The 144,179-nt window shown below is 33.4% G+C and overlaps 2 pseudogenes; one reads left to right on the top strand and one right to left on the bottom strand.

The window, feature by feature from the left end:
- Positions 1-8,803: 8,803 nt before the first annotated feature.
- LOC149549890 (uncharacterized) lies at positions 8,804-28,003 on the top strand (annotated as a pseudogene).
- A 17,168-nt stretch (positions 28,004-45,171) lies between these two features.
- LOC149549889 (receptor like protein 24-like) lies at positions 45,172-117,160 on the bottom strand (annotated as a pseudogene).
- Between the last annotated feature and the right edge of the window lie 27,019 nt (positions 117,161-144,179).

Here is a 144,179-nt window from a genome sequence, read left to right as displayed (position 1 = left end):
TCACTTCTTAAGAAAATTGGTGTAGGATAAAGAAATTAAATTGGAATATGTAAATATAAAAGACCAAATTGTAGACACATTCACCAAGACATTACCTAAGGATGCATTTTTGTGTCTAAGAGGTAAGCTAGGGGCCATTCCCCTATCTCAAGCTCACTAAATGAAGTTTAGTGATGCATCAACAAGAGAAAGTTGAAGATCAAATAGTTGATGCAATATTGACAAGGGCATATTGCAAATGAATCAATATTTAAGTTACATTGATACTATTAGAATTGTTGTCTTTGACATGTTTTATCAAAGAGGGAGAAGTTTACTGCCATGTCTCTCAGATTTTTTTTGTTATTACAAAGAGGGAGAAGTTATATGAAGATATGTCAAAGGAGAATGAACTTGATAGAAGATTGTTGTAGACAAAAATTTTCTGATAGAGTAGAAGTTGAAGAGTTCACACTGACAGAGGGAGTCTCATTCTCACAATTTCATCATGTTATGATATGTTGTGTTGCCATCAATTCCAAAGAGGGAGATTTTTGGATACAATTGATTAATTGTGTGGTGTCATTGATGTTACATAAATGTCATAATCAGTCAGTACATATTGATCTCACTCAGACAGTGAAGATAGTTTTTAGTGTCTGTCGAGCATTCTTGTACAAAAGACAATATATATCGACTTCACTCGGGCATTGAGGGAAAGTTTGTGGAAGATGAGTGTTAACCGAGCTCACTTGGTTAATGAAGGAAAGGTTGGATGGAATTAGTAGTAACTGAGTTCACTCAGTTACTAGAGCACCATTGCAAGTTTGCAGTGTTAACCTAGCTTCTATTGGTTAACACAGGGAAATCATTTTTGAGTTAGTGTCTACAGAGTTGGGTTGGCTAACAAAGGAATTTCTTATTTTGGTGTATTGAGCTTAATTAATTTATCTATTGATTCCATTCGAATAAGATAATGAATTTTAATTATTCTAAGATGTATTCTAGCTGACTTGACAATAAGAAGGATATAAGTATAAGGTCAAGTTGTGAGATGAAAGTGTACAAAAAAGGACCATCATTGAAGATTGCTCTAAAGAAGAAAATTTGGAGGTCAGAAAGATATGTTTAAGGAGCTGAAATGATATATTGGATCAAGAAGGATCATGTACAAGCCAGAATACAGATCTATAATCTATAATTCAATTTCATCTCAATCAGGTCATCTCATTGTTACTCTCTAACCATTATAGTAGTGATCTAAATCTCTTAATAGAGCTGGCTTAACAACTATTTGTAAATCCTCTAACAAGGTGGTAGTTTTGTTAAATTATCTAAATTCCTCTAACAAGACCACTCCTAACGAGGTGATTAAATCCTTAAATAGGGTCACACCTAATAGTGTGTTTTGTAACCTTTAACAGGGTTGGCTCCTAACATGGCTCACTTTAGAAGAGTGAAAACTAGTAACTAGTTACAATTTGTGGTTTTTCCCAAATTGGTTTTCCATGTTAAACCTTGGTGTCATATGTGTTCATTTCTTTTATGTTTGTAATTTAGATAAAGTAATGATAATCACTGATAACATCTTAAGTTCTACAAAGTTAATTAATTATGGAGTACATTCAGTATTTACTGAGTTACAACATTAATTGTGTGCATGCCGAGTATTAATATTTTAGTTTTTAGCATTAGTTTTTGTTGATGTCCAAAGGGATGTTGAATTTATTTTTGGTAGTAACTGATTCACTCCTCCCCTCTCAGTTACTTCTTTATATTTCCAACACCATCTTCTTAAGAGGACTAGTTTGAAGGTATTAGAAGTAAAAGATCAAGATGTCAGAAAGAGAGGTATCCAAACTTAACAGAGATAACTTTCTTGAATGGAAACATTTGATGAAGATACACCTAGGAGATCTTGAAGATCATGCATAATCTACCATTATCATTGAGAAAAGAACAAAACCATGCAATGTTGGAGATTGTCTTTCCCCTAAGTTATGCCAAGTTTGATGACATAAAGGGTTGTGATGGTGCAAAGAAAATGTGGGATTCTCTTCACACCATTTATGGAGGAGACATAAATGTACTAAGAGCCAAATTTGAAAGTCTTAGAGGTAAGTTCAATGATATGAGAATGAAACAAGGTGAGAATATTGGTCAATATTGCTTTAGGACAAAAGATGTAGTTAATTCTATAAGAGGATCTACCGGTAAGATAGATGATGAGACTATAATAAGAAATTTTTTGAGAACATTGCTGCCCACCTATGCTATTAGAGTTTCTACAATACAACAATTGAGATGTATACTAGGTTCTAATATGACTCTTGCAGGTCTGGTAGGTAGGCTCACTACTTTTGAGCTATCTAATTTTGACAACTTCAAATTTGACAATGTAGAATCTTCTTTCAAAGTTAAGCTGTCATTGAAGGAACATAATGAAAAGAAGAAGAAAATGGTAAAATATGTTTCCAATGACAATGATACATATGAAGAGGATGTAGAAAAAATTGAAGCACTACCAGAAAGGATATTTCACAAACCTAAAGGAAAATTCAAAGGTAAGTTACCTATCACATGTTTTAATTTCAATGAGGTTGGTCATATTGCTTCTAGATGTCTAGAGAAGAAGAATAATAGAAGTGGAGACAAATACAAAAGTAGAAGAGATGATGACAACAAAGATTACAAAGACAAAGGCAAGAAGTCTTGATAGATTGCAAAAGAGAAAACTAAAGATGAATCTGATGATCATGATGATGAAGTGGTGTATGTTGCAATGAAGGATGATTTTGATGAGGATGAGGCAACTGCACTAGTGTCTTGTGTAAATAAGAATGATAGATGGATCATTGATAGTGGGTGTTCACATCACATGATTGGAGATAAAATTAATTTCATTACCTTGAATTATTATGATGGAAATAGTATAAGGTTTTGTAGTCATGAACCCTATTTGATAAAAGGAAAAGGTTTGGTCAAACTCACAAAAAATATTTTATGTGACAATGCTTATTATGTTGAAGGATTTAACTATAATTATTTGAGTGTGTCACAACTGAATAATTTAGGTTGTAAGGTTGAGTTTGAGAAAAAGATTTCTAAAATATATGACACTGACGGAAAACTAATGAAAAAATGTGATCAAACTAGAGGTAATCTATTTTATCTTGATATGGATGATGCTACTTCTCTAGTTGTAGAATTTGATGATGTTTGGTTATGGCACAAGAGGTTATGTCATGTTAATTTTGATAACTTGGTTAGTATCAATAACATGAGAAGAGTCAAAGGTTTGCCTAAGTTGAAGAAACTTGATTATATAATTTGCAAACAAGCCAGTTGGTCAAAATGACAAAGTTTAGTTTTAAGAGTAAGACTCATATCTCTAGAGGAATTTTGAAGATTGTTCATACTGACTTGTGTGGAACAATTGATGTGCAAAGCTACAAAGGTGATAATTATGTTATGTTATTTGTTGATGATTATTCTAGGATGATGACAATTATGTTTCTCAAAAAAAATTCTAATGCTTTTCAAATGTTTAAATGTTACTTAGCAAGAGTTGAGAAGGAAAAAGGAAAAAGTCTAAAATGTTTGAGATCTAATAGAGGAGGAGAATTTACATCAAATGAATTTGATATGTTTTGTAATGACAAAGGAATTAAAAGACAAACATCTGCTCCTAGAACCCCTCCACAAAATAGAATTGCTGAAAGGAGGAACACATCTATAATGAACTGTGCTAGGACACTCATGATGGAGAAGAATGTTTCTTTGAAATGATGTAGAGAGGTTGTAAGTACATCTCTCTATACCTTGAATCATGTACAAGTCAAGAAAGGTACTCATTTAACACCTTTTGAACTATGGTATGGTTACTCACCCAATGTAAAATATTTTAAGGTATTTGGAAGCAAGTGTTATACTCTCAAAGATTTTAGGAATGGTAAAATAGGTGCAAAACATGAAGAAAGTATATTCCTTGGCTATTCCAAAAGAAGTAAAGATTATAAGTATTTAAATACTAACACTAACAAAGTTGCAAAAACTGAAAATGTGAAATTTGATGAATGTACAGAAGTACATGAGGCCAAACCTATGAAGGAGCTAGAGGAATACAAATCATTTGCATACTTTAATGAAGGTATTCCTACTGATGAAGATGTTTGAAATCAAGTTTCAAATCAACGACAAGTTACAGTGACTGCCAAGTCACATTCAATGAATGCCGAGTTGCATTCAGGAACTGAGCTAAAATTAGGTGCAGAGTTACATAATGAAGTTATGGCACATTTTGATTCTAAGATTAGTGTACCTGAAAGAGATGTTGAATTAACTAATAGAGAAGTCCATAGTGATCTAGAACTTGATAGATCAAATGAGGAAAACAAAGCAAAACCAAGATTGTCAAAGTATGTCAAGAGACATAACCCTACTACACCAATGACAAGGAATTTTTTTAGAAATGATACATTTTTTCTTAGCATGCATGAACCTAAAACAATGAAAGATTCCTTAGAAGATGTGGACTGGAGTAAAGCCATGAAATAAGATATTGAACAAATTGAGAAGAATGAGACATGGACTCTAGTTCTTAAACTAGAAGATAAAAATGTGATTGGCACCAAGTGGGTGTATAGAAACAAGTTGGATGGAAATGGTAAAGTCACAAGGAATAAGGAAAGATTAGTTTGCAAGGGGTATGCACAAGAAGAAGGGATGGACTATGGAGAAACATTCAGTCCTATTGCAAGAGTGGAAGGAGAAAGAACTCTGCTATCTTACTCTACATACCAAGGTTTCAATGTTTATCAAATGGATGTTAAATATGCATTTCTAAATGACATATTAGAAAAAAAAGTTTATATAGAAAAAAAAAAGGATCTATTGATACTAACAACAAAAATATGGTATGTAGACTACACAAATATTTATATGGTTTGAAACAAGCACCAAGAGCATGGTGTGAAAGGCTTCACAATTATCTTGTGAAGATTGGATTTGAGATGACTAATGATAAAAAAATCTACACTTGAAGATAGAGAAAGGTAAAGGTAGTTTACTATCTAAAATTTTTGTTGATGATATCATATTTGGAGGTCAGGATACTTTATCCAAAGCTTTTGCAAATGAAATGAAGAAATAATTTGAAATGTCCATGTTTGGAGGAATCAAGTTGGTTTGCAAGTACATCAGATGAAATATCGTATATACATCACTTAGTCAAAATATGTAAATGAGATATTGATTTTTTTGGGATTGGAAGATTCCAAGCCAGTAAGAACATCTATGGGTACAAGATATAAATTGTCAAAGAATGATGGTTCAACTGAGTTGAATCAAACATTGTATAGGTCTATAATTGGAAAATTGTAATATGTAGTACATTGTAGACCTCATATTGCATTATCTATTGGGATAGTTGCAAGATTCTCTGGTAATCCTAGGAGAATCATTTGATGGTTGTTAAGAGAATAATGAGATATCTAAAAGGAATAGAAGACTATGGTCTATACTACAAGAAAAATGAAAAGTTTGAATTGAGCCTAAACTGATATTGGTTGGGCTAGAAATATTGATGACAAAAAGAGTACTAGTGGAGGAGAATTTTTCTTAGGAAAAAGGCTAGTTACATGGACTAGCAAGAAACAAAACTGCATTTCTCAATCTTTTACTAAAGCTAAATATGTTGATGTTGCAGTAAATTGTACAAACATTGTATGGATCAAACAACTACTAAAAATTATGAAAGAGGAAATCACTAAACCCGTGACACTTTATTGTGATTATACAAGTGCTATAAATATATCAAAGAATCCTATGATGCATACAAAGACTAAGTGCATTACAATCAAGTATCATTACTTGAGAGAGTTAGTTCAAGATAATGAGGTGAAGATGGAATATGTGAATACAAAAGAGAAAATAGCTAATATCTTCACAAAAGCATTACCCAAGGATGCTCATGTGTATCTAAGAGGTAAACTAGGGGAAATACCCCTATCCAAGACTATTTAAGAAACATAAGAAGTGACCTACATCAACTAAGATTATTAAAATATGTTACACATTGATGTAGTGGATCTTACTTTAAAAGCTACCTAAAGTAATCAAAGAGTTGGAGCTACAAATCAGTCACAAGCTAGGTGATAGAGGGAGAAACTGAAAAATATTCATATCTGCATATTACGATGAAAAGTCTTTGGCATTTTTGTCAAAGAGGGAGATAGAAAAGAAAGGGAGAAAGACAAAGAAAGGGAGAAATCCAAGGGAGAAAAAATAAACATGAAATATCTACAAAGAGGAAGCTAGTGTACCTACTAATTGCTACAAAGTAAGAAATGATTACATCTACCTAGTAAGAGGGAGATAATGCTAAGGGAGATATAAGAAGTGATCAAGAGGGAGTCATAAGGATGAGTTGATTGTCTGTTCATCAAAACATAATTTTGTAATCTATACAGAAGATGAAAACTACTAATAGAGGGAGAGATTTCAATACAAGTAATTATTTTCTTTTTGGTATTATTGATGGGTATTGGTTGTACTGGTTTTCCATCAATGCCAAAGAGGGAGATTGTTGAAAAAAGATTGATACAAGCATGAGAATGTGTTTCAATCATTGTTTTGTCACTGATGTCCAACTTGCTACTTCTTGGTAACACAACTACTTAGATGATTTGAGTGCTATCATTTGGTTGATTGATGAGGAGGTTTTAATAAAATGAGATAATAAAAGCACCTAGAGGAAAGGTTGAGTTATGGTATGAAAAAGAAGTACAAAGATTAGTTAAGACAATAATGTTATAGTGCATTTATTATCCACTTGAAGTTGCAAAGGATGGATACACTAACAAAGTCTAGAAGAACAAGTAAGAGGAATTGAGTCTACAAGCTTGATTGAGTAGACAATAGGTGGTGAGAAAAATTAGTGCAAGCCAACTGTTGTCACAAAATTTTGCACCCACATCCAAAGTTTTAACCTAAGGACAACCTTGTGAAGCATGGAAACAACCTCCAAGTTGTGGGACTTGAACTGTGAGGTTGAGTCTCTGGAGAAGGCTGACTTCCTTTACTATCAGGGTGCACCTAACTACTCTTGGGCGAAAAAAGGAGAAGGAAAGCATGAAAGAAAATCTACCTACTCTAACCTAAGGAGGTAATGCACCAAAATAGAATGTTCAAACCAATCTCTTCCCATACATGCACTATTGAACCATCATGACACCAAAAGATATACACATTTAGACTTGTTTTAATCTAACAATCACATGTAGATGAGAAAACCCAGATAAATGACGCAAGGAAAGAGAAGATTCACTTATATATCATTCACAGGCTAGAAGAGATACAATTATACAAGATTGTAGATATCCACAAAACACCAATGAGAGGAAAATAGTTCTTGATCTTTACATCAATGGCTGAAGGAGATAAGGCAGAATTCCATACAGTTCAAAGGCAAAGGGAATTTACACATGAAATTGTAGAGCAATATCAGAGAATTCAGAGAAGAGTCGACCTTAACAAAATTTACAAAAATTGCCTTTATAGTTCAGGCATAACTGAGATATTTTCCAACTAACATTACTCTACAACTACTGCCATTAAGTCCTACCAAGAACAATCATGCAGATCCAGATGCAATGATATTTGATCTTTATTGGAACAGGGGCATGAGAAGATAGAAATGGTGCCATTAAATTACCTTGACCAGGTAGATGGATCACAACTGGGGTGGTGGAGTGTTCTCTTGGGTTTAGCATTCATTCGAGGGTGGTTGGAATTCATCACAGGGATTAGATCGCGTGGGAAAACTTGATCTCTCTTCGTTTTCATTCATGAATCAGCAAGGTCAAGCAGTCAACTAAAATTTGGCACCAGGATGAGCCACGTGGATCAATCAGTTTATTTTCGTCTACCACCCCGCAAAGTCCCCACGCGGTTGACCAACTAACTGTGTCACCTCCTCAAAATCCTAACAATGATAGTCACATAATCGCTAGTCCAACTGTCAATGCTAATTGTTTATACCTTGGTCGGGCCTGCTGGGACACGTGTTGCTTAGGTACTTCCCTGCAATGTTTAAAGTCCTCGCATTGTGAAAGATCCCTATAATACTGTGCTTGCCTCTCAAAATTTTTTGGGTCCACGAAACACTCAGCACAACCTGGCATCCAACCTGGTATCATCTTGCAGCATATAGAATAACCCTGGCCCCACAAGGACATGTGGCAACAAGGCACTTGCCTGCATTCCTTAATCTCCTTGCAACTTCATAATCCAGGAAAGTGCCATCCCTTGATCTTCTTTAAATCTATGGTGATCATAATTTTGTAGGACTGCATACCTAGTCAGCTGGATGGGCCAATGAAATGCCCTCTTCGTGCTATGACTTGCCTGGAAAATGCCATGGAAGACGAGCCATTGTTACCTCCTGAGAAAAGTGGGCCCATGATGTCACACCATGCCATGTGTTGCAAGGGCCCATACCTGCATTGTTTAATTTCCTCGCAACTCCTTATTGCAGGCGTACACCAGCCGTTGATCCTGGGAGATCTGACGGTGCTTGTAATACATGCTTTCTAAACCTGTGTAACTACCCTCTGTGATTTCATATGGACACGTGTCACCAGGGCACTTTCTCGCATTGTCAGAAAGTCTAACGAAGCTCAAAATGCGGGAAAGCAGGCACCAATAGAATCGCCAGCTCAGCCAGCCACCTTGTATTTTACGGCCCACAAGAAGAACATAGACCCACAATCCATGTGTTGCAAAGGGGCTTCCCTGCATTACATAAAGGTAGTGCATTTCCAAAATGTGGGGAAGAAGCCACTGTAGATCTGGGCAAGATCTGACTGTGCGAAAAGTTGTGGGCAAGTCAAAATAAAATTAGGAAATACCATAGGTTTTAAATTCTTTATTTTTTGATATTTTTGAGGCATTTTAAATAATATTAAAGATGGAAGGTGACCGTTGGGAGGGCTCAAGTGTTCAAATTCAAATTTTTGGTAGGAGGCAAAAAATGGTAACACCAACTAGAAAATTAGTTGGAGCTGAGCAAAGTCAAAGTGTAGTGTATATCGAGTGATACAATGTAAGCTGAGTAAAGTTTAGTTGATGTTGAACACTAGTAAACTTTAGTGTTTTCCAAGTGAGCTAGTTGATGACAAGGGGAAGAGCCAGTATGGAAGCTAAGTGACAACATATTGATGTTGAGTGTCAATATTCACGTTAAATCATGAAATTGACAAATCTAAGAGACTATTTTGTTTTCTTGAATTTTGTGAAGTGTGTGGAAGATAACTATGATGAGTTGGTGGCACAGAATTCATGGTAAACCATTTTGAGATGAATTCAAATAGGATTGAAGGAGAAGTTTCTAGAACAGAAAAAAATGAAAATATAGGTGGGTTCATTGAATCCTACCTAATCCTACCTAACCCTAAAAAAAACGATAGAGATGAACGATAAAATATCTTAGTTTTCTATTTATAGAGATGAATGGTCAGAAGAAAAGGTTGTCATGTGTTAGAACCTAAGGAAGACAAGGAGTCTAGGGTATTTCTTCATTCAGGGTATTTCTTCATTCAGAGACCAAACAAAAGAGACTAAAATTGGCAAGAAAAGTAAGAAGGCTTAAGAGTATGAATGCTTGAAATGTGAACAAGCTTTCAGAGCTGAAGTGTGTGAAAGCCAATAAGAATGGATGATTGAAATAGAGATTTTTAATCTGCAAGTGAGTTTTAAGTTTTTATTAGATTAAGCCTTACTATTACTTTCTAATTATTGTACCAGTCTAGGGTAAATCCTTTGGATTAAGGTTGACCTAACAATCATTTGTAAATCATCTAAACAGGTGACATTCCAAGTGAATGATATAAACTCCTCTAACAAGGCTCACACCTATCATGGTGATTGAAATCCTCTAACCAAGTCACATTTAATAGTGTGTATTGTAACCTTTAATAGGGTTGGCCTTTCACAGGGCATCACTTTAGAAGAGTGAGAATGAATAGCATGTTAATGGTGGTTTTTCCCAAATTGGGTTTCTACATAAAATCATTGTGTGAAATGTGTTATTGAATATGTTATATTTCATGTTAATATTTCTACAAAGTTGATTTGACAATAACCTACAAGTTTAAATGAGTGTATGATCTAATGAATGCATGCATGATGAATATGTTTTATGGATATGGGTTCACTAAGTTGTGTAAAGTTTTATTTGTACATTTGGACCTTGGATAACTGATTCACCCCCCTCTTAATTATTCTAAAGAATTCTAATGGTTTTCCAATTCACCAATCCAATCAATTAGGTCTTTAGGAGTCAAAGTACCTAATAAATTAGGAACCTCCATCTTATACTTCAACCTTATTTGAGATCCAGTTCTACCAAACTAACCAGTCCTTGTTCCAATAGGTCTCTCCACATGATCAGTTCTATCCTCACCACTTGATCCAACAACTTTAATGTCTTTAGAAACTTCCTCATAACCATCTTCAGTACCTACATTATGAGGTACACCACCTAAAGCACTCATAATTTCAGAAATCATGTCACTCTTCATCAATGCAATCTTAGATTTGAAACTGGCTTTAACCTCCATCATTTCAAATCTAAAACCTATTTAACCTTTTATGAGATCCTTTCTTCCACGTCAACAATAAGATCATCAATTTCCCTAGGGTATAATATTCTTGGAGGCATCTTCAAAGATTTTTGTAAACCTTTTGGAACCAATCCACAAATCTAGAAGATCAATCAACTCCACAAGATCAACATTCTCTTCCATCCTTCACCCAAGTCCTAGTGCAAACTGCCTCAACTTTAGTGCCTAGTCTACAAACTTAGGAACAACTAAGCTTTGATACTACCTAATGCAGAAAGAATCCAAGGATACCCCTACTTGAGGTAATTTAGATCCTTGTAAATAACCACACAATGGAAACACAACAACAATACAAGATCTAATACCAAATCACAACTCTTTAATCATAAAATATAATAATTTACATGCAATGTGCCCAACTATAAGACCTTCCAGGTAAGGGCCAAATACAAAAACAATTACAAAATATTTTGATAAGATCCCTCAAGATCCAAATCACAATCCTAATCCCAACTAGTCCAGATCTACACTCTAGTGGGAAACCCCAAGGAAATCTCAACTTGTGCTTGCAAGCCCACTAAGAAATCTCCAAGTTTACAAAGCCTTCACTATTAGTCCTTAAAAGTTTGTTCCTCCACTTCATCCTCTTCTCCAAGCTAAATGATCTACCAAAAAATCCCTTAAGACTCCACAAAACACCCTTACTTATATGCAACGAAGCCACAAGTCAGCCTAGCCCATTACAAATTAAGATAAACCCTTACATTAGACATTTACATAAGCCACATGTCAACTGCAACAAAAATTAAATACCCATATACAAATTAAATGCCAAAAGTTAGTTCACCGATAACTTGGTTACCATTGGGACCAAGAACAAACTAAGTGTTAGAGAAAACCATGATGAGTGTTAGCATTCTACTAGACCTAACCGAGTTTCTTCACTAACTAAGATGCTCCATGCATTATCGAAGATCTTCATTAACCGAGTTACTAGGTTAACACATGAACCAAACCAACTCAGTATCGATCGAGTCACCCTTCATTCTTTGACAAAGTCCTCCAACTTCAAGTTTAAACCACACCAACATGTAGGATTGCTAGCCAACCAAGGATGCTCCTGCATCATCAATGATATGTTCATGTTTGTGGTGGTTAGAAAAATTGAAGATGATTTTTCATACAGATATCTCCAAAAGCTATTGCTTAATCAAGAAATTTGAGTTTTATTTAATATTATTCAAAACCATTTATCTCAAGGTTGTTGGCTCTCTTCTCTAACCCTACAAGCTTCCAAGGTTCCCACAATTGGTTGAGTACCAAATGTAGTGCACTTACCTTTACATCATTATTTTTGAAGTCATAGATATTATCCTTCATTTGGTTTTGAAGGCACATTTTTTGTGTGGAAGGTATAGTGCTGGTCATGTATACTTATATTTTAACAGTGCAAAATCTGCAGTTGGTGTACAACATGCTCTCCATGGTAGATGGTTTGGAAGAAAAATGATTACGACAAAATTCATGGTATGTTAGCTGAGTTTTAAAAAGATACAATTAGTTGTTTTAGGTCAAGTTATTATACCATTGTTTAAATATTTGATTTGTGTTGTTTCCTATACAACCTTTCTATAGCTATGAGGACAATTTTCATGATAAAAAATGATTGGGGTGGATCAAATATTCAAAATTATCAAGCATTTTAGTTTAGTTTTCAATCAAGTTAAAGGTGAATTGACATCATCTTCTCATGATTACAAAAGGCATTGACTATAATATTACTTGATTTGGATGAAAATAAACAAGAAACAAGATATGCACCTATAAGCCACACACCTGTAACATTTTGTATGCAAAGTTCTTCCTTTTCCTTTTGGTTTTCTTTCTTTTCTTGCATTCACAATACAAACATGGCCAATAAGTAGGGGAGGATTAGTATCACATTAACACAAACAATCAAAATTTAATAAATTTTACTCACCTTACATGATGTTGAGTAGTGTTTTCCCCTTCAATCCTCCCATGCACCTACACTTTGTCACGTGAAAACAAAATGAAGTTTCACTTTTTTTTTTTCTTTATATCCCGAAAATGTCAAAATTTTGACAAAAGTAATTAACCATCGTCAAAATTTTGACAATAAACTTAAGTTCTATCAAATTTTTGACAAGATACTTAAGTATTGTCAAAATATCAATGTTTTCAGGATCATATTTTTAAAAAAGTGAATTTGACAAGCCGAATTGGCCTTCCGTAAAAAATTTAGGTAAAAAATGGGACCCAAATGTACCAGTGGTATTACCTTTCTTAGGTGCTTTGCCTTTTCCTTTGGGTTTCTAGTTGTTCTTTGCCTTAGATCTACAATCTTGTGACTTATGACCATGCTTCTAACGAGTATATTAGTAACCTTAAAATCTAGAAGTAGTTGGTGCTTTGTTGACCTTTGATCTACATTCGTGTGCTTGATGACCTTGTTTGTTGCACTTAAAGTAATAACCATCAAATTTTGTTTTAGGGTTTGACTTACCAATTTTTCTCATGCACATGTTTGTTGTATGACATGCTTTTCCACAATGATAGCATGTAGGCTTCTTGTCCTTTGGCTTGACATTAACATTCCTTTGTTCTCCTTACCTTGATGATTCTCCTTGCTCGACACCTGATAGGAAATCGACATAGCGTAGTCCAGAAGTGCCATTAGGTATTCTAGGTGCATTCATCAGTTCATTTAGTAATTTTATAGCTTCCTTAGGTTTATCTAGCCTTTCCATGAAATTATTTTCAAATTTTAGCTCATTCTTCAATCTTTCATTTTCAGATTTTGGATTTACAATCTCAAGATCCTTTCTAACCAACTCATGATTAAGAATTGGTAACTGATTTACCATGTCAAACTGATTGTGTGTTAGGGTTTGTACCTCACTAATATTTTCATCTAGTCTTTTAGTCAACTATGTAATGTTTTCTTCTTCTAGAACTTTGTCATCCTCAACATTTCCCTTCTATTTTATGGCTTCACATGGTCTTACTGATATCACTTCATGTTCTCTCTTTAGTTGTTTTATTTCTTCATTTAGATTGTTGTCTCCAATAAATTTGGTATTGTTGCATCACTATCACTAGATCTACCTTCATTGCATATGTACTCAATGCTTTCTTCCTTTTATTGTGTGTCATTATGTTTGAGTGCCATCTCCTTCCTTTATTTTAGGACCTTACAAAGTTTCTCTTTAGTGACTTTGACTTGTTCCAAGGTAATTTGCAAATCAAGCTTTTTGTTCTGTTAGTCTTTCCCAGTTTATAGGCTTCCATCTCCAAGATCTTGTCTCTCAAGTGGTTAAACTTCTGATAAGAGAACCAATGATTTGATACCAATTGTTAGAAATATAATAGGGAAAGTAAGATATTGAGAGTGGGGAGGGAGTGAATTAGGATCTATAAAACTTTTAACATTTCAAACATGTATCAAATCTTATAGCTTCACCATAAACCCTTATCTCATTAATATCATATATCAAATGAACATTTACTATGATACATAATCAGATCTAGCATTTAATTTCATGTATAACCTACAAACATGTAAAGTAACTCATAAAACATAAACACAAATATTTGGTTAGGTAGAAACCCTCCAATTTGAAGGTAAAATTGTAGTGTGGATGACACCTACAAATCTTAACTACTACAAAAATAAAGCTCACCTATTAGGGCTACAAGTTTGATCACTTCTGATGATCTACCCTTTGAGGGGTCTATCCTGTTAAGAGCTTATGAGACTTATATAGTCTACCTTAATTAAAGGATTTAACCGTAAAACTAAGTAAGTCCTCTCTTAAGAGATTTAAACCTTGGTTACACCTATTAAAATATATTAGTACCTAATCCTCTGGTTTGCACTACCATGAAGATAACAAATCTCCTTTGTTCATAAATTGATCACCTCTTTGATCTAATGTGTCTATATCTCTGCACTTCACTACTCTACTTGGTCTCTTTACTTTTTCTGATCCACCTTTGCCCTTGCATGCATCTAGTCCTTCACACATCACATGGACACAACAACCTTCATAACCTTTCTAAATTAGGTCATAGACCCTCCTTAAATATAATATTGGCTAAACCTTCTAGATCCAAATCAATGATCTAGAGTCAATCCTTTATTTGTTTAGACCTTCCAATTTTCTAATTGGTGGAATCCCTTGCCTAGGGTTTAATCATTACAACATTTAGGGTCAAATTGTGATGAAAATTTGTGATAACAGTGTAATTTGTTGTCATTTTCATTTTTTTTGGCAATTGTCCTTGACGTCGTCGCAATACCAAAGTTGCAATCATAATTGTGATGCTTTTGTTAGTATAAACAAAAATAAAAGGAAAACATAACTCATTCTCCATTTGTTTTGATTGTGGAGAGCTACACGCAAAAGAGGATGAAGATCTCTAAATGAGGGTAGAGATCTCTAAATGTTGTCATTCCCTTGTCATTGGTGCATATCATTGCTGTGATCTCTACATTTTTTTGTGCATTGTGCCCTTTCTCTGTGATTTTGTTGCTTTGTATCTTTGCATTTTTTTGTTGTACCCTTGCTTTATGATTTGGTTGTCATGCCCTTGTGATATCTACATTTTTTATCATGCCCTTGCTCTATGATTTCATTGTTGTGTCCTTACTTTTCTATTTTGTTGCCATGTCATGCCCTTGTGATCTCTGTGCCCTTGCTCTAAGATTTCATTTTCATGTTGTGCCCTAGCTTTTCAATTTTCTTCAATGGAGCTATGTAAATGTTCATTTATTTTCCTTCTAAATAGGTATCTCTTTGTATTTTTTTTTAAACATGTATATCTAGAGATCTTTTTAAAGGCGCTTATTACATCTTAGCATAACAAAAAATCTGATCCAACTACATACATATTCCAGAATCCAAATAATAAAACAATAAAACTCACTCAACCTGTGCTAAGTGACTTACCTCAAGATCATCCACAAAAATAATGTAGACCTGAAAAAATGGGCAGAGTTCACAAGAAATTTTACAAAAACATATCATAGTAGATATTTTTAGAAAGAAACAAGCCATAACATAGTTAAATGGGTCTAGTTGCTGATTATATGGGTTGATTACAAATTCCTATAGAACTATCATCAGATTAGGTACAATAAAATGTATAATCAACTATTCCTAACTAGGAGGATCAAATCCAGTTTTTCAAGGTGATAAAATTGCATATGCAAGGAACTGAAGAATAACTTCAATGAAGAGTTTAGTGTAAGGAGTTGAAGAAGCAAGCTCTACTTCTATGTAAATTCCATAATCATGAGGTTCATTCCCTTGTAGAAGCCTTTTCCATAATGACATTACCTCTAAACCATGCATAGGATGTTGAAGTGGTTCCCACCCTTGAAACACCCTTATAAGCATTTGATACTTAGGATCATTGTAGGGAGACTATGGAAATATTTGAAACACTCTTATAAGCATTTGATATTTGGACTATAAATTATCAAAGACACTTGCAATCAATTTTAACGTCATAGTACCTACCGCAACACTTTCCTAGATTCTATCTTGTGGCTCCCATAATATCCTCTATGTTGTCTAGTTGTTGTTTCTATTGTGTAGTTTCTTTATAAAGCCTCTCCTTCTCCTTCATTCTCATGCCTTAAATTTTAATTATCAATCTTCTAAATATATGCCTCTACCTTATCTAAAATAAACTTTACATTGTGTTGTAACTCTGGCATAGGTGTTTGATCATCGATAGCTTTCATTTCAACATTCACATTTTAAAGATTGGTCAACAGCCTCACTTGCAGACCTCTCATGTCAAGAAATTTCTATACTATTTCAACACCATGTTCTTGCCTCTAAGATAATAGTTCTTCAGGTGCATTTTCTTGTAAAACATTAATTTTGTTGAACAACTGTAAACTCTTAGAAAGTGCATTATTGTTTCATGTATGTATATAAATATAATAATGAATAATAATAATGTTTTCAAGTATGTCAAAATAATAAGTAACATTACCATTGGATCATATAATAATGAAGTAAAAAACCCATCTAATCAACAACTAGACCAATATAACTCGTGTTTCCAATGTCATTGTACCTACTACAAGACTTTCTTGGATTCTATCCAGTGGTTTCCATAATATCCTCTATGTTGTCTAGCCATTTTTTCTACCATACAATCTCTTTCTAAAGCCGCTCCTTCTCCTTCGTTCTCATGTCTTAAATTTTGATTATCAGACTTTTGAATATCTTCCTGTACCTTATGTAAAATTAACTTCATAGTGTGTTGTAACTCTTTCATAGGCATATTTTCTTGTAAAACAATAATTATGTTGAACAATTATAAACTCTTAGAAAGTGCATTGTTCTTTTCATGTATGTATGTATATATGCATGTATATATCTATGTATGTATGTATGTGTATATATATATATATATATATATATATATATATATATATATATATATATGTATTAATTTATGTGTGTGTGTGTGTGTGTGTATACACATATGTATGTATGTAGGTATATATATGTATGTATGCATGTATGTATATATATAGAGAGATCTTGTGGATTATGGATTATAAAAAAGAAAGAAAAGAAAACACGAAATTAATCATTCCCCATTTTTTTTGATTGATTGTGGGGAGCTACATTTGAAAGAGGGTGGAGAACTCTGAACGTTGGTGGAGATCAGTGGAGATCTAGGATTTTGTTGTTGTTCCTATGTGATCACTATATTTTGTTTCCATGCCATGCCTTTGTGATCTTTGTGCCCTTTCTTTGCAATTTTCTTCAAGGGGAGAAGAGGTGCCTATGTAAATATTCTTTTTTTTTTTTCCCTTCTAAACACATGTCTCTTGTTCATATATAATAGCTTTGGTCAGATTCAAGGATAACTGATTATGATGATCATATGCATATGTGCATGTATGTATGTATATCAGTTCACTATGTGAACTACTTTACATGCATGCATACACACTTGCATAATACTTGTGCTAAATTAAATTAATCATTCATGTCTTGAATTCACACAAGCAATTATCCTTGCATTCAATCAAAACTATTCATACCAAACTAAGTATGCAGAAATCTATTCATGTTTACATTCTTTAAATATCACATGTATGTAAATGAATAAAGTAATCTTAGGAACTTTTGCATTGATAAAAAAAATTGATTTATAAATCTAGAAAAAAAAAAGTGAAATAATGTTGATTTTTACACAATCTTAGGAAATTGTATTTGGGAAAAAAGAGTACATTCATATTTCAATCAAAAGGGGCAAAGAGACAGAGATAGATACATGGAATAAACTACAGAAGAGGGGTTTTTTTAAAAACATTTTTTGAAATTTTTTCACAATTTTTCCAAATTTGCATTGTAAGGGTCGTACAACCATGGTAGGCAAAAATGTTTTTGCCTTAGAATGCAAAGTTGACCAACTTAGTCATGTTTTATATGGAAATAAGGGTTTTGACATCCTTTGAATCCAACTGTGAGGTCTATTTGACCTCAAAGTGCTTTTAATTTTAGAGACCCTCCTATTTTCACAAAATATACCTTAAAATAGCTAGATCCATTTTGTCAAACCCTTGTTCTTTTTCTCCAACTAAGAACAAGCTAGATAAGATCTGAGACTGATACCATGAAATATTTGATGAGAACAAATCCACAGATCTAGTAGAACACATGTATGTAAGAACCTGTCATAGAGAAGAAAAAGACAAGAGAAGGGAAGGGTTTGGCTCTAAAAATATGGAAGAATATGTTATCAGACTGGAAGAATGAGTGAAAATACAATGTATCAATCCTAATAAAGGAGATCGTAAAACCCTAATAAGGAAACCCTAAGAGGTATATGACATTTAATAATTAATATTTAATTATTAAATGGAAACACATGTGCATAAAGTGAAATCTTAAGAAGGGAGTAAAGGTAATTTAATAAATTAAATTAAATTAATCATTTATTCTAACATTTTTTTATTAGAACCATATAGTGGGGTTTTTTGGTAGAAGTTTAGTAAAAGATTTGATTTCTTTCCAACAATTTATCGTCCATCATTTGAAGATATATGGATAAGTTCATTTTGCAAAATGATGGGATTTAATTTTCAGTTGAAAGGGGAAGAGAGATGAGAGATGCTTTGCAACAACAATAGATGGAGGGAGATTCAAGTAGACAAGTGGAAGCCACAAATTAGATATGAGATTCTCCTCTTTTCAATATCTTCTTTTTTCCTCTCATTGTACAAGGTTGGTTCCAACCTTTTGGAAAAGTTTCCATTGTTGTGCTTCTCTTCTTTTCTGTATCTTCTATTTGATATTGGAAGGACCCACATTCTAAGTTTTCACAATGAAAACTAAGAATGTAGGTTGTAGGTTTATAAAAAAAGTTTGTATTGGCAAATATTAGATATCTAATTGGCTTTGTAGTTTGGTTAAATTTCTTTGATTAGATGTATTGACACCCAAACCTACTAAAAACTTAGCAATATGTATAGTGCATTTTTTGACAAGTGAAATGATGATTTTTTTTCACAACACCACTTTTTGGCATACCATAATCTTGGACATACCATGCACATTTACATAAAATATGAACCCTATATCCAATTATCATGCTAATTTATCCCATTAATATTTAAATCTATGGATGTGATAAATGGATCTATTATTAGTTCCTATCGTAGGCAAGATTGTATAACATTAATTAAAATCCAACTTTCCCACTAAATTGTTCAATCATAGGACTTTAAATTTTTCAACATGTTTTTATTTATGTCTGCTATAGTTGAGTGAAGCTTTCACATTTTTAATTTTCCAATTATAACAATTATTTTTTCAAATACTTTCTTTTATATAGTTCTCATATATATTGATATTTTATTAATTTAACAAAATAAATATTTCTCATTCTAATGCACTATTTGATGGGATAAGTCAAAAATAAATAAAAATCTACCACTGTATGTTATAAAATAAAATAATTAAATCTAAGAAATGTAAATCTTGACATATTTTGAGAATTATATTGATTTTTTTAAATGTATAACTTTCTCATATATATATATATATATCAATTTGATGTTTCTACTTTAAAAATTAATTATAAATAAGAAGTTTTTTGGATTCGATTGTGTGTGGTTTTTTACCATCAACGTTTCAGATCATACTAATTAATTATAATTTGAAATATCTAATGGCAGTGGTAAGATATTCCACTAAAATAAATGCCCATAAACTTTATGCACTCACTAGTTCCATAAAGATATAGAAAAAACTTATTTTATGGAACCGTATCTAGGAGTATGAACAAATAAATACTTGTAGATTTTCTAGATTCTACACATAACTTGTTTAGACATCAATATGTCTAACCTTTATATTTATTTCATATATCTATTGCAAACATTTAGATATTGCACTATAATAAATTCTCATAAACTTTATAAGTCTAAATAAGAAAAAATATAAAAATCTATACAATTTTTATTTGGAAGTACAAAAATAAATTTATAAATTTCTTTTAGTAGAGAGAAAATTAATTGCAATTTTATACAAATCTTTACTAGATGTATACTTATTGTAATACAACATTTGCAAGTAGAAACAAACTACACAAGTAAAAACACTATGGACTCCTTCCTTAGTCAAGTCAAATATCTTTGGGATTAATCTTTAGGTTCAAAATATATTTTCAAGCTACCTATAAAACAAAGTTCTATATTCTACATCGACAAGATATTCTACATTGATAAGAAGAAGATGCTATTCATCCTTGTTTTAATAGTGAATGCGAATTTCTTTATTTTTAAATAAATATCTATATGTGGAATCTATATCTTTTTCACATAATAATAAAAATGTATGTATACACATACACATACATATGCACATATACATATAGTATATGTAAATTACATATATATACATTTGTATGCACATGTACAATGCAATAATATACATACATACATACATACATACATACATACATACATACATACATACATACATACATACATACATACATATATATATATATATATATATATATATATATATATATATATATATATATATATATATACTTGTTCATATTTTAAATTTAATTTCTCCTAGTCTTATTTCAAAAGAGAAAAAAAAATTCTGAAAAATTGTTTAGCCCTTGCGCTATTTGTAGTCAATTATTTTTTATAATTTCATATAGAACAAAAACATGCTTATGTGTTTAATAATTAACAAACATTTAAAACTTTATTATACTATTCAAAGAATAATAATAATGTTTAAATAATTAACATTCAAAATATACTATAGATCTACCAAGTTCATTTTGTGGTAATAATAATTTTGCACCACCTAAGGTCAAAGTCTTTGATAACAAAATTTTATATTCATTTTTCTATTTATAATGTTGAATGTAGTTTTATATGTATCATTGTTTTAATATTACATATGGTTGTAGTTTTATGTTGGTTTGTTATAAGATGTTGGGTTTGGATCCAATTAAAGTAGGCTCTTCAATTTTGATAAGAGTCGTCTATATTGGGTTGAGTGAGATGTTATTCTTGGACAAAGTTTGTGGATACAAGTATTCTTATGTGTATTGTATGAAGTTTATATTTTTAATTCTTTTTAATGTATATTTCTATATTTGCTTTTAATATAATTTATATAAAACAATATTATGTGTGTGTGTGTGTGTACATGTACATATACATATATACACACACACACATGTATGTATGTATGTATGTATATGTACATTACATATATATCTATATATATGTACATATACACATATATGTATACACATACATATATATATGTATGTGTTTATATGTATATGTATATGTGTATATGTATATATATATCTTTTATAATAACTATCATACAATAATGTTTTTCATGTATTTCAATTATTTTGTCTTCTAATATATTGCACTTATTTTGATGCTGAAACTTCTTCAACCAAAAGCATGATCCCACCTCATCTCCTATAATGTAGGAGCATTACAGTCAACAAGATTTGATGCTAATTTTAAAATATAATTATTTCTCTTCTCAATTAATTACTTCTAAGTATCACCATAATTCCATTACTACTTCCTTTCCAATAAGTGTAATGATAGAGTATCCATTTCTCACCACCCAAAGCTCTTTTAGATTTTCAAAGTAAATTTCTTGTCATCACTATAATTGTATGTCGTGTTTTCACTTGCTAGAACTTGCCCGAATGGCTTAATTGGCACACTGGAAGCATTGAATATTTCAGTCTTCTACTGTGCCCACTCACTGTTAGCCAATAGCATGAGACCAATGCACAACAGTGGCCCCAAGCTATTGGCTAGGACTGACTGGACCCACTAGAAGCCACAAATAGTCAATGCTTCGAGTGTGTCGGTTAAGGCTGGCTGAACTTGCCTTGTCATTTTACATTCTTGCTGATTGAGTTCTATGTAGTCACGACCTTCTTGAAAATTCGATACAACTTTCAAGCATCTTAAAGAATTTTCTTGCAACTTCCTACGAAGTGGCTCAAGTGAGCGTTGTCCTCTATTCCTCGTTTCAATATTTTGTGGCCTTCCAATTGATTCCCCTACACTTTGTGCGCACTATTGTACTAGTAGTACTGTGCTGCCTCGTAGATGGGCTATTCTACGAGATGTTTCTCAGTGAGTTACCCTAGGGTCCCATGGAGGGGGCTTGGGCTCTATATTTCAAGAGTTGGAGGTCCCATGATAATATTTTTGGGGGGCTAAAGCTTAATTTGGAATCTTTTCCTATTAACTAGGAGCCCCTACTTTTTAGTTGAGCGGATGGAAAAGGGGGGGGCTGGAAATAGCCCCTACTATTTAGGGAAGAATTATGCCACTTGGCAAGAACCCATGCTTCTTTTTCCCTCCAAATTGAAATCACCCTACCAATACTTCTAAAAACAACAATTTATATTTTTAATATTTTCTTCAATTTACGATTTTTTTTTAAAAAGCAAATTTATATGTAATGCCCATGGGACTGCTACCCTTTAAATGTTCTTAAAAAAGCTCAGCGGCACCCGCTCTATTTTTAAGCAAGCAGGTGCCCATGAGACCCCAACCTTACTCACTTGACCTTGCTGGGATCTCTGCTATTAATGTTGCCCATTTCTTGGGTATCTTCTTGTCCACCGTATGAAAAGAAATCACTTTTAGATTTGAAGGGAGATCTTCACGATCCTTTTGCTCGACTGGAAACGTCAAATGATTCCACCAACTATTGCAACTGGGAAGGAATCAAATGTGATAATATAACAGAGCACGTCATTCAATTGGACCTCCACAATCCTTTCAGCAACAATCCGGCAGTGGCTTTCCATAATTCACCCGGTGATGTTACTTTCGAGATATATCCTGGTTCACCTTCTGCTATTGAGAGTGAACAAAAAGGATGTTTTTCTCCTTTTCTTGATCTAAAAATGTTACAAGTACCGGATTTGAGCTACAACGCCTCTAATGGTGTTGGCATCCCTCAACAACTTCCCACACTGAAATATTTGCAGTATTTGAACTTGTCAAATGCTGGATTTGTGGGAAGAGTACGGAGCGAGTTGGGCAACATGTCTGTGAAAAATCAAACTATTGCAGTCACTGATTATTAATCTCCTATCATAAATGATTACCATACTGCTGAAAAAAAATTCCCAGCTAATATTGAAAAATAACACAACTGCAATTTCACTTATAAAACGGAAAGAAATGAACAACACAATGAACACACTATTTTCGGACAAATTATCCCTAGAAAAACCCCTAAGGGAAAACCAGTTCTACAGATGAGGAATTATATTAAACTTCAGCAAATCAAGAGATACAAAATTCCTTGCCTCTCACTGGCAGAACTCTGACAACCTCCTAATTTCTCCCGCTGATATTCCCCACTGTTATCTCCACGCTAACACTGCGCCCTTGCTAACACTGCAAGACTGTTTGCTAACACTGCAAACGTTTCTCCAAAACTTCTTATCCAAATGACCCAATGACCCCTTTTTATACTACTCCTGTTGGTAAACCAACGACTAAGATTAAATCAAACCAACGGCTGAGATTAAGACAACTCGACAGCCAATAATAGAATTGGTTGCAAGATGTCCAAAAGGGAATCTCTAAAATTAGTAAATAATAACCATTTACTAATTCTTGGCAAGTGGACAAACAATTGTCCAAACCACCCATAAATACAACTGCTATTCATAGATAAGGACGAACAGCTGTCCAAGCTACCCATAAATACTACTGCTATTTTCGGGTCAGAAATAACAGTTGTCCAACTAACAATAATTAACACTCCTTCTTAGCGAGGAGGTTGTTCTGCATGACACCCATCTTATCTCTGAAGAAGATAAATTTGGCCTTTCCCAAAGCCTTCGTCAAAATGTCTGCTACCTGCTCATCTGTAAGTATGTATTGTAGTCGAACAACTCCCCATTATAAGTGAAATCTTATAAGTGAAATTGCAATTGTGTTATTTTTCAATATTAGCTAGGAATTTGTTTTCAGCAGTATGATAATCATTTATGATAGGAGATTAATAATCAGTGACTGCAATAGTTTGATTTTTCACAATGTCCACGTTGCGTCACTTGGATCTTTCCACTAATTACTACATTTTGTGTTCCTCCATCACAATCGACAACATGCAGATGTGGATGGGTAATATGAGGGATTTGAAGGAGCTGTTGCTAGATGAGGTTAACATGTCACAAGAGAGAAGCGATGAATCGGGCCAAGCTATCTCCACCATGTACTCTCTCAGGCATCTTCAAATGTTCAATTGTATGCTCTCTGCCCCAATTCCCCCTTATAATGGAAACCTTACCAGTTTAACCCACCTCCAACTTGGCTGTAATTCCTTCTTCTCTCCCATACCTGCTGCCTTACACAACCTCTCCAACTTGATTTCTCTCAAGCTCAACAGTTGTGACCTCAATGGTTCCATCCCTTCTACTCTGTTGAGCCTTCCAAACCTGCAACAAGTTGACTTGTCTGCCAATTTTGACTTGGGAGGGGGTCTTTCAAGCATTCTGCCACCATACTTGCATCACTAAACAAGCTTGTTCTTACTGCAACAAGTGTAACAGAAGCAATTCCGAATTCAATTGGCAACATCTCCTCATTAACTCTCTTGGATCTCTCCCACTACTCTGTTCAAGCTAAGCTTCCACCCACCATTGCAAACCATTGCAAATCTTACACAACTTGTAATATTGGATATCTCAATGACCAAATTACAAGGAAGTTTAGCGCGCTCAGGCTGGAGTAGTACTAGGATGGGTGACCTCTCGAGAAGTCCCGGTGCTTCACCCCTATGAGCATCACCTAGATCCAATGAGTGCTAAGTGTTCCATTTATTCTCATGAGAGATGGATTCGTGTTGAATCACTACTCATGAAACATGGGTCAATGAGTTTGACTCAAAATTACGTAGTTAAATCCTAATAGCAATATCACAATTTGACTTGTTGTGGAAATTATCTCCTACTTATCAACTGATGAGCTTAAGGGGCTTTCTAATGTATGGTTCATAAGGCACAACACTTGGTGAAGGTTTTGCAAATGAGGTTGCAAGTTTTGGATTTAACCATGGAGGAAACTCCATAGTTAAGCGCGCTCAGGCTGGAATAGTAATAGGATGGGTGACCTCTTAGGAAGTCCCGGTGCTTCACCCCTGTGAGCATCACTTAGATCCAATGAATGCTTAAGTGTTCCATTTATTCTCATGAGAGATGGATTCGTGTTGAATCACTACTCATGAAACATGGGTCAATGAATTTGACTAAAAATTACACAGTTAAATCCTGATAGCAATATCACACATTTACCTTCATTTGAGGTTAAGCGTCCATCAGGATGCCTACATTGATCTTTCACACAATTAGTTGTATGGTCACATACCCACCATGTTGTTCAGTGCATTGGGGAGCACAGGCCATGTCGACTTGAGTCAGAATAGATTGACCGGTGCCATTCTACCATTTGACATGAATCTTACCTCCTTCAAATGGCTTGATTTGAGCTACAATGAATTGACCGCCACAATTCCTCCATTGGCCAACATAAAGTCCCTTGTTCTGCTTGATCTGAGTAATAATCAGCTGACTGGCAAAACCCCAGATTCGGTAGGTCAACAAAATTCCCTCCAGACGCTTGATCTAAGCAACAACGTGTTAAGTCATACTATACCTCGCAATATTTCAAATCTATCTAAATTGAAGGTTCTTTCCCTCTCTTCCAGTCGATTAAGTGGAAACCTTTCAGAGTCCCACCTTAATAATCTATCCAGTCTGGTATCTCTGGACATTTCGAGCAATGCTTTAACTGTGAAGCTCAGTCCTACTTGAGTTCCCCAAAATCTTTTACAACACTGAAACTAAGATCATACAACATGGAGGGTGAGTTTCTGACCTTCTTAATAACTCAAACTAGCATTTCTGATTTGGATTTGTCCGACAACTTATTACGGGGTAACATTCCTGCATGGATATGGGAGTCCATTCCTCTTCAACAGCTCAACTTGTCTTACAAAAATTTCACAGGCACTTTACCTTCTAAGCTATTGGGCCTCCAAAAATTGAAGGTTCTGGACTTGCAGCAAAACAACTTACAAGGCCCGCTTCCGCTTCCTCCTGCTTCAGTAGTTGTCTTGGAACTCTCAGAAAATCAGTTACATGGATCCAGTCCAGCTGAAATTGGTGATTACAGTCTTAATTACTTGTCTCTGTCTCACAACAATCTCAGTGGTGACATCCCAACTACAATATGTAAAGGGTTGCCTATGCAGATTCTAGATTTGTCCAATAATGGACTAATAAGTAACATTCCAGTAACTTTTGCAAACTGTAGGTATCTTGTGGTATTGAATTTGGAGGAAAATTGTTTAGAAGGTGAGTTGCTGGCGGAGTTGGGCAACATGATTTCGCTTCAAATGCTCAAAATCAGGGGAAATCGTCTAAACAGAGCTCTGCCAAGGCTTGCAAATTGTAGCAGTTGCAGATATTAAATGTGGGAGATAAAAGTCTGACAGGGAACATTTTTTCGATTTGGATTCAAGAGCTTCCTGATCTTAAGATTTTGATCTTGAGATCAAACAGATTTGAAGGAAGTGTACCTGCTGATTTAAGCAAAATAGCGCATCTTCAAATATTAGACCTTTCAATGAACAGTTTGACAGGAGCCATTCTAGACAACATTTTAGAGATGAAGGGCATTGCTAATGTCTCAATGGATGCAGAATTCTTTGAGTTCAGATTGGTAAGAGGTTCAACATATGTAGAGAAAATAATCATCAGAAACAAAGGATTGGAGATGGAATTCATGAGATCTTTGAGGTTAGTAAATTGTCTTGATCTAGCAAACAATAGAATATCTGGTCATATTCCTGAAGGGATAGGATCTCTCATCGGTTTGATCATTCTTAATATTTCAAGAAATTATATCAATGGTGGTATACCGTAGTCCTTGGGAAACATGGGACAGCTGGAATCCCTTGACCTCTCGCGAAACAACTTGTCCAGAGTCATTCCTAGAAAATTGCAACTTCTGACATACTTAAGGGCCCGCTTGTTTGTTGGAATAGGAATAGGAAATGCATTTTCTGTTTGGTACCCAAATTGGAATAGGGAATAGGCAAACATATTCCAATTTTGTCCCAAAAATGAGCATATGTTCATTCCAAAAAATAGTTATTATTGGAATGGATCATTTCTATTCCCAATCTTTTTTCTTTTTTTTATTATTTTTTTGTTAATTTTTTTCTAACATTTTATTTTTTAAAAACCTTTTTTACAAGTTTTTATTTTATTTTATCTGTTTATTTAAAAAAATGAAATAAATTATATTTCTCATTAACTTCAATGAATTAAATAAAAATGAAAATAAATTAACTTTTTTACCGTTATTGAAAAAATTAACCAAAAAATAAAAAATTTAAAACATAAAAATTTAAGGGAGATATTTTTAAAATACAAAATTTAACCTTATTTCTATTTCATTTTTGTACAACCAAACAATGGATCAACATATTCCCATCAAATTCTAAGTGAACCAAACAGGATTGGAATTGCCCTTTTCTATTCTCATTCCCCATTTTCATTCCTATTCTAATTTTCAATTCCTATGCCAGCAAACAAATGGGCCCTAAGTTACTTGAATCTATCTTACAACAATCTTTCGGGGGGGGGTGCACTTGTTAACGCTTGAAGTGTCATCCTTCTCAAATAATCCCGGTCTAAACGACTTACAACTCAACGAGTCATGGTAATCTTCGCCAGAGGATGAAATCAAGCCTAAAATGAGGGCAAGAGAGGAAATTGATGTTGAAGAGGAAGTGTTGTGAGGACTGACAGTGGGACCAAGCTTTGCATTTGCATTTAATGTTGTAATTGGAATGTTGTGTCTTCCCACACCAGTGGACATAAGGTGCTTGCAGTTGATGGATCACACCATTGTTTATTTCTTTGCAAGATTCAGAACGTAAGGTATGCAACAAGTTTGTTAGCTATATTTAAGCTCCCCCTCTCAACTTGCGAAGTGCTTTCCTTTTTCCAAATTAACATTTCCTATTTATTTTTAAAGTTCTTTAACATTTTTCATTTTCCTCTTTTTTTTGACCTTTTTTTTCACTTAATAAGCCCAGTCTAATAGGCCCTTCTCCAATGCAGTGTTCATAAAAGTGATGAAGAAGATGATAGTTGGCATGGAGTGGAAGTCAGCTTTGCATTTGGGTTTAATAATGTTATTGGAGTGTTGTGTTGTGCATCTGATGGACTACATCATCTGTTTTCTATTTGGAAATGTAGAAACTTGAGGAGTCTTTCATGTGATGTAAACGATGTTTATTAGCTTATTGGCTTACTTATACTCTTACCTATTCTTATTTTTTTAACATTTTCTTAAGAGGAAGGTTGTCAAAATAATATGATCTCATTTCTTATTGTATAAGTAAATTGGTTATAAATTTATGTTTTTGAGATTAAAAAAATTGAATTTAGCAAGGGAGAATATCATGAGTGTTTCATTGAGTGTTATACTAGTACTTGCATCAAAGAAGAGGTGCAAGATATTTATTCATAATTGTAACCTTAGTAATCTTTAATTCGAGGAACTAAAAATGTATTTGTAAAATATTGTATTTAAAATGTGTCATCTTAATTCAAACAATCCATAGTGATTAAACATATGTTCTCTATCTTTTAAATGCAAATTATACCAAAAAAATATGTTATACGAATATACAAAGTTATATAAATAGATGTTCAAAACAAATTGAAATAAATACTTTTGTTGTGTTCTCTTTTAAAAGCATAGACATGTAGGGGTGAAGCTAGAAGCAAAGTGTGGTAAGTGTTGGAAAGATAGATAGTGCACATTGCATTAAAATAAAATTGATTTTTAACAAGTTAAACTTGAATCAACATTAGGTGCAATGTAAGAGCAAGTATAAGGACATTTTTTTAGTTACAAGGATCTCATTGAATCATGCAAATAAAGTTTTTGTCTCTCAAAGCAACATGATTAAAAACTAACATGCTTTTTGCAAACAGTCTATTTTAATGAAACTCTAAAATACTCATATTTGGCACAAAATTGAAGCAAATCTTTGATTTAAGTTAAATATTGCAAAGGCAGTCATTACTTTTTTGAGAGGGATTGTCATATGCATGGATGATTTAAATTAAGAAAGAAATTACATAGAAAGCCTGGTCAAGATTTATTGTATGTGATTTCATTACCACTCCTGCATTTGCGCTTCAAAATTTTGCTTGAAATACACAATAAAATAATTTGGGCAAGTTGTTGAATCTTCATGCATTTGTCCCTTCAATTGCTATTGTGGAGGTGCTTCAATTCCTTTCACACCCAACTACCTAGCTTGTAGCCGTCTATGCAAACGTCATTGAATTCAATAAAGCTTCCTTAGTCTATTTTTCCTCTAGAAATATTATAAAATAAGAGCTATATTGTAACAAGTGTATTATTATTAAATATATTTCAACTATGATTCTTTCTTTCTAATAACAACTTTATCATGAAATATTTCAAAAATTCTATATGATTGTTTGGATCGCCTTTTTGTAATTAGGAACACAATAATAGATGACAACAGTGATAAAAATGGCTAGTTCTTGTTATAGTTACAAAATTAATTAAATTGAATTATGTTAATGTTTAGTATTATTAATATGATTTATCTGCCATTTTAATATACATGACATTGAAATGACTGTCATTTTTTTGAAATGCTAAAAAGTTTACATTGATGATTGCATCCATTGTAGGAAGCCTCTCGGCTTAATTATCTCTTGATGATTGAGTAAAGATCAAATGTTGTTTTCTAAGGTGATAAAATTGCACATGTAGATGTATGTATGTATGTATGCATGCATATATTTATCTCTGCATCTTTGCATTTCGTTGTCAATCTCTGCATCTTATTATTGTGCCCTTGTGATCTTTGTATATGTATGTGCATATAGGTATATACATATATATACATATTTATATATGTATATACATATATATACATATGTATATGTATTTATATGTCTATACATACATGCATACATACATAGACGCACATATATGTGTGTATATGTATATATACATACATATACATAAAGAGAATATTCTCTAATCACTTGCTGGAGGAAATAAAAAGAGATACATGTTTAGAAGGAAGAGAAAAGAAAATTTACATAGGTACCTCTTCTCCCCTTGAATAAAATTGTAGAGAAAGTACTAATATATTTGGGCTCGAATTACACCACAAATTGCAAAAAACAAACATGAAAATCACCATAAATTACACCACCATCACAATTTGACCCAAAATGTTGTAGTGCAAAGGGCACATAAATCACAAGGGCGCGATAACAAAATTGTAGATCTCCACCAAGGGAACGACAACAAAATGTAGAGATCATAAGGGCATGACAGCAAAATGTAGTGATCACAAGGGCATGACAATAAAATCCCCACCAATATTTTGAGCTCAGATCTCTCCACCAACATTCAGAGCTCTCCGCCCTCTTTCACGTGCAACTCTCCACAATCAAAAAAAATGGGGAATGATTTATGTCGTATTTTTTTGTTTGTTTTGTTTATATCTATAATCAACTTCACATTGTGTTATAAATTTGGCATAGGTGTTTTCTCCTCAATAGCTTTCGCTTCAGCATTTCAACATTCAAGTTTTCAAGTTTCCTCTTCATTATATGTTTGGTTTATCAATGATTTCCTCTAGTTCGATTATAGTGCATCTCAACTAGCTACTCCAATGATGCAATCACCCATCTATCTCTAGATTATGAAAGCACTCATCATTTTATAGATTCTAGATAGATATTGAGAGTTCCAAAGCCATAAACTTGAGGACCATCATGTGTGCATCCCAACAATGGAAGCCAAGGATGTTACATGCATGTATTAGCACACTCTCCCTATGAGGATCCCAAGTATCTACTATTGCTATTAATTTGGGTATCACTATATGATCTAGAATGTTATGAAGTACTAAAGCTGGTAGTAACTTCTCCCATGTCTCCAAGAAATGTAGCATAGGTTTAGGGTCCCTTGGCTCCCATAAATTTGTAGCATAGGTTTAGATTAGTAACTCATTACACTCAACTCTTCACTAAATTTATACACTCAACCAATTTTACATTTGAATAAAGGGCCCCCTTATAGAATGAAGAATCTTTACTTGTGGTTTATCATAAGACATTTTAGTAGATGCAACCTAGTCTACATGGCTTTTGAAAATATAAGGCTAAATTTCGAGTTTCAACATTAACTTGACTGGTCTATTTAGACCCATTGATCATGGTCACAAGATTTTAAACATAACTATCTAAGGAGTGAGTTAGGATGTATATAGTTTATCCTTACATTAACTGTGAACTCAAACACAAAGGTTACACCAAGGTATTATAGTATTATAATTATAGAAAACTATCTGATTCACCCGAGTGGGTGTATGCTGGAGAAGAGATGTATTAGGTGAGTAAAGCTCACCAGTGGTTATAGGAATACAAATACATCAAAAAACTTAGAAAAAAGAACTATATATTCATTAGAGTGAGTAGTTCAAGGGTCTTGATCCCATGGATATATGTATGTAGGCAGCGTGGTAGGCGGAGTATGCATCTAGTGTGTAGATGCCTTGGATATAGTTAGGTAGCACTTAACTATTTTAAGACATTATATGTTAACTCATAAGGCTCATTCCCTTGTAGAAGCCTCTTCCACAATGACATTACCTCTAAACCATGCAAAGGACATTGAAGTGGTTCCCAATCTTGAAACACTCTTATAAGCAATGGCAAAGAAAATGCAGATGGATGTGTGTGTGTACTACTATTATTTATACAGACTAGAAAAAATGTACAAAGTTAATGGGCATTATATTTCCCCTACACACACACACACACACACACACACACACACACACACACACACACACACACACACACACACACACATTGCCCATTAACTCTACATTATTTCTATGCAAGATTTTGTGATAAATCACTTAGCATGGGTTGAGTGAGTTTTATTGTTTTATTATTTGGATTTTGGAATATGTATGTAACTAGATCAATTTTTGTTGTTGTACTAAGATGTAATAAGCACCTTAAAAAAGATCTCTCTATAATGCTTTGCTAGGGAATCCAAAAGAAATTAACCTGAAGTTTCACTATGTTTGCCAAACTTTTTTTTTGAAAGATAATAACTTAACAAAAATAGATATAATATAGCATAAGCAACAATATACACACATACATAAGAAACACAAATATATTACATCTCTTAAGGGTCCCATGACATTGAATCACATTTAAGTTTATTTAATACTAAATCCAATATATAATAAATCCACATCAAGAATAACTACAAGAATGAATCCATTTAAATAATATACAATTGCAGGATGCCACTTGGGGGTAAAAGCACAAACCTATGTCACCTTTTATAAAGAAACGTGATGTCAGAATGTGACAGTTCAACATTAGTGACAAAAAAAATAGTATTTGTGCTTAAAATATGAAGATGATGTAAACTGATGAAATGTGTAGAATTGGATGAATTTTATGCCTATAATTTTTATAATTTTTTTGAGTAAGAATTTATTCATTTTATTTTATTTTGAAGTCCCTTTTTTAACTGCAAAAAATACAGGGTGTAGTTCCCGTCAAACAAGTATATGCAAATAATCTTTTTTGTTCTAATTTGAAAATATCTTATAGATGACATGTATAGCTAGTGCACAATAAAAGAAATAATTATTTTTGATGTATAATTTATTTTTTTATAAGTACTCAAGTTCGACCTTATTAGAATCCAACAGTTTTTTCCTCCCGTCAAAACTTTCCTATCAAATCTATACCTTCTTCAAAAAAAATTACATATTCATGAAGAGAATTCTCTCCTCTAGAGATAAATATAATTTTTAAATTTTTATAATATGATTTACTATTTTTTTTCCTTTTTTGAGGGAGCATCTTCTAAAATGTTGAAATATCGACTTATAATACTTTGAGATTATAACATATTATAACTAATCAAAACACTCAAAAATTTATATAATGATGATATTGAATCTGAGATCTATAAAAGGGTATTTTTAGTTTTTGAAAAAATTTGAGCTTTGATAGAGAAATGAGATTTGACCAAAATAGGTTTTGGTATCACAAATAGTGACACACATCTGTGCTTTTACCCTTGGAAATAATCAAAATGCACAATCACACACTATACAAGTCACATGGTATGAAAGGTTGAAAGACTATACATCATAAAATAGATTACATCATCTCATAATATCTATGAAATCAAATACAATATGATAGAATATAACCATCCATCATAGTACACAAGAACAAAATGAAAGGTAATACAGATTAGGGAACTCTAGCAACGATATCAAACTATCAAATCTCAATGGTAAAAGTAAAAAGCACTACCATGCTATCTCGTGAAATCTAAATGGTCCACTCTCATCATACTAAGGAGATAGTCTCAAGTCCCAAACAAGATAACAATCCCAAAAGTCAAATCCAACATCTAGGTCAAGAAAACCTTGGAAGCAATCTATCTCAAAGGCATGAAGAGACAAATGGAATCTAAACCTAGAGGCAACAATGACATGTAGGAAATCTACTATGTAAGTGGAAAAGTGTTATTGCATGAACCAACTATAAGGTTACCCTGGTAGCCTCACTTGACTCCAACCTCCTAGCGACTCCATGCGGAACCAATATTCTTTCGTATTGACAAGGAATACTAACAAAGAAAGGTCAAACAAAACATCCTCTCTACTCCCATCCTAGCCTATACTAGCACTCAAGGCATGGGTGAGCAAGAACAATGACTCTTATTAATTCATTTTACTCTCATTTAATTTATTTTTGGTTCCCTGGCAGGACGTTGCACTCTCTGTATATATAAATACATACATACATGTATATGTATGTATGTATATATGTATTTATGTATGTATATGTATGTATATGTATGTACTTATAAATATGTATATATATATGTGTATGTATGTATGTATGTTTGTATCAGTGGAGATCTAGGATTTTTTTGTCGTGCCCTTGTGGTTGCTGCATTTTGTTGCCATGCCCTTGTGTTCTCTACATCTCATTGTCGTGCCCTTGTGATCCCTACATGTTGTTCATTTTATTGTACCTAATTTGGTGACTGTTCTACAGGAATTTGTAATCAACCCAGCTAATCAACAACTAGACCCATTTAACTGGGTTATGGCTTGTTTCTTTCTAAAAATATCTGCTATGATATGTTTTTTATAAAATTTCTTGCTAACTCTACCCATTTTTCTTGGTCTGCATTATTTTTGTGGAGGATCTTGAGGTAAGTCACTTAGCACCTTAAAAAACATCTCTCTTTATATATACATGTATGTATGTATGCATGTACGTATGTATGTATGCATCTATATATGTATGCATATATGTATGTATATATGTATATATGTTCTCTTGTGATCACTGCATTTTGTTGCCATGCTCTTGTGATCTTTGCATCTCATTGTCGTGCCCTTGTGATTTCTGTATATGTATGTATGTATGTATACATAATATATATACATAGACACACACATGTGTGTGCTTATGTATGTATGTATATAAACAAAGAGATCTTGGCACACCATAAAAACAATAAAACTCACTCAACATGTAACATGACCACAAATGTGATGGAAATGCCTATTGGTAAGTATATTCCTCTTTTTCTCTCTCATTTTCATGTGTTTATTTCAATTGAACTATTATTTCTTAGGGGGCATTTTGTAATATTGGATTCATTTTATATAGGAGGTGATGAGGACATTACTGGATGTACCCATGTTAGATGTATGAGAATCAATAAATAATTGTGATGAATTTCTTGTGAGCAATGAAGATGGACTGCCACTATGAGCAACAACAGGCGATGAGGACATTTTGGGTACTTTAACTATGGATCCTTTCTTAAAGATTTTAGATGTGTGTGTGTGTGTGGGGAGGGGGGGGAGGAGGGTAGCAAATGAGCTTCCACCTTCACGTGGTTGGCCCTGCTTAATAGATAATATTAAACTATTATAGAAACTAATTGAAACTCAACATTAACCTTATATGATAGCATGACAACTAACTGTGTGAATCTCTTAGTTTCAAGCAATGTAGAAGGAGACCATAGTTCAATATGAAATCTCAATTCATATGCATACGATATTAGGTGTAGTTGAAAAATGCATCAGGTTTGCATTTTTTAATTAGAGGTCTTTAATCAGACATTTTAAGTTATAGACAAACACGAACATTCTCTTGGCCATAGCAACTAGAGTTCTAATGTTCATGATGGTCTATAATTTTGAAAACATAATAGAGCTATTAAATAAATGTAATTGTGTTACATTTTTTCAGCTGCGTCTATTGTCCATGCATATAGAATGTAGCTATATTTGCATTCTCGATTTAGAGTGGTTGATTCTTTTTTTGGATGTGATGTAAAAATGACATGCATCAAAAGATGGGAAAATGACGTCACTTTTGCAATTCTGGAACCTATTTTTGTACTTTAAAGATTGATCATTTCTTAAAGATTTTAGATGTTAAAGGAGAATTTATATATTTGGGGGAGGGGCAAATGAGCTTCCACCTTCACATGGTTGGCCCTACTTAGTAGAGAATATTAAACTATTCTCAAAACCAAGTGAAGCTCAACATTAACCTATGATTGTATGACAACTAACTGTGTGAATCTATTGGTTTCAAGCAATGCAAAAGGACACCATAGTTCAATATGCAATCTCAATTCATATGCATATGACATCAAGTGGAGCTAAAAAAACCCAACAAGTTTGCATTTTTATTAGAGGTGCATAGACCAATTAAATAAATGTAAACATGTTGGATCTTTTTAGCTCCTTCTATTGTACATGCATACAGAATGCAACTGCATGTGCATTCTTGATTTAGAGTGGTAGAATCTTATTTTGGATGCGACAAAAAAATGACATGCACTCGAAGATGGGAGAATGATGTCACTTTTGTAGGTCTGGAACCTTTTTTGTACTTTAAAGATTGATCCTTTCTTAAAGATTTTAGATGTTAATAGGGAATATAGATCTTGGGGGGGGGTTTGGGAAATGAGCTTCCACCTTCACGTTGTTAGATGTGATTAGTAGAAAATATTAAACTATTCTTGAAACCAAGTGAAGCTCAATATTAACCTATGATTGCATGAAAATTAACTTTGTGAATCTACTGTGAGCTATGAGTGCATCATAGTTGACTTTGAGATTTTTTTTTATATTAATATAGAAAGCCATCACAATTGTGATAGCATCTTCAGATGACTAGTTGTTTCTCTAACTGAATTGTTGCCACATGCCCATTGCTATTACGACGACATGTGCCAATGGCTAGTATTCGCTCCCACAACATTATTGTCATTTTCCATCGCAATTGTGATGGTGTACATATGAAATCTTACCATGGTCATGTTCTAAGGCATGACATCTTTATCCATCATAACTACGATAGACTCCCTTGCTGTCGTAATTTGTGATAGAAAATGTCTGATGCTCATCTGACAGGAGACAAATCATGATGGTGTCACATGGGTGACAGGTGGTTATTGCAATTACGACTGCCTGCCATCACAACTTGGGCCAAAATGTACCAATGAATGATTCTCAAAAATTTTTTTAATCACCTCCTTTATTAACTCCTTAATATCCAAAACACACTTCTAGCTTGACAAAAATAGTTAACATAGGTTTTAGTTCCATTCCAAACAAAATTATAAGATGTGTTGCTCAACACTTACAACATACTGACATTTGGCATAAACTATTTCTTCATGTTGTCCCTCAGCCTTCATTAGCTCAACATGAATTGGATCACTTGGTCTATATAACACTCAACTTCTACTAAGCTCTGACTAACTTGGCATTCATTATGATCTTTGGTTTTCTTGAAAATCATGTAAGTACTTGATGACCATTAGCATGCTCAACAATAACTACTGCTCAACACCCGACTTAGAATATTTACTAGTTTTCATTCCTTCTCTTAGCCTATATCTAGGTCGCACTGATGACCGAATAATTCTGCCTTGTGAATGATTAAGTATTTGATACTAATAGAGAACATGACTTAGGGATTAATAATATCATTTTTGGATTCTGTACCTTGGTATTGCATCAATATATATGTACACACACACGTGTGCACGCGCACGCACACACACATATGTGGGCATAGATATATTATATGTGTAGAAATATATGTATGTGTGTGTGTGTGTGTGTGTGTGTGTGTGTGTGTGTGTGTGTGTGTGTGTGTGTGTGTGTGTGTGTGTGTGTGTGTGTGTGTGTGTTGTGTGTCTATATATATATATATATATATATATATATATATATGTATGTCTCTCATCCTTTGCCCCCTCTCTCTCTCTCTCTTTGTTTCTCTATACTCTCACTATTTATTTTCCTTATATATCCTCTTTTTGTAAGGAAACACAGGCATATGACTTGACATTTCCTATGCTAATCTTGAGAAAATAAATATGAAAATTTGAACTTAACTATTTTAGGGATTTCAAGTGACAAAAAAGACCATAAATAATATATTATTTACTCATAACACAATAATTATCATGGGGAAACCCTTATACAAGGAAAACTCCACACTCTAAAACCCACATAATTTATTATCAAATGAACAAGATATTACAACTATTGGAAATAATTGATTAATTGTGTATTATCTTTTATGTTACACAAAATGTCATATCATTTCTAGTCAGTGTATGCCGAGTTCACTTGGGCATTGGAGATAGTTTTCTATGTCTGCTCACTAGTACATTTGCACTGAAATTTTGACCAAGATTTTTGACCAAGCCCTAAATGAGCTTCTTGAATACATTTTAAATTTTATTTTACCCATGTTGGTTGAAATTTTGACCAACCTAGGGTTTCCCAATTTGGTCAAAATTTTGACCAAATTAGGCCCATAACAAAAAAAAATAGTGTTATTTTGTTAATTGGCTTTGAGTGGTTTTGGTGGTTGTCTGTAGCAGTGCGAGAGCCATTTTCAGGTTAGTCCTAATCACATATGCAAGATAATCGATGCATGTTTGGAAATCCATGTTTCTTGTTCAAATTTATTTTTTAAATCTCCAACTTTGAAACTCCACGTTTCCACATTCGAATTTGTTTTAAATCTCTAGCTTTCCATTGATGGATGATATGAATCTTTAGATTATTGCTTGTTCCCAGTATATTTAATAATCCTTATTTCATATCAAATAAATTAGCACATTAAGCTATCAATCATATTGAAAACCCACAAGAAACATCCTAAGAAAGATTCAAATGATTTCACAGAGTATCATGTTGGTGCGCAACAACTAGGGTTTGAGAACCCCCAAATAAATGAAGATCAAATTGATTTTAAATGCATTTTACGAAAGATTTTAACAGAGTTAAGAAAAATTTCAAATCCACCATAGATGTATGATCCTCTCCAAAATAAGTAATGAATTATTATATTTATTCATTTTTTCTATCAATTCTAATATAACTTTGTCATGTTATATTAGACATTTGCCCTACCACTCAACTACTCCCAATAGAGGCTTTATCTTTCATGCTAACTATATATTATCTTTGTCTATCTTGTTTATCTTATCTTGTTTAGACTTATTCAAACCACAATAGACTATATATATATACTTTAATTTAAAATTTATATCAAATTAAAAGAGTTGCGTACAAAGCTATATAAAAAGAATAAGTCTATTATGGTTTGAATCATAAAATATAAGACAAAACCCTAAGTAATTTGATAAGAGGATGTCACATAGCCAAAGTGTAGATGGCCCAAAGCTATATAAGAAAGTAACTTGGCAAAGTGGAGATGAATCTATGCATCCATGATCAAGAATCATCTTGGGGATATCAAATCTTATCCATTTGCAAATATAATCAAGATTCTATCAAAGTCACTTGCATGCACAAATTACCAAAGCACTTATTATACAGTTGGATGTTCAGAAGAAGTTTCATGAACAACTCGAGGTATGAGCTCTTTTAATGGGACACCTAGCAGAGGTATATATTATAATTGAGCTTGTAATATTGAAATCTTTTTGCACTATTAATTTACAATTATAGATGGAAAAGTTGTTGCAAGAAATCCAAGAAAATTCAAGTGGCCTACTAAAGGGAAAGATCCCCTCAGCTCATGATTGTGGGATACCATCAGTTCAACTTTCAATTGATCCAATTTCTAATGTTTCAAATAATTTAAATCTTTTAGCTTGACATCTAGAGATGGCATCAAAAGCTAGTAATGAACAAATTACATCTCATTGTTTAGTCAAGAAATAGTTCACTTTAGATCACACAAAGTAAGCAATGAGGAAATTTTCAGTAGTAGAAATTCTACCAGAGGTTCCTAAGAAGTGAACTCAATAGAAAAAAATCAATTGCTATACATATGTAATGGATTACATGAAGTGCTGATTTGAAATCATTGATGAAGCCAATCATAAGTAGTCATATTTATAATTTGAATTCTTGTATGTTTTGAGTCTTGACAAATAAACATGGGTTGTTTCTTTTAATCATTGCAGTGATGCATTGGGAATGGTTTCATTACTTATTAGTGTAAGTTCACTAATTGTGGATTTCTCTGACCACAAAAATGATCTTAATGTATGCAAATACAAGAATTTAGAAACTTTTCAAAGGCATACATAATAATCTCAATTTCAAAACATTTAAAAAAGAATCACAATCTTTGGCATTTGGGAAATTGGTTACAGTCTATAAGTGTTGACCATTTCATTATTTAAAATTGAAACATTAAGCACAAATAATCTAAAGTGGACATTGTGAATCTAGTATCAGGTTTTTTTCAAAGCCATAACACAAAGAGAAGAAAAGGAAAACTAATAAGGAAAAACCAAGATGATCAAGGCATGCACTGGCTAGAAAAATGCAACCACTTCATTTGTTTCTAAGGCTTGAACGTATGTTGCATCTGCTAGTTAAAGCTGCAAAAAAATTCTTTTGGGGAGAACTCCACGCCTATTCTTCTATGGAGGACAACTGGATGCTTGAGGGAAAAATATTTTTTATCCTATGAAATAGTGATTGTGGATACTCCCAACACATATCACAAAAATTCTACAAGTAAAACATTTATTAAGTCATATTGCAACTTATTATATCATACTGCAAATTTTTATATGCATTGGAAAATGTTTCATTACTAATTAGTGAAAGTTCAGTGATTGTGGATTTCTCTGACTACAAAAGTGATCTCAATGTATGCAAATACAAGAATTCAGAAAATTTTCAAAGTTGCACACAATAATCTCAATTTCAAAACATTTAAAGAAGATTCACAATCTCTAGCATTTGGGAAATTGGTTACATCCTAGAAGTGTTGACCATTTCATTATTTAAAATTGAAACATTAAGCACATATAATCTAAAGTAGACATCATGAATCTAGTATTAGGTTTTGTTCAAAACCATAACACAAAGAGAAGAAAAGGAAACTAATCAGGAAAAATTGAGATGATCAAGGTATGCATTAGCTAGAAAAATGCAACCACTTCATTCGTTTCTAAGGCTTGAATGTATGTTGCAACTGCTAGTTGAAGCTGCAAAAAAATTCCCTAAGGGAGAACTCCACACCCATTCCTCTGTGGAGGATAGTAGAATGCTTGAGGGAAAAATAATTTTTATCCTATGAAAGAGTGATTGTGGACACTCCGAAAAAATATCAAGAAAATTCTACAACTAAGCATATAAATAAGTAGAACATTTATTATATCATATTGAAACTTTTAATTAAAAACAAGTATTTATTACACCATATCACAACTTTTAATATAATGAGTAAACATAATTCTTGCAGAATTTGAATTAAAACTTACGGGTTTAGATTTGATTGTATAGAAGTAATTCTAGTCTTTACAATATGGTGTTCAAGTTCATAAATCTTTATAAAGTTTTCCAATATAGATCACTTATCAACAACAAACATTGGGGTAGAGCAAATAATAGGGCTTCCATCTTTGTTTATAGCATTAGATACCTCCACAAGTTGCTCCCAATATGATTGTATTGCCTAAGTATTTGGAAGGAAGCCCCTCATATTTGCAAATTGACCAAGTTTAGCCCATCTTATATGTATTGACTATTACTCTTCAATCTGTCCATGTCCATCTATTGTTCTCAAAGTGATATTTACCCTTATATAGGCATTTTTGTAAATGATTACATCTTCCCATAAATTCATTAACACATTCTCTCTATAGCACTTTTCTTACATATAAATTCAGTTCATCCAAAATATTTGTCTTCAATTATTCGTTATTATATACATATTCATGTGTCATTCTCTCTTCCATTTGATGTTTTGTTTCAACCAAATCTTCTCTTTCATTCAAAACTTCTTTGCTCACAACCTTACACTATCTATCTACAAGATTGATTGCATGGGATCGAGTTGGGCTTTATTTTTATGTGTCTTTACAATATATTCTTACATGTCCTACTTGATCTCATCAAGTTTTCAATTATATATGTCATGACTAGGAAAACTTGGGATTCACTTATTGAACAAAGTAAACAAAAATTTAGTCCAAAGCGTATTTCATTTATTTTCCTTCAATCAGGGAACTTTTTTGCCTCTTCAATAATCATTTCTTCATGATAATATATCTTATAGATTGCCTTCACCACACAAATAAAATTTATCTTAGAGGACACAAAATTAAAGTCCCATGGGCAAATAACTTTCCACAAATTGCAGCCTACATATATTAAGATGTTTCACAGAATTGGGAGTGTTAGTCTTGTCAATAATCTGAAGAAATAGTGATATGTTATTGTAATGCCAAAATGCTTCCTAGAATGTATAACTTGGGTAGAAGATTAAAGGTAGATGATATGGATGATTGTAACCTTGATGATCCTCTATAAAGTTGTTATTTGATTACTAAAGTATGAATACATTATGAAGAAACTTGCTGATATCCTTCATTCCATGTTATGAGTATCTTGCCTATATTACATAAGTTAGTTATTGGGATTGCTGATTGGTTTCTTGCATGCTCAGACTAGTTTGGTTGAATTCTTGGCATTTTGACACCTTTCTTTCCCAATAAATTATGTCTCTCTCTGCTAACACATATAACAAAGGTACCCTCCTTGAAAATTATTACATCTCAAGTGAGCTAATGGATCATATCAATTTAGGTGATAAGCTAGAGTAGAAAATCTTTATTGTTGGATAGTAATGATCTACATAGGATCTGAAGGTGACAAGAAACTAGTCCCAAGGATCAAATATCCTACCAAAAGATCTATGGAATTCCATATGTAAGAATCTATCCATTGGAAGATGGTTATACAAGTATCCTATGGAATCTAGATATTTGCAAGTGTATATCAATAAATATGTCATTTTTCTCTCCAAAATGTACATATCCATGCAATGAATACCTACCCAGTGCTCTAGGATGTTGAAGTAATCCTCATAACATCTATTGTAAGAAGAACTCCAATGCTTAACTTTGGTGTGACAACTTTTCTAGTAGTTGGATTGTAGTTTCTTCCTTTCTCCAAGACTAATTCTATCCATTGACAAGTAGGTGGGAAGACCGCTGCTCATACAATACCATTCTTAATTATCTTCTTGATTTCTTTGGATTTGAGGACTCCATACATTCCATCCTTGGTGCAGGGGCCCTAGGTCCTGATTAAGGTAGTCAAACACTAAGGATAAGAGTTTGAAGGTCAATAAGTGTCCAAGTTGACACAAGTTAGTTTAGATTTTCTTTTTATGCATATTTGACATCTAGATTACATGATTACTAAGGTTGCAAGCAAAGCCAAAGGGTGATCAACGAGTGGTCAAAAACATGGGAGCTGACCAAAAAAATCATCAATATTATGTTGTATAAATATTATTCATATTTTTGTATAGTTAGGTGACCTTGGTGAAATTTTTATGATTTGTTTTTCAAAAAAATGTAAAATTTGTAAAAATTGCAAAAAAGTTGTCATGCAACTTTTTTTGTAAAGTGTGGAAACTCAACAGTAAGCTTTATTTTGGTAGTTGAAGTTGTAAGGTCAAGATAGGGTAAATATTTTTCTTTTTACGTTCCTCTTTGTAAGAAGAAAAGATACCATGTACGAATTGGAAATGAATAAACAAACTTATCTTTGATAGCAGATTTATGCAACGTCAGTGGTTTTTTTCCTTATTTGAACACTTGGGTAATAGTAAGTGTTCAAGTTATTTTGGAAAGTTTTTATCTTTATTTTTCTAAATGAAAGGAAGAATGGCTTGATTCTAACCTGATAATGAAACTGTTAATTATGATTTTTTCATTGCTTGCTATTTACCCTAGACTATGATAGGATTTGAATGCTAAATATTATATTTGTCTCAACTCTCACAGTGAGAACTCCTGGTGTTGAATGGAAAGAAAGGTTTTGATGCTTGGAAAACTCCCATGGTACTATTTTTGGTGGTTTTTTATTGTGTTGGGTCCAATAGAAACTTTTGGTGTACGTATTCCTTGTTGTTACATGTTGACAGGTTATGAAATCGAGTTTGGAGACCACATTTTAGGTGCTTGAAGATTGGGATTCAGTGGAAAGTGAACTATAATTTTTCCAATAGATAATGTAAAGGAAAATCCAAATGGTGTTATGAGTGAAGCAACCAAACAGTGCTATTAAGAAAGGAAAGCCTAGAACTAGGGCTCGATTGGATAGAACTGTAGACTTGTGATCTTAACCCAATATTGGAGATTTAGATACAATTTTATACATGCTAAGAGATTGTATAATTAGTTTTGGTGGTTATGTGGAAGTTTATGAAGTTCAGTGTAAAGTTGGCAAAACAGGACTACTCGGAATGAACCCCTTTTAGGCTTCCTAGTACAACTTTTGAATTTGGGATATTGGGAACTGCTAGACCTATTAGTTGGCCAATAAACCTTGTAGAAGGTTGGAGAATGATATGTTAGGGTATATGGTAGCTCAAGATCTTGGAGGATGCAGGTGACGAGAGGTGTAAGAGTGATTGTTATTGGGTGTATGTTCTAGACCACTTGGAAGATAGGGTGAGTTGAGGTTGTCAAGTTGGTGAGGGGAACAAAGGACCATTTCACATCTACCCTAAGTTTGAGTAGGTCTTAGGAAGGATAGTTGGTTATCCTTTATGGGATTGTGATTACTCTTACTTGCATCAGTCCCTTACTAGATTCATGTCAAATGGGACAATATTGGTATTGCCAATGTGCTCCCCTTTGGAGGTGAAGGTGGATTCAGGAGTCATATCTTGTTTATCAGATTTCAGTTGTGCCAATCTTCATGCTTTGGAACTTTCAATTTTTTTGTCAACTTAATTGTTTCTTTGTTTTCTCATTTCCTTCCTTCTCCCTTGCTGATGGGTCTTTCTTTTATTTGGCTATGGCTTTGGATTTTTGCCACCTATTTCCATGATTTCTCTTTGTTTTTATCAAATTTAAATTAAATTCTAAAGTTAATAGTTATCAAAGTTCTAAAATCAGACTTTAAAACTTTAACAATAGACTTTGAAATTAGAAAATGCAGTACTTTAACAACATGAAAACTTAGAAGTATGATCATTTGCAAATCCTAGACCTCATACAACTTCTCTCTTTTCAATTTTACTATGTTGCTAGAAATTTTTTTGAGCGAGCTTTGAGAAACAGAGGTTGTTGTAAAACTATATTATTCTAAAAATGGTTGTAGATCTCTATCCACAGTACCAACATTTTTGTGAGAAGAACAAAATTTGAATAATGGGACTAGTTTAATTAAACTCAGGCCTTATATATGTCTAAGATGAATGAAATCAAACCCTAATTTGCTGGTAAATGCTTGTAATTCTAGTTCTCTTGCTGGTAAATGTTGATAGGGATTGAAATCCGAGTTTAATTTGTTGAAATTAGAGATGTGAGAGATTGCAATTTAGTATGGATGGCTCCAGAAAGTTGGTTTTGCGAGAGATCAAGTGACTCCAATTGTACCATGTTTCCCAAGGACTCAAGTATAGCACCACTGATATGATTCATTGATAAATTAAGGATGATCAAACCAGTAAGAGATATTCTATTGCTTGATAGATCAAGACATCTTACCAATCTCAAAATCCTCATGTATTCCATGTTGTTTCCTTTGTTTCTGATGACTATCTTTTTTACACATGTAGAACCTGTCATGTTTCTAAACTCAAAGATTTTACTATTCAGCGAGTCCTTTCCCATGCCCTTCATCTCTAAAATGCTGTCTGGAATCACTCCTAAAAAAATGTTCACTGAAAGTTCAAAATATTTGGAGAGACGGTATTTTCCTAAAAGAAGCAGGTATAGTTCCTTCAAATCTGTTTGACCTTAAGATTTAGAAGCTCTTGAATCTCATTCGAAGAAATATTCCCTGTCAGTCTATTGTCCCCCTCGTCCAATATCTGCAACTGTTTACAATTTGCAAGTGTTGGCAGAGTCCCATTTAGACGATTTTCCATGACTTTGATCGTTTGAAGGGAAATCATGTTTCCCAACTCTGCTGGCAACTCCCCTTCTAAAAAATTTTCCTCCAAATTTAACACCACAAGCTCTGTGCAATTTGAAAAACTTTAGTGGAATCTCACCTGTAAGACTGTTATATGAAAAATCTAGAATCTGCATATGTGGGAATGATCTCTCACATGGGCTTGATGGAATGCTACCACTAAGATTATTGTGCGAGAGTGATAGATAAAACAGATAATAATCCCCAATTTCAGCTGGAATATATGCCAAAAATTGATTTTCTGACAGGTCCAAGACAACCATTGAAAGAGAAGGAAGAGGAAGCAAACCTTCTAAATTATTGTGTCACAAGTCTACCATCTGTAATATTTTTGATCTCCTTAGATCAGAAGGTAAATCGCCTGAAAAGTTATTAAAAGACAGGTTGAGTTGTGTTAGAGCAGGGAAATTGGAAATGCCAGTTTGAGTTATTAAGAAGGCCAGAAACTCTCCCTCCAAGTTGCACGATCTTAATTACAATTTTGTAAATGAGTTTTGGGGAATCCAAGTTGTGCTGACTTTCACATGGAATCTATTGTTTGAAATGTATAGTTGTAGTAGTCTGGAGAGGTTATGAAGGTACAACTCTGAGAGGTTTCCACTTAACAAATTGGATGATGAAATGTTTTTAGGTATGACATCGGTTAACTTGTTGTTGCTTAGATCTAGCATACTGAGTGAAGTGAGTTGACTAACATAATCCGGGATTTTCCAGGTCAAGTGGTTATTACTAAGATCAAGTAGAAGAAGGGACTTTATGTTGGTCAGGGAAGGAATTGTGCCACTCAGTTCATTGTAGTTCAAATCAAACCGAGTGAGAAAGGTTAGATTTTGTGCAGGGGATGGAATGGCACCGGTCAATCGGTTCTTTCTCAAGTGAATATAGCAAAGGTTCCTAAATGTATGGAATAAGATGGGGGATGTGTGACCCACCAACTGGTTATATGAAAGATCGATATGCGCCAAAGAAAATGATGACCCTGTAGGAGGATTATCACCAAACGGCGGTATGCTTCCTTCTACAAAGTTGTGTGAGATATCCAGTCCTCTAAGATTCACGATGGCGTGCAGAAGCATGCCTTGAACATAGCAGTCCGAGAGATTCAAGTGAGTCAATGAGGAGATGTTGCCAATTGAATCTAGAATCTCTCCTCCTACACTTGTCGCAGTAAGAATAAGGATCTTTAATAGTGATGTAGAATATCGGGGTAGAATGCTTGACAGATCCCCTCCCAAGTCAAAATTGGCAGACAAGTCAATTTCTTGCAGATTTGGAAGGATTAACATGTAGAAACCTTTAGAATCCAAACAACAGCATAGTCCAATACCCAAAAATAACAATATATAAAAGAGAAATAAGTTACTCTACTCAAGAACAGAGGATATTCTATTTTGGGGACAAAATCATAATCTTTTATTCAATCTAAATGAAAGAAACTCTTACAAAAGAAAGACAGTCGGCTGTCCGAAATCGAAGCCTTTAAATAAGAGAATGAAAACTTGTTACCTAGATATTTTTGTGAGAGGGTTAATTAAATTAACTATAGTGAGATAGAGGGAGAGAGAGATTATTTTCCTTCTTTCCAAAATCTTTTCTCTCTCGCCATAATTTTCTCTCTCCTTGTACTACCTCTCTCTATGTAACAAAACTTCTAAAGAGAAGTTCGGGTTTGGGTTGCCATCTCTCACACGCTTTCTCTCTCCACGTACTAAAATACTCTCTTAATACGTACTCTAACTCTTTAACCTAATCCTAACCCAAACTTTCTAACCCAAACTCCAACTTTTAAACAACCACCTATTAGGAATGAGAAGTAATAAAAGAGATGGAGAGAGATTGGTAAAACTCAGCCAAAGAATGGTAATGACAATGTGAAGTAGGCATGGTAGAGCCAACCAAAGCCTGAAGCTTGTAACTACACTCTCTCTACAAGGGTAAGCATATAAGATGTTGGTGTATGTCCCTCTCTTACAAGTAGCTTGCAAAGAATGATTTACAGCAGTAGCATAGGAGGCAGAAGATTTAAAGCTAGATAACAGGGTACATAAACTTTTTGACATTATGCTCTCAAGAAATTGCAAGCGGTAGATATAAAGCTAAATGATAGAGCATGTTCTCCCTAGCCAAAGCATGTAACTCCTTCATTGCATCTCTTAGCAAGCTAAGTGAACAATTTGATAGAATGTGTTCATTCTTAGCTAAAAGACAAAATGTATGACATGGCATTGGCAAGGTATGTAATCCACATTGAAAGATCTTCCTCCTTTCTCTAGCCATGAAATCTTATTGAATTATAGACAAGGCATATGAACTATTTGATCAAAGGTTTCAAGTCAAGAAAGTCGCAAGTACAAGACAAGGCACATGAATGGTTCAATCCCAACCGTAGGTAAAGCACGTGGCCTGGGTGTAGGCAAGGAAAGTTTGAAGCAAAGGTTGTGGTCCAACTATTTGACATAATGTATCAATGGTTTGAGATAATACCTTAACAAGCCACGGGTGGAGAGTGCACCTGAGTGTTTGACACAATGCATTAAAAGCATTGGAATGAAGGGAGGCATACGAAAAGGGTACTAAAATCTGCATATAACAAACTTAGACTAGGCATGTGAACTATTTTACAAGATGCTCATGCTCTATCTGAAGTTAGAGGAAAGGAACTTGATACCTTCAACACTCAAAAATAAAAGGTGCAATATATGGCAGTATACTGAAGCTTCCAAGTGTTTAATGCAATATCAAATGCTAGATTCGGGAAGAGTACAACTTTTAAGCAATTGTCACTACATCTGAAATATTGAAGCATGAAATCAAGCAAGAACATGCCATGTTTTTTGATCTAATACATCATCAAGATGCTATTTTAACACACTCCAGAGTTGACAAGTACTCGTGTAGAATGAAATATTTAGAGAAACCATTGGGAAGTCAATGCTCTTAAAAAGAGAATGTGAAGTAACCCACATCTTCCTAGCCTACAACAGTTCAATACAAACATCAAAATGCATGGAAACTGTTTGACATAATGCCTCTGTTGTGTATGAAATGTGTGCATTTTTTAGAAGAAGTAAATGGACCAAAATGGTATTGATAAAGGTTTAAAAATATCTTGTGAATGCTTCAAATAAATGATACAACCTACGAGTGAAATGGAGATATTTGATAAAGTTTTACAATTGCCTCAAGTAAATGGAACATAGAGTTTGATATGAGGCAAAGGGAACATTGACTTCACATTTGACATTGGGCCAGGACAAGGAGTTGTAAGCAATACTATGAGGTACAAATTCCAAGGTAAGGAGCCTCCTGTGATACTAACAAGCACACTTCCTGAGATATCAGATACAAAGATGGGATATATGGAAATTGCAAACATTTGGAAAATTATGAGAAGAGAAGATAAAGCACCCTGGGCATAACAAACACTGGAAAGTGGTCTAGCCCATGTAGGAGAACACCCACTTGCAGTTCAATGTGCAGAACTAGTATTGGAATGTATCAAGGCATATGATCATAATTCCAAGGATATCAAGACCTTAGGAGGTAATATTGTGGCGAGACTAGATCTAGTGTCTATCTCCATCACATTTAAACTAATAGTAAGAGAAGAATTCACAAAAATATCTAAAGAAGGTACCCAAGGATACTACCATTAGAATAAGAAAAAATGTTTGAATGTCATTGCTACGAGTTGGCTGGATCAACCTAGAAGAGGATAGTCATAGTTACCAAGAGTGCTACATAGAAATATATTTAATAAAGACATTTTCAATATGATAATTCTTCTCAACAAGGTAGTGGGATCAGATTGCTAAAGATTTTCAAGATTGGATGTTTTTGTACATTAGTACCATCACCACTAGAAAACAATTTATAGATTGGGGAGAAATGATTAGCGATGCCCTTCATCACTAGTTAACCAGATTCAATACAAGTCAGGGGTTTTTCATGTCTTTGTACCTAATATACACAATTGCTAGTATGAAGGCATGGTCTGGTCTTAATATTATGGGAAGTATAACCTAACCACACAATTTTATAATTATTATTCCCATATGTAATTAAAATAAAGCAATACACACTTCCATAGGGTGAATGATGCATTTTCTATGCTCACAGCTAGGGAGCTACAGGGAGATATAGGACTTTGAATTTCTCCTAAAGAAGCCAGTCTCATCAGTACTTATGGTAGCTTCTTCATACAATACCCCCAATTCACTTACATTTGCATTAGAGGTTTTCAAGATTTTCCTCTCATGTTGCCTCCTTTCATCGATGACGGGTTGGTTCTTTTAAAAGTTTGTAGGCAAATTGGTTAGGTAAATAGAAAGTGCAAGAACAAAAGATCAATTCCTTTCCTGATTGGCATTGGAAACTACAATTGTCTTTCTTCTTCATATGCTTAAAATATCAAGAGATCCATGGTGAACATAACTTTACAGTATTTTCATAGTCGCTTCCCATTTGATGGTAGCAAGTATGTTAAAAATAACTTGGGACTCAGACCCGACTATCTCCATTTCCCTAGAATGGAAGATTATTGGGTGAACTGTGAAAATGATTTCAAAGTAAGGAGAAAGGACTGGATGAGATTCACAATACAACAAATCATTGATTACAAAATGGGATGGGATGTGATATGCATAAAAGAGGACATGTCAGACATAATTGATTCTTTCTTCTTCAAGTGGATACAGTTGTTAGAATTGCCATATATTAATTGGTCTTTGTCAAAATTGAAAGACCTCAAGGAAATGACCTTCTTTGTGATCCAATGAACTGAAAATTGGTTAAAGAATACAGTCAAAGAAGCCACAACTACTAGATCAACAAGAAAAGGAAGTGTAAAGAAAAATAATAATTCCTAGGAAGGTACATCAGTTTCAACCATTTTGTTTTCTATCTCTACATCCTCTGGTTCTTTACATAGCACACAAGGTGGAGATGATGGTGAGTATTCGTATAAAGGAGTTGATCTAGTTTCAACATGTGAACTCAATGTAGTCACCAAGAAGAGGAGATCAAAACCCAAGGAGAAGAATTTAAAACCAATTCAAAAGATGATAGATGAAGCTCTAGAGACGAACACTTTACCATCATCATTCGTAGATGAAATAGTTCAATCAATAACATCTCCTGCATGCTCATTGTCTCTTGAAAGTGTGGAAGCAACTCAAGAGGTGCCAATTGTAGAAAATGTACATAACTTGGATTTATCATCTACATTCCTACAGGTTCCTTTAGCAATCATCCCATCTACCAGTATCTCAAAATCTTGGTTACAAAAAAGTTTGGAGAAGAAGAAGAAAAGGATGATCCAATTGGAAGCATAAAATTTGGATGTCGTAGCTACTTTAGTGCATAAAGGTGCAAAGATAAAGAAGACTAGAATAGATTCTAGACTGACAGTGAATCCTACCTAAGGAAACTTATTTGTTGAAATTGCACAACCAGTCATAGAGAAAGACATAAATGAGGCAAGCAAAGATGATTTCAACATAATGAAAGTGTATCTAGGCTGGACCACTCGTGAGGGAAGAGAACACAATTTTCAAGTGTTAGTTGTTGTCCTGATGGAATAGCTAAGGAGAGATAAACAAGCTAGGAATCAACTCAAGTGTCAAGTTTGAGCCCTTTCTTCATGCATCTGATTGATGGTCGGTGATTCCTTTCTGGATCCTAGCTCATCTATGAAAATCATAGGAGATCCCAAGAAAATATTTGATGAAGAAACCATTCAAGACATAGGAGAATGCCAAACTTATGGTAAGATGGTGAAAGCATGGACAAAATGCATGAAAGAATGAGCATCAAGCCTATTTCAAGAGGTAAGGTTAAATATGCTAAAGCCGATGATATATAACAAAACATTAAAAAAGAGTTAACAACTCTCAAGGAACAACAAACATTCTGGAGAGAAATTGATGCTAATTTAGTAGAGATTAAAGGAATGGACATCGATATAGTCAAATTGCTAAAGTTGATCACCAGTGGAGAAGAAGAGAAAATTGAAATATGGCTAGAAAACATTAGATGAAAGAATGATAACATGAATCAACAACTGAATGAGGGAGAACAGTTCTTAAACTCCTGCAAGCTACAAAAAAAGAGGCCTTGGGGAATATACCAATGATTGTAGAAGGTATTCCTATTAGCGAACATACCCAAGATCCAGACATATCTTCCACTTTGGAATGCATAGAGGTAAAAATCAGCATCAAACTTGGTAGTAAACAAAGTTCAGATGCTAGCATTATGACGAGATTGAGTAGTCTCTCAACGACATTGGACTCTTGTATTCAAAACTTACTAGGTTACATCATAGAGTTGGATGAAGTTAGAAAAAGACACGATCTATGCAAGCTGAAAATGCAGAGTTTAATCATCATTAAAAATAAGGCTTTGGATTAGGTCATCAAATCATTTAGAGCATACAAGGAAAACTTGACTTAGCTACTCACAACACCTATAGATCAAAGAGCAAGCTCAAGAAATATTAGTGATCATAGTTGAAAGTTAGAAATGGATATATCTAGAGTTGTCTCAGATTTTTGTTTATATATTTTGTAAAAGGTTAACTTTAGAATTAAGTCTGGTTTTGGTCAATGTCTTAACTTTTTCTAACTATAGTTAAGCATTGAAAGTTAGAGTTGGTTACGAACTATCTTCAAAGTAGTCCAAACTCTAAATTTTTGAGTAGTTATGAACTTGAATGGTTAGTTATTCTAGAATAGCTTTAAATTTATGAACCTCAATATACTAAGGGACGTTTTGGACTTGGAGACAGGGGAACAATTATGTTTGATAACAAGGCAATTTTTGGAAAGTGCATACAATTGTTCTTGTAATCAGTCATTTCTTATGTTTTTGGTACTAAGAAATAAAGAAAGTACACCTTGCATTCTTTCTTTCTAGATATCTAAAATTTTAAAATATTGATTCTTTCTTTCTAATAGGTGTTTTCATGGTATTGTGCAAATGTGCATGAATTATTGAATCAATATTGTGTTAGTGATAGCTCTCAAGCATAGTTCTTGATTGTTTTCATTAACAATTTACATTGATTTTATGGAAACATTGAAGTTGTGTGGTGCATTCACTATCAATGGTTTCCTTTTTATATTCTAAGTTCTAATCATCTTTATTGAAAAATAAAAAATATTATCTTATGAGGGAGTTGCCCCTCTAAATGCAAAGGAAGGCTGAATATCAGGGGCCTATCCAACTGTTGGAGAAATCAATTTGCCACACACTCCATTGGGCTAAATCATGTATTTTCTAAGTGACAAATCTATTTTCCAACAAATTTTTAGCAAGTCTACTAGGAAACTTAACGAGAAAAGATTAACAGTTGCCTGTGATGAAGCATGATGGTGCTACCACATGAGAACATTTTTTTGGTTCTCCAACCAAACCTTGGCTTCCAAGACACCCAAGAAGATATTATTTTAGACTTGAACACTCTAGCCTAGAGGTGTAGACAAAGTGCTCGGCAATATCATCAAGTAAATCAAGTTCTTGAAGAAGAAGAAGAATTTGAGGAAATCTTGCAAAGAGCTCCTGTTGGTCAGAATGTTGTAGTTGTTGAAAGAATAGTAGTTATCCCGAGAAGAAATAGGTAGAGTCTTGGTCACATTCAAGGGCAAGTAAATAATAACTAATAAGCTAGCTGAAAAGCCATACACTCGAGTAGATAGACAAAAGGGTCTGCTAGATGAAGATTTTGAAGCCCTTTGAAAGTTAGATTTCAAATTGGTTACTCCTAAGAAGAAGAAGAAGGTTAAGTTTGTTAGTAGGCCATCTTCACCACCCAAGGCTACTATTTCTCCTGCGATCTTTCAAGCTCTAATCCTGCCAGGTACCCTTGTACCTCTAGCCATAAATTTGCAACCTTTGAACATCATTTTCCTAGCCATGGCACATCAAGCACCATAGCCACTGGTCCCATGGGGAGCTGCTATTGGTCCTTTAGCTTTACAGAACCAATTACATTACATGTCCGTTGGCTCCCAAAAAATTCTTCCTAAGTTTTTAAGGGACAAAAAAGTCACCAATGATCAACACATTAGTGCCTCCTTTATAGCTAGTGGGGTTCTTGCAATTCAACATGAAGATGTTTTTGTTTGTCTTTTTGTTGAAACACTCACAAAAGCTATGACAGAATGGTTTGGTCAGCTACCAACTGGATTAGTCACTTCATGGGCAACCTTGATTCAAGCTTTTGAGAGGATATTTAAACTAGCTAAAGATGAACATTTTATTCTCTCCAAGTTGACTCAAATTAAGAAGGAAATTCATGAGCCAATGCGAGAATTCATTGCTCATTTTAACCAGATAGTGAACCAAATACCCTCCATCAAAAGATCCACTAAAGAAAATCAAATGAATTTCTTTATCAGTGCTCAACCTTTTGACGTAAGCTTTCAAATATAAAGAGTAAGAGCTGCTAATTTAGTTGATGCACAAACTTTAGCCATCGAGGTGGAAGATGACTTGCTTAGTTTAGGTAAATGGAGTCGTGATTTGCAAAAAGGGATGGGTCAACAAACTCCCGTTACTACCATTGACCCTTTATATCCAAAATTGGCTAATGATGTGTTACAAATCAATAAAAAGTTTCCCTACAAGCCTCTACCTTTATATCAAGATATTCCAAGGAGGAATTATATGTTGTATCAATAGAATAGACAACCTAAATGGCTTCCCCAACCAACACCAAGACTAGCCATCGAACATCCTGCATCATCCAGTAATCAAGCTTCTACGTTTGATTTCCATTTGATGACAGATAATGATGGTGCAAATTGTCTTGAGATGGCCAGATTCATGCAAATGTATTTGATGATAGGGAAAATAAAAGAATATGTGGCCCTTGAAGATGCAACATAACCTACTCTTGGGTCCTCTTCCATAAAATTTCTAGAATATGAATCTAATGGTGAGAAAGCTAATGATATTAACAATCATTCTTACAATGCATCCACACCAAATTGGACACAGAGATTAGAAGAGAAGTGGGGAAAAGAAGCAAAAGATAAAGCCTTTGATGAGATTGCTAAGCAAATTTTATCTCATAAGCATACCCTGGAAGAGCCTTCACAAGAAAAGGAGATAGATAAAATCAAATCCTCTCTCATTGTTGAAGACTCTTTTGATTTTATTGATCATTATAAGAAGACCAAAGTACAAATTAGTTGAACTACCTAAAAGTCAACCCACATAAGTTAGAAAGGCTGGTTCAATGCATTGGTAAAGGAAAAGGTTCACCTAAGATCGCTATCAACCATGAGTCGAGGATTTATCTAGAAGAAGAAAATATGGAAGGGTTCATGATCGAGAAAGAATCATTTTTTGCAACTTCTCTATTAGATAAACCTAATCCATTCTATGTTTCCCTCTATATAGCTGGATGCACGTTAAGTAATTATATCATTGATTCTGGTGCATTCGATAATGTTATGCCTTCAAAGGTGGCCCATGCCCTAGGTCTCTCTCTAAACAAACCATTAGGAAAGGTGTACTCTATGGAGGTGAAACAAGTTCCACTGATTGGATAATTAAAAGATGCTCAAGTCACCCTTGCAACATATCTAGAAAATAAATTAAAATTGAATATCTTAGTTTCTAGTATTCCAGCCAGTTATGGGATGCTATTGAGCATAAGTTTTTGCAAAGATATTGACGGTGAAATCAAGATGGACATGTCTCATGCCCTCATCCCAATTGGAGATAAAAAGGTTAAACTTAATCCTAAACCTAAAGCTAAATATACAAATCCTGATTTGGTGGTGAAGACTATTCTAACACAATAGGAGATCGGTGTGAACAAAAGAGCTTCCTAGATAGCTAAAGCACAATAATATGATCTTGATATCAAACCTATGAAGCTTGTTAGAGGAAAAGGTTTGTGTAAAGCTATCATGGAAGGATCTTCTAGAGATGAAGAAGAGACCAAGAAAGAAATGCCATTAGTTTTATTCATCGGCAATGTTGATGACTGGCTTTCCAATATTTCCTATCTTCTGACATATGTAGAATGCCCATCTCATCTATCACCCAAAGAAAAAAGGATCTTAAAACTAAAATTTGTGAAGTACATTATCTAGGATGACATGTTGTACAAAAAGGGGATAGATGGTACTTTCTTGGGATGTGTGGACTCTGAACAAAGAAAGGAGTTACTTCAATTGTTTCATAACAAAGCATGTGGAGGTCATTACTCAACATCGGTAATGGCCTATAAAATTCTAAGAAAATATTTTTACTGGCCTGGAATGTTCAAAGATGCAGAAGGATGGGTCAAGAAGTTCGATTCTTGTCAATATTTTAAAGAGAGATTTCAATTAGCAACACTCCCCTTGAAACCAGTAGTGACAGAAGAACCCTTTCGACAATGGGGTCTAGACTTTATTGGTCCTACCTATCCTCCATCCACTACTGGACATACTCACATTTTAATGGCAATTGACTATTTCACCAAGTGGGTAGAAGCTATTCCGGTCAAGAAAAAAGCTTTAGAAATGGTGTGCAGTTTCATCAAGCAAAATATTTTGGTTAGGTTTGGGGTTCCTAATAAGATTGTTACCAATAATACTAAAAAATTCTCCTCCCAGGAGATATCAACCTTCTTCTATCAATATGGAATCAATCTCTCTCATTCCTTAGATTGTTTTGCACAAGGAAATGGTCAAGTGGAATTGAGCAATAAAAATATTATATCCATTGTGCAAAAATTGATAGATGTTAATTAGAGGTCTTGGCACAAACACTTGTATTATGCACTTTGGGCTGATCGTACTACTAAGAAGAGAGCAATAGGGCTATCTCCCTTTTGAAATCCTATATGGTACCGAAGTAGTTTTCCCTCTTCCTCTGGAATTATCTGCTTTGAAGTTACAAAATGTTATTGAAAACCATGAATTTAAAGATGCTCTTGAAAGGAGAATATTATATTTGACCAAATTGAAAGAGGAAAGAGAAGTGGTTGTAGATAGGATATGGGAACATCAACCCCGAGTTAAATAGGTTGTTTGATAAGAAATCTAAACAAAGGGTGTTCCAGGAAGGTGATCTTGACTTACTTTGGGACAAATGTAGAGAGCCAAGTCTACATGGAAAGTTCGATTCCTTATGGAGAGGCCCATTCCAAATTAAAGAGGTATATGGATAAAATTCCTTCATTTTATCATATCTCAGTGGTACCTAGTTGCCCTTTCCTTACAATGGGCAATATTTGAAGCATTATCATTAGTAAGGCATGTAGTTTGTGGCTTTCTACATATCTTAGCTAGGAGTTTTTAGTGCACCTTCCTTTCTTTTCTATTTGGTTGTGTTCCCAATTTTGTTGTGCTTACTCCCTTTTTCTTGGATTTATCTCCTTTTTGGGTGATTCTATAGCCCTTGTGATAAAGCACTACTCTTTCTTAACTCTGGATTCACTCAACGTCTTGCACAGTCTTTGTCCCCAGATAGAGCTAGCTATTACCTGGATTATTTTGTGAGAGAGTTAATTAAGTTAACTATGAAGGGATAGAGGGAGAGAGAGATTACTTTCCTTCTTTTAAAAACCTTTTCTCTCTCCCCGTACTACCTCTCTCTATGTAACAAAACTTCTAGAGAGAAGTTTGAGTTTGGGTTTCCTTCTCTCACACAAACTTTCTCTCTCCATGTACCAAAATAATCTCTCACTAAATACTCTAACTTTTTAACCTAATCCTAACTTGAACTTTCCAACCCAAACTCCAACTTTTAAACAACCACCCATTGGGAATAAGAAGTAATAAAAGAGATTGAGAGAGACTGGTAAAACTCAGCCAAAGAATGGTAATGACAATGTGAAGTAGGCATGGTAGAGCCAACCGAAGACTAAAGCTTGGGACTACACATTCTCTAAAAGGGTAAGCATACAATATATTGGTGCACATCCCTCTCTTACAAGTAGTTGGAAAGGAGTGATTCATAGTAGTAGCATAGGAGGCAGAAGATGTAAAGCCAAATAACAGGGCACATGAAAATTTTGACATTATGTTCTCAAGAAATTGCAGGCGGAAGATATAAAGTTGAATGATAGAGCATGCTTTCCCTAGCCAAAGCATGTAACTTCTTCATTGCATCTCTTAGCAAGGTAAGTGAACAGTTTGACATAATGTGTTCATTCTCACCTAAAAGACAAAATGTATGACATGGCATTGGCAAGGTATGTAATCCACATTGAAATATCTTCCTCCTTTCTCCAACCATGGCATCTCATGGAATTATAGACAAGGCATATGAATTGTTTGATCAAAGGTTTCAAGTAAGTAAAGCCACAAGTACAAGACAAGGTACATGAATGGTTCAATTCCAACCATAGGTAAAGCACATGAGCTGGCAATAGACAAGGAAATTTTGAAGTAGAGGTTGTGGTCCAAGTGTTTGACACAATGCATCAATGGTTTGAACAAATACCTTAACAAGCCGCAGGTGGAAAGTGCAGCTAAATTTTTAACACAATGCATTGAAAGCATTGGAATGAAGGAAGGCATAAAAATAAGGCCTTAAAATATGCATATAACAAACTTAGACTAGGCATGTGAATTATTTTACGAGTTGCTCATGTTCTATCTGAAGTCAAAGGAAAGGAACTTAATACCTTCAAGACTCAAAAATAAAAGGTGAAATATATGGCATTATATTGAAGCTTCCAAGTGTTTGATGCAATATCAAATGCTAGATTTGGGAAGAGTGTAGCTTTTAAATAATTTTCACTACATCCAAAATATTGATGCATGAAAGCAAGTAGGAACATGCCATGTTTTTGGATCGAATACATCATCAAAATGCTATTTTAATGCACTCCATAGTTGACAAGTATTTGTGTAGAATGAAATATTTAGAGAAACCATTGGGAATTCAATGCTCTTAAAAAGAGAATGTGAAGTAACTCACATCTTTCTAGCCTGCAACAGTTCAATGAAAACATCAAAATGCATGGAAACTATTTGACATAATTCTTCTGTTGTATATGAAATGTGTGCATTGTTTAGAAGAAGTAAATGGACCAAAATGGTATTGATAAAGGTTTAAAATTTTCTTGTGAATGCTCTAGATAAATAATGGAACCTACAAGTGAAATGGAGATTTTGATAAAGTTTTACAATTGCCTCAAGGAAATGGAACACAGAGTTTGATACGAGGCAAAGGAAACATTGACTTCACATTTGACATTGCACTAGGACAAGGAGTTTTAAGCAATACTATGAGGTACAAATTCCAAAGGTAAGGAGCCTCCCATTATACTAATAGGCACACTTCCTAAGATATTAGATACAAAGATGGGACATATGGAAATTTTAGACTTTTGGAAAATGATGAGAAGAGAAGATAAATCACCTCTGGTGCAATGACCATTGGAAAGTGGTCTAGCCCATGTAGGAGGACACCCACTTGTAGTTTAATGCACGAAACTAGTTTTGGAATGTATCGAGGCATATGGTCAGAATTCCAGGGATATCAAGACCTTAGGAGGTAATATCATGGCAAGGCCAAATCAATTGTCTATCTCCATCACATTCAGACTGCCAGTAAGAGAAGAATTCACAACAATATCTAAAGAAGGTTCACAAGGATACTTCCATCAAAATAAGAAAACATGATTGAATGTCATTGCTAGGAGTTGGTTGGATTGACCTAGAAGAGGATAGTCACAATTACCAAGAGTGCTACGTAGAAATATCTTTAATGAAGACATTTCTAGTATGATAATTCTTCTCAACAAGGTAGTGGGAAATCAAATTGTTGAAGATTTTCAAGATTGGATGTTTTTGTACATTAGTACCCTCACCACTAGAAAACAATTTATAGATTGGGGAGAAATGATTAGTGATGCTCGTCATCACCAATTAACCAGATTCAATATGAGTCAGGGGTTTTTCATGTCTTCATACCTAATGTATGCAATTGCTTTATGAAGTCATGACCTGGTCTTAATCCTTATGGGGAGTATAACTTAACCATGCAAATTTATAATTATTATTCCTAGTTGAAATTAAAGCAAAGGAATGCACACTTTCGTAGGGTGAACGATGCTTTTTCTATGCTCACAACCACGGAGCTACAGAGAGATATAAGATTCTAAATATCCCTTGAAGCATCCAGTCTCATCAATACTTATGGTAGCTTCTTCATATAGTACCCCCAATTCACTTATATCTACATTGGAAGTTTTCAAGATTGTCCTCTCATCTTGCCCTGTTTCATAGATGATAGGTTGGTGCTTTCAGAAGTTTGCAGGCAAATTGGTTAGGTAAACAAAAAGTGCAAGAACAAAAGATCAATTCCTTTCCTAACCAGCATTGGACACTATAGTCTTCTCTCTTCTTCGGATGCTCAAAATATTTAGAGATCCATGGTGAACATAACTCTACAGTCTTTTCATAGTCATTTCTCATTTGATGGCAACAGGTATGTTAAAAATAACTTGGCACTCAGACCCAACTATCTCCATTTCCCTATAATGGAAGATTATTGGGCGAACTCTAAAAATGATTTCAGAGTGAGGAGAAGGGACTGGATGAGATTTGTAGTACAAAAAATCATTGATTACAAAATGGGATGGGATGTAACAAGCATAAAAGATGACAGGTCAGTCTTTATTGATCCTTTCTTCTTTGAGTGGATACAGTTGTTAGAATTGCCATATATTAATTGGTCTCTACAAGAATTGAAAGACCTAAAGGAAAGGACCTTCTTTGTGATCCAAAAATTTGAAAATTGGTTAAAGAATAAAGTCAAAGAAACCATGGCTACTAGATCAACAGGAAAAGGAAATGCAAAGAAAAATAATAATTCCCAGGAAGGTACATTAGTTTCAGCCATTCCATCTTCTATCCCTACTTCCTTTGGTTCTTTACATAGCACACAAGGTGGAGATGATGGTCAAGATTTGGATAAAGGAGTAGATGTAGTATTAGCATGTGAAATCAATGTAGTCACTAGGGAGAGGAGATCAAAATCCAAGGAGAAAAATTTAAAACCAATTCAAAAGATGATAGATGAAGATCCAGAGATGAATGCTTTACCATCATCATTCGTAGATGAAATGATTCAATCCATAACATCTCCTGTACACTCATTATCTCCTGAAAGTGTAGAAGAAACTCAAGAGGTGCCAATTGTAGAAAATGCACATAACATGGATTTATGAGCTACGGTCTTGCAAGTTCCTTCAATAATCAGCCCATCTACTAGTATCTCAACATCTTGGTTACAAAAAAGTTTGGAGAGGAAGAAGAAAAGGATGATCCAATTGAAAGTACCAAATCTGGATGCCATAGTTGGTTTAGTGCATAAAGGTGCAAAGATAAAGAAGAATAGAATAGATTCTAGACTAGCAGTGAATCCTACCTCAAGAAACTTATTTGTTGAAATTGCACAACCAGCCATAGAGATAGACATAAATGAGGCAATAAAAGCTAATTTCAGCATAACTAAAGTGGATCTAGGCTAGACCACCCATCAGGGAAGAGAACACAATTTTCAAGTGTCAAGTGTTGTCCTGATGGAATAGTCAAGGAGAGATAAACAAGCTAAGAATCAAGTCAAGCATCAAATTTGAGCCCTTTCTTCATGCATCCGATTGATGGTTGGTGATTCCTTTCCAGATCCTAGCTCATCTACAGAAATCACAGTTGATCCCAAGAAAATGTTTGATGAAGAAACCATTCAATACATAGGAGAATGCCAAACTTATGGTAAGATGGTGAAAGCATGGACAAAATGCATGAAAGAATGAGCATCAAGCCTATTTCAAGAGGTTAAGGTTACATATGCTAAAGCAAATGATATACAACAAAACATTCAAAAAGAGTTAACAACTCTCAAGGAACAACAAACATTCTGGAGAGAAATTGATGCTAATTTAATAGATATTAAAGGAATAGATAGTGATATAGTCAAATCACTAAAGTTAATCACCAGTAGAGAAGAAGAAAAAATTGACATATGGCTAGAAAACATCAGATGGAAGAATGATAGCATGAATCAACAATTGAATGGGGGAGAATAGTTCTTAAACTCCTGCAAGCTATTGAAAAAGAAGGCCTTAGGGAATATACCGATGATTGTAGAAGGTATTCCTATTAGTAAACACACTCAAGATCTAGACATATTTTCCTTTTTGGAATGCATAGAGGTAAAAATCAACACCAAACTTGGTAGTAAACAAAGTTTAGATGCCAACATTATGACAATATTGGGTAGTCTCTTAGCGACATTGAACGTATTCAAAACTTAATAGGTTACATTATAAAGTTGGATGAAGTTAGAAAGAGACACGATCTATGAAAGCTGAAAATGAAGAGTTTAATCATCATTAAAAACAAGGATTTGGCTAAGGTCATCAAATCATTTAGAGCATACAAGGAAAACTTGACTTAGCTACTCACAACACCTACAGATCAAAGAGAAAGCTCAGGAAATATCAGTAGTCATAGTTGAAAGTTAGAAATGCATATATCTAAAGTTGTCTAAGATTTTTGTTTGTATATTTTGTAAAAGGTGAACTTTAGAATTAATTTTGGTTTTGGTAATTTCTTAACTTTTTCTATCTATAGTTAAGCATTGAAAATTAGAGTTGGTTATGAACTATCTTCAGAGTAGTCCAAACTCTAACTTTTTGAGTAGTTATGAACCCAAATGGTTAGTTATTCTAGAATAGCTATAAATTTATGAACCTCAATGTAATAAGGGACTTTTTTGACTTGGAGACAGGGGAACACTTATGTTTTGATAACAAGGAAACTTTTGGAAAGTGCCTACAATTTTTGTTATTTTAATCAATCATTTCTTATGTTCTTGGTACTAAGAAATAAACAAAGTAAACTTTGTGTTCTCTCTTTCTACATATCTAAAACATTGAAATATTTATTCTCTCTTTGTAATGGGTGTTTTTATAGTATTGTGCAAATGCGCATGAATTATCGAATCAACATTGTGTCAGTGATAACTCTCAAGTGTAGTTCTCAATTTTTTTGATTAACAATTTACATTGATTTTATGGAAACATTGAGTCGTGTGGTACATTCGCTATAATGTTTTCCTTTTTATATTCTGAGTTCTAATCATCCTTATTGAAAAATAAAAAATTTTATCTTATGAGGGAGCTGTGCCTCTAAATGTAGAGGAAGATGGGATAGCATGGGCCTATCTACCTATTGGAGAAATCAATTTTCCACACACTCCATTGGGCTAAATCACATATTTTCTAAGTGACAAATCTGTTTACCAACAAAACTAAAATAATTGCATTATTCATACCAATGATTACATGTGGGAGAAGAAGGAACTAAGACTAAACTACAATGCATCCAAAAATATAATCTAATGCATGTGATATGTAAAGAATGCTTCTTGTTTAAACACTAAATCAAACTACTCTTGAATTGAGGTAATAACAACATATTTGGTGATTGACAAACTAGAAATTATTTGTGAAATGGTGGAGATGAATTGGTGGAGTTGGAGTTTGAAGTGGAGTCCAACCAATACTAAAGCTATATGCTTATTTTAGTTTCTTTCTCTTCACTGAACAACAACATTAATCTTCATACTCCCCCTTGATGCTGAGAGGTCTAACAATTTGATCTTTGAGTGCCAAAAATTGAACTTTTGCAATTGCCTTTGTGAAGATGTCTACAAAATTCTCCTTTGTGTTGATGTACTTCAACTCAACTACCTTCTATTGCACCAAGTCTCTGATAAAATGTTGTTTAAGATCAAAATGCTTAGTCCTACTATGATGAACTAGATTCTTGGCCGATTTAATGGCACTTATATTGTCACAAAATATCAAGTAGGTTAAACCTGTATCTTTCCAATTTCTTCAAGAAGCTTTCTAAGCCATTAAGATTGTGTGCCAACTGAAGTAACAACAACATACTCTACTTCTATAGAAGAAAGATGAACCATACTTTTCTTCTTTGAACTCCATGTGATTAAATCAAAACCCAAAGAAAAATAATTACCAGATGTAGATTTTCGGTCATCCAAACTAGCTCCCCAATCTAAATCACTAAAGCCAACAAGCTCAAACTTATTAGAAGAATAGTGAATGCCAAAATGTATTGTGCTTTTCACATACCTCAAAAATCTCTTGGCTGCCTTCATATGTTCCTCTGAAGGATTTTTCATATACCTTGAAACCAATGAAACTGAATAAGCAATCTCAGGCCTTGTGTATGTTAAAAACATCAAACTCCCAGCTATGCTCCTATATGATGTCTCATCAACAATTTCAGCACCATCATCTCTACATAATACAACTCCATGAGAACTTGGAGTGGAAAGAGGTTTACAATCAACCATATCAAATTTCTTCAACATATCTTTTGCATATTTTTCTTGAGAAATAAAAATTTCATCTTTACCTTGATAAACTTTCATGCCAAGAAAATACTTCATGAGACCTATGTTAGATTATGGTGACTGATCAAGAAAGTACTGTATATACTTCATTACAGTAATTTCCTAATCAGTCACCATAATCTAACAATCTCCCACTTGGGGACTGATCAGGCTCCACACTAAACAACAATCTCCCACTTGGTGACTAATCCTGTACCAATACCACTATCACATGGGGCTCCCACTGGATCAAACCACCCTGGACTCTGTTGTTCTTTTATTCATGGTTAGTCTAAAAGACCAACCGAAGTTGAAGAGGAGTTCATCTTCTCCCGTGTTACAACCTTTGTCAACATATCTGCTGGATTGTCATTGGTATGTATCTTCTCCAGCTTTAACTGTCCATCCTCCAAAACAGACTGAATGAAATGGTACCGCAACTGTATGTGTTTGGTCTTAGAATGTAAAGCTGAATTCTTTGCAAGATGAATGGCACTCTGACTATTAGTGAACAAATAATTATCCTTCTGAGGATGTCCCAATTCTTCCAAGAAGAACTGAAGCTAGATCATCTCCTTGGCTGCCTCTGTAGCAGCAACATACTCTGCCTCTGTAGTGGATAGAGCATTAATCTTCTGTAACCTAGAAACCCAGCTCATGGCTGCCCTACCAATAGTAAAGACATAACCTATAGTACTCCACCTAGTATCAATATCCCCTGCCAAATCTAAGTCAACATAGCCCTATAAATCAGTAGTAGAGCCCCCAAAGTGTAAACACTTATTGGATGTTCCTCTCAAATATCTGAGAATCCACTTGACAGCATTCCAATACTCAAATTCTGGATGACTCATATACCTGCTAACGACTCCCACTGCATGTGCAATATCTGGCCTAGTGCATACCATATCATACATCAAGCTTCCTACAGCTGAAGCATAGGGTACCTTGGACATCTTATCCTCCTCTTCCTGTGTCTTGGGACACATCTCCTTAGTCAATTTCAAATGACCAGGTAACGGTGTGTTGAGAGCTTTAGCATTCTCCATAGAGAAATGTTGCAACACCTTCTCAACATAATCAACCTGAGATAGCATCAAGGTTTTGTTCTTCCTATCTCTACAAATCTTCATACCAAGGATTTGTTTTGTTGCCCCCAAATCCTTCATAGCAAATGCATGTGCTAACTGGCATTTTAGCCCCTTAATATGATCCATGTTAGACCCAACTACAAGCATATCATCAACATATAAACATAAAATAATGTAGCTATCATCATCCAACCTCTTAAAATAAACACAATAGTCTGAATGACACCTGTTATATCCATGCTCATGCATAAAACTGTCAAATTTCAGATACCATTGCCGAGGTGCTTGCTTCAAGCCATATAAACTTTTCTTCAATTTGCACACTAAGTTCTCCTTACCTTTGACCTCAAAACCCTATGGCTGAACCATATATATTTCTTCATCCAAATCACCATGAAGAAAGGCTGTTTTAACATCCAGCTGCTCTAAATGCAAATCTTTAGTAGCCACAAGACTTAAAACAGTACGAATAGAAGTCATTTTAACAACAGGAGAAAATATCTCATCAAAATCAATTCCCTTTTTCTGTACAAATCCTTTTACAACTAACCTGGCCTTAAATCTTTTCTGACCTCCTTCCTCTTCTTTCAACCTGTAAACCCACTTATTCTGTAAAGCCTTTTTACCTGCAGACAACTTGCACAAATCCCATGTCTTATTTTTTAGCAAAGAGTCCATTTCATCTTTCATTGTAGACTCCCACTAAATCTTAGTATCCACCTGCATAGCTTCATCATAACTTTCAGGTTCACCAGCATCAGTATGTAAAATAGAATACAAAGAGGGAGAAAACCTTTGTGGAGTTCTAATTTGCCTCATTGACCTCTAACATTCATTGTTGTGTGTGGTATTTGTTGTTGCAATTTTTGCACATCATGAGGAATGGTTGGAACATCAGCTTTTGGAGTATCATCCAGCACTACATAATCATCTTCTTTCTTCTCATGTTGCTGCAACAGATCTTTGTACAACACTTTCTCATTGAATATGACATCCCGACTTCTAACAATTTTATGATTTTCAAAATCCCAAAGCCTATAACCAAATTCATTAATGCCATATCCAACAAAGACACATTTCTTTGATTTAGCTTCCAGCTTGGTTCTATTTTCAGCATCTATATGAGCAAAAGCTTCACAACCGAAAGTCTTGAGAAAAGAATAACTCACCTTCTTACCAGTCCATGCCTCCTCTGGAATACCACAACCCAAAGGAGTAGAGGGACCTCTATTAATCAAATATCCTGCAATATTGATAGCCTTCGCCCACATGTGTAAGGGCAACCCAGCATGCAACCTCATGCTCCTTGCACGCTCCATTATAGTCCTATTCATGCATTCAGCCACTCTATTTTCCTGTGGAGTTATTGGAATAGTTTTCTGTCTATGAATACCATTAGTGGAGCAATAATCTTCAAATTCATGACTGCAATACTCACCACCATTATCAGATCTGAGACATTTTAATTTCTTACCAGTCTCATTTTCAACCGAGCATTTCCATTTCTTAAAAGTTTGAAGTACATTAGATTTCTGTCTAAGGAAATAAACCCATACTTTTCTAGTTTCATCATCAATAAATGTAACATAATAATGAGAGCCACCAAGGGAGGATACTTGAGCTGGTCCCCATACATCTATATGCACAAGCTCTAATTTCTCCTTTTTGTTTTCCTTCCCAGTCTTTACAAAACTCACTCTCTCTTTTTTCCCATACACACAACTTTCATAGAAATCCATATTCACACATTTTAGACCTGGTAAAACTTTCTTTGAATGAAGTACTTTCATACCTTTCTCACTCATGTGCCCAAGTTTGTTGTGCCATAGCACTGTATCAAAATCTAGATCAGCTATTTGTTCTCTCTGCTCAACTGCAACAATTGTTCCTGAACATTCATTTTTCTATGAAACAATCAAAGTAGAAGGAACAATATGACCTGTACAAAGATATAAGGTGCCTACTTTCACACCTTTTACTACTACAAGGGAACTTTTTGAAACCTTCTAATTTTTATCATTAAAAGTAACTACACGACCCTCATCACCGAGTTGCCCTGCTAAAATTAAATTCCTACTTAGCTTTGGAACATGTCTTACCTCATGTAGTAGCCAATGATTCCCATTCTACAACTTAATCTTAATTTTTCCCTTTCCAAAAATTTGACAAGGTTCATTATCCCCCAAATAAACAAGCCCAAAATCCCCTTGGACATAATCAATGAAATAACCTCTATGAGGTCTAGCATGAAATGAAGCACCAGAATCTAAAACCCATGAATCATCAACACTTTCTAAAGATAGAAGCAAAGCATCCTCTTCAGATTTGTTACTTACCACATTTGCATCCTTGTCTCCATCTGATTTATCTCCTTCATTTTTCTTGTGATTCCAGCAATCTTTCTTTTTATGACCTGGTTTCCCATAGTACCAGCAATCATTTGGTCCTCTCGATTGAGACCTCTTCCCCTTTGACTTTCCTCTTGATTTCCCACAATTTCCAGAGTTACTTCCTCTCTTAGTTGTTCTGCCCCTACTTTGTGCATTCAAAGCACTTCTTGATGTAGATCCACCTGAGGATTTCTTACGAGTTTCCTCACTCAAAACAACACCAATCACATCATCATATTTTAGGGTACTAGATCCAGGAACAGAATTACTCACCACCATTACCAAGCCATTCCAACTTTCATGCAAAGAACACAAAATCAAGAGAGCCCTAATTTCTTCATCAAAATTGATACCCACAGAAGATAACTGACTAGTAATAGTATTGAACTCATTTAAATGATCTGCAACAGATCCACCTTCTACCATTTTCATATTAAATAAACGCTTCATGAGAAATACCTTGTTTGAAGTGGAGGGCTTTTCATACAGTGTCACTAGGGTTTTCATCAAATCTTTTGTTGTCTTTGCTTTTGTAATATTAAATGCCACTGGTGGTGCCAAGCATAACCGAATGCTTTCGAGTGCCTTTCTATCCAAAAGATCCCATTCAGCCTCTAACATAGTTCCCTGATTCTTGGCTTTGCCATCCAACGGCTTCCATAAATCCTTCTGATAAAGATAGTCTTCCATTTACATCTTCCATAACTAGAAGTTCTGCCCATTAAATCTTTCAACCCTCAGCTTGCCCTCATCTACCATTGCTCCCACTCAATCGTGAGACTCCCACTTAACCATGAGACTTTCCTACAGAGGATAACTAAAAGACAACCTCGCTCTGATACCACTTGTTAGGATAAGCCACAGATAGAAATAAAAACTATATGCAAATATAATCAATAACAAAAAATAATAGATCACACAAAAATGAACACAAGGCACCAAGATTTAACGTGGTTCACCCTATCCCTGGGCTACATCCACCAAACAGCAAGTCCGATCTTATTACAATCCAGTGATTACAACCTAATTACAATCTGTAATCCCTTATAGCTCAATACCGCTGCAAGAACCAATTTCACATCACAACATAATGAAAAATACCTAACCCTAAACCCTTTTATACAAGGATTTTATTCATTTTAGGGTTACAACATGTTGGCCATATGTTGGCCTTAACATGTTGGCTAACCCTAAAATGAATAAAATCCTTGTATAAAAGGGTTTAGGGTTAGGTATTTTTTATTATGTTGTGATGAGAAATTGGTTCTTGTGGCGGTATTGAGCTATAAGGGATTACAGATTGTAATCAGGTTGTAATCACTGGATTGTAATAAGATCAAACTTGTTGTTTGGTGGACGTAGCCTAGGTATTGGGTGAACCACGTTAAATCTTGGTGCCTTGTGTTCATTTCTGTGTGATCTATTATTTTCTGTTATTGATTATATTTGCATACAGTTTTTATTTCTATCCGTGGTTTATTCTAACAACCTAAATCTTTCATCTCAAACTCATTCATCATAGAAACTTTAAATTCATCTTTCATCTTTGAACTACTACCCATATATATCAAATCATCAACATACAAACTCACAATGAGAATATCATTACCTTCTTGTTTTTAGTAAAGGGTAGGTTTACTCTTACTTCTTTGAAAGCCATTTTGCTAAAAATGTCCATCAATTCTTGCACGTGGTGCTTGCTTGAGGCCATACAAAGCCTTCGTCAACTTGTATACATGATCTTCTTTGCCTTGAATCTCAAAACCTTGTGGCTATCCCACATATACCTTTTCTTCTAAGTACCCATTCAAGAAAGCACTTTTCACATCCATGTGATGAACACTCCATGTCTTTTGAGCTGCAAGAGAGATTAGCATCCTAATATTTTCTTGTCTTTCTACTAGTGCTAAAGTTTCTTCATAATCAATGCCATACTTTTGAGTGAAACCTTTAGCAACCAATCTTACCTTGTGTCTTTCAACACTCCCATCACTATTATACTTGGTCTTGTAGACCCATTTTGTGCCAATCTTCTTCTTCTTATGTGGAAGATCTAGAAGCTCCCATCTCTCATTCGTATGAATGGAATCCATCTCTTCATTCATTTCTTGCATCCAAACCTCATTAACACATGCATCTTCAAAACATGATGGCTCAAAATCAGCTTTAGCAAGTAATGCACAATTTACTATCTCACCTACTAGATCTTCTTCATGTACTTGATTTTGACACCTCTCATAGATATCACTAAATCTTTTTATCTTTCTTGGAGGACTTGAGGATGGACTTGCTCTTGATATTGGTGAGGGGTTTCTTGGTGGGCTTGGTGATCTTGAAATAGAACCATTAGCTAGTTATTCATTATCATTATCAACAATAACATCATCATCCAAAATTGATTTTGTCTTTTGAATATAGCTTTTTTTATGACCATGAACTCCTCTTTCATCAAAAAGAACATCTCTTGAAATAAAAATCTTATTAGTAATAGGATTGAATAATCTATAAGCTTTTCTTTCCTCACTATAGCCCACAAAATACATGATTCACTTTTAGCATCTAGCTTTTTCTTATTCTGATCAAGGATGCAAACATAAGTCAAACAACCAAAATCTTTAAAATGATTTACATTAGGCTTTTTCTCATACCATGCTTCATATTAAGTAATCTTGTATAGGGCACTTGTAGGACTCTTTTTGAGAATATATATGGTTGTAGCAATTGAATTAGCCAAATAAGATTTGTTATGCTCCTTGCCATTTCTATCACAATAGTTTGTAACATGCTCCTTCCCATTTCTATCACAATACGATTCTTCCTTTTAGCCACTCCATTATATTGGGGCATGTATGTAGTTGTGAGTTGTCTTTTGATCCCATTCATCTCACAAAAATTCTAAAAATATTTTGAGCAAAACTCTCCTCCATGATCTATTCTCAAACATCTGATTGTGTTCCCTTTCTCATTCTCTACACGAGCTTTAAACCTCTTGAATGTACCAAAGGCTTCATCCTTATTTTTCAAAAAAGACACCCAACACATGTGTGAGTAATTATCAATAAAAATAATTAAATATGATGACTTACCCAAGATTTGTGTTTGCATAGTACCACAAATATTTGAATGAATAAGCTGAAGTAGGTGTTGGACCCTCCATGCATTGCCTTTTGGAAATGATTCCCTTGCATGCATCCCTTTTGCACACCATTCAAAAATCTATTTATGCTCTTCAACCTTAGGCAATCCAAGAACCAATGCATTTGATGTTATATTCTTCGAACTATTGAAATTCAAATGGACATACCTGAGATGCCACTACCAACTTTTGTCCTCATAGGCCATATTGAGAAGCTGATTGTCATTTTCACCAAACTTTAAAGAAAAAATCCTATTCTTTTTCATAGGAACAACTATAATCACTTTATTTCTCTAATTCTTATCATATATAGTACATTTGATGTTCTCAAATACCACTCTATAATTCTTCTCACATAGCTACCCAACACTCAATAAATTATGCTTCAAATTTGGAGTATAATAAATATCCTTAACACTTTTCATACCTTCCTTTTTCTGAACATCCATGGCTCCTTTGGTTACAACATCCACTGTATTGTTATTACCAAGAGTAATATTGGATCTATAACCATCATCAAGATTTGAAATTTTTTCCTTGTTACCAAACATGTGGTTAGAGCATCCAAAATCCAAATACCAAACATTATTCACATAACTCTCACCTTTCCCATAACACAAAAATAAATTACCTGAGGAATGATTCTCATCTTGTTGAGCATAATTGGCATTATTATTACCTAATTTCAATCTACACTCTCTCTCAAAATGTCCATACTTATTGTAGTGATAGCATTGTATGTTCCTTTTATCAAATCTAATTCTACCTCTTCCTCCTTGAGCACCTCTTCTTCCTCTAGATCCTCTTGAAAAATTCTAAGTTTGACCTCTTCCTAAACCTTTGTTGTTGTTCTTTGAAATTTGCAATTGGGAAGGAAAAGCCTTCTCAATAACACTGGTAGACGTGTTCCTTATTCTATCCTCATTTGATATGAGAGATCCAACCAATTCATCATACTCCATGGTAGCTAAATTTTTTCTTTCTTCCATGGCAATTGCTACATTATTCCATCTTGGGGTTAGAGATCTTAGTACCTTCTATATTACATGCTCTTGAGTCATGGGTTCACCCAAAGGGGCCATTTTATGAGTCACATCTTTCACTCTCACACAAAAATCTCCCACACTCTCTGTCTCCATCTTCAAATTCCTATATTCTGTTTTCAACATTTGTAGATTCACAACTTTGATTTGATCATTTCCATGGTAAACAACTTTTGGATTCTTTGAGACCTCTTTTGTTGTCTATGCATCAACAATTCATGAAAACAAGCTCTTCTCAAGAGCCATCTGAATGTCAAACAATGTCATTGCATTCTTCTTGTCAACTTCTTTCTTCAATTTCCTATTATTATGTTGGAGAATATTCTAGTCTATAGGCTCTTCATATCTAGATTCAACAATCTCCCAATAAAAAATGTCTTCATCTTGATTGACCAATATTGGTAATAAACTCCATCAAACTCTGGGATTAGCAAATTGTTTGTCATGCTATTGTCTTCCAAACACCTTTAGTTCTAATACCAAATGTAGAAACCTATAGAATCCAAACAAAAATAGAAAGAATAAATTCTAATACCCAAAAAAAACAATATATAAAAGAAAAATAAGTTACTCTGCTCAAGAACAAAGGATACTCTATTTTGGGGACATAATAATAATAATCTTTTATTCAATCTAAAGGGTATGTGTAGGATCATGGTGTGCCAAAAAGTGGTGATGAGAAAAAAGTGGAGTTTGAAAAGGTCTAAAAGCGTTTTAAAATCTGCTCTGACTTTTTTTCCACTTATCCTAATACCAAGGCTACAAAGTTATTACCTAAGCCTTTTTGGGTATCTAATTGGTAATTAGGTATCCATTTTCATATCAGATACCCGATATTATATCGGGTATCTAATATGAAATTGGATACCCAAATCCTATAGCATAGATTTTTAAAAAAAATTGAGAGCCTTTTACATTTGCTTTTTTTTATTTGCTTTGAGCATGGAGGCAAATTCAAGTATTGGATATTAGAATAGGTATTAGATAAGGTAAGTTTTTATTTTATTCTTTTTAATGTTTTGAATGAATCTTATTATAAATTAGTTATTTTAAATTGAATTTGTCAAAAATTAGGTTTTTTAAAATAGAAATTGTTGAAATTTAGGATGTTTTAAATAGAAATTATGTTTTACAAATAAATAGGTATGGCTGACCCAAATGATAATACTGTGGCAGGAAATAATATTCCTCGTAACCCTCCACCAAACAATCTAATACCCCTTCAAAACCATCCACCAAAAGATCCCCTACCGCCTCAAAAGGCTCCTCGAGTTGAAGATTTGATATTTGAAAATCTCGCCGAACTAAGGGTTTTGCAAACCACATATAATACCATACCCGCATTGGCTCCAATGTTACCCACATTAAACATCATAGTGGTTGAAACACTTACTAATGAACAAAATGTTTCTCTTTGCTACCGTGACCAAATGCATGCCATGTTTGATGATGGGTTGGACTATGATGAGGTTGCAACCCTAAATATAACTTAAGATGATATAATTAGCCTTTTTGTGGACCAAAAAACTAGTAAATAAGTAGAACACACAAAGCTCAAACTATCAATTAAATGTACACAAATGAGTCGATGCGTGCAAACTTTTGGGATCATTGGTGGATGGTTTTTGACATCCCTCGACACAACAATTTAGAGGTGCCATTTTATTTCATTATGAAATTGTATGCCAAATTTTTGTTGGGCCTAAAGGTGGACTATTGGAGCATGATGCCCAACATGGGTGTAGGACGAGGAGCTCCTCAGGATAGACCCTTTGCCTAGCAGAAGAAAGTTGGCACTTTTTTCCTCCAGTGGAACATCCTAATAACATTATAGAGGCTAGCTCTCAAACTATTTCAGCAATCCATAGATTGACTAGCCTAATGATATCCTAGGCTAGGTTAGTGTTGCCTCATTGTGTTGATGATGCTGGTGCAAGTTCATCATCGACAAGCTCATCACATGTTTGTGTGCCCCATACTTGCATAATGTGTAAGAATGTTTCTCTAGGTCCCATAGGTGATCTTTCTAAGTATTAGTTTATATTTGAGGAGGATACACTAGATGTGTATACAAAGGCTACACACCTTGACGTGAGAGAGGAGGGGCATGCAGAGGCATGTAATCCTTCTATATTGATACATGTATACAATTTTTTGCTACAACATATGCGATTTAAAGTTAATCTTTATAATATAGTAATTTTAACTTTTAACCCATACTGAATTATACATGTATGTGATCTTCATTCATGTTTAGTTAATGACTAAGGAAGAACTCATACATCTTGATAATGTCACATTCTTGGCTATTTCATTTGGCCTTGAGACATCTATGGTATATTATGTTGTGTTCTCATTATTTTTTTCTATTTGATATTAGAGCATATATGGTTTCTAATCTTTCTTTTCTCTTGCAGGTATCTCCTGTTAGTGGGGACAGAGTGTGTTGGATGAGCCACAACCATTGACAAGGGAAAGGTAATTAGGTGCTTTTAAAATGATTAAATATCAATGCATTCTTTTAAAATTTTTGTGGTAATGAAATTTAATTACATTTTTTATTCTATAGGGCGTGGCTACTGGTGATGAGTTTAGGACGATTCTATGTCATAGATACTTTGGCGTTTCCATTCCCAGTGAGAGCCCCATTGTATGTATAAGTATCATTTAATTTATATTTTCCTTATTTTCATAAATAAATTCAAAACTAATTTTCATGATATTAAGAACTAGTATTTTGTATCTTATAGGAAATACCTAGTGCACACAAGGTTGGATGCCAAAGTTTTGTATCTTTGTTGATGCAACCTTTATATCCAAAGGAGGAGTCAACACAAGTAAGTTATAATTTGAATTCTTGATTATATGTTATAAATTTAGCATGCTATGAATTATAATGTTATAGTTTAATTTGCAATTTCATCTAACAAACATACTTGAACATACATAGGCCATAATCAACGAGGTTCAAGCATTGTCGAGGACATATGAGAGGACTCCTAACTGGTACAGGAGGTCAACAAGAGAGGTATTTATGATGAAATTTTAATACTATAAATCTTCATTAAAAAAATGATCATTATGCATTTGAGTAATTCAATGTTAGATACATAGAATCATATAAATTTAGCAGTCTAAATTGGGTTTTACTATTTTGTTTATGTAGAAGGCATCTGATCCACCTAGTGTAGCAAAGAGGCTGCATTTTGATCATCCACCAACAACATAAGATAGTATAGTTGTCATAGGATGCACCATGAGACATTTTGAGATGGCGTATGCCACATTGTATACAAAAACATTGATATTATACACATTCCGATGGCATGATCAGCCACATTTTGTATATGGATGTTTGTATTTTGATATATATTTGCATAATTTGTCTATGGATACATCAAATTTGATATATACTTGTGTAATTTGTCTATGAATACATGTATTTCAATATATATTTTTCTCATTTATGTGCACATTGATATACATATTAATTTAGTATAGTATTGTTCATTTTGATCATGTTTGTGAATAACATTTTAAAAACCTTTATTATCAAATTTTGATGCAATGTTTAATTTGAAATGTTATCATATATGTTTAATTTGAAATAATCTCTACAATCCCTTAAGATGTCACTATGGTTCACCTATTCAAACATGCTTAGAGCACCTTGGAAATGAGATAGGTTATTGTAGGCCTTTCAATGACCATCCTATAGCATTAAGAATTTCATCGATAGCTCTCACAAGCTCCAAGTTATGACCCTTAGAAGATCAACCTTGAAACACAATTAGAGCACCTTCGAGACTCTTTGGTATGGGGTGGCCACAAATGATGGAGACTTCTATGACTAGAACAAGGGTGTCACTAGGTTTTACCTATAAATCCATAGCTAATGGCACTAATGATTCGATTCCAAGATTAGTGGTTTCAAAGTTATGCTGTGAGGCACCTATGAATTGAGGCACAATGTGAGTTTTGGCATCAAGGAGATTGTTGTGCTGAATCCAAAAAAAATGTGATCTCTCACAAATGAGATAGGTTATTTTAGGCCTCAACATGACCATCCTATAGCACTCAACATTTCATTGATAGCCCTCATAAGCTCCAAGTTATGACCCTTAGAAGATCGACCTCAAAACACACTTAGAGCACCTTGGGGACTCTTCAGTATGGGGTGGCCGCAAATGATGGAGGCTCTCTGTGGAGAAAAAAAGGGTGTCACAAGGGTTCACCCACCCATCCAGAGCTAATGCCACTGAAAATTTGATTCCAAGATTAGTGGTTTCAAAGTTAGGCTATGATGCACCTATGAACTGAGGCACACTACGAGTTTTGGCATTGAGTAAGATCGTTGTGCCAAATCCAAATGGAATTTGTGATATCTAAAAAATGAGATAGTTTATTTTAGTCCTTAGCATGAATTTCCTATTACATTTGACGTTTCCTCAATAACCCTCATGAGCTCTGAGTTATGACCCTCGAAAGATTGACCTTGAAACACACTTGGAGCACCTTGGTGACTACTTGTTACATAGTGGCTGTGAATGATGGAGGCTCTCCATAGCTGTAACAAGGGTGTCACTGGGGTGCAACTACCCATTCAAAGCTAATGACACTAACAATTTGATGCCAAGATTGGCGATTTTAAAGTTACGCTGTGATACACTTGTGAACTGAGGCACACTATGAGTTTTGGCATTGAACAAGATCATTGTGTTGAATCCAAATGAAATGTGATCTCTCAAAAATGATATAGATTATTTTAGGCCTTGACATGACCATCTTGTAGCATTTGACATTTCATTGATAGCCCTCACGAGCTTTGAGTTACGACCCTCAGAAGATTAACCTCAAAATGCACTTAGAGCACCTTGGGGACTCTTCGGTACAGGGTGGTCATGAATGATGGAGGCTCTCTGTAGCTAGAAAAAGTGTATCAATAGGGTTCACCTACCCATCTGAAGCTAATGGCATTGACAATTCGATTCTAAGATGAGCAGTTTCAAAGTTACGTTATGATGCACTTGTGAACTGAGGCACACTGCGAGTTTTGGCATAGAGCGAGATCACTGTGCCGAATCCAAATGGAATGTGATCTCTTGAAAATAAGATAGGTTATTTTAGGACTTTGCATGAACATCCTGTAGCATTCAACATTTCATCGATAACCCTCATGAACTTTGAGTTATGACTATTAGAAGTTTGACCTCAAAACACACTTAGAGCACCTTGGGGACTCCTCGATACGGGGTGACCGCAAATAATGAAGGCTCTCCACAGTCATAAAAAGGGTGTCACTAGGATTCAACCACCTATTTAGAGCTAATGGCACTTATGATTCGATGCCAAGGTCATTAGTTTTAAAGTTATTCTAGGATGCACCTGTTAAGTGAGGCACACTGTGAGTTTTGGCATCGAGCGAGATCATTGTGCCAAATCCAAGTAGAATGTGATCTCTCAAAAATGATATAGATTATTTTAGTCATTGGCATGAACATCCTATAGAATTCAACATTTCATTGATATCCCTCATGAGCTCTAAGTTATGATCCTCAAAAGATCAACCTCGAAATGCACTTAGAGCACCTTGTGGACTCCTTAGTATGGGTTGGCCGCAAATGATGGAGGCTCTTTGTGGCTATAACAAGGGTGTTACTAGGGTTTAGCCCCTTATCTAAAGCTAATGGCACTAATGATTAGATGCTAAGATAAGTGGTTTCAAAGTTATGCTACGATGCACCTGTGAACTGAGGCAGACTGTGAGTTTTGGCATCAAGTGAGATCATTGTGCCAAATCCAAATGGAATGTGATATCTTAAAAATGATATAGGTTATTTTAGTTCTTGGCATGACCATCTTGTAGCATTTGATGTTTCATCAAAAGCCCTCATGAGCTCCATGTTACGACCCTCAGAAGATCCACCTTGAAACACACTTAGAGCACCTTGGGGACTCTTTGTTACAAGGTGGCAATGAATGATGGATGCTCTTCATAGCTAGAAAAAGGGTTTCAATAGGGTTCACTCACCCATCCAGAGCTAATGGCACTGACTATTCAATTCCAAGACCAACAGTTTCAAAATTACGCTACGATGCACTTGTTAACTAAGGCACACTGTGAGTTTTGGCATTGAGCAAGATTCCTAAGCTGAATCCAAAAAAAATGTGATCTCTTAAAAATGAGAAAGGTTATTTTAGGCCTCAGCATGACTACCATATAGAATTTGACATTTCATCGATAACCCTCATGAGCTCTAAGTTATGACCCTCAGAAGATCGACCTCAAAACAGACTTAGAGCACCTTGGGGATTCCTCGGTATGGGTTGGTTGTAAATGATGGATGCTCTCTATAGCCATAAAAAGGGTGTCACTAAGGTTCATCCACCCATCTAGACCTAATAGCATTGTCTATTCAATGCCAAGATCAGTGGCTTCAAAGTTACGTTGCGATGCACTATGAACTGAGGCACACTACGAGTTTTGGCATCGAGAAAGATCGTTGTGCTGAATCCAAATGGAATGTGATATCTCAAAAATGAGATAGGTTATTTTAGTCCTCAGCAAGACCTTCCTTTAGCATTCAAGATTCCATCAGTAGCCCTTATGAGCTTTGAGTTACAACCCTTGGAAGATTGACCTCAAAACGCACTTAGAGCAGCTTGGGAACTCTTTGATATAGGGTGGTCATGAATGATGGAATCTCTCCATTGCTGGAACAAGGGTGTTGATAGGGTTCACTTGCCCATCTAGAGCTAATGGCGCTGATGATTCAATTCCAAGATTAGCAATTTCAAAGTTACGCTATGATGCACCTATGAACTAAGACACACTACGAGTTTTGAAATCAAACAAGATCATTGTGCCAAATCCAAATAGAATGTGATCTCTCAAAAATGAGATAGGTTATTTTAGGCCTTGACATGACTATCATGTAGCAATTGATTTTTCATCGATATCTCTCATGAGCTCTAAGTTATGACCCTCGTAAGATCAACCTCAATACGCACTTAGAGCACCTTGGGGACTCCTTGCTATGGGGTGGCCATGAATGATGGAGGCTATCCATTTCCATAACAAGGGTTTCACTAGGGTTTAGCTGCCCATATAGAGCTCATGGCACTAATGATTCAATGCCAATATGAGTGGTTTCAAAGTTACATTCTGATGCACTTGGGAACTGAGGCACTTTTGGCATCGAGGGAGGTTGTTGTGCCGAATCCAAATGGAATGTGATCTCTCAAAAATGAGATAGGTTATTTTAGTCCTCGACATGATATCTTATAGAATTCAACATTTCATCAATTACCCTCATGAGCTTCAAGTTATGACCCTTAGAAGATCAATCTTGAAATGCACTTAGAGCACATTGGGGACTCCTCGATATAGGGTGGCCATGAATGATGAAGGCTCTCCATGACTAAAAAAAGGGTGTCACTAGGGTTAACCACCCATCTAGAGCTAATTGTATGGATGATTTGATGCCAAGATCAATGGTTTCAAAGTTACATTGTGATGCACCTATGAACTGAGGCACCCTACAAGTTTTGGCATCGAGTGAGATTGTTGTGCCAAATCTAAAAAATATGTGATCTCTCAAAAATGAGATACATAATTTTAGTCCTTGGCATGAACATCCTATAGCATTTAACATTTCATCGATATCCCTTACGAGATTTGAGTTACGACCCTCCAAAGATTGACCTTGAAATGCACTTAGAGCACCTTGGGGACTCCTTAGTACAGGGTGGCCGCAAATGATGGAGACTCTCCATGGCCAGAACAAGGGTGTCACTAAGGTTCACTACCAATCTAGAGCTAATGACACTGATGATTCAATTCCAAGATCAACGGTTTCAAAGTTATGATGTGATGCACCTGTGAATTGAGACACACTGTGAGTTTTGGCATTGAGCGAGATTATTGTACTGAATCCAAACAGAATATGATCTCTCAAAAATAAGATAGGTTATTTTAGGTATCAACATGATCATTCTATATCATTTTATATTTAATCGATAGCTCTCATGAGCTTTGAGTTACGACCCTCGCAATATTGACCTCAAAACACACTTGGAGCACCTTGGGGACTCTTTGTTATGGGGTGGCCGCGAACAATGGAAGCTCTCTACAGCTGGAATAAGGGTGTCACTAGGGTTAGTATTAAGTAAAAACATTATTTTTTACCTCTCTCAAGTTTTTGGCATTGGGCACAGTGCAAGTTTGGTGTTAGTATGTATTAAAATCATCATTTTTAAGGTCTCTCCACATAAATTGCATTAAGTAAAATCATCTTTGTTTCTTACATTAAATCAACAAGTTTACATTTACAATATCTCAATTATTTCATCATTATTACATCAGTACATAACTATCAAAAATCTTAGTGTCAAAAATAGTAGTGTCAAAAATTGTAGTGTCAAAAATTGCAGTGTCAAAAAAGTAGTGTCAAAAATTGTAGTGTCAAAAATAGAATAGATTTTTCTTCATTCTGCTCCTTATTTAGTTTTTTTTATCTTCATGCATGGCTACTCTTCATGATGTACCTACATTACAATATCATAAAAAATATTAGTAACTTATCATATTAAACAAGATAATCATCAGTTCATCGAATCATTATGAAAAAAATAACATAAGAAGTAACCATACCTAGTCGAGTGTTCTAGTTAGGTCCTCTCTCTATTTTAGGATCTCCAATAGGGCTTCATTATCAACATTAGTAATAGTAAAAAGTCCTTTTACTTTTGGCCTTCCTTGATGCTTCAAAAATTTCACATTTGTTGCTATAATAAGATGTGAATATATGAGAATTGTTTTGTGCTTCTGATAGTTTTCGAATGCAGGAATTCTATTCCTTCTAAGCATGTATGTCCGCAGCCATGTTCTAGCAACTAGTAGGATATGTGAATACATCATCATCTATGATTGGTTTTTCAAGTTTTTGTTTACCTCTTACACAAATTGCTAACCAATAATCTAATTTCTCATCATTCCCCTATGGTGCAACAAATACAAAGACATGTCCTGGTTGAAGAAGATCTAATAGATGGTTATGCTCAAGTGAAATTTCCATGTCATCATTTTTGATAGAGGGTATGATAGAAAATGGAGTAAGATAATGTGGAGCCCATGTTTCCACCCACTCACTTGATTCATAGTGATCCCAATCACACTGGAAGAAACTATGACAAAAGCAAGCTAGTTATTGTGTCCAAATGGTCCATGTATTAGAATCAAAGCTCTAGAATAAATGCATTTTTTATGAGTCCCTCACTATAGCACAATCTAATCTATCACCTATGGACCCTTCATCAACCAACCAAAAGAACCTATGTACCATTGAATCAAGAGTCCTCCTTGTGATAATACTGAACTACACCAATCAACAATGCTACAAGCATCAAGAATCTCTTCTCCCAAAATCTTCAGTTGCTCCTTACTCCTTAACTAGAGCTCTCTTCACACATGCCCTTGCTCCATCATGTTCCCCTTTCCCATGGCTAAACTAAAAAAAACCTCCAAATATGAGGCACCCCCCTCTCTATGTACATCCTACACAACCAATAAAACATGAGAGCATTCTTAATTTGACCTATGCAATTCTTTGACCAAATGATATGTCTATCCATTGCAATGTCATGCTCCTATAAGAAATACAAATAATTCTTGAAACAATATTGTACAAACTCATAAGAGTGAGATCTATCATCACTTATATAAAAATGGTATTCTCTAATAATCTTCTGATTATCTTCCACACTATCAGGAGCATGTCTATATGTTATGTGGACAAAAATAACAATCTAAATGGAGTTGTAATATTGAGATTGTGTCTTATTTTGAGGTTGTAATGTGTAGTTCTTAGCAAAGTGAACAACTGATATAATAGTTCCAATGGGAAAAGTCTCCTTGCACATTCTAAATTGTTGATCCAATTGCAGAGACCTATGACTATGTATTGCATACTTGTAGAAAATATTTATCTTGAAATCTGAAATAAAGCTAGCCACATTGATTTCTTTTGCAACCAATTCACATATAGAGCCCTCATCCCCACTCTTCAATGTGTATTTCACCGTTTCATATACCATATTTTTTACTATTTTCTTCCCAAGATCTTATTTTCTCCCCTCATGGAAACATGTGTCAAACTTGGATAACCCACCACATTCTGAACACTTCTCATTTAAGCTAGCATTTCTATAAAAGAAACAACCATCAACTCTATGACATAAAAATTGATCTAGCAAGTCTCTTGATGATTTTGGAAGCCCACTAGCACCATAATTCTCCAACATTTATTTGCTATGCAAAGTAGAATGGATGGAGCACAATAGTTCATAGTGCATAAAAAACTTGACATGATATTTGCAACATGTATTTTGAATTTTAAGTGGCACACAATAAAATGGCTTTGAAGATTCAAAAGCCCTTTGTGATATATGCAATCTTGGATGACTCTCTCTAAATTATTTGAACAACATAGTTTGACTTACCTCCAAATAATGTTTAGGATGTGGCGTGCGACCTTTGATGCTAATTCTCAACTTTAACATGTCTTTAGCATTTGGTGATACTCTTGAGCTAGAGTGTTAAAATTGGGTGATTTCTTCCTTCACATCATCAGATAGTTTCTTATCAAAATGTGGAAGTCTCCCACCAAAAGACTATGTTTTATTTTGAAGAGGACCATCAATTCTCTTTCGTCTACTAAGTGCTCTTCTCAAAGTAGTATGATTTAGGTTCAAGTTAATACAAGTTTGTCTCATATATCTACCCTTTCTCAAATGATGACTTACCAAAGAGGTTGTAATAACCCTTCAAGAAACTCTCTTATCTTTCTCCCTTCTATTTTTCCCAATGCTATTTAGAGCACTAAAAATATTTTTCATAATAATGGCATTTATTTCCATTTTTTTATTAACACAAATCTTCAATTTTGAAATCATAGGTCTCATCTTTTGAATCTTTAATAAGTGCATAAAAATTTGACATTGCTCCACCACTTTCTTGTTGTCAAAAAATATATTATATAGTCTTGAAGCCCATAACTGAATGGTTCTTTGTGATTTTTTCCCTGCCAAATGGTAATAATCATTTCATCAATTTCAATTATCCATTTTTGTGTTCTAGAACCTTCATGTCAATTATAATTAGGATATCTTTAATGTTCTTGTGCATTATCATTTTTGACATGGTTAATCATGCAATTTTCATTATGAACTAGTAAATTTTCATTCTCCAAATTTTTATTCTCTAAATTTTCAATCCCGACATTATCATTATCAATTGGTACATTTTCATTCTCTAAATTTTCAATCCTGACATTATCATTATCAATTGATACATTTTCATTCTCTAAACTTCCTATCCGAACATTATCATTATCAATTGGTACATTTTTATTTCTCAATTGTACATATTCATTATCTGACTCTATGATTTCACCTTCGATCAATACATCATCAACTTGACTCACGTTTAACATACCTTGTCTCTTCCTTTGGTGATTTACCTTGTCTCTTTGTCTATATGTTGCAATGTCTTCATTTGATACCTTTCTTTTTGCGTTTAACCTTTTGACGACTACTGCTCCCCATTCAAAAAACAATATCAAACACCTAATTATACATTATAGATCCTTTTTCGATTGTATGAGCCCCAAGAAATCATTTTTTCTCTAAACTCGTGAAAATGACCCCCAAAAAGCATGAATTTTAGGTTTGCAGTGACAGAATATTTTGGAAAAAAGTATGCTAGTATTTTAGGTACACAATCCCATATTAGGTATCTAATCCCAAATTGGATACCCGATATGGGATCGGGTACCGAAAATGGATGCCCAAATTTTGGAGGGAAATAACAATTTGGAAAGTCTGGGCAATGTGAAAAAATTCAAATAGAAATGTTATTGTTGTTGTTATGGTTATTATTAATATTATTATTATGATTTTTATTATTATTATTTATATTATTATTATTATGACCTATAAATATAATATATTAATATATATGATTATTACATTATATTATTATATTTTTACTATTATTATTAAATATAATATAGTAATATATATTTTATTGTTATTATTATGATTATTACGACCTATAAATATTATATATTAATATATATATATATATGATTATTATTATTATTATATTTAATAAGATATTATTATATTTGGTTGGTTTGAATGCATCAAAAGCATTCAAAGATTAGCTTGTGACCCCTTTTGATGCATTTCATGACAACATATGTCCCTAGGGGCCCTAGGACCCCTAGGGATCCAATCGGTTGGTTCAAATGCATCAAAAGGTAACCTATGACCCCTTTCAACACATTTCATGACAACATGTCCCTAGGGGTTCTAGGACCCCTAGGGACCCATTTGGTTGGTTCAAATGCATCAAAAGGGGTCATAGGTTAAACTATGACTCCTTTCGATGCATTTCATGACAACATATATCCCTAGGGGCCTTAGACCCCTAGGGACCCATTCAGTTGGTTCAAATGCGTCGAATGGGGTCATAGCCCTAGGACCCCGAGGGATCCATTCGGTTGGTTCGAATGCATCGAAAGCGGTCATAGGTTAGCCTATGACCCCTTTTGACGCATTTCATGACAACATATGTCCCTAGGGGCCCTAAGACCTCTAGCAACCCATTTAGTTGGTTTGAATTCTTTGAAAGGGATCAGAGGTTAGCCTATGACCCCTTTTGATGCATTTCATGACAACACATGTCCTTAGGGGCCCTAAGATCCCTAGGGACCCATTCAGTTGGTTCGAATACATCAAAAGTAGTTAGAGGTTAGCCTATGACCCCTTTCAATGCATTTCATGACAACGTATGTCCCTAGGTGCCCTAGGACCCCTAGAGACCCATTTAGTTGGTTTGAATGTGTTGAAGGGGGTTAGAGGTTACCTATGACCCCTTTCGATGTATTTCATGATAAAATATGTCCCTAGGGGCCCTAGGACCCCTAGGGACCCATTCGATTGGTTCAAATGTGTCAAAAGGGGTCATAGGTTAGCCTATGACCCTTTTCGATGCATTTTGTGCCAACATATGTCACTAGGGGCCCTAGGACCCCTAAGGACCCATTCAGTTGGTTCGAATGCATAAAAAAGGGTCAGAGATTAACCTATGACCCCTTTTGATGCATTTTATGACAACATATGTCCCTAGGGACCCATTCAGTTGGTTTGAATGCATCAAAATGGGTCTAAGGTTAACCTATGACCCCTTTCGATGCATCTCGTAACAACATATGTCCCTAAGGGCCCTAGGACAACTAGGGACCCATTTGGTTGGTTTGGATGTGTTGAAAGGGGTCAGAGGTTAACCTATGACCTCTTTTAATGCATTTTTGACAATATATGTCCCTAGGGGCCCTAGGACACCTAGGGACCCATTCAGTTGGTTCAAATGCGTCGAAAGGGGTCAGAGGTTAACCTATGACCCCTTTCGATGCATTTTATGAAAATATATGTCCCTAGGAGCCCTAAGACCCCTAGGGACTCATTTGGTTGGTTCAAATGTGTCGAAAGGGGTTAGAGGTTACCCTATGACCCCTTTTGATGCATTTCATGGCAACATATGTCCCTAGGGGCCCTAGGATCCCTAGGAACCCATTTGGTTGGTTTGAATGCATTGAAAGGGGTCAAAGGTTACCCAATGACCCCTTTTGATGCATTTTATGACAACATATGTCCCTAGGGGCCCTAGGAACCCTAGGGACCCATTTGGTTGGTTCGAATGTGTTGAAACAGGTCAGAGGTTAACCTATGACCCCTTTTTATGCATTTCATGATAACATATGTGCCTAGGGGCCTTAAGACCCATAGGGACCCATTCGGTTGGTTCAAATGCATTGAAAGTGGTCATAGGTTACCTTATGACCCCTTTTGACCCATTTCATGACAACATATGTCCCTAGGGACCCATTTAGTTGGTTCAAATGCGTCGAATGTGGAATCAAATGGGTCCCTAAGGGTCATAGGTTAACCTATGAACCCTTTCGATGCATTTTGTGACAACATATGTCCCTAGGGGCCCTAGGACCAGGCCCCTAGGGACTGGTTTAGTTGGTTCAAATACGTTGAAAGGGATCAGAGGTTAACCTATGACCCCTTCTGATGCATTTTGCGATAATATTATATTTAATAATAATAATCATATATATTACTATATTATATTTAACAATAAAAATTATAATAATAATTATATATATTACTATATTATATTTAATAAAAATAATCATAATACTTACTATACATAATAATAATAATAGTTAATAATAATAATGCCCACACTACCCAAATTTTGGTTTCCCTCCAAAATTAAAATTTTCAAGGTAACCGCTTTTTGGGTACCCAATTTCATATCGGGTTGGTATTTACCAAACCTATTTGGTCAACTCAAAAAATGTGTTTTGGAAAGGTTTCACCATATTTAGACTTCAAGTAGCCATTTGACAATATTATTTTCATCGAAATTCAATGAAATGAAAAAGGTTTTTTATAACACTCTCAAGATTCCATCGATATAATTGTTGTCAAATTTTGAGTTTGATAAGTATTTATTAGTTAATTTTTAATGAAGATGTTTGTAAATTGTTGATTGACATACTGATTGAAAAACAACTATAACTTTCAAATGGTATAACATTTTTCAAATCCAAAAGTTGCATCACATTCTATGCTTCACCTAGTATAAGGAAAATAAAATAAAATAAAATATTAATTTAGTAAAGGTTTGAATTAGTTAAGGTGGTCAGACACAGGAGTTTTTTTATTCTAGAAAAGTTATAGTAGAAAATTCATATTTAATTATTTATTCGGAATAAAAATACCCAAAATTATGCGTCACATCTGGGCATGAGTCTAGTCTTTATATCTATAATTATATTAAAAAATATTATCATTTATCTTTGATTAAGGTGGTCAGACATGCATCTACTTTTTATTTTTGCCGTGAAATTTTTGTAGTACTGCATTAAAATCCAAATTTTGACCAATCAAATAATTTTTTCTCCAAATAAGGCCTAGTAGTTTAGAAACTATATTTAATTTCCTACATATTATTTTCTTACAACTTTTTGATATAAATTTCAAAACCACTTTAAAATTATGTGTCAAGTTAATATAACCTTGATTTGCTGGTTTTTCACTGTCACTTAAGGCCATAGTTTGGTTGACCATGATCCTATACATATCCTAAATGAAGAAAACTATTACAAAAGAAAGAAAGTCTTCTGCCCAAAACTGAAGCCTTTAAATAAAAGAATGAAAACTAAAATAATTCCATTATTCATGCCAATGATTAAGTATGGGAGAAGAAGGAACTAAGACTAAACTACAATGCATCCAAAAATATAATCTAATGCATGCAATATGTAAAGAACACTTCTTGTTTAAACACTAGATTAAACTACTTGTGAACTCAGGTAATAGCAGCGTGTTTGGTGATTAACAAACAAGAAATTATTTGTGAAACGATGGAGATGAAGTGGTGGAGTTGGAGTTTGAAGTGGAGTCTAATCGATGCCGAAGCTGCATGTTGATTTTAGTTTCTTTCTCTTCACTAAGCAACAACATTAATCTTTAGCTCACAAAGGGATGGAACTATTGAGCTCACAGAAGCTAAGCTTGAGAGAAACGAGGTTGGAAAGGTTGTGCAATGTAGCAGGTATGGGAGAGAAGAAGGAATTGCCACCAAGTTGGAGGTGGGTTAGACTGGTGAGATTTCCAAGAGAAGGGGGAATTAGGGCAGAGAGCAAATAGTTGGACATTTGAAGACACCTGAGATTGTACATGGTGGAAATAACTTTGCCCCATTCATGGCTGCAGAATGCTTGAAAGATCCCCTGCCAAGTCCAAATTGGAAGATAAGAAGCATTAACAATCTAAAGAAAATTATTTTCTTGAAAATATAAATATAAAAAATCATTGAAAAATAGCATTAAGAATCTTAACAACTTGAATTAATCCTCACAACTTAGATTTACAACTAGGCCAACTTTGTACTGAAATAATGTAAGTTTATTTTTTTCCATGCTTCAATTGATACATTAACAATTTTTATAACAATTTTTAAATATATGTGAAGGTTGTTCTAAAATTATAAATGTGCTAAATTTGCAATTATAAGGAGGTGGGAGAGTTTTTTAAAGAAATTATCTTTCTTTTTTTTTTTTGCCTTCCTAACTAACATAAACCACAAAATTAAAGAATAGAAAAATCATCTTTATTATTGAATATTAAAAATCATTTATTTGTTATCAAAAAATTTCTTTTCTTTCTCTACTTGGATCTATAACTATTTACAATAGTTGTAGTTGTAGTTTCCATTGGCATGGCTAAACATCCAAATTTGAGAAAAACTTCATGATTATATTCTTTTTAACTATTATAAATTTTAAAGAAACTTATCCATCCATTGAAAATTTTCATTTCATAATGAAATTTCTACAATATTTGTCATCAACATGTGTACATTTTTGAATTCATTTGTGAACATTATACTTTATGTTCCATCAAAATTCTTCATTTAATTAATTTAGTCAATTTGAAAAAACTATTGGGTATCATTCATTTGGAAAAGTTCCTTCATAAAATAAGAATCCAAAATGGAAATCAAATTGAAGTTTACGTAAAGAGGGATGGTAGCAAAATTTTGAAAAAAAAAAACTACTTTTAATTAAATTTATAATTAGCTAACAAATAGCAGTTGAAATTAACAAAAAAGCCATCAAATTCACTTCAAGTTGATATCTATATATATATATATATATATATATATATATATATATATATATATATATATATATATATATATATATATATATATATATATATATATATATATATAGAAGGATAAACAAACACCATTTTTCATACAAAGATGCTTTCAATAGCTTCATATTTTGGTCCCGCAAAATCTCAATGCTCTTTTGTAATTGATTCCCTATTAACTTATCATAAAAATATCATTCCCCAATAACAATGGCTCATTGTAACAATACTTTCACCTACCCACTTATTAAATGGAGATTGAGCCATCCGATTGCTTCTTAATCTAGTAAGCATAATCATCTTTATATTTAAATACAAAAGAATTTTATGTATAGAATGGAAATGCCTTAATAATAAGTTTGAAGAGTACTTTAGAATTTCACCCCATTTCTCAATAATAAATTTTTAGAATTTCATTCTAAAAAATATGCATTTGGAAACTCAAGATTCCTATTAATACTTTTGTTGTAGGGAACACTTAAATCAACATCAATTTGAAATAAATATCCACAACACACATTGCTTGCATGTTCACAAAATCAGACTCATCCACATTACAAAATACCAAAGTGACTTTTCTTGAGCTTTTCATGTAAAATTATTTTCCACATTAGGTAGCAGTTACATAACTTCTATTACAGTTAAAAATAACTACCTTTCTTAGGTAAAGAATAATTTATGTCTCTAAAATAAATGTATCAAGTCTACTTCTATTAGAATCAAAATGAACATTCCTATGAGGTTAAATAGTTTTCAAATTCTTGAAACCTACAACACAGAAGGCATGAATCTATTTATCTCTGCAGTTATCTCTTGCACGAGACTTCTGCAAATGGAAAACATCTATTTCACCAGAAAAACGCTTGTTTGAATCTCTAATCTGATCAACATATTTCATCAATGTTCTTACCTGATTTGTCCCTATAAATTCTTCTTACACTCCTAGTAGCACACCTCTAACAAATAAGGAGTATGATTAAAACTCTACCCCAGCATATCAAAAATTAATTAAAAATCTAAATCATTAAAAAATATGTATAGCTCCATTGAATATTAAACTACTATTAAATGTGTTATTCTACATCTCACTTTGCTTAAGAGGATAATGCAATAGCCAATGTTAGCAATCATGTACCCTTATTCATGTCCACTTTGTCTAGCCTCTTATTGTGCGAGTCCTGGTAATTAGATACCTATTATGTACTATTTTTTGGTTGCTTTCCATTATTCTATGTACCAATGATCTACACTATCATAGGGCGATCTCCTCATATTCATTAGCTTGGGGGAGGTGGAACACCTTTTCTATATTGTCTAGTTGGATGTCCAAAAAGATTTCCCTTGTCACACTCTTCACCAATCCCTCATTAGGTACACAACGTTTGGCTAAGGTCATTATGAATTTTGATGATTATACTAATATTGGGCATGATGTTGCATTTACCAAATGAATTTGAATGAGTGTCAAGACCATCTTTGATCTCTTAAGGGGCTTATTGCATATGACTAACAACATGTTCCAATCTATGTGCCTGAGCTTAGTGCCTCTAGTTTTAGAGTGCAGGTCTATGAATCTAGACTTGTTGGAAACTCCCTCAAATTTAAAGGTCATAGGTTTCAATGTGATCCTTTCTATTGTGGATGATGAAAAAGCCATAATTACCTACACAAAAGGACAAACACTAGTACATTGGTGCCTAAAATCCAAAAGCCACTTGATGACTTAAAGAAAGTGGAAAAAACCCAACAAACAAGTTGGAAAATTGAGAACTGACTTTGAGGTGCACACTTGCATAGGGTGCACATTAGTGCAAGACTAGGTAGTTGGGGACAGAGGGTTGCGGGGTTGTGAATTATGTCTAGTTGCACACCTACACAAGTTTACAACTAAACACTTGAGTTTGTCCACTTTGGAGCATTGTGAGGTAATTTTTGAACAAGGGGAGGTGTGTATGTCACGCACTTGCGTAGGTGGACATTGAGTTTACCTTGGTGTAGTGGATTGTGAAGAGCTCACTTGTGGATGTTGTAGACCCTTGGATGTGCGATGGTGCACAATTTGGAGATGAACAAAGAATAATGAGAAAACCCATGGGGGTCTTCCCTTATTTATAGATGTGGATTTATGTACATAGGAGAGGTGTACACCCTATCAAAGTACACAGGTGTGCACCTTGGCACTTGTAGGTGCGCAAGTGCATAAGGTGCACACACTTTTCCTTGGTGTATAAAATTTCCCTTCTACTTTTTAGATCCTGAGTGATACAACCTAAACTACAATATTCCCACTTCCCAAGGTGTCTCAAAAGATACCCTATTCTAAAAAGTGGGCTTCTTGGACTCAAAAAAAGGTGGTCCCCATTTTCAAAAGTAAAAAATGGGGCATGTGTTGTGAAGCCACACAATACACAGCTATGAATTGTTAGAAGAACAAGTCTACAAGATCCCTACTATGGTGCCTTCAAAAGAGGACAAGAATGAGATAATCATAGCTTTGGTTTCCATGAAAGATTCCCAAGAGAAGCAAGGAGAAGAAATCAATGAGATGGTATCCCAACATAATGCTACTTACAAGAGTATGGAGTCTACCACCATCAAGATAAAAAAGGAACTTAAAGAAATGAAGATCAAAGAAAGAAAAGGGAGGAAGCACATGATAAAGACGAGGCTTAGTTATTGGCTTCGAAATAGGAAACTATCTCACCAATAAGGTTTGACATCAATGATAACATAACAATTGTTCCAATTGAATTTTCTAACATTGCGATCACTAATTCAACTAGTTTTTGCATAGTCGTGACTGATAGAATAAAAGGCTATGTCAACTAGTTGTAAAAACTAATGGAAGTAGTCAGACCCTACCAAAATTCTCTCTAGTATATAAAATTTCATCCTACAATTTTTTCAGCCCATGACAGCTTCTAGGTTGAACATATTATTACCTTTTGAAGTTTCTTGTTTAAAATTGTTTCTGCACTAAACCTGCCAATAGGTAATAAGTTGCATATGGATTTGCCTCCAAAATTAGGTCAAAAAATCACTTGAGGATTTCAAACCATTGAAATAAGTTTTCTTTGATATGAAAATTATGTGGCTACAATTTCAGCCCATGACTAATGACTAGGCAAAGTTGGCTTCTAGAAATTGTAGGATTTAATGTCCAGAGTAAACAAATATTTTTGCAAATGGAATGCACCTAGAATATATTGTAGATGGATCAGTGAAAGCTTGCAAACTAGCATGGTTATAATATTTTTAGTATGGAATATAGTAGTATAATTAGTTTGACCTCATTTATTATGGGTTCAAATTTATAACATCACAAACAAGACGACCAATCATTCTGTGAAACTAATCTGCATCAAAATGTTAGAAATTGCTTGAACAAAATCATGTTTGAAAATGAAACAAACATATTCTCCATAAGCTCAAATTTAAAACATAAAATGTACTCTCTGACACCTAAAATTTAGTGGTGAAGTAATTTTCACATTTCGATCAACTGAGTCAAAGCTATACTCAAGCAAACACAACTTCTCAAATTTTAGAACAAAGTATAACATTAAGATAAAGTGTTTATAGTCTAGGTTTAAGGTTTTAGTGTTTAGTTTATAGTGTTTAGGGGTTATAATTAAATTTTTGGAGCTTAGGTTTTATAATTTAGTGTATACGTAGGAATATATCTCATTGTTCCCCACTCTCATCCATGCATTTCATATTTTTATGGTCAATAAACCATAATCTAAATATGTTATAACAGCTAATGTTATGGTTTTTAGAGAACCAAGAAGAAAAATGACCATATTATATTCATCCATTGCGATGCACTTACCATTGAACTTCTTCTTAAATGAAAACATAGTCTCTCCTTCCCTCTTATAGAGGGATAACTGATTGTATAATTATGATTCATTTAACCCATAATGATTATTTTGTTATCTATCAATTGCTTTTTCATACTTTTTCAATCTTAAATTCTCTCATTTGGACAAAAATTTTGTCCTATTCATTTTTCTCATTTTCTTTATATGTGAGATTGTATTGTAAATTGTACCTAATACTATATTGCAGTTGAGATCCTTAATTATAATCAATTTTTACATAATTTCCATATGTGTACTATTGTCTAAGTTGCACATAGAGGGTGAAGGATTATCAATGTGAATAATAAATTCTATAACATAACTACTTCAATAGTAGATTTCATTCACACACAAATCTTACTTAGGTCCTAGGAATGCTTATAGGTGTCTTAGTTTTGATTATGCCTTATCTTATCTTTTGAAAAATTCTTCTTATCTTAGGTCATTTAATAATTGAAAATGTGGTTGTCTTATAAAGTGAGATTATGACACATGTCATGGTCTTGTCTAATGTTATCTCTCAACCTTGTCTTTATAAACAAAACACCATATGTAAATTTAATGATTGACTAATTCATTCAAGAATCCATAATCAAGAGAAATATTCTCGCCATTCTCTTTTATTGAAGGTTTTTTTTCCTAGGTGATCCTTGGGTATGGGGAATTCACAATTAAGTACTAAATTATCATTGACAAATTAGATTGAAACATTATGAATTTGTTCCAACTATAAATATGAGACTATCGATATGCGTTTGATTGATATTAAAATATTATTATTATTATTTGATGAATATTGATCTAATTAATATTAGAAAAATCAATCACTTGTCATTGATAATGAATGCATATTGTAGTGATCGAATTTATATTTGATTAAAGGGCATTGCACAATAAAAATAAAAATCAAATCATGTTCGTATTTAATCTATATAATAATATGTATAAACATCAATCTATATTTGTTATTAGTTTGGATAAGCATTGACTTATGAAATAGTGTGATGATGGAGAGACATGTCTATCCACCATTGTAACCCTTCAATGCTATATATATATAATTGAAATGTTTTACATCTGAGGGGAATTAATTATCAATGATCATTATTATTAACATTAATTAAGTTCTATTGTTCAAAATAGGTTATGATGATATTAACTAAAGTTTTAGTAGCTAGCCAATAAGAACTTCTTCTTATAGCTTATTTTAACTTTCGAAAGTTACAGGTTTTGATCTAAAATGTCATTGGGACCTTTTTCTTTTTTTTAATTGTAGAGTTTGAAAAGATTATGAAACATGCATCGATGTGAGTGATGTTAACAACTCAATTTTTCTCTTCCCAAAAAAAGTTTGTAGCCAATTTCACAACCCAAAAACTACATTTTTTATACAATTAATATTCAGAGGAAGGTTGACTAGATGGAGAAGAGAAGTTTTAAACATCAAAATTGATGAATTTGAGATCTAAAAGTGGGTAAAATTAATTTCTTTGTTGCAAAGTTGGACAATAAAAATATCCTCTTTTAAAATGAATGAACTTGTCTATTTTTTCTTGAACACTAATATATTAACAGATCACAATTTTATCTAGCATGAAACACTTGTGATATTTTATCTTGCTAAATTTAAAATAATTTTCTTTTAAAAATACATAAATTTATAACCTATTTACTCTATACAACAAGAAATGTGAGCATATTATTTTGACAGATTTTATAAAAAGAAAATGTTTAGAAAATTAAGAATAAAGTTTGCTAATAAACATCTATAACACCTCCAGATGGTGCACACCACCACCAAATGTATGCAATCTCTATTTTCTATTGTGAGACAGAGACAAGTAATTAACGTGTTGTTTGAAATATCTAGATAGAGTAGTATGGACATGTTATTCAAGTGGGAATCTGAAAAGATCTTAGGTATGGCTTGTATGAAGTGTCTGGAGCGAAAATTAGTTGACTTCCATTGAAATATTGAAACGGTGAATAGAGGATACGTGCCAACAACCACGACTTCCATTGATGTGGAAAAAGACAAATCAAGTCATTTATGGTGATCACATGAAAACTACTAAATAAAACTTAAGGACGACACAAACCGTTAAAAGTTGTATTGGATTTCTACGAAGGGAGATTCTGAGAAGAGTTCGCGTTGGGCATTCGTCTTGTTGAAACATGAGGCAAACTTCAAACAAATATGATGGCGAGCAAGGATAAGAAATATTATTGAATTGTAGAGCGTTCAAATTTTGCCCCGCGTAGCCGGGTCTTTCGTGTAAGGGGATTCTTAGTCAATTTTGTTTGTATATTAAAATTTGCATTGATGTTCAATTATTTGACTCACGAAACAACCACTTATAACCTCATGTCTGGTACAATCGAAATGTATCATCTTAATATTCAAAGATAATTCACTTAAACTTATGAACAGTAATATTATGTTCTCATATTTTATATTAAAATTTAACTAAATAAGTGTTCTTATAGAAATTTTTAATTGTAAAAAAAACAATAATTTACAATCTTTTGTTATTTTAATGAAGTAATAATAATTTAGGAGTTGTAAAAGCATGAGAAAAGAGTCTGGCAAGATTTATGCTTAGGAAAAAATATATATTCATGGGATTTAAGGCAACTATATATATGAAATAATATATATGAAAATATCTATTATGATTTCAATGAAAATATATATATGTTCTTAAGAGATTTGTGGAACTTGATATGCATTTTAGTTGCCTTAAAATCAAAGTCATCATTACAATTTAAAAAAAAATAAAATTAAATAATAATAAACACTTATTAAAATATTAGTTTATTTAAAAAATCAGTTTTAAAAAATAACTTACGATTTTAATATTATTTCGAATAAAGTAAGTGTTTTCTAAGAAATGACGAGTGTGTTATCTGCTTAACATTTATTATAGGGTTAGGACTAAGGTTTGAAATATAACTTATTATATTTATTAGGCATAAGGTTTAGGGTTAGTTTTAGGATTGGGGCAATAATTTGGGTTTATATCATGGTTATGAATAGGGTTATGTGTGTCATCACCACAAATTATAGTTAGATTTAAAATTATGATTAAGGTTAGGAGTAACATTAGGGGTTTGAGTATGCATTGGTTAGTGTTTAGTTAGGTTGTATATTAGGATTAGTGTTATTGTGGCTCTCATTATGCTTGGATTATGGTTAGGGTTCAAGTTAAGATAGAGTTATATAGTTCAATTGTTCTTATGGTTGAAGCACAATTTGTGTTAGACCTAGGGATATCTAATAGGGTTAGGGTTCAAGTTGAGGGAAATATTTTAGTTAAGACTTCTAGGGTTGAAGTGAATTATAGCTATGGTTTGATTATGGCTAGAGTTTGATTATTAAGTTCAAGGGTTAATTTATAGCTAGGATTGAAGGATTAGAGTTGAATTAGGGCTAGAATCAAGGTAATGATTTAGTATGTTAGGGTTAGAGTTACATTTCATAAACATACATAAGTGCGTGTATACATATCTCATAAATTTAGTAATACATTAAGAATTTTATATATGATATGGTCAATTAGACTAAAAATTAGGGTTGCAATTCTATTTGGTTTAAAATATAAAGTTAGGCTCAAGTTTAGGGTTTAAATAAATCCTAAACCTAAAGTTTTGTTAATGTTTAATATAAAGGATTTTGTAAATTGTGTTGAACTTGGTTAGGGTTAAAGTTTAATTTGGCCTTAGTAAATATTAGTTTATGATTAGGTTAAGGGTTACAATTAAATTTATTTAGGATTAGGACCTAGTTGGGTTTAATAAGTTTCTATTTACAATTAGTACACTATGTATATACGTATAACATAAAAAATTATAATTACTATTTAATTAAAATAAATATAAAATGTCAATATAAATATATCTTTAAATAATCTAAATATCTAATGCATCTATTCATCCATCACTTTAACAATAATTATGTGACATAAATTAAATGCATCCAAACATCTAAACATAATTTTAAATGAACATCTAAAAAAATAGAAAATTAAATGAGCACCTAAATATCAAAAAAGGGAGAGAAAAAAATGAAGGAGAGAGAAAGGGAGGAGAGGGAGAGAAAGAGAGGAGAGAGGAAGAGAGGAGAGAGGAGAGAGAAAGAGGAAAGAAGGAGCTAGAAAGGGATGAAAGAGGAAGAGAGGAGAGAGGAGAGAGGAGAGGAGAGAGAAAGAGGAAGGGAGGAGAGAGAAAGGGAGGGGATATAAAGAGAGGAGAGAGGGGAGAGAGAAAAGGAGGAGAGAGATGGAGGGAGAAAGAGAAAGAAAGGAAAGAGTAACGAAGGAGAGTGAAAGAGGAGGGGAGGAGAGAGAAAGATAAGAGAGAGGATGAGAGGAGAGGATCAATAATTGTTATGTTTTTAGGTTTTCTACTTAGGATTTGTAAAATTTTGTGTTTTTTTGCCTGATGATTTTTTTTACCTAATGTTTATGTTTTTGTATTCTACCTATAGTTTATGTTTTTGTATTCTACCAATACAATTTATATTTTTGTATTGTACCCATATAACTATGTTTTTGTATTATACTTGTAGAACTATGTTTTTGTTAATAGTTTTTCTACATTTGTGTTTTATATACAATATACAATAATGATTTCTAAAAAAATATTTTTTAAACTACATGAAAAGAGATTATATATTTTAAATACAAGTAATTAGCAACAAACAAAAAAAAATTAAATAAATATTATTTTTAAACCTAAGACAATAACAAATAGTTAAACATACCTTGTGTGCATTAAAAAAATAGGTTGTGGAGGTTGGTAGGTTAGTGGAAATTAGGCATTCATTAACTGGAAACCCTAAAACCATTTTAAATTTCCCAGGAGAAAATGAGGAAGAATGGGTTAGTATTTTTTAAAAATAACTTTTCTAATTGTGTACCCAACTAGGTTTGGTAGTTTCATGAATTGGGCGCTCAATTTATAAATCGACACTTGATTCATGAAAATGGATTGGGATACCAAACCTAATTGAGCACCTATTTCTAGAGGGGTCACTTTTCAATTTGCAGACCTTTATGAACTTGGGACCCAACTTTGTGCATAAATACCCTAAAAGTAGCAGTATGGCCTATAACCAACACATAAACCCTCACATCAATGACTCTAGAAAAGTCCTAGGCCCTACAGATGCTTAAATCTATAAAATAGAGGTAACTCAAAAAGGACATGTCACCAAATCCCATCCACTACAATTTTCCCAGTCGAACGCGCAACCCTCAAAATGGGGAGGCAACTAAACCCAAAAATTAGCAACCAAAACAAAGATAGACCCATAAGTACTACCCAGGTCATAAAAAAGAAAGACACCAAGGCCTTCTTTCCCCTAAAAATATAATAAGGGAACACTCTCTATAGAAATATTCATTGCACCAGATGATGGATCCCACATAGATACTTTAGACCTAAGAGGGAGACCACAAAGAAAAGCTCTCACAACACTCATAGGGAATGTTCTGAGATGACAATGTGATGCGATACAACACAAATGTATCCCCAAAGTAGATGACCTAGCCCCCGAAAAATAACCACACAATGAAAGTATAACAATAAGATAAATATTTAGATCCAAAATAATGCCAATTCTCATAATAGAATATTAATATTTACATCCAACATGCCTAGTTGTAAGGCTTTAAGGTTACAGTCCAATACATAAGCAATTATAATGACAATTCTTCAAGACCTTGCAAGATTCAACTCCTAGCTAGTCCATACCTTGTAATGCCTACCCCTAGTTGACTTTTTTGTTTTATTGCCAAATTCTTTTAGGCCAGTTTGATGGTTATGTTTTATGATTATTAGTACTTGGTTACCGTATTGGATTAAATATTATTTCATACTTAGTTGATTATATGATGAGGTTACTTTGGTACTAGTTATTTCATGTATACATGATTATTCTTTGATGATGAGGATTATACATATTGATTTTAGTTATTTCATTATGTTACTTAGTTGAATGATTTATATGTAGTTTCTATGGTTACTTATCCCATACTTGCATGTGTATGGTGTACTTGTCTATTTTTCTTTATGATTGACGTTCCTGATGTGGTTAAGGGAGGGAGTTATAGTCACCTGCTAGTAGGGATGTACATGATGTACCACTTTCCACCATTGTCTTTTTAGTTTAAATTATATGTGTATGTACATGCGTGGATTTTATGCAGATTCCAGGTACTGGGTATTGACTTCCTTGAATTGTGACAATGAGCATACCCTATTGTAGTATCTCAATGGTAAAGAGGGAAGATAATTCTTGAGTCCAAATCTTAAACTTAAGCCAATTTTCTTAGAAAGTAGGACACGTATTTTAGTTGTCTACCCTTTTGAATTCATCAAGTGACATAAATTCATGAATTTAACCCTTGAGCTTGATCTAGTATTTTTTACTTTATTATGAGTGTTCATATTCAGTCACGTGGGTCTATGATGATTTTTTGTTATAATTAAACTGATTTTAAAGAAATATTTAATGATTTAATTTAATAGAAATTTTATGAAGGAAATTTGATATTTGATTATATTTAATTAATTGAGAAATTAATTAAATAGAAGAATTAAATTTAAAGATTGAGTTAATATCTAATTTTGGGAATAATAATATTTATTTAGTTTAATAATAATATATTTAGGAGTTCATTTTCAAATAAATGCTAAATATTATTATTACTTAATAAATATTTTTATCAACAAAGTCTCGAGAATTAATTAAAGAGAGAAAGAAATTAATTTGATAAAGATATTTTAATTAAATGGCAAAAAGATTGTGCTTGAAAATTAAGATATAATTAAATAATAAAGGAAAAGGGCTTTTTACATGATTGCACAATCAAAGCCCTAAATTTGGGGAAAAACTCTTTATTAGCAATTTAAAGTTCATTTCTCAAAAATTAGAGGGATTTGTAGGAGCAATTTTCGAGAAGAATGGTTTCAAAAGAAAAGGGAAATACTTGCATGCCTGTGCATTGTTGTATTAGCATCAGATTCAGGTAGAATCTTGTGGATTATTTTTGCAATAGTTTTCCATTCTTGAATTTCTCGTCTTCTTTTGTGTCTAGATAAATCTATTTTTTGAAATTAAAGATTTGGTTGAAACCCTTGTGCTAAAATTTACTATTTTTTGTCCTTGATTACGTTTATGAATAAATAATTTAAATTGAAACCCTTGTCGTAAATTTTAATTGTTCTTCATTCTGAGATTATCTGTACACGAGTATTGAGAATTTAGAAACCCTCATTTTGTTAATAGAATGGTATTTTAAAATGGGCAGGGTTTGGAAAAGAAGTCAATTTTCTAAACTATGAATTCAATTGTTTACAATTAATTGCCCTATCGGATCTTGTATTGAAAATTATCAAAAAAATTAATAAATTGAAATTGAAATTTAATGGGGGAGCAAATTTGTTTGTTTGTTTAAGGAGGTGGGCCACCACATCCCACCTCCCCTCCCTATATTTACCCATAGCGGCGTGAATGAACACTTCTACGCAACATGTAATGTTGCAACAACAACCGTGCTATGTATTGTTGCTGATGGTATTGTTGTTGTGGCAATAGATTCGCTATAGGCCGATAGGCCTTTAAACATACCAATTTTTTTAAAAAAGGTTTGTTAATAGTTTTTTTTTTATGTTCTTAATAAATATTTTACTATAGTTAAATAGATTAATGTTAATCAATTTAATTAATATGTTTTAAATTATTTTAATTAATTAGATTAATATTAAATATTGTTTAATACAAAGAATAAGAAATTTATTCCCTCCAATAGTGAAAGAAATTACAGAATAAGTTGTGATGAATGTTGTTGCATTAATGGGAACTTGAATGGCATCAGATCTAGCAAAGGGTCTTCCACTTTGATATTCTTAGGGTCTAGATGTTCTTCAAGAGTTCCCAACCCAATGTGCCTCATGTAGCCATCAAATCCTCCTTGCAAGGTTTGTCATAAATTCATATCATCTCCTCTTGAAACAAATCCAAATTACATAAATATGGCAGGAGAATAAATTGCAAAATCTAAGAATAAAGCAAAATTTCATAGATTTGAAAGTCGTGCATACAATAAAAAAGCCTTCAACCAAAAAACCTCGATGAATAGTTCTTGCCCTAATAGGGAAAATGCTCCCATTTGGGTCCCTTTGAATCTACCAAAAGAAAGGCTGAGAGGATGATAGACAATCCCCTATATTCTAATTAGTAACATATTTGAAACATTGGAAAAAGAAAATTTGAAGACAGACAGACACTTTCAGTGCCATGGTTAGACTACATGGAGCTAGAGATAGGAAGATCATCACATTACATAAAAACCTATGCATAACCTCCACAAAAGATGATGGTTGGAAAACTATCATGTCGAACAAAAATTGGAGGAAAATTTTGTCATAGAAAATCTCAAACAATATAATGGTGATGGAAGAACACAAAAATAAGTAGAAACAACTCTTCAAAAAAACTAGATATGCAAAGGAAAAGGTTCGATAGCCAGATTTGACACTACTCATAGCAAAATCTGACAAAGATTATAATCATGAGATATCTAAACCCATTGAAATATTAGTAGTGACTCACATTCCATCAGGGAAAAAATAACAGGAAGCAACTTTAGAAAATGAAGTTAGGGTTTTCAAGAAAAATTAGAAAGTATACATTCTAGTACATAAAAGAGCAAAAGAAAGTACAAACAATCCAGTAGATGAAGTGTCTTCAAAGCTGCCCACACATAAAGAAAATTTTGAGAGGAAGGACATTGATACAATTTCATCGTCAACTAAGGTAAAAAAATCTAACTGAAATGATTTTTCTAACACATTAATCATCAATGATAGGTACATAGAAGGAAAGTGGAAGGAATGTTCAGAGCTTTGAGTACATGTTTGTTGGAGTAGACCAAGTAAGCATCTAGCAAATCTGATAAAGAAATTAGAGAAGATTTGCAAACAATAGGTAAGTCTTGGTGCCTCTTCAAAGTCATCTATTTATTTACATTACAAAAATAGAGAAATTAGGAATAAAAGAGTTTCAATATCAAATTGCTATTATAAAGGTTATGTAGTTAAGTTTGAAGCTTGGATGTCTAACTGGAATGAGGAGAAAGAACATTTAATACCTACTTGGTTTGAATGCAAAAGTTTTCCAGTAGAAACTAAACATTAATATAAAGGTTATGTAGTTAAGTTTGAAGCTTGGGATGCTATTATAAAGGTTATGTAGTTAAGTTTGAAGCTTGGGTGTCTAACTGGAATGAGGAGAAAGAACATTTAATACCTACTTGGTTTGAATGCAAAAGTTTGCCAGTAGAAACTAAACATTAATATACTTTAATCAAAATAGGAAAATCACTTGGTAAACTTATAGGTATAGACTTAGATTATTATAAAACCAAAAATGTTAAAATTTTAATAGATGTAGAATCAGATCAAAGGATATTGAGAAAAAAAAAAAAGATTATAAAAAATAGATCCATTTATGAGCTTGAATTCACAAAATATGAAGGAAATATTAAAGGTATTATTAGACCCAATCAAAGGATAGATCACAATATTTCAAACATAAAGGAAACTATTAGGATACTGCTACAATTGTCAGAAGTTTGGACACAAGGCCTTTGAATGCAGATCCAAGTCCACATGGTCATCAAACAAGGGAAGAAGCCATGAAAATTCCTATAATTGGGATTACGATACAAGACACAGCTATCATTATTGTCAAGAGTATGGACACATCCTTGAGAATTTCATAAGAACACACTTTAGAGGTAGCTACAATAGATTGTGGAGTCAAACTACATGATTTAGTTGTTTGAAGATTGGTCATATCAGCAAGCATTGCCCAACAAGGAAAAAGGCACCTAACTCAGAGTTTAACAAGGGAAAAGGAAAGGTAGATGTTGAGCACATTAGAGGAGACATGAACAAGACATGGAAGAAGAAAGATGGATGCAACACATCAAATGAAGGGATCACTTCACTTGAAAGGTCAAGTGGTCACACTTCATCAAACTAAGCAAAAAGAGGTATGTGGGACTGATATTGAAATGACTTCATCATACATTAGTTCCAATATAAGTTAGTACTAAAAAGGACAAACTAGCATGAATAAAGATGCAAGTCAACAAGAAAAAACCAAGGTCAAAATTTTAAGTTTTCATCTTACTGCTGAGTGTGAAAAGTTCTCTTCAATTGTCAAGTTAAATTCCAGTGTGTGCCAAGTTGTTAGCCAAAGCCAGTTGAAGCTAAGTCAGTAGTAGCTATCAAGTGAAGTAAATTCCTATTGAAGCTAAGGATAATTCTAATAGCTGTCAAGTAATGGAAAAATCAATGGATGCCGAGAAAAGTAGAAATTGCATAGAAGCTGAGTTTACAATTGTACATGCACTAAGCATTTAAATGCTACATTTTGAAAGGGTACAAGGATATTTTTGCTCATTTCTAGTCATTACAAACATAGAGCAAGAGTGAGAAGAGTGAAGAAGTGATTGATGAATAGAGATTGAAGCTTTTACATGGATTCCAGCAAAGATCAAGCATCATTCCATTGATCTAAAGGTATTCTTCATGTGTTGAGTTACATAGTTTCATATTTGTTGAAACCCTAGTTTGCAAAATGGCCTCTAGCTCTAGGGATATTAAGGATAAGGAACTATTTGAAGTTTAGTTGGTTAGTAATGAGGTAAAGCAACTAGACTTTAGGGCTATTCTAGAGGTTACATGTAAGAACGACCCATAAGGAGCATTAGCTGTCATTCCACACAAGGTCATAATGGTTCAAGATGTAAGAAAGTGTTATAATTGCAAGGTTGGTAGAATAGGAGACATGGAAATTTATCAGGGATATGATAAATTATGTGAGAATGGAGTGTTGAAATAAGAATTTAAAATTGTAGAACGAAAGGGACTAACCCATGCCCTAGATTTCTCCACTATCTTCAAAACTAAATGGATAAGAATTGTCTTGAGTAGAATCCATGATGCATGACTATGGTTGGAAGGACCTATCAAATTGTCAAAGAGGATTGTGCATAGGGTTACATGATATCCAACCCTAGAATGGCACAAGACCTTGAGGAGCAACTCAAAAGAAGCGATTGAGAAAATTATAGTGGCAAAGTGGAATAAGAGAGGAATGACCATTGATACCATCAAGGATCCACTTCTTGAATTTGCAATAAGGGTCATATCTCACAAATTCTATCAATCAAGCCAACTAAATAGTTTACCCTGTATAGTAGTTGATGTAGGATACACGATTGTGAAGAAAGATCATACTTATGATCTTGTAGAGCTACAATTGTAGCAAATCATGGAGATCTTAGGAGCAATAAGGAGATCCAAAAGTGCTCACTATGTAAATTTGGTTCAATTTTGATATGCATATTCTTCTATGTTCAAAATGAATTTCCCTCTTTTAGTAAGGTAGGATGGAAGACCAATAGGTCTATGGGAGTACAAATAAATAAGTACATTGAACAAATAGGAGATAATTTTGAGTTTGTGATGACTATTCATTTTGAGGATTTCAAGCAGTCAATGAAACAGAGGAAGAGAATTCCTATTTCCCTGGTGGAGAAGTACTACAATGATATTTTTCTTGGTAGATATTGATTACACCTTTATCTAGGATGCAGTACCCAGAGTGAGATGGCTAAGGCCTTTAGGGTATGAAATCAATATAGATGAGGCATCAGCTACAATTAATACCCTACTTGCAGAAGAAGTTGACAAGTCAGCAAAAATCTTTGGTAATTATGATGTTGTCAAATCTAAAGTTGAAATGGAGTTGAAAAATGCCTCAACTCTAAAGAAAAAAGCTTAAAATGGTAAAGAAAATTAAAGCTAAATTTGGTGAGAGGGAGCTAAAGGCAATGATGATGATGATGATGAAGAAGAGGAAGAACAAGAATAGGGCCAAGAACCTCTTGCCCTAGCACAAGGTATGGGTGAAGATGAAGAAGAAGGTGCTAAGGAGGAACAAGCTAAGGAAGCACCAACTAAACAAGAGTCAAAGAAGCAAAAGGCTAAGACGCAACCTACAACTCAACCCAAGGGTAAGAAAATTGCTAAACCAAGTCCTACAAAGCCTACTGCTCCAGCCACAAGAGAAACCACAAGGGCCACCACTCAAAAGGCTAAGGAGCAAATAAAAGAGAAAAATAAGGCTACTAAACAACAAGGTCTAGTGCAGAAGAAATTAAGTAAAAAATATGTTGCACAACCTGAATCTAATGAAGAAAGGATGGAGTCACATGACACAAGCCAATTTAGAGTGGTAAGTCATGCTCCCAAGTTTGATATAGAAAAAATTTGTGATAATATTAGGGAGAATTCAGACTTAACTAGTTTGAAAAATATCAAATTCAATAAATTAAGTAGAGAATATCAAAATAAGGTTGAAGAATTAGTGTATGCCATGGTGGAAAAATTCAAGAATACCCCTCTTAAATTTGACACTACAATGCCCAAGGATTTATATTCAATTGTTGAGAATAAATGGCATTATTGCCTAAATATGGAGAAGGAAATAATAGAGTCCACATTGGCACAAGTGATGCTAGAATTGTCAAAAGTGAAAATAACAAAGATAAACAAGAAACATGGTAGCAAGTTTGCACCCAAGTACAGGGCCTTCAACATACTTCAAAACAAGATTGAAGATGTTGTAAAGAAATCAACTCAAATGTGGAAGTTGATATATGACTTGACTACTATTAAGGAAGGAGAGGAGGATCCCTTTGAGGGAAGGAAAAATGGAGAAGATGAAGAGAATGCCAAGAAAAGAGAAGTTGAAAAGAGGCAGATAACACAGTGGAGGAGGCACCATAGAAAAATGATGAAAAGGAAATAACTAAGGAGCAGCAAATAGATCAAAGTGTGCAAGACACACAATTGCCAACATTAAGTCCTCCACATGTCAAAAAAACACCTATAGAGAAAAGAAAAGTAAAACATATTCCTGATAGCTCAGCTCTAAACATCAATCCACTAAATACAGAGGATCTAAAGAAGATCCTTGACCAATCCACATTACAAGAAAATTTTTGTGACAATCTAGTGTTGGTCAGTCTAGATGAGTTGTAGAAAGAAGCAACTGACATAACTAGGGATAAGGTGAAAACACAAGAACCACCTTCTACCATCCTTACAGCTACTAGAGGTCAACCTCAAGAGCAAGCATTAAAAGATACATCAGCAAAGGTTGATACTATAGTCAAGGTTGCTATGATTGAAGAATGGAATAAGACTACAGAGGAGCCCACAAAGGAAGAAATAGGATAGACAGAGGTATTTGTACCTACTACACAAACACAAGATGCACCACAAATAATTGTGATTGAACAAGGAAGAACAAAAGAAGAGAAGGACATTCCAAAAGAAAAGGAGCAAGAAGCCATTCAAAAATTGGTCAACGTACCAACAACTAACACTCCTACAAAAGTTATTTAGAAGTTGAGAATTGATGTAAAGCCACTTCAAATTTTAGCACCAGGCTCAAGCTCAACAAGAGTTGCAAGGGTACTTCACTATGGAGACCCAACACTAGATGAGGAAATAGTCATACAAAAATATGACTATGTAACCATGCACCTTGAACAAATTAATGAGATGTAGGAGACATTGGAAAGGAAGAAGAACCAAGAAATACTCAGAAAGGAGTATAACAAAAGGCAAGCACTGCACAAAATTAAAGACATCTTTTTAGATGCATTCAACTTGCAAACACCTGATGAAACCAAGCCAATATTGGAACAATTATCTAAAATTGTTGAACATGTGACAAATGAAGACTAGGAAACCAATGCAAAACTTATGGAATGGTCTAAAAAGAAGTTTCAAGGAAAATTAAATGAGAAAATATCCAGTGGAATAGCACTATCACAAGTGGAGTTGGCTAGAAAGATAGAAAAAGTGAAGAAGGTACTTGAGAATATATTCTCACTATACACCAAATTGTGTGACCCCACACTCTTCACACAAGAAACAAGCCAAAGGATTATGAGCCTGGAAAGAAACTTGAAAATATCTAGTATGCAGTTACCACAATCAAAGTGAGAAGCACTTTCATTCCATGCTTCACACACAAAAGGAACTAGCTATATTGATAGCAGAAGAGGCTAACACAAGAGCCAAGCTAGTCCAAATTCAAGCTTCCTTGACCCCTCACATGGAGATATTACAAAAAGAACCAGCCTATGCTAAAACAATACTTAAGAAAGATCCTAATATTTCAACACTTGATGACTTAGTTCACCTTACACTACAGACAAACATCCAAATCAAATCATTAGATGTTGCAATAGACAACTAGGATGCTTCTCTCAAGATTGTAATGGAAGTAAATAAGAACTTCTTGGATAAATACACACTTAGTGTATAGACCCTTTGACATTAGTGTCAAAAAGGGGGAGAACAATTACAGGAGGAGATATATGCAAGGGGGGGACATGTGGAAAGGGGAGTTACAAAATAAACAGAGAAAAGAAAGGGGGAGTAAACAATAGGAAAGAAGAAATAGGGCATATCAGAACATATCAAATAAGGAGTATCAGAATGATTGAAGCCAAAGAGAAATAGTAGAGGCAAGTGCACTCAGAGAGATTTTGGATATAGAAAAGGCACATTAACTCGGGGGAGTTATGAAATTTTGAGGTATATAGTTCTTTACAAAATTTTGAACATTTTTTAAAGTTTTGTATATCTGCCGAATTAGATTTATATTATACTCAAGGAGATTAGATTCATCATGTATAGTTAAGTGTTTTTTCCACTCATGTCAAAGGGGGAGATTCTTGGTCTTAGATTGGTTTTGGCAATTGAGTGTCAACACACTTAAGAAATTTACTAAGTTCATGCCAAGCTAGTAACATATGCTAAGTATTATGTGTATAGATGTCGAGTTACAATGAGTGTTGAGTCACTCATGTGCCGAGTGAATAGTAGATGCCAAGCAAGTTCAAGTGCCGAGCTAGATAGAATTATAGTATGTGTCGAGCATCAGTATTAACAATTATCAAGTAACACATTATTGACCTAGTTGTTTGTGATGACACAAACAACTATGTAAACCATTTTTGAGCTAGCATATGGATAGATCTCGAAGCTTTGAAGATAAGATCAGATCTATTTGGATTCCCTATGTGATCAACATGTAACCAATCAGAAAAATGGAAGGAATTGAGTGGGAAATTTGGATGAATCTCTATTGTAGATTCATACCTAACCCTAAGCCACCAATGTCTTTTTAAAGGGAGATGAAGCCCCATAATTTAGAATGTATATGAGAGCATTACATAATGCATGTGAGAAGGTGATACTAGCAAAGATTTGAAGGAAGTAAAAGGGGTGAATTGATCAGTATACATTCAAGGTGACTTAGAAGAAGGACCGAATTGTAGAATAAGTTTTTAGAACAAAGGATCGAGGATACAACAATTCCATATCAGATCAAAAAGGATTAAGAAGGATTGCATTGAGATTTGAGATCATAAATGCCATATTGTAAGTGTATCAAATCAAACATTCTACTATACTTTCTAACAATTGTATCAACAAGATGAAATCTTTTGTATTAAGGTTGACTTAACAATCATTGTGAAATTCTTTAACAGGGTGACATTCCAAGTGAGTGTTCTAAAGTCCTTTAGCCAGGCACACTTTTAACAAGGTGTTAAAATCCTTTAACAACATAGGATCTAACAATCCTTTGTAAGCCTTTATTAGGGCAAGCTTTTCATAAGGCAGATCATGAGAATGGTCAAATTGTATAACCTTAATAGGTGAACTTTGTTGCTGCAATAGTGAAGAATTGTGGGTGTCATCCCCACCCCAGTTTTACCTTCTCATTGGAGGGTTTTTGGGTAATCATATCTGGTGTCAAGTTTTTATGTGGATGCATTTACTTTACATGTTTCAATATGTTTATGCATGCATTGTTTTAAAGATTAATTTTTTATTGGTTAGAGAATAGTATTTCTAATTCACCAGCCCCCCATCCCCACACCACCCTAGAAGTATACATTTCCCATTTTTATTTCCAACAAAGTGGTAGTGTTTATTATACCATTGAGATTTGACAGTTGGCTGTACCTATAGATTATCATTGGGCTGAAATAAACACAGTTTATTTGGGAAGATGCAGACGATAAGTAAGATATAAAAATGAAACCTTTATTTTGATCAATCTAACTTGGAAACCTCTACCAATTGGGATACTTTAAAAAATGAAAACATGAAACCTTATTATGAATCTATTTTTATGAAATTATATTGATAAACCAAATTAACTAAATAACTACACTTGTTTTAAATGCATGTCGAACTACCATGTTCTATCTTGTAATGGATTTTGGGAAAAATATAGTATTTGACCAATTAGGTATGTTTACCAAAGGCTTGGGAAGTGATTGACTTATGATGTTGTTATGTAAGCTTGTTTAATCATGATTGTTTCATTTTCAACCATTGTAATGCATTCACTTATTTTCTCTAGTGAGAACCATTTCTGTATGAGGTTTTGATCGATTATCTATTAGTGCATTCCAGTTGCTTCTATAGGACTGAGGTGAATATTGTGATTTTATGAGTTGTACTTTTTATGAGCTTAGGGTAGGTTATCTATGTGTATGTTGGGAAGTGGTTTGTAATGGAGATCAGAGCCCTAAAGAGGTTGCCTAGGTAAACCATTATAAGTTGTATTAATAAGTGATAATTATGCCAAAAGGCATATACAATGGCAGCAAAAAGGAGAATATGCCATGAAATCTTCTGTGTTAAGAAAAAGGAATGGAAGGTCGTTACATATGAAATCTCTTTTATATTCCATAATAATGGGATAGACATTATAGGCCCAAAATATAGGAGGCAATCATAAATAACATGCTCAAAAAAATAGGGCTAAAATAATAGGCCTAGAAATCATTTCAAATAAAAAATAAAAAATTAGACATAATATTAATGCTTTTATTTTTTTCTAAAAACTTCAAAATTTAAAGCCAAAATCTATTTTATTAACATATTAGTTTTTTCAAAAATTAATGAATTAAACTTTTCATCCTTAATAAAATTTAGTAATATCTAAGTTTAAACAAATCAAATTTGATTTAGAAACTTACTAAAAAATATATGGAGAAAACAAAAAGAGAGATCACATTTGCTTATCTTTCATTTTGAGTTGTTAATAGGTTCAATCTTTTTTCAACAAATAAAAAATATATTTATTTATTTTATAATATGTGAGGTGTAAGTATGAGTGATAGATACTAAAACTAGTATAAAATAGAATACAATTGTTCTAATTTTTTGGTTTCTAAATCAATTTAGAGTTTATTTAAATATAACAAGATTGTTAGTTTCATTTTTCAATAAATAAAGAGTTTCCAATTTCATTAATGAGATATAAGATAACTTAAATAGAAGATAAATTCAAATATAATTGTTTATATCTTTAATATTTTTACTTTTAAATGATTAATATTGCATAGGTTGTTATTTTTTTTTCTCAAAAGATAGATAGAATCTACCACTAAGATAAAAGGTATTATACAATTGTTTTCATTTGAATTTTCTTATATTATATATTACTATATATTATTATAATATTATGTAGTTAAATGTTTATTTAATAAAAAATTTATTTAGTACAAATTTCAACTATGTAATTTTCTCAACTCTTATACATTTTTTTGGGATTTAATCTAAAAAATACAATAACAAAATATATATATGAAAGGAAACATAGTTATGCATCTTAATATAATAGATGTTAACATAAAATCTAACCATAATAATAGCCATAGTCTAATTGTAAAAGGTCACATATTATGTTTTTAATGGAGGGAAGATAGAGTGGCACTTGGTTAAAGGGAGGGAGGGGGCCATATCTAGAGAGAGAGAGAGAGAGAGAGAGAGAGAGAGAGAGAGAGAGAGAGAGAGAGAGATGAGAACTCATATTACATTTTCAATAGCTAAAGATGTTCTTAATAGAGAGATCTTATAGTTTCAGGTAGAGAGAGGGATATAATGGTGAGATAAGGTAGGGGAGAGTGAGAGAGGGGGTGATTAGGGGGCATATATATAGAGAGAGGGGGAGGGTGATTAGAGGGTATAAGTAGAGCAAGGAAAGGGATCCTTTTATGTTATACATATATACATATATATATATATACATATATATATATATATATATATATATATATATATAGAGAGAGAGAGAGAGAGAGAGAGAGAGAGAGAGAGAGGGTGATTAGGGGGCATATATATAGAGAGAGGGGGAGGGTGATTAGAGGGTATAAGTAGAGCAAGGAAAGGGATCCTTTTATGTTATATATATATACACATATATATATATATATATATATATATATACATATATACATATATATATACATATATGTATATATATACATATATGTATATATGTGTGTATATATATATATATATATAAGGTAGGGGAGAGTGAGAGAGGGGGTGATTAGGGGGCATATATATAGAGAGAGGGGGAGGGTGATTAGAGGGTATAAGTAGAGCAAGGAAAGGGATCCTTTTATGTTTTATATATATATATATATATATATATATATATATATATGTATGTATGTATACATATATATATATATATGTATGTATGTATACATATATATATATATATATGTATATATATGTATATATAGATATATATATGTATATATATGTATATATGTATACATATGTATACATATGTATATATATATATAGATATATATATACATATATATATATATATGTATATATCTATATACATATATATATATATATATATGTATATATCTATATACATATATATATATATATATAGATATATATATATAGATATATATATATAGATATATCTATATATATATTTATGTATGTATATATCTATATATATATATATATATATATATATATATAGAGAGAGAGAGAGAGAGAGAGAGAGAGAGGTAGGGGATATATATATATATAGATAGGTAGAGGGGGGAATAGTGAGAATCCAATTAATATATATATACATACATATATATATATATATATATATATAGAGAGAGAGAGAGAGAGAGAGAGAGGATATATATATATATATATATATATATATATATATATATATATATATATATAGGTAGAGGGGGGAATAGTGAGAATCCAATTAATATATGATAGAATAGCAATCAGTTGAAAAACCTCCATCAATTGCCAACTTGGTTTAGTTAATGCAAGTCTCATAAATGCTTCAACTTCAGAGATAAATGTTTCCTACACATGTTGTGAGCCCCTTCCGCCTGACTTGACTTTACGGACACTTGAATAGAACATTATGTTGCATATAGAACAAGGCATTCCATTGTCTAAATTTGACCTTGCACAAATATAATAAATGACTAAAATAAAAATTTGTTGTGCACTGTTGAGAGAGAGAGAGAGAAGGGCCAAGGGATCCTATTATAATTTTTTGTAGAAAGAGAACTTAGAGATTGGAGTAGAGAGAGGGAGATTAGCTAGAGTGTGTATATAGATAGATAGATAGATAGATAGAGAGAGAGAGAGAGAGAGAGAGAGAGAGAGAGAGAGAGAGAGAGAGAGAGAGAGAGAGAGAGAGAGAGAGAGAGAGAGAGAGAGAGGTGACTAGGGCCATAACTAGAGAAAGTGGAAAGGGATAGGGGAGTGGAGAGTTAGAGAGATCCTCATACTTTATTTATAAGATAGAGAGAGAGGGGTGGGGTGACTAGGAGGCATAACTAGAGAGAGTGGAAAGGGATAGGGGAGTGAAGAGAGATCCTCATATCCTCATATTTTATTTGTGTGTGTGTGTGTGTGTGTGTGTGTGTGTGTGTGTGAGAGAGAGAGAGAGAGAGAGAGAGAGAGCTCTAACCATAATTGAAGTCTTAACTCTAATTCTAACCCTACCAATAACCTTAACCTTAAAATCCTATTGTAAACTTTATCCTGACCTCTATAACCTTAACCATATGCATGTATACCTTAATATGAACCTAGATTAACTATAATCTAATACTAACCTTAACCCTAAGACAAAATCATAATCATAACCCTAACCATAATAAATTTTAATTATAGTTGTAAACATAATAATACTAATCACTAGTTTAATATTAGTTTCACCTAACTCCTAACCCTAACCCTCACTCTAAGTCTAATTGTTCCCCTAGCCATATTCCTAATGCTAAATCTAACTATAACCCTTCTTCTAATGAGGAACCCTTTCACTAAGTCTATTTGTGTCCCTATGCATAACCATGTTCCTAACTCTAAGCATACAACATATAAATTAAAGGTATACATAAGTTGAATAAATTAGGGTAAAAGCACAAACCTGTGTCACCCTTTTATAAAGGAAAAGGATATCATAACTTAAACTATTCAACTTTAATGGTAGAAAAGGGACATTTGTGTTTAGAATTTGAAGAAGATGTAAACTAATGAAATGTGTAAAATTGGATGAAATTTATGCCTGTATTTTTTATTTTTTAATCAAGTCAAAATTTTATCATTTTTTAATTAAGTCAAAATTTTATCATTTTTAAAAAGTTTTAAAGTCTATTTTTAAATTTTTTTAAATGCTAAAAATATAAAGTTTCATTCTTGCCAAACAACTATATGCAAATGTTCATATTTTGGTACGATTTTGAGCTATGTTATAGTTGACATGTATACCTAGTGGACAAAAAAATAAATTGATTTTGGGCTTATATGTTTTAAGTTATAAGTGTTCAAATTCAAACTTATGAGAAATTGACAATTTTTTTTTCCTGCCAAACTTTTTCTATCAAATCTACATATTTTTTAAAACAAATTACATATTCTTGAAGATGATTCTCCCCTCTAGAGGTACACATAAAGTTTTTATTTTTTGAACATGATTTACTATTTTTATTTTCTTTTTTGAATAGAAATCTTGTTGAATCTTGAAAGACCTACTTGTAATATTTAATAAATATAACATATCTTAAATAATCAAAATACTACAAAATTTATATGACCATAATCTTGACTCCAAGATCTACAAAAGGGTATTTTTAGTTTTTGGAAAAACTTTAATTTGGATGGAGAAATTGATATTCAAATTGAATTTTTTTTTAGAAATTGCATCTTTTGCTTGTGTGGCTGTCACTTAGGATGCCACATAGGCAATTACGACCGAAAGGGTTTTGACCATAACCCTTTTGGCCATAAGGGGTTTGGTCATAACCCCTGCCAGCCCAAAAAAACACCAGCAGTTACATTGGTGGTTTCATATATAAAATAATTTGATTTTAATTTTAATTTTTAATTTAAATTATGCATAGTGAATTGTGAAATTTATAGGAGCATTTTGAAAAATAAATATGTTTTGAAGCCATGTTTATCAATTGTTTCCTAGAGTTTAACAACAATTACAAAAGGGTCATCAATAAGGTTTTTTTTTTTCACCTAGTTATTTTATGTACTCTATATTGAAGTATTGAAATATATTTCTAGTTGAATCTAAATTAAAATATTTTTCCTATAGGTCAAAGTATTGAATGGGTAATAAAAAGGCCAAACCAAGGAAATATGATAGAATAAGAGATGAAAAAATGAAAGGTCATATAAAACGTAATCAAAACCAACCTATTGAAGTTAATGAAGAATATGAGATTCATGAAGAGGACAAGATTCATGAAGATGAACAAATTGGTAGTTCTAATGATAGAAACATATTATTAGGTGTAGAAAAATTGATGGATTTGGATGAGGACCTACTTTTTAGTCAAATTCCATCTATAGAAATGGTAAAAGAGAACACTATTAAAAAGCATTTCCAAAACATGTGGGATGAATATTTCAAAAACAAAAGTATATTTGGAAAGGCACAATTATTTGTCAAGTTATTTAGGAGAAAAGATATGAGGCCTTTTTTGGAGATGTTGGGTGTTGATAACAGGAAAAACCATGCACATAATGTTAATAAAATAGTAGTACATTCTTACATTCTTTATGTTCGTACATGTATTCTTTGTGTTCTTATATGTATTAAATTTAGTGATTAACATGTATTGTTATTTATATTTTGTGTATGGTTTCATGTATATATATGTACATATATCCCATTAGGACTTCCCTTTAGGACCTCCCCTTAAGACTTCCCCTTAAGACATCCCATTCTAGGAGTTCCCCTTATGAACTCCCCTTAATACTTCCCCTTAAGACATCCCATTGTAGGAGTTCCCCTTATGACCTCCCTTAAGACTTCCCCTTAGGACCTCCCCTTAAGACAACTGCTTAAGACATCCCATTCTAGGAGTTCCCCTTACAACCTCCCCTTAAGACTTCCCCTTAAGACAACCCCTTAAGACATCCCATTCTAGGAGTTCCCCTTATGACCTCCCCTTAGGATCTCCCCTTAAGACAACCCCTTAAGAAATCCCATTCTAGGAGTTCTCCTTATGACCTCCCCTTAAGACTTCCTCTGAAGACAACCCCTTAAGACATCCCATTATAGGAGATCCCCTTACGACCTCCCATTAAGACTTCCCCTTAGGACCTCCTGTTAAGACAAACCCTTAAGACATCTTATTAGGAAAACCCCTTTACTGATTAGATGCACTCTTAAAATTGATTCTATGGCACGTATTACATTCTTTATGTTCCTACATGTATTCTTTGTGTTCTTATATATATTAAATCTAGTGATGAACATGTATTGTTATTTATATTTTGTATATGGTTTCATGTATATATATGTACATACATCCCATTAGGACTTCCCCTTAGGACCTCCCCTTAAGACTTCTCCTTAAGAAAACCCCTTAAGACATCCCATTCTAGGAGTTCCCCTTACGACCTCCCCTTAAGACTTCCCCTTAAGAGAACCCCTTAAGACATCCTATTAGGACAACCCCTTTATTGATTAAATGTACTCTTAAAATTTATTCTATAGCATGCATTGCATTCTTTATGTTCATATGTATTCTTTGTGTTCTTATATATATTAAATTTAGTGATTAAATATTGTAGTTCACATCATGTATTCTTTACTAGTACTCTTTATGTTCTTAAATATGTATTAAATTTATTGATTAAATGTCAACATAACACATGTACAAAATAACACATGATCTATGAAATAAAAATATGAATATTGAAAACATACAAACATTCAACATGAACATAAGACATGAACATAATATGTACATCTACAAAATAACACATCTATGAAATAATGTACACCCATGTAAAATGTATCCAAAATACCATATAAAATGTCTCCAAAATACCACATCAAATGTCTCTAAAATACCATGTATCAAATGTATTTAAAATAACATGTATCCATATAAAAGTATCCGAAATAACATGTATCCATATTAAAAGTATCTAAAATAACACATGTATCTGAAAAAACATGTCTCCATATCAAAGTATCTGAAATGACATGTATATATATAAAATGTCCCAACATCAATGAAATAGAGATGTAAAAGAAGATCAACCACATCCCCCTCCTAATCCATGACCCCAAAAGGCTCTATGATCTAGGTCTGAACCCTATGTCAAATGAAATAAATTTGTAATTTAATTATAAAATTATGTGTATATGTGCATGTATTATATCATATGTACATATATATCTATCAAATATATAATAAAAAATACATAACATACCCATGACTCATGTCGTGCAAGATCTTTTGGAGACTAAAGATCTCCAAAATGCAACATACTATCACTAAGACCCTCTAGAACACACATACTTGAATATATGTATGTCTCTTTAATGTACACGTATAAAAGCTCAAGTATGTTAAACAAGTATACTTGTGTAAATTCTAGTAACAAATAAATTCAAACATATAAATTTATATTTATTGTAGCATCATGTAATGCTCTGCCAATTTGACTGATATCTAAATCATGTAGTGATAGAGTAGCCTGGTCAAGATCGATCATCTCATCTGAAATCATAGTGGTAAATAGACCCTATCACACTGTGGGGGCTTGAGTATGGGAGGGTGTTGTAGGAGGTGGGGGGTTAGGTGTTGTAGGGCCCTTTGTAGGAGTAGGTGCTACAGGATCCTGAGTAGGTGTGGGGGCAGGTGTTGTAGGGCCCTTTATAGGAGTAGGTGTTTTAGAATGTGCAGGGATATCCTCATGTCTCTATGAGGGTTGTGATCCTACTGCGCATGAGAGAATATGGCTGATGTGTCCACCAATGTCATGAAGAGGAATCCTTGTGACTATCAATAATGCCTAATATGAACTGAGAAGATCAAATGCTAAATAGGATGAAATACAATGCAATGCATCCACATCTGATATAGTAGAAACCTCTAGTGGAGATGGTATATTTGCTATCTCATACACATCATCAACTCCTGTGCTAGAGGATGTAGCTGTCAAGATGGTACCACGAGATCATAACATATATTTGCCACATCAATCTGAAGACATCTCCTATAATTGCGTAGCAACTATGGAAATGCTAGAACATATCTGAGTCCTGACTGTATTATCAAGAATAGTCATACCCGCAGTAGCCATTTGTGGAGCTCTCAGCATGACCAAAAGGTTTGGACCCATCATTGCACGTTTATTAACAGGCACAAGGGTGTCCATGGGTCTAAATTTCTCTGACAATCTACCGAGGCCCTGTCCATCATGACCTAGAAAATTTGTATAATTGGCATCATGATATAAATGAAATTCTACAAAAAAATGTTTGCAGAAATAAAGGGGAAACTCATCCTTTTGTGGCCACTTGTGATGGGTAGCTAACCACTGAGGATATATAAATGGTGCAACAAGTTGATTTGTACACTTCGTAATTGAATAACCTCTAACCCTAGGCCTATCTATATAAAATAGAAACATACTCTTCACCATAGCAGTGGAGACCTCTCCATCAATCTATGTATACTTCACAGTGCCAGTGAAATTGTGAGAAAGGGAAGAGTAAAAATTCTCAATACTGGTATCATCAAATGAGTTGTACATCTCTATCATCTCAATCATATGGCATAACTCATCTCTCATAGAAATAATCTTCTCCCTATTAGGGAGAGTGGTAGAAACCAAAAGTGTAGAATCCAGATACTCTATAGTATGAGATAACCTAGCAACTATATCTATAAATAAATGCTCTCTCCTTAGAGGATGATATTGGTCTACGTGTTGTGTCTGACTAAGCACTACGACCCCCTCCCTAAACACTAGCCTCCCTAAGGACATAGGTGCACTACTAGATGCCATAATGATATAAGCAAAGAAGATCTCGATCTATAAATGTAGAGTTAAGATATATGTAAGTACATATAAAAATGAATGTTAAATTTAATTTAAAACATGTATGTACAAAGTTGAATGTAACTAAAGAATATAGATCATTTTAATTTAACAAACATGTTAAATTTATATATTGAAACTTGATGTATCTAGCTCATGTATGTGAACGCAAAATATGCACATGCTATTAAATATTACATTGGTTTACTATGTTAATTTTTTCTAAAATGTAACTAATTTTTAGCTATCTTGAGGTCTTAACAAGTTTTCAAAGTTTCATGTACATGCATGTTATTATAGTTTCCAAGTTTTCTAAGTTTGAAATTGGTTAAATTTTAAGTTTTCAAGTTTGAACAACTAGAACTTATTATAGTTTAGTTAGATACCTAATGTTTCAAGTTACATGTTAGTTATCTATATAGGTTTGTACTATGCTAATGTTTTCTCAAATGTAATTACTTTAGTTATCTAGGTCTCAACTTGAATTTTCTATGTTTGATGTAAAATCTACCTTTATGACTAAATAGATATTTAATTAAAAAATACTATATAGTTCTTTAAATCTAACATATTGATCTAACTAAAAAAAAAAAAAAAAAAAACTAGTCTAAATAATCAACTACTGAAACACTTAAAATATAATTAATTTAATTAATAAAACACTTAAAATATAATTAATTTAATTACTAAAACAGTTAAAAGACAATTAATTTAACTAATGCTAACATGTAATAACTAAAATACAAAAAAAAACCACTTACCACTTATGGCCAAAACACTCTAAACCACTCCTAGAATCCGTAACAGTACAAATGACCCTCCATAAGAAATTTTTTCTTTTTATAATACCATTACGGTTTCAGATGAAACACTTTTGGCCAAAAGGGTTCTGGTCAAAACCCCAACGACCACGTAGGCACAAGAAAGTGTCACATTTGTATGACTGAAGGGGTTACAGCCGAAACCCTTTTGACTGAAAGTGTTTCGATCATAACCCACCCCCCCCCAAGATATCCCAAGCGGTGACACAGATTTGTGCTTTTACCCATTAATAACATTATACTAAATTGAAGAAAACTAGCCATGTGTTCAAATTATGAAACTAAAGTACTACATATATGTATATGTTTAAAACATCTAAAAAAATACTTTGATAGTAACCTTACAAAAATAGAACTAATAATTGCATTTTGAACCTTAAGCCTAACTCCAACCATATCCATAATAGATTTTTAAATGAATTATCTGTTTAAAATAAAATTAGAACTTTTTTATTTAAAATTTAAAATTTAAAAAACTTAGGAAGAAAAATTAAAAAATTATTATCATCCAAAATCTTCAAAAATATTTTCCATAGTGCATGGTGACTGCTACTATATATATATATATATATATATATATATCCGAGAGTAATCCTTCTTGAGGTGCCTATTTTTCACCAAATTCTAATCCACATAGAAAAAAACCTTAGGGTTTGATGAAAAATAGGTGCCTTGAGAAGGATTACTCTCGGCATATTATATATATAAGTATATATAAGCTAGTATTTCATCAATGGGTTTAAAATGAATTAACAAGAGCTGGTATGTACCTCTTCCATGCCTCAAGTGCTAGTATAGGCTAGGATGGGAGTGGAGAGGATGCTTGATTGTGAGCTTGCCTCATTAGTATGCCTTATCTATAAGAAAGGATACTGATGCCACATAGAGTCAATAAGAGGGCAGAGTCCAGAGAGGCTGCCAAGGTAACCTTAGAGTTGACTCATGTGATAACACTTTCCCACATGCATATTTGGTTTCCTACATGTCTTTATTGCCTCTGGGATTAGATATTACTTATGTACTTATTGCCTTTAATATATATTGATGTCAGGATTCCTTGACCTAGATTCATGTTATGTCTCTTGGATTGTTATCTATTTGGAACTTTGGATTATCTCCTCAGCATAATGGAAGTGGGCCATTTAGGTTCTATGAGGTTGGGTGGTAGTGTTTTCTATACCATTGAGATCTGACGATTAGATGCTAATGCTGGATGTACCTATAAATTAGCATTGGATTGAAATAAGCACATAGTATATTTGGAAAGTCATAGATGATTAAGATTTAAAAATGTAACCTTTATTTTGATCAACCCAACTTGGAAAGCTCTATCAATTGTGATACTTTCAAAAATGAAAACTTGAAACCTTATTGTGAATCATTTTTTATGAAATTATATTGATAAACCAAATTAACTAAAAAAATACACTTGTTTAAAATGCATGCTGAATTGTCATGTTTTATCTTGTAAAGGGTTTTGGAAAAAATATAGTATTTAACCAGTTAGGTATGCTTACCAGAGGCTTGGAAAGTTATTGATTTATGATATTGTTATGTATGCTTGTTTAATCACGATTATTTCATTTACAACCATTATAATGTACTCACTTATTTTCTATGTTGAGAATTAGTTTTGTATGTTTAAGCTCATGTTATGATTTTCTTGATGTAACCTATGAGGTTTTGATCAGTTATCTATTGGTCCTTTTTAGTTACTTGTATAAGACTAAGGTGAATATTGTGATTTTATGAGTTATACTTTTTTTGAGCTTAGGGTAGGTTATCTATGTGTATGTTGGGACATGGCTTGCAATGGAAGTCAGAGCCGTAAATAGGTTTCCTAAATAACCCATTGTAAGTTTTATTAATAAGTGATAATATTTCAATAATGGGGAACTAAAATGAATTAACAAGAGTCAGTATGTACCTTGCCCATGCCTCGAGTGCTAGTATAGGCTAGTATGCCTTGTCTGTAAGAAAGGATATTGATGCCACATAGAGTCACTAGGGGGCCGAAGTCCAAAGAGGCTACTAGGGTAATGTTAGAGATAACTCATGTGATGACAATTTTCCACATGCATATAAGGTTTCCTATGTGTCTTTGTTGCCTCTAGGATTAGATGTTACTTGTGTACTTGGTGCCTTTGAGATAGATTTCTATTAGGATTCCTTGACCTAGATTCTTGTTATGTCTCTTTGATTGTTATCCATTTGTGACATGAGATTATCTCCTTAGCATAGTGGGAGTGGACCATTTAGGTTTCATGAGGTCAGGTGGTAGTGTTTTGACAACAGGATGTTGATGCTAGATGTACCTTGTGGAGAAGTTCTATTCTTCTAATCTTGTGATTATTTTGATTTATTGTACTTTGATTCTTTGAGATCCCATGAGATGTTGTATCTTATCTTAATGTATATTCTTTTAGCATTTCATACCTTGTGACTTGTATAGAGGATGACTATGCATTTTGGTTATGCCATGTGGCATCTTGTGTACTATTATATTACTTCATATAAATTTGTACTTATGGTTATTCTATGATGTAGACCTTGTTTACTTATAATATTTAGTCATATTAAAATATGTATGTGATTCAATGTTATAAAACCCCTGAGAGATGTAAGTGTTAATGTATTGTTTATGCATGTATGTGAGTCATTTAGAAGATGACATTGTTTTAATCTCTTAACATGACACCTTGTTATTGCAGTGATAAGTTGTGGGTATCATCCCCACTACAATTTTTCTCCTTGACTACCTGGATTTTCTGCAATATCAAAATTACTGTGTTATATATTTTTGAGTTTATGGTTTGTTTGGTTACTTTACATTTCCTCTCATCATATAAATGCACTAACTATCAGCAATGCTATTGGTTACACAAAAGGACTATTGGCTTAAGTGTTTCGAAAGACTATCAATTTGTATGAAGAAAATGGTTTGAACTTAAAATTATTAGGTATTGATTTTGCCCCTTCGATACTTCACCTATAGCTTACCAACACTTAAACTATAATATGTCTCATATATTTAAAATAAATAAATTTAAGAGATGTACCTTTCAAAATTCATAATTTTTGATCTAAGATATCATTGGGACCTTTTTATTTTTAATTGTAGAGTTTGGAAAGATTATGCAACATGCATCTATAGGAGTGATGTTAACAACTCAATATTTTTCTCCCCCCAAAAAAAGGTTTGTAGCCTAGAAATTAAGTACTTGAATTTCACAACCCAAAAATTTACATTTTTCATAAAATTAATATTAGGAGGAAATTTGGTTGCCCAGGAAGAAGCTCTCCGAAAATGCATCTCTGTTACTCCAAACTACCTTACGGGGGAGCAGCGTGCTTTCTGTGAGCAACTTCTTTCCCTCAATGATCTTAAAGAGGTTGCCTTTTCTATGGCAGATGACAAGTCCCCTGGGTGTGATGGATTTCCCTATGAGTTTTACAAACACCTCTAGGAGCAAATTGGCCCTAATCTGCACAACGTCTATCTCGAAGCATATCATTCTAAAAGCTTAGGAGCCATTATAAATAAAAGAAATATTAAATTTATACCTAAGGCTGGTGATCTAGAGGATATATGTAATTGGAGGCCCATCACCCTTTTGAATGTGGCTTATAAGATAACTACCAAGGCACTCTCTCTCAAAATTAGGCACATGCTACCTCTAATTGTGCGGCTTGAGCAAACTAGCTTCATCAAATCTAGATACATTCTTGATAACATTATTGTTGTCTGGGAAGGGATGGAATGGCTCAAAATTCCAAACAAAAGGCTATCTTTTTGAAGATAGATTTTGCCAAAGCCTATGACCGCATTGAATGGCCTTTCATCCTTGCTATGCTCTAGGCCTTGGGATTCAGTCCCAACTTTATTCAATCTGTGGAGATGCTTTTTGGTGATGCTAATGCTTGCATTACCATTAATAATTTGTAGTCTGAGGCCTTTGGGCTCTTTCGCTCCATCAGTGAAGGTTTCCCTTTAGCTCCAACACTTTACGTTCTTGCTACTGAAGGCTTTGGGTACCTGCTTGCTCATTCTGTTTCCTCAGGACCGGTTCGTGGTATTGCCTTGCCTGATTCTACATCCTAGCTTGTTAATGGTCATTTTTCTGGTGATTCCTTCCTTACTCTTCTTGAAGAGGAGGAAAACATCAACAATGTGCTATCTTATCTGAAGACTTTTTGTCAAGACTCTATCTTTTCCATTCAATGGCATAAAACGCTCTGCTATTGCCAGTCTTTTTTGCCAGCTCTACCCTGGCTTAGCCAATTTGAGTGGAAATGGGTCACTCACGGTGAAATTTTTCATTTTCTTAGCATCCCTTTTGCCTTTCAGGCTTCCCCTCTAGAGCTTTAGAATGTCGTCCTTGCTAAGATTGCAAAAAAGCTTGATTACTAGATTAACAAGCTGCTCTCTCTTGCTGGTAAATTCCATATTTGTTCGAAGATTCTGGCGGCCACCCATGTTTATTATTCTTCCTATTTGACTCTTCCAAAGCTTCCTATCTTAAGCTGGAATGCCTTCTCAGAGATTTCCTCTGGGCCTCTAGTTCCGATCATCATGGATTTCACAAATTCGCTTGGGAATTTTGTTGCCTCCCTAATGAATTTGGTGGCCTCGATTTGCTTTCCACTCAAAAACAAGGCCTTGTGCTTTGTGCCAAGTGGATCATTCGAGCTATTACTGGAGATGAAGCTTGGAAGATTCTGGTTCGCCATTGCATTTCTTCTAGCTTCCCTGTTAATAGACTTGCATGGAAGGGGATTGGTTTTCAAACCCTTCTCATCATGCGCGATCCTATTGTCATACATGGCTCATTTGTTATCAAGAGCATCTGGAAAGCTTGGGAGGCTATCAAGCCTTGGCTTCATTGGGCTGGGGATGACTTTCGTAATGGCCTCTCCTGGAATCAACAGAATATATGGTGGTCTCCCCTGTTTTCCATTCAGAGTAATCCTCTTGCTAAGACCCAAGGTGCCAGTGCTCGTCGTTTTTTCAAACGTGGCATCAGAACTATCAAAGATCTCTTTTCCAGAGTTAGTATGAGTTTTAGGACTTGGGAAGACATGCAGGTTCAGTACCGCCTTGTCTGTGTAGATCGACATACTTTTGACCTATTGCTTTCCTCCATCCTTATACATTTGGTGCACAAGGTTGGAATTTAGTTTGGTCATCCTTGGTGGCATGACTGGAAGTGGTATCCTGACACTCCTTTTGCCAACTACAAGCCCAATAAGGGATACCGATGGCTTTCGCCCCATCTTTCGATGGTTGACACGCTCAACAAGAGATGGCATTTGCAATCTTCGCTTTCTCAATGGCAAAAACACTTTGATACCATCTGGTGCACTATTACTGAGCCCAAGATCGCCCACTTTTCTTGGTGCCTCACCTTCCAAGGTCTTCCCTTGGGGCCTTGGCTCAAGTACATTGGGGTTCCTGATCCTAGATGCCCCTTCTATGGTCAGCCTAAGTCCTTTCTGCATATTTTCTAGTTTTGTAAACGTGCACAAAATTACTAGCACTGGATTCATGAATTTTTCAAGCCCTTTAGGCCAGAACCATTTTCCTGGCACATGATCTTGCTGGGTGATTCCCCCAGAATTCCCAGAAAGTACTCCCAGATCTGACATACATTCAAGATGGAAATTTTGTTTACTTTATGGAAAGATAGAAATGTTGTTTTATTCACACAGCTTTTTGGATGTTAACATTGCAATGTACACTAAAGCTTGTATTTGTAACAATGTTATTATGCAGATACAGGTGCAAGCTAACAAAGTTGCCTTGGAAGTTGCTCACTTGCAGGAGCTGCTCAACCACTGGGGCAATGCCCCTTGCACTGTGGCTCGAGTACCTTCGGATGCCTTGGTAGTCACCTTGATGCCTCGTGGCCATTGACAGCGGTGCCACTCCTTAGGCCGCCACTCGCACACTCTGCACCCGCAGGCTTCCTGCCACCACTCTCCCAGTGGTGGGGCTAGTAGCTAGAGGCGCCGCTCTACCTCCCCACCTCGTGGTGGCTTAGGCTGGTCCCTGGTTCCTCGTCCTTGCACTCATCAAGATAATGATAGCAAATGGCCCCGCCTGGCGCTGGTGATCTCTCCTCCGCAGCCTGAGGTCAAAGATGTGGAGGCTGCCACTGATCCCCCTTCTGCTATTGCTCCTGATGACGGTTGGTCTATACCTAGCCCACCCCCCAATCCCACCAATGATTGGGGTTTCAATGAAAAAGATGATCCTCCCCCCTCGGCTGCCACTGCTTTGGCAGCCTGAGGTTGCTATATATATATATATATATATATATATATATATATATATATATATATATATATATATATATATATATATATATATATATATATATATATATATATATATATATATATATATATATATATATATATAATGAATAGTTGCTATTTTCGGCTAATGCCATGTGTTTAGATCCGACTTAGGCTGCTTAAACTCTCTCACAGGGTGATCTTGTATCCTCTGACCCCTTTTTTGTGAATTGTATTCTTAGTATATTTTTTAATAGAATAGAACTATTCATAAAAAAAAATATTAGGAGGAAGGTTGACTAGATGAAGAGAAAGAAGTTATAAACATCAAAATTAACGAGTTTGAGATCTAAAGGTAGCTAGATTAGTTCCTTAGTTTGAAATGTGAACAATAAAAATATCTTTTTTATATATGAATGTAATTGTTTTTTTTCCTTGAACACTAATACATTAACAGGTCAATTAAAATATTTGTCAAAGATAATCTTCATCAAATTCCAAACTACATATATCTATATAATATTTTTCTAATTGAACAATATTTATTTTTATATCTTAATTTTATCTTAAATATATTATGTAACATGAAACACTAGTGATATTTTATAGATTGCTAAATTTAAAAAAAAATTCATTTACAAATACATAAATTTATAATGTATTATCTCTATACAACAAGAGCTGAGTAGTTGGAGTCCTTGCCTTAAGTAGCGGCACAAGAAAAGTTGTTTACTTGGCATAGGAAACTGCTTAGGCATCAAATTTTCTGAGAGAAATGAGAATTTTATGCTTCATCTTTCTTGATAGAAATGGAAAGCAAAAATTTAAATGTAAAAAATGAACCATTATTTTACATTAACTTGCAGTAGATAATTAGATATTTTTATCAAATCTTGATATTGAATTTAAGAAATTAAATTTCAAACAAATAAATATTCTATTGGCTCAAACTAATTTCAAGAAGTTCTTAATTACATAATTAAAAATTAACTAATTAAATAATTAGAAACCAAGAATTTATAATATTACTTTTAGTATATAATATACATATTTTAAAGTAAGAGACATAAAATAGAAGAGACCACCTATGCAATGATCTAAAACCCTAAATAATTTCTTTGTCCAGATTCTATGTTTAGCTTATATAATGCTAATTGCCTAAAAATGTGCTTGCAACCTAATAGATATAATATCCTAAAGATGATAATAGTTTTTTTTTTTCCCTTTTCAAATAATGTTTGAAAGTAATGTAACATTTTATGTAAGGGCTGGCAATGTTGCATAGCATGAGTTGTGACTAAATAGGTACAAAAGAATAGGATCAAAACAAAAAGAGAAAATAGAAATTGCTAGCAAAACTCTTCTAGTTTTGCCGGAAGCAACTCAAATGTTCTGTTGATTGAGATGGTAATTTTCACTATCTAATTGTTTTCAATGGTGCATGGTTTAGTAAGTAGAGATAAGAAATGTAAAAAAAATAGTTGTACAAAATGTATCTAAAAATATAATTTTATAGAATTAATCTGTAATCAAGTTTTTTTCCATAATCAAAATAAAAGCATAGTCTTAAAATCTTATTCTATAATATCAAACAACTAATTTAAAATGGATGATAATAATTGATGCTTAATTAGTTGAATTACTTCAATAATTACCACTCTTAATAGGTTTTTGTTTAATAGAGAAAAAATGGTTCAGTGAGATAAACAGTCAAATTATTTTCTAGTTTGATTAGTATATCCATTCATCGTAGTTCTTCCAGCCACATTGGATCATCCTCGGCATTATCTTAAATGTTTTGACAATGGCTTCCTATGTGACATTAACTTCTTATATGATAATATCATTTCTATTTATCTAGAAAAATGTCTCTGAACCAACTTACCAATTTGGCCTAGGAGGGCTACAATACTTTCAGAGATACTCTTGAACACACTCAAATTCTATTCAAAACACAGCCAAAACAAACTAAATTAGCTCAAGGTACGAAGCAATGGATAACATAATGAGCATGACATCCGAGAACAAGAATTGAACTTACCCTCCACTACAATATGGATCCTTTAATCCATTATAGACAATGATATTGCTTTCAAACTGGTACAATCAAAGTTATGTTAACAAAACTTGGCTAAAACTGTATCATTTATGAAAAAATTCTATAGTAGAATGAATTCACTTTTTTTTACTTATCAGACCATGCAACGTTTTTTCTTCTTCTTTTTTGGAATAAACTATTTTGATCACATTTTTTTTTATCAACCATCAATATGTTAGAGAGATTAATGAATAAAAAACATTGATGGTAGTCCATAATATGCAATTGGAATAGTTAATATATAATATTTTTGGCTAAAGGTTGTATCATTTAATAGAATGAATTATTCATATGTTTACTTGTTATTTAAAATAAGGTTGTATTTTATTATGTCAATAATTCATATTACACTTTGTGATATTTTATTAGAATGATGTAGAATTTAGATCTGAGTTTTTGATTTTTTATCAAGGATGATATATAACTAAAATAGTAGAAAATCTTGAATGGATCACAAAGTGTGATTCGAACAATTGATACAAAAATTTAACGACTTTGAGATCTTTTATTAAGGATGATATATAACTAAAAATATAGAAAATCTTGAATGGATCACAAAGTGTGATTCGAACAGTTGATACAAAAATTTGTAATAAAATAGAATGTCATACATTTGAGTTGCTACTATTTTTAGACACAATTATGTGCATGTTTTGCATCAACATTTTTATCACACTCTATGATTTATGGCTAAGACATTAGAGAGTTGAAAGAAGACTATTTAATAGAATAAAATGTCATGCATTTGAGTTGCTACTATTTTTGTCACACTCTATAATCTATGGCTAAGACATTAGAGAGTTGAAATAAGAGAAACACTCTCATGATTGATCAAAGAGTGTGATTCAAGCAATTGATGCAATCATTTTTACCAATATTATATCATTTTCCAATAGAATTTTACTATAGTTGCAAACATAGAGATGTCCTACTTGATGTCACTTTTTACATTACATCAATTTGTGAGATCCCTATTTGATCTATCATTAGGATGTTAAAGAGCCAAAAAAATATATAGAAAATGTCAAAAAATGGATCTCAATTGAAACAACTGTTTCAAAAAATGCCTACTAATATCTTATCCTATTTCAACCAAAAATCATAGTGGAGTTCAATGTAGGTACATTTTTTTGCTATTTCTATATAATATTATGTGTTTTTTTGGATCAACATATTTTTTATCTCACTATATGATCCATTATTAGGATGTAACAGTGGTGGAAGAATAAAAACATATTGTGCTTAAACATTGATACAAAATGACTAAAATAATACCATTTTAAAACAAATTTCATACTAGAGTAAAATATATAGAGGTTTTATTTGCTGCTATTTCTAGATAAGATTGTGTCTATTTTTTAGCATCGTGATTTTAGATCACACTTTGTGATCCATCACTAGATTGTTAGAAAGATAAAACAATAGAAAAATATTGATAAATCATATGATGTGATTTGTGAAAGAAAAGGACAAATTTTCGTTTTCCAATGAGGAAGGAAATGGACATACATTTTACTTCTTGTTATTTCTAGACAAGACCGTGTCATTGTTTTTACATCAAAATGTCACACTTTGTTCAATCCATTATAAAGATGTTTAAGAGTACAAAAAGGTATAAAAATCTACATTTAATAGATTAAAGATGTTTAAGAGTAATTTTTTTATACCAATCTATAGTTAATAGATTACAAAGTGTGATTTGAACAGTTGAGACAAATGACTAAACTTGCAATTTATCTTTTTTCAACAAAATTTCATATTAGAATGAATTATACATATTTATTACTTACTATTATTTCTCCATCAATGTTTTATATCAGAATATGTATATCATGATTAAAGAAATGACAACGTATGATTCTAATCATTGATTTAAAAATGATATTTTAAATAAAAAAGTAACAACATACAATATTATAAATTGTAAAAACTGATATCTTTTTTTGGCATACTTGTCCCCTAAACTCATTTATTTCTCAATGTTGGCATGGAATGACTCCAAATTCATCATGGAAATTCCTAAAATAGGTCTTTCTATACTCATTGTGAGGTGGTAGAATTGAATGACCAAGAAGGTGGTTGTTTACTTACTTGACCAATTTCATGCAGTTCTTTGGATTATGAAAAGTCATTAGATGAGAAATATGATTTCACTTTGTTATAAAAATTCAAGAAAGAACTCTCAGACACCTTCCAAGAAAATTTAGAAATATAATACATGCAATTAAATGGGTCAAAAGATACATCTTTTGTAGAATTCAAGCATTTGGGTCCATAGACACTTTTCTATAGTAGCTATTCTACTAAAAGTGTAAAAAACCTATCAAATGAAGACACCAATTGATTAATGACCCAAAAGATCAATTAATGGTCCATTTTATTACTTGTCTAGATTTTCAAGTCAAGCATAATAAAGAGAAAAATGATAACTTCACCTAAAAAAATTGTGAAGGGGATTGGCAAAGAACATAAACCTAACCTTTTTATATTGGAAGGAGAAAGATGAATGAAAAACCAATGTAATGGTGAGGACTTCCAATAGTGTATGTTGTGCACAACAAGCCACCTAGAGAAGTTCTGGTAGAGATATCACAAACATAAATAGGTTAACAAATTTTCAATTGAGAAAGAGCATTTCTAGAGAGACATATAAACATTCTAGTGGAAGTGTCCCAAAGATAAATATATAAGGTTGCATTCCTTTTGCGAGTCTTCAGGATAATCCTTATTTCCTTGTGTATTACAACCAAGATTATAAAAAAACCTTACGTAAATTTATAAATCTTGTAAATCAAACTTTAGCAATACTTGTAGATGGAAGAATTAGCAATGTAGTTGCCACAAATCTATTTAGAATTCACAAGAAAACATATGAAAAAGGAAAGAAATCACCAAATTGATTTTTGTAAACAATCCCAAAACTATAGACATCACACTATTTCAAAGTATGAAAGTTTTATATCGAAAGCCTAAGCAAATTCAAAATGTCACAAACAAGTGTGATATCTATTCTTGTTTCAGATTTAAAAGTTCTTTAAAAGCCTCTAACAAGTTTTTTTCTCTTTTGGAAATGGTACAAATTAATCATCTCTCTTAATTCATAAATTATGAGGTGAAATTGTTTTTGGAAACAATAAGAAGTTCGGGCATTTCATATTTATGCGTCCTAAGGAGAGTGGCTTGTAAGAAGAAAAACTTTAAGGAAATGATAAAAAACATAAGTTTCTTCAAATTTAGATGTCATCTTTATTATTCTACAGATTGAAATGTATAGCTAAAAAAGTAAGGATATCTTAGAACTACAATTAGATCAATGCAATTAGTGCTCTTTTACTTCCTTTCTTAGTAATAGAGAATACAAATAACATATGATTCATACCTAACTATATTTTTTAATGTATATCCACCCAAAGATTATATAACAATCATTCAATCAACTTAGGTCCATATTGATATGGAGATTTAATGATTTTTTTTTTCATGAATAACCATGAAAATATAATCAAGACTTATTTTGATCATATTTCAAGAAAGGAGCATGACGATTAATTTAGCATGTCTGCAAAGTGTAGAACAAAAAATACCACATGTGTACCATGGGAGCTTCCTTGCAACACATATATGCAATATGAAGTGGTGATAAAACAAGTGGCTTGTTGAAAATATTTCTATTAATTTTGTGAGGGAGAAATAAAAGAGTATTGAGAAAAATTACCTAAGCAAATACGAAATCAATGAATTAATTCTAAAAATTATGTTTAATAGGAAATTTTGTATAGAAGAAATGTGATCATATTATTTTGACATTTTTTATAAAAAGAAAATGTTTAGAAAATTAAGAGTGGGTCAGAAAGCTAATAAACATCTATAACACCTCCAGATGGTGTAGACAAACATATGTATGCAATCTTTTTTTTCTATTGTGAGATAGAGACAAGTATTAACATGTTGTTTGAAATCTCTAGATAGAGTAGTTTGACCATGTTATTCAAGTGGGAATCTAAAAAGATCACACTCAATCGACTCGGGAGTCGGCTATGCAGCCGACAACTTCCCTGACCCATGTCTCCATCTTCCATGTATATCATTCACTCAAAATTGTCTCTAGCTACTGTAAGTATTTTGTCTTTCACATTCAATATTAACTGGAGATTTTTATTAATATTTATAAGGGTTCAAAGTTAATATATTAAAATTATTCCAAAGAGTTGAAATTGCTTTACCTTTCTAGTATTCTACTTGTTGGATACAATTGTCTAATTGTGTGTTGTCTTTGATGTCACACAAATATCATATCAGTTGTTAGTCAGTGCTTACTGAGATCACTTGGTCAACAAGAAATTTTTTCTTATCTACCAAGCATTCCTAGAGATTACTCTACAAAGACTATGTCTACCGAGCTCACTTGGGCATTGAAGGAATTCTAGCAGGAAGCAGTGTTAACCAAGTTCAAGGAAAGTTGGAAAGAATTACTATTAACTGAGTTCACTCGGTTGACAAAGGATTTTGCAAGCTCACAGTGTTAACCAAGCATCTAATGGTTAACACAAGAAATCATTTTAGGACTAGTGTTTACCGAGTTGGGTTGACTATCGAAGGATTTTGCTGATTTGGGATATGAAGTTTAATTATTTCAAGTATTGTTTGTAGCCGACTATGGTGATAATTATTGGTCATTGTAAGTTGCAATTGAGCTAACTTGATAATCTAGATGGTATAAATGGAAGGTCAAGTGGTGATTCTAGTGTGTGTGAGTATGCAAGTGTATTGATTGATTGAGAAGGAAAGTGTGTGAGCAAACTTGAAGGATGGTCTGATATCCTGGTGGAGCAGCAAAGTAGTATTTGATCAAGAAGGATCCAGTATGAAGCAGAAAAGAGATCTATAATTAGCAATTCAATTGCATCTCAATCAGGTCATTTCATTGTTACTTTCTTACCATTGTAACAATGATCCAAAATCTCTTAATAGAGTTGGTTTAATAGCCAGTTGTAAATCCTCTAATAGGGTGACAGTTCAATTGAATTATTTTAAAGACCTCTTACAAGGCCACTCCTTATAGGGTGATTAAATCCTCTAACAAGGTCACACCTAATAGTGTGTTTTGTAACCTTTAACTAGGTTGGCTCCTAACAGGGCTCACTTCAGAAGAGTGAAAATTAGTAATTAGTTACATTGGTGGTTTTTCCCATATTGGGTTGCCACATTAAATCTGGTGTCTCTTGTGTTCATTTCTTTTCTCTCATGCTTGCAAATCATTGCTATTAATGTTAGATCTACTAAAATAAAACATACTCTACATTTATCGAGTTACAAATTTTTTAGTATGTTTACCAAGTGACTGCAGTAATTAGTTTTGTCAAATATCTAAAGGATCTATGAAAATATTTTGTGATAACTAATTCACACCCCCCCCCTCCTCTCAGTTACTCCATCTATATTTCCAACAATTGGTATCAGAGCTTTTGGTGCTTGTAGGAAAGGTTTCAAGGACCTAAGATAAAGATCAGGATGTCTTACAAGAGAGAAATTCCAAAGCTTAACAGAGACAACTTTTCAGCATGGTAGGGACTTATGAGACTTCATGTGACTTCCATTGGTGATTTAGGATGGAAATATCTTGATGAAGAATACACAACTCCTACTAGTACATTATCTATTGGAGATATTGCTGAGAAAAAGAACCATAACACGATGATGATAGATATTGCAGCTACTCTTAGCTATGAAGAATTTGATGAGATCAAAGAATACAAAACTACTTTTGAAATGTGGAACAAGCTAAAGGACATCTATGGTGGTGATGAAAATGTGAGAAGAGCCAAAGTAGAAAGCCTTAGAGGACAATTTGATCAGATGAGAATGAGAGAAGGTGAAAATATTGTCAAATATGTGGAAAGAGTCAAAGCCAGTGTTAGTGCAATCAAAGCTTCTAGAGGAGAAATCAAGGACGAAACTATTGTAAGTAAAGTTCTCAAAACATTACTTCCTATCTATGTAATTAGAGTATCTTCCATTCAAGAAAGGAGGTGTGAGACAAATCATAAGATAAATTTGGATGCCTTAGTAGGAAGATTGACAAATTTTGAGCTAGACAACTATGACAATTATGTTCCAGCTTCCAAGAATATTGAATCTGCATTTGAGGCCAAGCTTTTAGTTAAGGAGAAAGGCAAGAAAATGAAGGACACTCAATCATAAAGTGAAGAATAATTAGAGGAAATTTTAGATAGTGGTCTTGAAGTTGTTGAAGCTTTACTTGCAAGAAAATATTCTAGAGGTAGAGAAAAATGCAAAGGTAAAGTTCCCCTAATCTATTTTTCATATGAAGAAGTTGGTCATATTGCTGCTAGGTGCCCAAAAAAAGAAAACAAGGATTAGAAGAAAATTCACAAGTGCAATGGCAAGAAGGATTTCAAAAATCACAAATCATTCAAGGAAAAAGGTAAGAAAACCTATTTTATGGCTAAGGATTCTGATAATAGTGAATATGAGATAGTTTACATTTCTATAAAAGATGAATTTGATGATGAAGGAGATAAGATGGCACTTATCTCTCATGATAGAAAAAATAATACATGGATCATAGAGAATGGATGTTCACATCATATGACTAGAGATAAAACAAAGTTTGAACACTTTGAAGACTATGATAGTGGTAGTGTAAGGTTTGGAAACAATGAACCTTGTTGTATAAAAGGGAAATGCAAAATCTCATTAACCAAAGAACTTCTATGTAACAATGCCTATTGGATTGAAGGACTAAAACACAATCTGCTAAGTGTGGCACAGTTAACCAACATTGGATTCAAGGTGGAATTTATGCATGGCAAGGAAAGACTACTGAATGACAAAGGAGAACTAATTGGATTAGGCAAACAAAAAAAAGTTAACCTATTTTATATTGATATTGGTGATTGCTCATGTTTTTTTTGCTCAAATTGAAGAAAGTTGGTTATGGCACAAAAGGTTATGTCATGTAAATTTTGATAACATGGTGAAAATAAGAAAATTCAGGAAAGTAAGAGGTATTCCTAGTTTGAAGAAACCAAATGTTGGTTTATGCAAGAATTATCAAATTGGCAAAATGGGAAAGACTGGTTTTAAAAGAAAAAACTATCAATCTAAAGATATCTTGGAAATTTTGCATACTGATTTGTGTGGACCTATTGGAATAGAAAGCTCTAGTGAAGAAAAATTCTCTATTCTTTTTGTTGATGACTACTCTAGAATGATGACTGTTATGTATTTAAGATAAAAGTTAGAAGCATTTGAGAAATTCAAATGGTATCTAGCAAGAATAGAAAATGAAACAGGGAAAAGACTAAAATTCTTAATATTCGACAGATGTGGTGAATTCACCTCCAATGAATTCAACAACTTTTGCATTGAAAGAGGAATCTAAAGATAGGTATCAGCCCCTAGAACTCCTGACAAGAATGGTATAGCTAAAAGAAGAAATAGATCCATCATGAATTGTGCAAGGACTCTAATGATTGAAAAGAATGTTGCTATCAAATACTAGAAGGAAGCTATCAACACTGTAATTCATACTTTGAACAAAGTACAGTTAAAGGAGGACACATATAAAACTCTCTATGAATTATGGTATGGCTATAAACCCAATGTGAGCTACCTAAAAGTATTTGGAAGTAAATGTTATATCTTGAAAGAATCTAGAAAAGGAAAGTTTGATGTGAAAGGTGATGAAGGTATGTTCTTACGATAGTCTTGCAAAAGTAAGGCATATAGATGTTTAAATCTGTCTACTCATAAAATCATAGAAAGTGCACATGTGAGAATTGATGAGTTTGCAAAAAGGACTGAAGAAGAAAGCAAAAAGGAACCAAAAGATTATAGGAGATTTGTTTACATTTTACTTGATACATTGCCAGACACATTTGTTAATAAGGAGACTTCTACTCCCGAGTCTTCCTCAATCACCAAGTTGCAAGAAGTTCAAACCAATTCACAAGGACCCAAGTCACATTCTGAAGCTACCGAGCCAATGCCTACCAAGTCTAAGCAACCAAAGCCAGAAGTTGAAATTCAAAATGAAGACAATGCAATTTATTCAAAAGGCAAACAACCTGTATTAGCTAAGTATGTCAGAAGGCATCATGCACCTGATCAAATTACTAGAGATAAAATAGAAGGTACTATAACAAGAAGTACACTAAAAGGTACATGTCTACTTGTTGATTTTTAACCTAGAAGTGTTAAAGATGCATTGGAAAATGAAAGTTGGATTGAAGCTATGAATGAAGAAATAGAGAAAATAGAGAGGAACAAAACTTGGACCCTTATACCTAGGTCCAAAGATAAAAATGTGATTGGCGCAAAATGGGTATTGAGGAATAAATTGAATAAAGATGGTAAGGTATCAAGAAAAAAAGCTAGATTGGTATGCAAAGGTCACTCTCAAGAAGAAGGAATTGATTATGGTGAAACTTTTTCTCCTGTTGCAAGATTGGAAGGTGTCAAGACCTTACTTGCATATACAACACATAAAGAATTTAAAGTATATAAGATGGATGTTAAATTTGTATTTCTCAATGGTATTCTTGATGAAGAAGTCTACATTGAAAAACCAGAATATTTTTTTGATCTAGATAAAAGGGACATGGTTTGCAAGCTGCACAAAACTTTGTATGGTCTAAAACAAGCTCCTAGAGCATGGTATGAAAGATTACATAACTACCCTATGCAGATTGATTTTCAGAGAACTAATGATAATAGTAGTTTGTACATCAAGGAAGGACCAGATAACAAGATTGTATTGGCAAAAATATTTTTGGATGACACTCTATTTAAAGGGAATGATGATCTATGCAAAGAATTTTCAAAGAAAATGAACAAAGAGTTTGAAATGTCTATGTTTGGTGAGATTAAGTTCTTTTTTGGATTGCAAATACAATAGAGCAGAAATGGTATCTACATTGCTCAGTTTACGTATATCAAGGAGATACTCAAGAAGTTTGGTATGGAAGATTCTAAACTAGTTGGAACCCCCATGTGTACTGAATTAAAGCTTATCAAAGATGATGACTCAAAAGAGGTAGATCGAACTTTGTATATATCAATGATTGTAAAATTATAGTATGTAGTTCATACAAGACCTAATATTGCTTTAGCAGTTGGTATAGTGGCAAGATTCTCAAAAAAAACCCAGAGAAAATCATACGATGGCAATCAAAAGAATCTTGAGGTATTTGAAAGGCACTAAAGACTATGGTTTATGGTATAAACTTGGAGGAAATCTTGACCTAGAAGTGTTTATTGACATTGATTGGGTTGGAAATCTTGATGATAGAAAGAGTACAAGTTGTGGAGCATTCTTTCTTGGTAAAAGCTTGGTATCTTGGACAAGCAAAAAGAAAAGTTGCACATCCCAATCCATAGTAGAAGCAAAATATGTTGCAGTAGTAGTGAACTGTTCTAATATTATTTGGTTTAAATAGTTATTGGAAGGCGTGAAGGTTGAGATCAAAAGACAAGTTGTCATGTTTTGTGATAATACAAGCGCAATTAACATATCAAAGAATCCAATGATGCATTCCAAAACCAAGCATATTGCTATAAAATATCATTTTTTCAGAGAATTGGTATAAGGCAAAGAAATTAGATTGGAATATGTCCATACAAAAGAACAGATTGTAGACATATTTACCAAGCCATTACCTAAGGATGCATTCTTGTATCTAAGAGGCAAGTTAGGGGTCATTCCCCTATCTAAAGCTCACTAAGTAAAGCTTTAGTGATGCATCAATAGGAACCAAGTTGAAGATCAATCAGTTCATGCCACATAGTCAAGAGAACATTGCATATGAATCAGTACTCAATGTACATTGATACTCATTTGGTATGTGTTGTCTTTGGCATGTGTTGTCAAAGAGGGAGAGTTTACTGTTATATCTTTTTGAAATTTTTTTGGAGAAAGAATCTTTGCATGGAAGAAGACGAAGTTTTTGGTAAAAATCTAAGAGGGAGAAATTTTCTATCAGAGAAATTCTTGTTCTCAAATTTCATTATGCTATGACATGTTGTGTTGCCATCAATGCCAAAGAGGGAGATTGTTGGATACAATTGTCTAATTGTGTTTTTTCTTTGATGTCACACAAATGTCATATTAGTTGTTAGTTAGAGCTCACTTGGTCAGCAAGATGATTTTTCTTGTCTACCAAGCATTATTGGAGATTACTCTATGAAGACTATACCTACCGAGCTCACTTGAGCATCGAAGGAATTTTGGCAGGAAGTAGTGTTAACCGAGTTCTCATGGTTAACAAAGGAAAGTTGGACAGAGTTAGTATTAACCAAGTTCACTCAGTTGACAAAGGATTTTGCAAGTTCATAGTGTTAACCAAGCATCTATTGGTTAACACGAAAAATCATTTCAAGACCGGTGTTTACCGAGCTAGGTTGGCTATCGAAGGATTTTGTTAATTTAGGATATGAAGTTTAATTATTTCAAGTATTGTTTTTAGCCAACTATGGTGATAATTATTGGTCATTGTAAGTTGTAGTTGAGCTAACTTGATAATCTGGATGCTATAAATGAAAGGTCAAGTTGTGATTCTAGTGTGTGTGAGTATGCAAGTGTATTGATTGATTGAGAAGGAAAGTGTGCGAGCAAACTTGAAGGATGGTTTGATATCCTAGTGGAGCAGCAAAGTAATATTTGATCAAGAAGGATCTAGTATGAAGCAGAACATAGATTTGTAATCAGAAATTCAGTTGCATCTCAATTAGGTCATTTTATTATTACTTTCTTACCTTTATAGCAGTGATCCAAAATCTATTAACATAGTTGGTTTAACGACTAGTTGTAAATCCTCTAATAGGGTGAAAATTCCATTGAATTTTTTTAAAGACCTCTTACAAGGCCACTCCTTATAGGGTGATTAAATCCTCTAACAAGGTCACACCTAATAGTGTGTTTTGTAACCTTTAACCAGGTTGGCTCCTGACAGGGCTCACTTCAAAACAGTGAAAATCAGTAACTAGTTACATTGGCAATTTTTCCCATATTAGGTTTCCACATTAAATATGGTGTCTCTTGTGTTCATTTCTTTTCTTTCATGCTTGCAATTCATTACTATTAATGTTAGATCTGCTAAAATAAAACATACTCTGCATTTATCGAGTTACAACATTTTTCAGTATGTTTACTGAGTGACTGCAGTAATTAGTTTTGTTAGACATCTAAAGGATCTATGGAAATATTTTTTGATAACTAATTCAAACCCCCCCCCCCCCTTCTCAGTTACTCCATCTATATTTCCAACACTACTATAAATATAATATATTATTTAATTGTGTAAAATGGTTTATTGATTTTTAATACTATCAATATAATATAATATTTAACCTTATGGAATGATTTATTCATTTTTACTTATAATATTTTTGTCTAATTTTTAAAAAATTTGTAAAAAAAAATCTTTAAATATATTTAGTTTAAATTTTTTAGTTGATTATATTTAATTTTCTCTTTCATATTTTTTCTCTACTTAATTTAACTTTGTTAATTTTAATTTCTTTTTAATTAAATTATAATCTAGTTTATATTTTTCTATTAAAAATTCAATATAAAATTATTGATTTTTAAAATAAATCAAATATTAGTTTTCATAGATAATAAGTAACTAATCATTTTTTAAATATCTATTTGAAAGAAATATAGCTAAATATTCAGTTTGAAATAGAGTCAAAGAAATGCAAGTAATAGGTTGTTGTTATGCACTAGTACTAAAAAGAGGAGAAGAACAAGAAAATTTGGTGCCACTTGAGGTAATAAAGATGTTGTAGGAGTTTGTTGATGTTGCTCTTGAGTAACTACCTGATGGTCTTCCACCCAAAAGAGAAATTCAACATCATCTTGATCTTATTCCTGGAGAAACTTTGACTAATCAAGTAGCCTATTGGTTGAATACAACACAACATGTAGAGTTGAATAAATGAGTGAAAAGGGTATGGCTAGGGAAAGCATGAGTTTGTATGTAGTACCTACATTGTTGACTCCAAGGAAGGATGACACATGGAGGATTGCACTAATTCTAGAGCAATCAATATGATTACCATTAAGTACCAGTTTCCTATATTTTGGATAGAGGACATGATGGATGATTAGTGGGGGCTAAGTACTTCAACAAGATTGATCTCCCAAGTGGCTACCACTAGATCCACATTCAAGAGGGAGATGAATGGAAGACATCATTTAAGACAAGAGATGATTTGTACAAACGGATGGTTATGCCTTTTGGGATTTCAAACACACTTAGCACATTTATGATGTTGATGAATACATTGTAGTAATCTTACATTGGTAAGTTTGTTGTAGTTTATTTTGATGATATTTTGATGTATAGTAGAAGCAAGGAAGAACACTTACAACACTTGAGAATCATCTTGAGTGTCATAAGGAAGGAGAAGCTCTTTGTAAACTTGAAGAAGTGTAGGTTCATGCAAACTATTTTGACCTTTTTGGGGTTTGTCATTTCTTAAGTTGGTGTTCAAATGGATCTAGAAAAGGTAAGAGTAATCCTAGAATGCCCAGTCCTTCTAGTATAATAGGAGTACAAAGTTTTCATGGATTCACAAATTTCTACCAAAAGTTTATCCAAAATTTTAGCAGTATTGTAGCACCCATAATTGACTGTACCTGAGGAAGGGAATTCACATGGACACTAGATGTTGAAGAGAGTTTTAAATTCTTGAAAAAAAAAGGTAACTGAAGCTCCTATATTGACACTTCTATATTTTGGCAAAGTTTTTGAAGTAGAGTATGATGCTTCACATGTTGGGATAGGTGTTGTTCTTAGCCAAGTAGGTAAGCATGTGGCCTTTTTTAGTGAGAAATCGAATGAAGTAAGAAATAATTATTCTACCTATGATCTGGAGTTTTATGCAATTGTCCAAGCATTAAGACATTGGAGGCACTATCTAGTCCCACATGAGTTTGTGTTGTTTACTAATCATATTACTCTGAAATATCTCAACACATAAAAGAAGTTGAATAGTCGACATGCAAAGTGGGTATATTTCTTACAAGGAAATACTTTTGTCCTGAAACATAAGTCTGGAAAACAAAATCAGGTTGTTGATGCCTTGAGCAAGCATGCTACACTATTAACCAAAATGCAAATAGAGGTCACTAGTTTTGATGCTATTAAGGCCTTGTATGAAACTGAAGATGATCTGGGAAATTGTAGAATAGATAAAGGCTTCATCTTTTGGTAAGTTGGATCATGTGAAAGGTGACTATTTTATGCAGGATAGTTACCTCTTTAAGGGTAAACAACTATGTATACCAGGCAGATCCATGCAGGAAAATGTTATCAAGGAATTTTACTATGGTGGACTGGTTGGACACTTTGGAAAGAGAAAAACAATAAACTTGGTTGAAGATAAGTATTATTGGCCTAAGATAAAGAGGGATATCACTAAATATGTGGCAAGGTGCAAAATTTGTCAACTGGCTAAAGGGCATTCATAGAATATAGGATTATACATGCCTTTACCAGTACCCACAAAACCATGGATTGACGTGAGTATGAATTTTATATTGGGTCTCCCACACACTCAATGAGGTAATGATTCTATTTTTGTGGTTGTTGGTCACTTTTCAAAAATGGTCAACTTTATTGCTTGCAAAAAGACCAGCGATGCAATTGGAGTAATAGAACTATTCTTCTCTGAAGTTATTCATTTACATGGCCTTCCAAAGACCATTACCTCTGAAAGAGATACTAAGTTCTTGAGCCAATTTTGGAGGACTCTTTGGAGGAAATTAAGAAAATAGTTACATTTTAGTAGTGCTTATCATCCTCAAATGGATGGAGAAATAGAGGTAGTCAATCAGAGCTTGGGAAATCTATTACACTACATTGTGGGGGAGAAACCTAAATAGTGGGACTTGGCATTGCCTTGGGCAGAATTTTTCTATAATGGTTTTGTTAATAGATCAACCAAAAAATCTCCATTTCAAATTGTCTATGGTAGAAACCCTTAAGGTGTTCTAGGTCTTGTATTAGTTCCCTTGGGAGACATAATTAGTGATGATGGAGTTGACTTTGCTAAACACCTTCACTAGCTCTAACAAGATGTCAGACAAAAGTTATAGGATAGTAATGTGAATTACAAGATTGTTGTAGATGCTACTTAGAGACAAAAAAAAAATTCTATTGGTGACTTGGTGATGGTTTACTTGAGGCATGAATGGTTTCCTATAAGCACCTTTCATAGATTGAAGTATAAAAAGATTGGGCCTTGCAAAATCATCAAAAAGATTAATGATAATGCTTTTGAGGTCAGCTTACCAAAAAATCTTGATATTTTCCCTATTTTTAATGTTTTTGATTTATACACATTTCATGGAGATGTTCCCAATGTAGATGATGACTAGGGAGTGGATTGGCAACATCACCTCCCCAATAAGAAGGAAAAGATTGCCAAAATTCTTGACAAGCAAACTACCTCCACAAGGCATGGCCATCATAATTGATACCTAATATAGTGGATAGGTTACCTAAAATAGAGAGTACATGGTTATCTGAGAGGGTAGTAATGCAGTTAGATCTAATAAAATTACAGCAATTGATAGACAACCACTTGTAGGAGCTACGTTTCTTTCAAGAGGGGGAGAATGATGCGTCAACCTCTGGGAGTCATAACTTATAGGCAGTTTCATGAGGAGTTATTTGGATTTTTGATCAAGAGGTGGCTATTTTGACATTATTTCTAGAGCCTAAAATTTTGTCTTGACCTCCAAAATTGGGTTTTTGTGTTTTATCCAATTTTTAGAAAGTTATTTTTTGTAATAAAGCTGAAATCATATTCTTGATTTCGTGGATTAGTTGGAAATTTTCCTTAGTTGGCTACTTTTCTTGAGAAAAATTGGAATTTGTAGAATGGGTTTTGGAAAGTACCAAAAATGGAAAATTCTATTTTTTCAAAAATTTGCCAAATAGGGTAATTTTTAGAATTGTAATAAGTAGGCATTTTCTTTCATTGTAAGATAGAGTAGAGTTGGAGAAGTTTACTGAAGAATATGGTATTCTAAAAATCTACATTGTGTTAATATTGTTTGAGTATTATTTTGATAGGGCTTGGGCTACATTAGTATGACTAGACATCATAGAGTACTCAGTCTTTTGCTAGTGAGGGTAGTGTTCAACAGTTTAGTGCACCTAGAGTGTAGAGGAGTTTTGATGGAGAGTGTTTCTCATGTAGACAATGTGAACACAAGTGGTCCCATTTTCCTCAATGGAAATCAAAGTTCTTAGATCGGAGACCTCTAGCTTCAAAACCTACGGTTGGAGGTATGGGTAGGTCGCTGAGGGTGTTTTCAATGGAGTCGTATCCTCTTACAGGGGGAAAGGGTCCAATGGGAGCCACACGGTGAGTGCTTTAGTTTTATCTTTCTTGTAGGCTTCTAGGAGTAGGCCTAAGTCTAGGGGAAGTGGATTTGTTGTAGGCCAGCGGGCCTTTAAACATGCTATTTTTTTATTAAAAAAGGTTTGTTAATAGTTTTTGTTTTAGTATTTTAATTTTATTTTTAAAAATTATATTTTAATAAATATTTTATTATAGTTTTAGATTAATGTTAATCAATTTAATTAATAAGTTTTAAATCATTGTAATTAATTAGATTATTATTAGATGTTGTTTAATAAACTTAAATAAATCATTATTATATTATTATTTAATGATCATGGTTATTAATAAATTCATATTATTTTTATTAATAATTTGATAATTATTATTTAATTTATTTTATAGTATTTAATAAATAAAATAGTTTTGTGAATTAGTGGTAATTGGGTGATCAAATTTAAAAGTGAAAATGAGTTAAGGGTAAGGGGGGATTTTATAAATTTTGTTAAAGACAAAAACTTACTATGAAATGAGAACTTGAGCCTTACCTTTAACTCAAACTGTGTGTTTTCAAAACCAAACAAAAACTTTGAAACTACACTACCACTTGTATGTTTTCTTATGTGTTGGATTTGGTGTTGACTTAGGGTATTGACCAATTTTAGGATGTTTACTAGAGGCTTTGGGGAGTCTGGTTCTATTATGATGTATGTACATAATCTTTTATACCTGACCATTATAATGTGTCATGTGTTGTCTATGATGCATCTTGATCATTGTTTGTTAATGCCTTCCTATTGCTTGTATAGAATTGGGGTGTATGGTGTGTTTTTCTTGATATAACCTTTAAGTCTTTGATTAGTCCTGTTTAGATGATTGTATTGGTGAAATATGTAATTTTGATCAGTGATATTTTAGTACTTTCCAGTTGCTTGTTTAAGAACTGATGTGTGGTTTATGGTCATATGAGACCTTTCTCTTTTATTGAGCTTAGGGTAGGTTATCTATATGTTATGTTGGGAAGTGTCTTACAATGGAATTTGGAGCCCTAAAGATGTTGCCTGGGTAACCCATTATAGGTTATTTTAATAATTGATAATATTTCATTAAATATGAGTAAAATTAATTAATAAGATTCATTATTTTTCCTCACCCATGCCTCTAGTGCTAGTACAGGCTAGGATGGGAGTAGGGAGGATGCTTGGTTGTGACCATGCTTCATTAGTATGCCTTGTCAGTATGAAAGGATACTAGTGTAACATAGAGTCACTAGGGGGCTAGAGTCTAACCTTAGAGTTGGCTCATGCAATGACACTTGCCCACTTACATAGTAGATTTCCCACAAGTCATTGTTACCTTTGGGTTTAGATGTCATTTGTGTCTTGGCACCTTGAGTTATATTGCTTTCAATTTTTCCTTGACCTAGATGTTCATTTTAACTTTTGGGACTATTAGTATGTTTGGGACTTGAGACTATCTCCTTAACATGGTGGGAGTGGACCATTTAGGTTCCATGTGCTCGAGTGGTAGTGCTTTTTCACTTTTACCATTGAGATCTGATAGTTTGATGCCATGGTTGGAGTTCCCTATTCTGTATTATCATTCATTTTGTTCTTGTGTAGTATGATGGATGGTGTAATCAACTAAAAATCATCATCTAGACTATAAGCCCCCTTTCTAGCATTTTTTCATAATTTATCTAATGGTTATTTTTGATCAAATCCTCAAAAATCTATTTATTCAATTATAACCTATGGTA

The sequence above is a fragment of the Cupressus sempervirens genome, chromosome 7, assembly GCF_028749045.1.
Source record: "Cupressus sempervirens isolate cs-2001-9-10 chromosome 7, ASM2874904v1, whole genome shotgun sequence".
In the NCBI taxonomy this organism is placed as follows: domain Eukaryota; kingdom Viridiplantae; phylum Streptophyta; class Pinopsida; order Cupressales; family Cupressaceae; genus Cupressus; species Cupressus sempervirens.
Note: the sequence above shows the minus strand (reverse complement) of the source record. Positions and strands in the feature narration are given on the sequence as shown.